General features: G+C 41.8%; 3 protein-coding genes across 3 annotated transcripts; all 3 read left to right on the top strand.

Moving 5' to 3' along the window:
• Positions 1–41,773: 41,773 nt before the first annotated feature.
• Positions 41,774–42,493, top strand: LOC117360359 (olfactory receptor 6N2-like). Its single transcript, XM_033944058.1, has one exon. The coding sequence runs from the start codon at positions 41,774–41,776 to the stop codon at positions 42,491–42,493; it is 720 nt and encodes a 239-aa protein (XP_033799949.1).
• Positions 42,494–58,701: 16,208 nt separating this feature from the next.
• On the top strand, positions 58,702–59,703 carry LOC117360358 (olfactory receptor 1019-like). The gene has a single exon (XM_033944057.1). The coding sequence runs from the start codon at positions 58,702–58,704 to the stop codon at positions 59,701–59,703; it is 1,002 nt and encodes a 333-aa protein (XP_033799948.1).
• A 4,632-nt stretch (positions 59,704–64,335) lies between these two features.
• Positions 64,336–129,520, top strand: LOC117360357 (olfactory receptor 1009-like). The gene is made up of 4 exons (XM_033944056.1): positions 64,336–64,437; positions 66,105–66,243; positions 70,930–71,076; positions 128,532–129,520. Exons 1-4 carry the CDS (start codon positions 64,336–64,338, stop codon positions 129,518–129,520), a joined length of 1,377 nt encoding a protein of 458 aa, XP_033799947.1.
• Positions 129,521–144,179: the final 14,659 nt, after the last annotated feature.

Below are 144,179 nucleotides of genomic sequence, written 5' to 3'. Positions count from 1 at the left end.
ATGGTCATGGTTAAAGTATAATGTTATGAGTGCAACTAAGCTGCTGATTTGTAGGGTAGTATGGTATGTAAAACAGGGTGCAGAAGACATAATGCCATTTTGCAAAACACTGAAGTAATGTCTGCATAACAAACCCAATATAGTAATATAAGTGGAGGAAGTTAGAGACAGGAAACTAGAGCTGCATTAGGCCAAGATCCTTCTTTGCTGCCCTGAAGAATTCTGGATGTGTTTACAAGTTCTGTGTGTACAGCCTAGGAAATTTACCATCTCTGGATGTCCGTTGCCATGTGGATGTAGAGGAGAGCTAGTTTCTCATCATGGTTGTGAACTGTGCTTTATGCTCTTATCATCTTTGGCCCGTCTTGCTGTCTACCAAGGACCTTGCACAAGAATATTATTCATTATTGCATTGCATGAAAAAAACCCTGCTGGTCTAAGTCTGATTGGTCCTCTAGGGCAGGGATGCTCAAGTCCGGTCCTCGAGATCTACTGGAAGGCCAGGTTTTCTGGATATCCATAATGAATATGCATGAGAGAGATTTGCCTGCACCGCCTTTCTTGATATGCAAATCTCTCTCATGCATGTTCATTGTGGATATTGTAGCGGAGCCGGTACCTGTGGCTTCACGCCAGCCCGGCCACGCTCACATATGCGCTGCTCCGACGTACCTCCCTAGCCGGAGGGAGGTCCTGCTGGATAATATGCACGGTCTTGTTAGCAAATCAAAAAGACAAAAAACAGTCACTTCCTTAATCCATAAATTTCCCCTTTATTAGGTGGTATGATTAAGGTGCATTCTCCAATAGAGTGACACACTCACAGTCTTATAACACGATCCTTTATATCAGAAAACTCAGGCTAGGGTGGCCCAAAACAAAAGAGGCCAACCTAGAACTTTAGTCAGGTAAGTAATCACAAAAATAAATCTTCAATCAAAAGAAAAACATTCACCAGTTCTCTTTAGTGGCACACGAAGTCCATAAGCACAGTGTTGCTCAAAAGAACCAATGCACAAGCCTAAACTTGTTCTGGCTTGTTTCCCAGCCAGCTCAACAGGAGCTGCTGGGGGAGGGGAAGGAAGTCAGCGAATCCACTAATTAAATAATCTGATATTCAGACTTGCCACTAATGGCCCCACTAACCCAACCTGATGTACAGTGGATTCTCCCCTTCTGCCTTCCCTCAAGACTTTCACCATCTGACAGCCCCAGCCAGCTTAACTATAGCTGACACCATTACACTAGCAAATAAAGAAAAAGGAAAAACGTTTTTTTTTTTTCTTCCTGCTTCTCCCAAGCAGGACAGGTACAGCCAGCACAAGTCCTTCAAAGGCATCAAACACCCTTTTCCCACACAGTGCAAACCCAACCCCAGGAGGTTCATAAACTTTACAACTCCCAGTCCTGCCACTTAGCTGATTTCCATCTGCACATCTTCAGGCAGACTGAAAGTTTCTCCAAACTCCATAGCCTCCTCACTGGGTAGCTGGTTGGCCAAAGGGTCTGTGTCAGGCTCCTGCATTTCCCAGTCCTGAGACTCTGGAACACCTTCAACAGGAGAGACCCTTTCCAGGGCTGGCCCTGGATAGACTGCCCTCCTCCTTTTCAGAGCAGTCTCTAAAGTACACAGGGGAATCTGACCTGCCCTTGGAGGGGGTGGAGCTTTCTGCCGATTTCCCCTAGCTGGCTTTGGGAGCCTAATCATTCCCTTCAGCTGGGAGAAGCCAGGGGGAGGAAGATCTCTCTGGGGCTGTTGTAAGCTGTTCTCAACCTCCTCCTCTCCTCCCTGGAGATCAGCCCCGACTGAATTAAAGGGCAAGCTAGGTTTTTCCTTAGGCTTGGTCACAATCCTATCCCCATGGTTGGCCCTCTGAATCCCTGGGCCAGGTTTAATTAGCTCCTGCCCTGGTGCAAGATGCACTTTAGGGATAGGATTGTGACAATATCCAGAAAACTTGGCCTGCCAGTAGATCTCGAGGACCGAACTTGGGCAGCCCTGCTCTAGGGTCACCTGGCACACCCTAAGAATCTGTATGCTATCCTGAGTTACAGCAGAACAGAGTAGATAAAAGCACCCTGTGTAAGAGTGTAGCATAAGAACTTCCTCCCCTGTTATGGCCTTTGAATTACTAACCTTTTTTTATTGCCTTTTATACTTGACTGCATCTCTTTGATTAAAAAAAAAAAAAAAACTGCTTGAATTTGAGAACTGTAACAGGGCGTTGTGTGGTCACCATTTATTCTGTAAAGGGCTACTTGCAGCTGGCCTTTCACCCTGGGGCAGAAAGACTTTTGGTTTCAGCTTCTGCATATAGTAAGTGAGTTGTTTATACTAGAGTTATTAGATGTCTGGGAAAACCCAGACATGTCCTCTTTTTAGAGGACTGTCTGGGTGCCCAGGGGGATTTCCAAAACCTAGCAGTTCATCTGGGTTTTGGAAGGTCCTGAGCATGGGGCTGCATCTGGAGGGCCTCCGAGCATGCGTGATGTGATGTGATGTGATGTCATCATGTCACATCTGTGCATTCTTGGAGGCCCTCCAGACACAACCCTGAGCTTGGGGAAGAAGAGTTGAAGTTCATATGGGGGTGGGGTGAGGTGAGGATGGGGGAGAATAGGGTGAGGTTGGGGGTAGAATGGGGCAGGACTGGAGGTGGAATGTGGCGGGGCCACATGTTTTCTGTGTCTGCCACTAAAATCTTGGGTATAATGGATAACAAACTGACTTACCGGTTCATAGACAAAGCGCGTGATGACAAAGGCGCGCCGACAACCCAGTGCAGACAACTGAGCGCAAGGTGGAAGCGCGCCGAAGAAAAACAGTATTTTAAGGGGCTCCGACGGGGGATGTTGGTGGGGAACCCCCTCACTTTACTTAATAGAGATCACGCCGGCGTTGTAGGGGGTTTGGGGGGTTGTAACCCCCCTCATTTACTGGAAACTTAACTTTTTCCCTCTTTTTTAGGGAAAAAGTGATGTTTTCAGTATAATGTGGGGGGTTACAACCCCCCAAACCCCCCACAACGCCGGCGCGATCTCTTTTAAGTAAAGTGGGGGGGGTTCCCCCCACACCCCCCGTCGGAGCCCTTTAAAATACTGTTTTTCTTCGGCGCGCTTCTGCCTTGCAATCAGTTGTCTGTGCTGGGTTGTCGGTGCGCCTTTGTCGTCGTGCACTTTTGACCTGTCACTGACTTACCGCCCACAAATCTGCGCTGTAGTAAAGAATTGCTTCATTAGACTAAGGATGATTCGGTCTTATGCGAACATTCTGGACCCTCAATCTCTCAACATTCTAATACATTCTCTTATCATATCTAAGCTCGATTACTGTAATGCACTGTATAAGGGTATCGGTCAAAAAGATAACCATTGCCTAGAATTGATACAAAATACTGCCATAAAAATTATCACAAACAGGAAAAATTTGACCATGTCACTCCCCTATTAAAAAATGCTCACTGGTTACCAATTCCACACCGTATCTAATATAATAAAACGCTAGGCCGCGCATGCGCAGTCCCATAGCGTACGTCCGTTTTCCGTGAGATGTACAGCATCTCAGATAGGAGTGCAGCATGCGCCCGAAACACTCTCTCTCCTCCCCCGAGACGGATGTCGGACACGGCGGCTGTCGACCCGTGCTGTTTTTTGATCTGCCCTGCTCCTTGCCTGAAGTCCTCTCTCCTCCCCCGAGGCTGATGTTGGACGCGGCGGCTGTCTCCCCCGAGGCGGATGATCTTATGGGAATCAATGTTCTTCGCTCTGCCCTGCTCCTTGCCTTACTATATTTTTAAGTTGAAAGACGAGGCAGCGGCTCCTCTCAGGATCCCCACCTGCGTCGGAAGTCCAATGCAGTCGGGGATCTTGAGAGGAGCCGCCGCCGCCGCCGCCGTGTCTTTCAACTTAAAAATATACTAAGGCAAGGAGCAGGGCAGAACGATCTTCAAAATGGCGGCAACTCGATCTCCGTTCCACCGGGGGGGGGGTCTGGGAGTAGAGGGATCGTGGCCACTCAGCGCCCCCACCGAGGAGCCCAGCAACTTTCCGCTGTCATTTGCCGCCCCCCTCTTCCCTTACCGCGGGCCCGATTGCCGATTTAAGCAGCGTGTCCAGCAGTCTTCACACGCTGCTTCGTGCCTTTCTACTGCCCTGATTTGCTCCGGACGTGCCAGAGTAAATCAAGCCAGTAGAAGGACCCGAAGCAGCGTGTGAAGACTGCAGCACACGCTGCTTGAATCGCCATGTGTAGTCGGGCCCGCGGGAAGGGAAGGGGGCGGCGGCAAAGGACTCGGACCCGCGTTTGTAGTCGCGACTGTGGGAAGGGAAAGAGGGTAGAGGAAACGCTAATGCAGACACAAGGAACTGGTGTGGGGGGAGGGAAATGGAATGGGGAGGGAATGCAGCTTTGCACAGACAGACAGACAGAGGGAGGAAGGGAGACAGAAAGACAAGAAGAAAGACACAGGGGCAGGTGCACAGGGAAATGGTGTGGGGGGAGGGAATGCTGCTTTGGACAGACAGACAGAGGGAGGAAGGGACACAGAAAGACAAGAAGAAAGACACAGGGGCAGGTGCACAGGGAACTGGTGTGGGGGGAGGGAAATGGAAGGGGGAGGGAATGCAGCTTTGCACAGACAGACAGAGAGAGGAAGGGAGACAGAAAGACAAGAAGAAAGACACAGGGGCAGGTGCACAGGGAAATGTGTGGGGGGAGGGAATGCTGCTTTGGACAGACAGACAGACAGAGGGAGGAAGGGACACAGAAAGACAAGAAGAAAGACACAGGAGCAGGTGCAGGACAGCGGGTGTCACGTCAGGGGGGATGCCGCAGAGGGAACTTTTCCAATGGGTGCAACTGGGCGGCTGTCGGGAGCCTCTGATCAGGGGCAGAGCAAGGTAAGTGTATCATAGGGATAAGAAGGAGAAGGGGGGAGAAAAAGGAAGGGATGCCTACTGCTGGACAGGGGGAGAAGGAAAGAAGTGATGATGGACAGGGGGAGAGAAGAAAAAGGAACAGAGGCCTAATGTTGTACAGGGGGAGAAGGAAGGTGCTGCTGGACAGGGGGGAGGTAAAACAAAGGGAGAAGGGCTGCTGCTGCATAAGGAGACCTGTGAAGGGATGGTGGTGGACACAGGGGAGGTAAAAGGAAGGGAGAATGGACAGGGGGAGCAGGCAAGGGGTGGTGATGGACAGCCAAGGAAAAAGAAAGACAGAAAGAAAGAAAGCAGCTAAGGAGAGAGAGAGAAATAAAGAGAGACACACACACATATATTCTAGCACCCGTTAATGTAACGGGCTATAAGACTAGTCATATATAAAAGATATCCTCTCTTTCAAGTCTCAAATCACTAAAGAACCGGCCTTTACCAACAAACTTCTTATTCCACATGAACCTACAAGAGTCCTCAGATCCTCCTCTCAGCATCTTCTTCATATACCATCCCTGAAAATCATTAGCACGCGTCGAACCACCTCATTTGCAACTACAGCCCCAACGATATGGAATTCTTTACCACTTTATATCAGGGTGGAAAAAAATTTAGACAAATTTAAAGGAAATCTAAAGTGTTACCTCTTTCAAGATGCATGACTGTTAAACAGACTTGGATATAGCCAGAGTGGTTCAATAATCCTATTGTGGTTAACTTTTATGTATTCTTTACTTTTAATTTTGTAGTTCTCCCAACTTTCCTATTGTTTTACGTTAGTCAAGTATTATTTAGTGGGCATTTATTTGTTTATTGTCTCCCCCAATTCTTTTTTATTGTATTTTGTTTTGAATTGGTTTTTTTTTTTTTAATTACTCTCCACTGTATGACTTGTGCTTATCTGTTGTAAACCGCCTAGAACCATTTTTTGGTTAGGCGGTATATAAAAATAAAATAATTATTATTTATTATTAAAACGCTTAGAAGTCTTGATTTACGTTTTATCAAAATTTTAATAAATTTGAAAAACTATTCTTGGAATAACAGTTGAAATTCAAGAAAAACAGAGTGAATGCATTATGAGATCAGCACATTGCCACTAATTGGCTTTTCTGGGTGGGTTGTCTCTTTGTGGAGAGTAGAGGGTTGCTCTGAGGGGTGGAGGAATCATTTCATGTGGGTAATGTTCCAGAAATTCAGAAGTGGGTGGTCCATCTAGTCTACACTTAGCCCCTGAGCACTGATCCGCCCATTTCATAAGAACATAAGAATAGCCTTACTGGGTTAGACCAATGGTCCATCTAGTCTGTAGGGGTGTTTCCTTATTGGCACCTGAAGGTTAGGCCTCTCTGACATCATCAAGCCTGAACCATTGTCTGCAAGAAATCTTTCCAGCATGAACTTTGCAAGAAGAGAGAAAGAAGAATACATCTTTGCTGTTTCAACCTGATGCATTCTGGGTATGTATCAGAATGGTATTCTAGTCAAGGACATTCATCTATGTCTTCATAATTAGACTGTGTGATTCTTGTGTGAGGTATACTCCTATCCTGTTCTTATCTGTCTAACGGCACCTGTGTCTCCCAGCCTGTATGAGACCTTACACAGAAAGGCTATTCATCTAAGTTCTGTTTCTGGATTGGTCCGATGAAGTCATCTGACGAGGTCCAAGTGAAAAGTTGTTAATTATAATTAGTCTGTGTCGGGATGCGAGGAAGCTCACATCTTACCACAGGTGTCCTGCACGCATCGCTTTCTTAATAATTAGACCTGGACAGTTACCTCGTGTGACTCTCTGCCTGAGAGAGAGTGAATCGGACCTTAAACAGCTCTGAATTCCATCACTTCAAGGAAACTTGGCTGCCAATAAATTATAGCTGTACCAGTGGCTGACGAACACTCGTTCCTGTAACCACAGGATTTTCTACGTCTACTAAGCTAAAAAGAAACGATTTCCATTTCACCTAAGTTTCGGCGGAGGCCTTACTGAATGGTGAGAATAAGGAATTTATTATCTTATCAGCTGGGGTTAGATAAGTGCATCCGATTGTGATATAGGATAAGGTTTGTAAAGCATTTGTAAAGGTTTGTAATCATTTGCTGCTAATCAGGGATTATTATTATTATAAGGAATTGTTTAGTGTGTGTAAGAATTAGTTTACTTAGTTATCTAACAAGTGTATTGTGATAATTATGTACTGAGTTTCATTTATGTAATCAGATATTTTGTGAACAATATTTAGATATTGCAGCTGGCTTGTGAATTATATTTTTCTATTTTCATAATAAAAGTATTTCTAATTAGTCTGGATCTTGTGTCGTGTAAATAGGCAAGAAAGCTGAACCTGGCAGAGTTTATGGTTTTCCCTAGACAAAACTAACAGACACGTAACTTGTTTATGTAACTGATTAGTGTACCATAAATCATGCTACAAGTCTCAACTTCATCGTGGCCAATCCAAATCACAAGTACCTGGCAAAATCCCTAATAGTGGCAACATTCCATGCTACCAATCCAGGGCTCAACAGCAGACTATGGTCAATGCTCATGGGGAGGAAAATAATATAGCTTTCAAGTACTGTTCCCTCTAAGCTGCATTTTTCCCCCCAATTCTTTATTGATTTTCAATTCAAGTACAAAGTGCAATAAATTTTACATACAATTAATATCATGAACAGCACTACATTCAATTAAAGAATAATACAAAATTTATTTTCCCTCCCTCCCACCCACCCTACCTGGATGTGTGTGCAAATCAAATAGGAAATAAAGGCATTATACAACTAATCAGAATTAACAAAATTCATTAATGGACCTTTTAAGAGGGCACATAGCCATCCTCGCCTACCACATAGCCAATTCACTGAGACCTGTTCCATTTGCCATTGATGCTGCTTTCTCAATCCAAAAGCAGTAGCAGCAAGAAAGCAAAACATAAACTTCTACCCTCACACATTAATTCTTGTTCCAGGGCAGAGCTGGTAGCCACAGGAATCTACTCTGCAGCCCCGCAATGTTTGTATTTTGTTTTGTCACTGCTGCTGTTGGTTTGGGGAAGCAGCAGCAGCAGCAGCAGCAGCAGTGGGGGTGTTGAAGAAGGAGGCAATACTAGATGGAAATGGGGAGGAGATAGAGAACAGATGCTGGAAGAAAGTGGGGAGCAGAGAGAGGCATATGCTATATGCAAGTGGGGAGGAGGGAAAGGAGGGGAATATGCTAGATCGAAGTGAGGAGGAGAGAAGAGTCAAATGCTGGATGGAAGTGGGAAGGAGAGGGAGAACAAATGCTGGAAGAAATAGAGAGGAAAGAGGAGTTAAATGCTAGATATGGAAATGGGGAGGATAGCAGGGTACAAGCTGAATGGAAGTGAGGAGTTGTAGTCACACCTCTCCTCAAAAAACCCTCACTAGACCCAACATCTTCCTCCAACGATTGCTCCATCTCCCTCCTCCCCTTCTTATCCAAGTTACTTGAAGTGCTGTTCACCACCGCTGCCTGGACTTCCTATTATCTCAAGCTATTCTTGACCCACTTCAGGCTTGTGCCCACTGCATTCCATGGAAAGCACCCTTGCTAACGTTTCTTAACAGCCTGTTCCTGGCCAGATCCAAAGGCCTCTACTCTATCCTCATCCTTCTCGACCTATCTGCTGCTTTCAACACAGTTGACCACCACCTATTCCTTGATATGCTGTCCTTCCTGGTATTCCAGGGTTCTGTTCTCTCCTGGTTCTCTTCTTATCTCTTTCATCACACTTATTGTATGCAATGGAGGATGTTTCTAAACTGCTATTCCACTGTCAATTGGTATACCTCAAGCCTCTGTGTTGGGACCTATCCTTTTTTCCATTTATACCCACTCCCTCGGTGCACTGATCTCCTCCCATGGTTTTCAGTATCACCAATATGCTGATGACTCTCAGATCTATCTCTTCACACCAAAATATCTCTACAGGAATCCAGGCTGTGGAAGGCAAAGGACCCTCCTGAGATTGGCAGGAGGGATGTCCTCTCCCTCCTGCCTGAATGAACTCCCCCTCAGACACCCTCCTAACTGGCAGGAGGGATGCATATTCTCACCTGTTGGCTGGGTCCTCCACCCCTGCCAACCCCCCAACCCCTGTACGATACAAGAAAAGCCAGATGGAGGGATGCCTATTCCCTCCAGTTAGTGGACCCACCTCTTCAAAATGGCATATTTCCCTTCCCATTGCATCTTGGGATGCACTGGGGAGGGGCCTAAGGCTCTCATTGGTCCATGCACCTAAGGCCTCTACCATAGTAGGAGGCCTTAGGTGTCTGGGCCAATCAGGGTCTTAGGTCCCTTCCTTATGCATCCTGGGCCAGATAGGTCCCAATGTGTTATTCTGTAAATAAGAACATAAGAATTGCTGCTGCTGGGTCAGATCAATGGTCCATTGTGCCCAGCAGTCCACTCCTGTGGCGGCTCTTAGGTCAAAGACCAGTGCCCTAATGGAGTCTAGTCTTACCTACATACGTTCTGGTTCAGCAGGAACTTCTCTAATTTTGTCTTGAATCCCTGGAGGATGTTTTCCCCTATAACAGCCTCTGGAAGAGCGTTCCAGATTTTTACCACTCTGGGTGAAGAAGAATTTCCTTACGTTTGTACGGAATCTATCCTCTTTTATCTTTAGAGAGTGCCCTCTCGTTCCCTCTACCTTGGAGAGAGTGAACAACCTGTCTTTATCTACTAAGTTTATTCCCTTCATTATCTTGAATGTTTCGATCATGTCCCCTTTCAGTCACCTCTTTTCAAGGCAGAAGAGGCCCAGTTTCTCTAATCTCTCACTGTATGGCAACTCTTCCAGCCCTTTAACCATTTTAGTCGCTCTTCTCTGGAGCCGTTCGAGTAGTACTATGTCCTTCTTCATGTAGGGCGACCAGTGCTGGATGCAGTATTCCAGGTGGGGGCATACCATGGCCCGGTACAGCGTCATGATAACCTTCTCCGATCTGTTTGTGATCCCCCTTCTTAATCATTCCTAGCATTCTGTTAACCCTTCTCATCGCTGCCATGCATTGCGCGGACGGCTTCATTGATTCCCAAGTCTCTTTCCTGGGGGGGGGGTCTCTCCAAGTACTTCACCAGACATCCTGTATTCGTGTATAAGATTTTTGTTACCGACATGTATCACTTTACACTTATCCACGTTAAACCTCATTTGCCATGTCCAGCCCATTTCTCGAGCATGTTTATGCTACTTTGCAGGTCTTTACAATCCTTCTGTGTCTTCACTATTCTGAATAACTTTGTATCGTCTGCAAATTTAATCACCTCGCTCATTGTACCAATTTCCAAGTCATTTATAAATATGTTGAAGAGCACGGGTCCTTCCACCGAACCCTGCAGCACTCTACTCATGACGTTTTCCAGTCTGAGTATTGTCCATTTACCCCCACTCTCTGTTTCCTATCCGCCAACCAGTTTTTAATCCATGTATTTCACCCTCGATTTCATGGATCATAATTTTTTTGAAGTAGTCATTCATGTGGGACCTTGTCGAACACCTTCTGAAAATCCAGATATACAATGTCGACCGGGTCACCCTTGTCTATCTGCCTGTTTATTCCCTCGAAGAAGTACAGTAAGTTCGTCAAACAAGATCTTCCTTTGATGAAGCTGTGCTGGCTGGTGCTCATCAGATTGCGTCTGTCAAGGTGATCAATGGTGCGGTCCTTTATCAGCGCCTCTACCATCTTTCCTGGTACCTAGGTCAGACTCACTGGTCTGTAGTTTCCCGGATCTCCCCTCAAACCTTTCATGAAGATCGGCTTAACATTCACCACTTTCCAGTCTTCCGGAATCCTTCCTGATTTGAACGACATATTGGCTATTAGTTGGAGCAGTTCAGCTATAACCCCTTTCAGTTCCTTGATTACCTCAGATGGATGCTGTCTGGTCCCTGGGATTTGTCATTTTTAAGCCTATCAATCTACCTGCTTACCTCTTCTAGACCGACCGTCAACCCTGTCAGTTTCCTGTTTTCGATTCCTGCATGTATGTTGTATATATTCTCTTTGGTAAATAAAGACGCAAAAAATGTGTTCAGTTTGTCAGCGATGGCTTTGTTCTCCTTTAGTACTCCCTTTATTCCATGGTCGTCCAATGGCCCAACTGCTTCCTTCATGGGTCTTTTCCCCTTGATATATCGAAAGAATGGCTTGAAGTTTTTTGCCTCCTTGGCTATTTTTTCCTCGTAGTCTCTTTTGGCCTCTCTCACCACCTTATGGCATCTGCTTTGATATTGTTTGTGTTTTTTCCAGTTTTCATCCGTTTTTGACCTTTTCCATTTCTTAAACGAAGTCTTCTTGTCTCTGATTGCTTCTTTCACTGCTACAGTGAGCTACGCCAGTTCCTTGTTCTTTTTCCTCTTGGATCTTTTGTTGATACGTGGTATATATAGATTTTGCTCCTTGGTGACTGTGATCTTAAAAAGGGACCATGCTTGCTCTAGCGTTTTTACAGTGCTTATCCTCTTCTTAATCTTATTCCCCACCATGAGTCTCATCCCTTCGTAATTCCCTTTTCGGAAGTTCAGTGCCGTGGCCATCGTTCTGGATCGATGTTTTGCCCCTGTGCTCAGATTGCTGTGTCCAGGTTGAAGTGGATCCTATTGTGATCACTGTTTCCCGGCATCCCTTCTACTTCTACACCTTGCAAAGTGAATGTGCACATGGGCGGAGCCTGGGTGGTGCATACACTTATGTGTTTAACTTTTATAGTATACCATAATTTACACCTATATCACCCAAACTAGGCACATACATTTACTCCAGCTCTATGGCTTGCAATAATGCGCATACGTAAGCACATATGTGTGTATAAACTCAGTTATGCTAGCATTTTATACAGGAAAATTCAGGAACTCTTTGGACACCAATATATAGAATGACCCCCATTATGGCCTGAATGGACTAATCTCATTTACTGGCTCTGGCCTCAGTTTGTCTTAATCTTGTTGCTTAAGACAAGACAGAAAGCATCAATTAAAGATCCATGACTTCCATTAGTTTGCTGAAGATTTGTCCCCTCTACTTTCCTAGAATTATTATAATCCCCCCCCCCAAAAAAAAAAAAAGCAATGAGCTCTTTGAGCTCTGTCTGCTGCTGTTTTTCCCTCTGCTGCTCTGGCTTAACTTTGTAGAGACAATGGAACATGGGAATTGCAGAATTTAACTTTTTGAATTTACGCAGTGGATGAAACTCACTGTTCCATCATTATGATCACAATATATAAATACCAAATGCCCTTCAGATAATCAGAGGCATCACATATTAATACATTAAATATCTCTCTCTCAGAAGTATATCTTTGTGCATTCATAATGCAGCTTGAGGCATAAAACAAGTTTGATTATTAAAATCTACATTTCTGAAACTGCATACCTGAATCCTGGAAATTTAATACTTCAAGGGTTTTATCTTAGAGATCCCAGAAATCTGCCTGATCCAAGCCTGGTCTATCAAGAAGAGGAGATTCCTCACCAAATAATTAAGCAGAAAAAAAGTAAGTATAGGTTTCATTATCTATATTTTAAACATGAATTAATACAAAACAATATATAACTACAGAATAGTACAAACTAGTGTTTTGTGCTATTATATTAGCCAAAACCAGAGTCTTGGTACTCTGAAATGTAACCCATTCTGTCACTCTGCCATGATCCATTCCATCTCAAGCAAAAGGTGCATTTGGTAAAGACATTTATTTTATTGTAATACTATCCAAAACCTTGAAATATAAAGGTACAAATATAAAAAGCAATATTAATATACAGTACTGTATATTAATTGCCATTTTCACCAATAAAAGCATCACTGTTACTCTTTTTCTTTTTACCCCACTAACAAACTTAAACACACTGTGTAATTATATAATGTTAGAGGAATTATTTTGCAATGTACTCTGCTTCTCATAATAAAGATAAAGAAAAATGTTTTTGAAGTAGCTTTAGTAGAATTTATGAATATTTTGAATCTTTGTTTTTCATGGGTAGAAAAGGTAAGGAGAAATGAGATTAAAATCTTCCTGAACATAAGAATAGCCTTACTGGGTCAGACCAATGGTCCATCAAGTCCAGTAGCCTATTCTCATGGTGGCCAATCCAGGTCACTAGTACCTGGACAAAACCCAAGAAGTAGCAATATTCCATGCTACCGATACAGGGCAAGCAGTGGCTTCCCCCATGTCTTTCTCATTAACAGACTATGGACTTTTTCTCCAGGAACTTGTCCAAACCTTTCTTAAAACCAGCTATCTAATTTTACAATAAGTTAATGAAAGTTGTTATTTAGCTTTTCCTGACTGAGATGTACATTCTAATTTCCTCTAACATCCAGAGAGAAACAAATATTTGTCATATCATAAATAAATCCGAGGGCAATTTGAAATAGAATTATTTTAAATACACCAAAATATGCAAATTTTCAAATACAGATTGCCTCATGGGGAGGTCAAGAGCAATTAAGCTGGAAAATTTAAGGAAACTTTTGATCTGAATCTGCAGTATCTTGGCCAATAATCAGATGTACAGAAAAAGTTACGCTTTCCACCGGTGCATTTTGTTGGATACTCAGGGGATAATTCTATAATTTACCCCCCCCCCCTTTCCCTTTTACAAAGTCACGTTAGGCGTTTTTATCACCATCCACAGTGGTATTAGTTCCGAAGTTCATAGCAATTACCTTTAAAATCTTACTACTAACATTCAAAATAAAAAATTCACACACACCAGGATCTATTGACAGATTACTCATCCCCTACTGCTCTCCAAGAACACTTCGCTCCAGTAATCAATTTCTCTTGCACGTCCCCTAAGTAAGACATATATTTTTACGATACCACTAGGAAGCGGATATTTTCACACCCCACTTGATCTGAGGGAAGAGACTAATCTTGGAAAATTCAAAGGAAACATAAAAACTTTCCTATTTAAGGATGCATACAACCTATGACTTCCCCGCTTCTAATGATTCTCAAAAAGGAAGAGCATAACAATCCCTCCCTTTTATGTATTCTATTCTATTTACAATTGTAGTTCTACCCACTTTTCCACTCGTTCCAGTATGTCATGTCATGTCATATGTCTTTGTTTTTATCTCCTGAAATTCTCAACTGTTTATATTGTAACCTTGTACACCAGTTTAGACAGCTATTATAAGCAGTATATCACATTTTAATAAACTTGGAACTTGGTAATACCACCGCGGCCGGCAATCAAAAGGCCTAATGCGGCTTCGTAAAAGGGGTAGTTATTTAAGTACCACAAATCTATAAGAGCATCTGGATGCCAAGATTCCATTACAGAATGCAAGTGTGCCTCAGCATTGGTGCATCTTAAATTGTTTCCCACGTACTCACCTTTATATGACCCCCAGGGACCCCTGAAGAAGACTTTTTGTCAAAACGCGGACCATGCTGGGTCCTGTATCCCTAGCGGACTAGGTCCTTTAAGGCTCTTATGTGGATGATTTACTTTTATGTGGATGGAATTATTTTATGTGGATGATTCTAGTGTACCTTTGGAACTTTGATACTTTCAAATAAAGTCCATTTGGGAACATCGTCACTCCATAGAGTTTTTTTGGTTTTCTCTGGATTTGCATCTTAAATTAGACAGAACTCCTTATACCACATCGATGGCAAGTCAAAGTGCACTTGCAATATGCATAATTTACAATATTATATAAGTTGCATGTGTTAGTGCAGTAGTTCCTGAACCTGTCCTGGGGGACACCTGCATGCAATGGAGGCAGTGCATGCAAATCAAACTCATGGATATTCATTGTGGATATCCTGAAAATCTGACTGGTCTGAGTTTCTCCAGGATAGATTTGGGAACTACTGTGTTAGTGGAAGACAGGCACAGGGCTCTATCATGCACCACCCATATGTGCATCTCCCTTACACTTAAGCACTATCTGATCACACTTGTGCATGCCTTTATAGAATAAAAAAATAAATAGATACACCCAGCTTTCAAGTATGTTTCAATAATATTTCACTAAAAATTTCAAATTATAGGCGTGGAGGGGCATAATCGAAAGGGACGTCTAAGTCCATTTTCGTCTAAGTCGCAAGTCATCCAAAGTAAAAAAACAGCCTTGGACAAATTTTCGAAAAATACATCCAAAATCTTTTTTATTTTGAAAATTGTCTAACTATATGTCTTGCCGATCTGATTGTCCAAGTCACTAAATCGTCCATCTTTATATTACATTTTTGTCCAACTTTTTGTCCAAGTCAAAAATGCCTAGAACAAGCCCTGTTGGACGTGGGAGGGGTCTGCAAAGTGATGGACTGAACACCCAGACATGCCACCTAAATAGTGGGGTACCTTACAGGGCACTGCTGTGAACTTCACAAAAAGGGTGCCATGTCTTCTCCTCACTACAGCTCCCTTATAGGTCATGGTGAGCCCTCCAAACCACCTCCAGAATCCCCTAGACCCACTTATCTACCACTCCAATAGCCCTTATGTCTGCAGGAGCCACTTATATGCCAGTTAAAAATGAGTTTGGGGGTGTATAGGGGAGTGCACAAGTTTAAGTATCAATGAAGGGATTATAGGGGATTATGAGCATGGGTCCTCCTCTCTATAGGTCCCTAACTTCCCCCCAAGATGACTTAAGCCGCCTCTGTGCTGAACGACTAGGCTTTCCTATGCCAGGTAGCCAGGTGTTGATGGTCTGGAGGCTGAATTTTAAAGGTGTGATTAATATTTTTATGGTGGTGGGGTCGGTGATCTGGGGTAGTGTGTCGGGGTCTGTTTTATGTGTTTGCAGTGCATATCTGGTGACTTTAGGTAGGTTTTTGTGACTTAGACCATGTTTTATATCAGGGCTGCCCAAGTCCGGTCCTCGAGATCGACTAGCAGGACAGGTTTTCAGGATATCCACAATGAATATGAATGAGAGAGATTTGCCTGCACTGCCTTCTTGGTATGCAAATCTCTCTCATAGATGTTCATTGTGGATATCCAGAAAACCTGGCCTGCCAGTAGATCTTGAGGACCGGACTTGGGCAGCCCTGTTTTACATGGTCTAAGTCACAACGTCCAAGTTCCGTTGATCCTGGGCTGTATAACTTTCGATCATACATGCTGTACGACTAAGTCTAAGCTGGCCCACGTCCCGCCCAACTCCCGCTCTCAACGCTCCTCCTGAAACGCCCCATTTAGCTTTGATCATTCAGCAGCACTATGAAGGCCTAGGTCGTTTAGAAATACGTCCAAAACCCTTTTTTATTATTGGCACTTGGAGACGTATTTGGGAAATGTTCGTACATGTGCCGACTTAGGCCAGTTTTTGGATGTTTTTCTTTTTCGATTATGAGCCCATAACATATATAAAAATCAATATTGATCTCAATATTAAGCCGTATCAAAATTAAGCAGGACTAACAAAACATTTATATTATTGTTGTGGGAGAACCTCTGTAGTGGATTTGTAGAGAGAACTGCCATCTCTTCAATTCTCACCATTAATGTCATCATTGGTTTCCTCCTTTTCTTAAATAAATTATCTTCATTCCATTTCACCAATCATTATCATTATCTATTTGATCATTTCAATTGTACAACTAAACAAATTTTATGTGAAAAATCCACCTAACTTATTGTGTTCCCTTTTTACAAAGCCATGTTAGGCTTTTGTATTGTTGGCTGAGGCGGTATTAGCTCACTCACTCATAGAATTCCTATGAGCGTCGGGAGCTAATACTGCTGCAGCCAGTGATAAAAAAAGCCTAACACAGCTTCATAAAAGGGGGGAGAGGGGTATGAGATATCCAGACCCAATACCTTTATAGAATAGCAGTTAGGCCTTTTGCATGCATCATTGCCAAGTTATCAATCAACCAATATAACTCCAGTTACATTTGCTAGGTATAACTGCCACTGCAGTACTAAGTTAGCCTTTAATATTGTACCTAGGTTCCCTTTGTTTTTGTATCCCCACCTGTTCTGTTACCCTGCTCTTTAAAACTGTGTTTGTTCGACTGTTACCCGCCATGAACTTTCTGAGAAGGCGGGAAATAAATCGAAATAAATAAGTAGTACTCCATTTTGGCATGCAAGGGGCACAAAAATACAGGCACAAAGTTAGAGAACTGAACTTTCATTTGCTTCTTAAATTTTGTTGGAGATATTTGTAATTGGTATATTATCCTCCAGATTCTGTATATGGCACTTTGCGTTGTGTATGCAACTTAATTGATTAACGAGCCGATCAGTGCTAATAATTGATCACTAATAAGCAATCATCGTCACTAATTCGAATTTACATGCATCTTATAAGGCAGGGGTGCCCACACTTTTTTGGCTTGCAAGCTACTTTGAAAATGACCAAGTCAAAATGATCTACCAACAATAAAATTTAAAAAAACACAAAGCACACTATATGCAGAGAAAATGTTAATTATCATTTATATTAGGGATTTTTTTTCAAAGAGGTCAAGGCAAATGACTCTAAAATATGCAATGTCACCTCAGTAACAACTATACAAAAATAGATAAATATACTGCTCCCCTTTTACTTAGTAAATGCCACGATAGCGATTTTTAGAGCAGGGAGCTGCGCGGAATGGTCCGCGGTGCTTCTGATGCTCATAGGCTCCCTGCGCTAAAAAATGTTATTGCGGTTTAGTAAAAGGGGGCCATAGTGCAAAATATAGACAGCAGATATAAATTCTCAAAACGGACACATTTGAATCACTAAATTGACAATAAAATCATTTTTCCTACCTTTGTTGTCTGGTGATTTCATGAGTCTCTGATTGCACTTCCTTCTGACTGTGCATCCAATATTTCTTCCCTCCTTTCTGCCTCCTGCATGCTTCCTCTCCTCCAGACCTCATTCCATTCCCCAATCAACATATCTCTCTGTCTCTCCACCAGTCCAACTTTTTCTTCCTCTCTCCCAGCCTGCTCCCTGCCACCCAACACGCTCCATTCCCTCCCACAATTTTTTCTTCCTCTCTCCCTGCCCCCTTTCTTTCTTTCTTTCTGTCTTTCTTTCTCTCTTCCTGCCCCCTTTCTTTCTGTCTTTCTTTCTCCCTTACCCCCCAAGCTACCGCCGCTGATTTCTCCCTGCTTCTCTGATGGGAAAGCTTGTGGGCCCGGCGCTTGTGCAGTGGCTGCACGCGCCTGGCCTATTGCAGCATCGGCATTGAGGATGCAAGGAGAACGCAAAGGCAAAGTGAATCTATTGCGGAGCCCGGGATGGGCTCCGCAATCGACTCGCGTTGCCTTTGTGATCTACTAGTAGATAGCAATCTAACTTTTGGGCACCCCTATTGTAAGGCATATTCTGTAAAGAGGTACACATACATTCTAATGTGTGGAATGGAAAAGTTGGGTTTGGCCATGGAAGGGGCCTGGCTGTTCATCGGCATTCCAAAATTTATGCAACTGTTATAGAAGACATTCTATCTACGCCTAAATTAGGCATGGTGATTTATACCGTTGGTATAAATTGTTGCGCCTAAATTTAGTTGTGGGTCTCTGCGTTAAACGCTATTCTATAAACCCTTCTTAACTTTAGGTGCAGTTTATAGAATAGTGCTAAGCGGGATTTTATCTCTGCCGCCATATATAGAATTTCCCCCTAGCTGTACTCCTGATAACAAGCTGTAACTGGTTTGTACAAATGTATTTTTCCTTCTCATAGTGAGGATTCTTGTTCAGTGCTGTAAAGTATGAGTGCTTCTACAATAGTTTATTTATTTATTTATTCAGTTTTCTGTACCATTCTTCCCAGGTGAGCTCAGAATGGTTTACATGGATTTATTCAGGTAGTCAAATATTTTTCCTTGTCTGTCCTGGTGTGATCAGAATCTATCTAATGTACGTGGGACAATAAGCCACATTAGGCTTTCTTATTACCGGCCTCATCGGTATTAGCTCTGACGCTCATAAGAATTCTATGAGTGTCAGTGTTAATACTGCCACAGCTGGTGATAAAAAAGCCTAATGTGGCTTTGTAAAAGGAGCCCTAAGTGACTTGCCTAGAACTAGACCCATAAAGTGAGGCAAATGAATGGTAGGCCAAGATTTATAAGCATAACTTTTAAGCTTCTAAATAAAGATAAATTTTAAGCTAAAAACTTACTGGTTGATATTCAAAAAATCCCACATTAACTGCTTAATCTGGGTGGCTGGAGAAATGGTTAGCTATGCAGCTGAACTTACTACCACCTCAAGAGGAGATTACTGGTACTCCAGTAGCGCGACTCCTAGATAACACATTGGTGTTATAAAGTCTATCTGTATTAGTTGTCATAAAGAAATCATGGATGGATTTGACACTTCAGTTTTAAATTTCAATTTTTTAAATGCTTTGTTTCTTCTTATTCCAACAGCTGATCAAAATGGGAAAAATGAAAAAGGCAAATCACACTGAGGTGTCAGAATTCTACATTCTGGGCTTCTCTGACCTTCCTGAGATGCAGCTTCTTCTTTTTCTTGTGTTTTTGGTTATTTATTTGCTCTCTGTGGTGGGGAATTTTCTTATAATTTCTGCAATATGTATTGAACCTCGTTTGCATAACCCTATGTTCTTCTTCCTCATCAACTTGTCCTTCCTAGAAATCTGCTATGTGACTGTCACAGTGCCTAAACTATTAGCAATGCTCATAACACAGTATAAGAACATGGCTTTCATTCAGTGTATGGCCCAGATGTACCTGTTCCTGTCTTACACATCTGTAGAGTTCTACATTCTCACCACCATGGCCTATGATCGCTATGTTGCCATCTGCAGTCCTTTGCATTACACCACTATCATGAGTAGGAAAGCCTGCATAATTCTAGCTTGTGTTTCCTGGATGATTGGATTTCTATGTCCAGTTCCTCATGTTACTGTACTATCACAAGCATCTTTCTGTAGCTCCAATGAAATTAACCATTTTTTCTGTGACATGACAGCATTGATGACGCTGTCATGTTCAGGGACCTATGTCATTGAAACTATAAATTATATTGAATGTCCAGTTTTAGGTTTTACTCCTTTCATGTTAACAATCATATCATATGCATACATTATTTCTGCTGTCTTAAAAATTCGCTCTGCCAAGGGTAGAAGAAAGGCCTTCTCCACCTGCTCCTCCCACCTCACAGTTGTCATATTATTTTGTGGAACCACTATCGGTATGTATATGACACCTAAGTCTGCCCATTCCATGAACCTTAACAAACTGCTTTCTATGGTATATATAACTGGAATTCCACTGTTCAACCCCTTAATTTATAGTCTGAGAAACATGGAACTGAGAAGAACTATCTGGAAAGCAACAAAAAAAGTAGCAATCTATTTTGCTTCCAGGATTAGTAAAATGTCCACATCATTTGGTGGCAAAACTGGAAAACATGTATAGAATTCTTTGGGTAATCAGTTTATAGATTACATAGCAGGGCTTATTTTGGCTCTGTCATATGTACAATAGAACTATTTTCTATGGAATTTATTCTGCAAAATTGAAAGCTATACATACTGTAAATTCAGATCCAGGAGCATATTTGCATGGGATACACTACAAAATATGTCATCAGTTTTTCTGAATATATCTTTCCAGAAATAGGCTCAATTCATGTCAAAATTGTTGGACAATGGATGATGAATGTCTATGAAGAAAAAACAATTTTTTTTTTTTTGCGGGGGGGGAGGGGGGTGTTATTTACCACCTTTTTGAAGAAACTCATACAAGGCAGTTTACAGGAAGAGTAAGCCAGTGTGCAGCAGTGGTTATGAAAGCAAATAGAATGTTAGGAAATATTAGGGAAGGATTGGCCAACAAAGATGAGAATGTTATAATGTCTTTGTGTTGCTCCATGCTGTGACTGCACCTCGAATACTATGTGCAATTCTGGTCACCATATCTCAAGAAAGATATAGTGGATTTAGAAAAGGTATAGAGAAAGGTGATGAAAAGGACAAAAGGGATGGGATGATTTCCTTATGAGGAAAGACTAAAGTGGCTAGGGCTCTCCTGCTTAGAGAAGAGATGGCTCAGAGAGATATGATAGAGGTCTATAAAATACTGAGTATAGTGGAACAGGCAGATGTGAATTGCTTGTTTATTGTTTCTAAAAATACTAGGACTAGGGGGCATGCAATAAAGCTACTAAGTAGCAGACTTAAACTGGAGAAAATGTTTCTTCACTCAAGGGGTCCTTATACTAAGGCGCGCTAGCCATTTTAGAACGCGCTAACACATCCATTATAGTTTATGGACACATTAGCGTTCAGCGCACGCTAATATTTAGCATACGATAAAAAGGGTAGCACGCCTTATAAAAGCACCCCTCAATGTGTAATAAGACTCTGAAATTTGTCTTCAGAAAATATAGTGAAAGCAGTTAGCTTAGTAGGGTTTAAAAAAGTTTTGGATAATTTCTTAAAAGAAATGTCTATAAGCCATTATTAAGATAGACTTTGCAAAATCCACTACTTATTTCTAGGATAAGCAGCATAAAATTTGTTTTACCATTTTGGGATCTTGCCAAATACTTGTGACCTGGATTGGCCAGTGATGGAAACATGATACTGGGCTTGATGGAACTTTGGGCTGACCCAGTATGGCAGTTTTTTTGTTCTTAATCCAGATATAGGCAATAGACAATTAGAGCAAAAAAAGATATTAAAAAGAAAGCATTCGTTACAAATATACATGGGGGCCAATATTTGTAGTGATTTAAATGGTAGGAAACTCTCCTGCCCACTTAAAACACTTCCAGACTCCTAAGAGTGCTGCTGAATATCCCCTTAGACTGCCCAACTAAAAAAATTGGCAGGTCAAAGGCAGTGCTGGGGTGGCAGTGGGGAGGAGCCCCAGGTTAAGTGGGTGCTGGCATATTCAGTGCCAGCACCCGCATAGTTAAGAGGCCATATTTAGGACAGCTTTTGTGTGGGGTACTGGCACTTAATATCAGGTTGGCATTAACATTTTTTTTAATAAGAGTTTTTTTTACAGATTCTATTTAGAAGAGCTGTGCCAAGGGGCAGGATTGAGGGGGCTATGCTCCTGACCCCTATGACCCCTGTTAAATCACCAGGGAAAAAGGTTTGGCCCAGGAGGCCAACCTAGATAGTAGGGGTAGGGGTATTCAGGGATCTTTCATGGCCTAGGGGGAGGGCAAGGGGGTCATCTTTTGAGGTGTTTGTAGGATCAGGATGGGGGAGAGCAAAGGTCAGGAGCATTTTTTTAAAAAAAAAAATGTATTAAAAAAAAAAAATTACACAGCTGGCATGATATTCAGTTAGGGTCTCATAACTCTTTTGTGGTCCTGGCTGAATACACTATGGGGCTCGTAATCAAAACTTAAATATGTCTAAAAATCTGCCCAAGTCGGCAATTGGATAAACCTATTTTTTGGACGTATCCAGGGACTTTTTAGGCCTCTGAATGCTGCTGTGTGCCCAGAGCTGAAAGGGGCATATTTGGAGGAGTGGTTGGGGCAGGATTTGGGCCAACCTAGACTTAGTCATCCTCCAGGGATAATCGAATGTTTTACTAGACTTCCTGGACAGAACTTTTACATTGTGAATTTAGACAATGTAAAAACAGATATAAGTGCCCAAAAAGTATCCAAAGTGACCAGATAACCACTGCAGTGACAAAGTAAAGACCTCCACACACTCCCCCAGTGTTCACTGACCCTCCTCACACTCCCATAAAAAAGTACATACTTGGCTCTAGAATATCAGCACCTAGTACAGGAAAGCCTAGTAGAGCTGCATATAGGTCTCTTAAATAGCCTGAGGGTGGGCTAGTGAACCATAGAGTGGAGGATCTAGACCCATAAGCCACTCTAACTACTACATGTGGGTGGAACATGTGTGCCCCCCAAACCCTACTGCACTGTCATATAGGTGGCACCTGCAGCCAGAAGGGCTACTGGGGTTGTAGACAGGAGGGTTTAGTAGGTTTTGGGGGACTAATCATAACTTATAAAGGAGTTCTGGTGAGATGTTTATGTGGCACCCTTCTTGTAAAGTTCACAACAGTGCCTTGTAAGGTACGCCATTGCTCTGTAGCTATGTCTGGGTGTCCAGTCCATCATAATGCTGGCCTTTCCATTTCCAAAAGGTCTTGTTCTGGGCATTTGGGACTTGGACAAAATTTTGGTCGAGAATGTGGTATAAAGGTAGATGACCTGGTGGTCTGAACAAATAATAGCCTGAACATCCAGAAAGATGATTCTCAAGGAATATATATATTTTAGACATATTTTTCAAGAATGGACATTTTCCCTCTGCCGACTTGGATGTCTAATGCCATACATCCAAATCAGACTTAGGGCTCCTTTCACGAAGGTGCAGTAGCGGTTTAATACATGTAATATCACACGTTAAACCTCCGGATGCGCTAGCCACTACTGCCTCCTCTTGAGCAGGTGGTAGTTTTATGGCTAGCGCAGGGGTTAGCGTGTGATTAAAAGTCATGTGTGCTGAAGCCGCTAATGCGGCTTCATAAAAGGAACCCTTAGATGTATCTTTTAATTATGCCTTTCCAAGTAACATATTCTTGAGCAGTTAGTGTAATTTCCTAAAATGTCTAAAAAGTATAGAAAATGTCAATTATTTCCATAAAACTTTGCTCTTCTGATCAGGATAGTCAAATTTTGCAATTTATCTATTTTAAATGTTAAAACCCCAAATTTTCATCTTTTCATTCTTATAAAGTCACAAAAAGCAACATATGAATCACAGTTAACACATATTTATATTGAAGTTATACAAAGATGACCAGAGAAGATTTAGAAGTGAGTAGTTTTTCAAGATTTGTGATTATATTATAATAATAATAACTTTATTTCTTCTATACCACCATAATCTTAGGACTTCTAGGCGGTTCACAGTGAAGAGAGCTGGACAGTCAGCGAATTGCAGAATACAAATGGCGAGGATGATACAGTACAGTCAGTGAATTACAGATTACAATTAGTAAAATACAATACAGTTTGTATAGTACACGTATTTCTCAAGTTATCAGCATGGAGTTAATCGTTTAGAACTGGTAACTGATTAGGAGATAAATCTGTTGAATAGAGCTGTCTTAATTTCTTTCCGAAATGCGACGTAGGTCAGCCTAGCTCTGTTGATGTAGTTGCCTAGCCAGGTCTGCTGTTTGCTAGCTTGAGACTTCAAAGTTCTATCCATAAAGGACCTATATTTGCAATCAGTGATCCTTGGGTAGGCAAAAAGATTGGAGTTTCTGGTTGTCCTACTGGGAATGTGTAGCTCGAAATGTGGTAAAAGATAGGTAGGGGCCATTCCCCACACCAGTTTAAAGCATAGGCAAGAGAACTTGAACATTATTCGCACCTCCATTGGTAACCAGTGTAGCATTTTGTAGTAGGGGCTAACATGCTCGCTTTTCTTTAGTCCGAATATTAAACGGACGGTCGTGTTCTGCACTATTCTTAATTTTTTTACAGTTTTTTTAGGTAAACCCAATAAATGATGTTGCAGTAGTCCAATGTGGAAAGGACCGATGATTGAACCAGAAGTCTAAAAGATAGAGGGTCGAAATATTTAAAATTGATTGTCCACTGTTCGATTTCGGTCATGATATGGGTAATGTGTTCTAAAGTTTCGTTGGTCATGTTATTCAGCTGAATTAAAATAGAGATATCATCAGCATATATGTAGTATTTTAGGTTATATTTTTGTAATTGATGACCTAAAGATGAAATGTAGATATTAAATAAGGTGGAAGATAGTGGAGAGCCTTGGGGCAATGCCGAAGGACTTTTCCAAGAGCTGGAGTATTTCCCATCGCAGACTACTTGATATGATCTTTTGGTCAAAAAACCCTGAAACCAGTTCAAAACTCTTCCCGAGAGTCCCAATGCGTCCAAGCAAAGTAGCATTATTTCATGATCCACTAGGTCAAAAGCACTGCTGAAATCTAGTTGTAAGATCAGAGCACTAGTACCCAGTGGCGTACCTAGGGTATGTGGCACCTGGGGCCCATCATTTTTTGACACCCCCCCCATGTACAAAAATATTTTTTGTAATGACCATGAAACGGAATAAATGGTCAGAATAGAAACAGGCAGTGAAAATTTTCTTATATTCCAAACATAACATAACATAAATTATGTCTGAATTGTCATGACATCAGAAGTACATATGGAGTAGTTGCAGGTGATGCTTGGGACAGTTCTGATTGTGTTAGTTCGATTTTATGTGATTTTTGAATAGAAGGGTTTTTATTTCTTTTTGAAGGTTTTGCAGTATGTGGTCGATGTCAATTGGTTGTAGGGTTGGGGGTCGAGTGTTGCAGCTCGAATGGCTAGGAGGTTGTCGAACAGTTTTTTTCTTTTGACGTTTTTGGTTGGAGGGTGTGTGAATGGTGCGTGAGTTCTCCTATGTCTGTTAGAAGTGGATTGAATTATTTAGCTGAAGAAATTAGTTACCCCCTCATCCCACACACATTAATTCTCTTCCATTTTTGTTCCCATTATAAAAAACACTGATAAGTTCTCAGAAAAAAAATACATTAAAATAAGAAGTGAAAACAAAGGCCCCTACAGATGAGAACATAACATAAGAATAGCCTAACTGGGTCAGACCAATGGTCCATCATGCCCAGTAGCCCATTCTCATGGTAGCCAATCCAGGATACTAATACCTGGTCAAAACCCAAAGAGTAGCAACATTCCATGCTACCGATCCAGGGCAAGCAGACACTTCCCCCATGTCTTAATAACAGATTATGGACTTTTCCTCCAGGAAATTGTCCAAATCTTTCTTAAAACCAGCTACACTATCTGCTTTTACCATAACTTCTGGCCACTTCATTTTTAAGTTTAGATCTTTCCTTTCAAACAGAGACCTTGCTAGATGTCAAATACAGCACAAGGTAACTTCACATGGACTTAGCTGTGCAGGAAATGTGAATCTCCTCATACACCCACCATATAGTGCAAAAATGTGCAAAGGTCTGTTTTTTTCTTTCGATCACTACATAGCCTAATGCCACACAAGCAGCGCTGTTACAAACATATTCTGTAGGTCAATGCTAAGGATAACAAAGTTTCCTTCCTTGGACCAGAAGGAGATACTGATAAACCACTGGAAGAGATCCCAACACAACACCCAAAGACCCACTCAGTGTGTGAACCAATTGAGTGGAGTGGACTAACTGGGGGGTGGAAATGGGCCCGGAGTTTGCTCAGCAGAATTTCCCAGACCACCTCTTCCTCTCAACACATTGACACGCTGCCACCACCACCACTAGAAACACCTCACTGGGTAGGCCAGCTATGCTATAAACTTTATAAAACACATTATTATATTTTCTTATAAAGCACATATTTTAACTGAACTCTCTGACATCCTCAGCCTTTCCATTCACAAAAATAGAAGGAAGAAAAGTTCCCATTTCCTGCTGTTTCATGTCCCCGGCCTATACAATATTTTTTTTCTGCAGACCCTTCAAAAGTCTGACCAAATCCTCGTTTCACTTGCATTATAAAGTACTGAGGATGCCATCTCTCCCCAATCCCAGGTCCTAAAGTCTAAGACAGTAGCGCAAACTAATGCTGCCAGATTCAGGAAAAAAAATTTCGATTCGATTCAGCCTATTGAATTGGTTTTTCAATTCGATTTTCCTGCCCAGTTGGGTGATTTTTTTCAAAATTCCTGGTGGGTTTTATAGCTTTTTCACCCCCTTTGGCTTCTCCTAACCACACTGGCGCTGTGGTGTAAATAAAATAAAGAAACAAAAAGGACTTTTCCTCTCTCTGTTAAATCCTAGCTCACGTTTGCAGTCCAACACCAGCTCTGTCAGGATACACATTTCAAATCTGACATATTATAATCACAAAACAGAAAATAAAATTAATTTTTCTACCTTTTGTTGTCTGGTTATATTTCAAATCTTGTTGGTCCAAGGCTCTGGTTTTCTTCTGATAACTTGCTTGCCAGGGTCTCCTTCTTTCTTCTTTCTGCGTGCTAACCATCCATCTGCCAACTCTGTCCTCCCTTTCCATTTCCCTTCCCTCCCCAAGAAGTCTGGTATCTTTCCTTTTTTTCATCTCCCTCCACAGATCTACCTTTTCTTAACTATCCTTTCATCCGGCATCTCTCCCTCCTTCCCCACCACCCCAGAGTCCACCATCTCTCCCTTTCTTTTCCCAATTACCCTCCTATCCAGAATCTCTATCCCTCCTCCACACCATCCCTTGTGTCCAATTTCTCTCCCTTTCAGTTCCTTCCCTCCCTAAATCCCATGGTCCATCATTTCTCTCCCTCTCCTCTATTTTCAGACCCATTATTTCTTCATCCCCCCCCAAAGTTTGGCATATGCACGTCTCTTTGAACACCCCCTTCCCTCCGTGTACTTCTAAACCAGGGTCCCCCCCAAAGGCCTGTCCCCCCTTAAAGGTCTGCCTGTCCCCCCTTGAAGGCCTGCTCCCCCCTTGAAGGCCTGTCCCACCCCCTTGTAGGCCTGTCCCCCCTTGAAGGCCTGCCTGCCTGTCCCCCCCTTGAAGGCCTGTCCCACCCCCTTGTAGGCCTGTCTCCCCCTTGTAGGCCTGTCCCCCCTTGAAGGCCTGCCTGCCTTTCCCCCCTTGAAGGCCTGTCCCCCCCCTTGAAGGCCTGCACCCCCTTGAAGGTCTGCACCCCCCAAAGGCCTACACCCCCCCGAAGGCCTGCACCCCCCTGAAGGCCTGCCTGCCCCCCCTTGAAGGCCTGCACCCCTTGAAGATCTGCACCCCCCCGAAGGCCTGTCCCCCCCTTGAAGGCCTGCCTGCCTGCCTGTCACCCCCTCCCCCTTGAAAGCCTGCCTGCCTGCCCGCCCGCCCGCCCCACCCTGAAAGCCTGATGCCCCGCCCCACCCCGAGGGACCGCTCGCCCCCCTGGCCTCCCCGCACCACCTATGAAGCAGCCGCAGCAGGATCGCGACGTCAGCTATCCCTGCGCTGCTTAGGCGCTGCTTCCTGCACTGCGTTCCTGCCCCTCTTCTGACGTCAGAGGAGGGGTGGGACCGCGGCGCAGGAAGCAGCACCCAAGCAGCTCAGGGATAGCTGACCTTGCGATCCTGCTGCTTGCTGCTTCACAGGTGGTGCAGGAAGGTCAGTGGGGCGAGCGGTCCTTCGGGGGTGTGGGGGGACTGAACGGCAAGGTCGGGAGCACCCCTTCAGGGCTGGCACCCGGGGCGGACCGCCCCTCCCGCCCCCCCCTTGGTACGCCACTGCTAGTACCTTTGCTAAAGAGACCGTAAAGGTGATTGAGTATTGAAGCTAACACTGTCTCTGTGCTGTATCCTTTTCTGAATCCTGATAGGTGTTCACTGAGGATGTTGAATTTGTCTAGGTAATTCACTAGTTCCATATTGACCAGTCCTTCCAGTAGTTTTGTGAATAAGGGGATACTTGCTATGGGCCTGTAATTGGACTTCAGTGCGATAGAATTTTTCTGGTCTTTAGGGATGGGTGTGATCAGGATGTGTCCCATTTCCTCATGATATGTCCCTCTGATGAGAGTGGCTATTATCCAGTTAAATAAATCCCTTTTAAATTCAGGTACTGCCACTTTCATGATCTTAGATGGGCATTCATCTAACAAGCAGTTTGATTTGGTATATTTGTTAAACAAAGTGAGGAATTGATGCCAATTAGGGAGCTCAAAATGATCCCAGAGCATGTCCACTCTGGGCACCCTTTCATGAATCAGTCCCCAGATGTAGTCTTCCATCATGTTCTCATTATATTGTCCTTGGTAGCGGTGTTCAGTCCAATATATCCCGATGAAGTGCTCATCTTGCTCCTCTGAGTATGCTCCCATGCTCCTGATGAGCATCAAGGACATAGACTTTGAGAGACATCCTACAGTCTATTTTAATATAATTCTTCACATATTCTCAACCAACTCCACATAGTTTTCAATCTTGTGATAAAGCTGTTCTAAACCACTTTCTCCTTCCTAGTTAGCTCCTTGGGAAATTCCTTGCACTCTAGGATCTTTTTCCTTTCTCTGGAAAATATTTTGTTCTATGTTAATACCTTTCAAGTATTTGAACATCTGAATCCTATCTCCCCTGTCCCTCCTATCCTCTAGGGCAGGGGTAGGCAATTCTGGTCCTCGAGAGCTGGAGCCAGGTCAGGTTTTCAGGATCTCCACAATGAATATGTATGAGATGGATTTGCATGCACTGCCTCCTTGAGATGCAAATCTATCTCATGCATCTTTATTGTGGATATCTTGAGAACCTGACCTGGCTCTGGCTCTCAAGGACCAGAATTGCCTACCCCTGCTTTATGGCATACATATTCAGAACTTCCAGTCTTTCCTCATACATCTTTTGGTGCAAACTTCCTACCATTTTTGTCACCTTTCTCTGGACCACTTCAAGTCCTCCTATGTCATTTGCCAGATATGGTCTCCAATACTCTAAGTGGGGCCTCACCAATGACCTGTACAAGAGCATCAATACCTTCTTCTACTGGTTACACCTCTCTCTATACAGCCTAGCATCCTTCTGGCAACAGCCACCACCAGTCACACTTTTTCTTTGCCTTTAGATCTTCGGACACTATCACCCCATGGTCCCTCTCTCCATCCGTGCATATCAGCCTCTCACCTCCCAGCACATATGGTTCCTTTTGATTTCTAATCCTCAAATGCATTATTCTGCACTTCTTTGCATTGAGTTTTAGTTGCCAGATATTAGACCATTCCTCTAACTTTTGCAGATCCCTTTTCATGTTTCCACTCCCTCCTTAGTGTCTACTCTATTACAAATCTTAGCATCATCTGCAAAAAGGCAAACCTTTCCTTCTAACCCTTCAGCAATGTCGCTCACAAACATATTGATCAGGATCATCCCTAGCATAAATCCATCATACTTCAAGGTGCCTACTAAAGTCTTGATGTTGAGTGAGCCAGTGGAAGAGATGGGTACTTGTTCTCGTTATGGAGCAACAAAGCTTTGATGTTCCTAGATGAGCTGTCAATGAAGAGCTTCTGCTCTTTTGGGTTACAGACGTTTTCAATTGTCTTAAACAGACTGGTCATATTGTGGCTGAAGCATAGCCCATCTTTATGGGTGAAAGTGGAAAAAACTTGGTGACACTTCCTCTGATCAGTGACTTGCTCACTTTCATTCAACAAGTTCCACAGCTTGATCTTAGATGTTAAAAGCATGGTATTGGACTTGGTGAGATCATGATCTCTGATTAAGTTGTTGGGGACTTTTTTGGTTTGGATAGTATGGGTTTCTTTCATCAGCTGCACTATTGATATTGTAAACTGGATCTACAACATCTCTCTTACTCTCTAACTTGCTGCTCTCTTCTGAAGACCCCTGCTTTGTGTGGGGGAGTGGGTTTAGGGAGTTCACCAGGGCAATGGATGAAGGGAATGTCCAGATATGTAACTGCAGATGCATGCTTGCCAGTTTGATGTTTGGAAGGGTCCACCATGCAGAAGTAGCAGTTGCTTGAGTGGTCAGTGGGTTCCTGCCAAATTCTTGGGATAACAAACTTCATGGCTCTCTTTTACCCTCTGTACCATCCTGTAGAACAAAATAAAATTCTGGTCATGAAAACAATAAATTTATTTCACCTATGACTAATGTGTAAAAGACTCTTCTGACATATTTCATCTACTGTATGATATATTTCAAATAACATTGAAAATTTAAATATTTTTTTAAATTAAAAATTCTAAGAAATTTTATTGCAGAAAATTCTACCTTCCTAGTAAGAAACAAAATTGTCTTACCTTTCAGAGCTTTATTGGCAATGTTCACATGTGAAATGAGGAGCCCAAGGTTAATCTTGATCCTCAACAGGCATGCTGAAATATGCCTTGTAGCATCATACATCTTAGCAGATACTTCTAAGGAGTACTTTTTCCCTTTTGTCTTGAAATAGGAAAATGTATCTCCCGTATGTTTGCGACTTAGTAAAAGGCCCCTTAAGTTTACTCAGCTTGGAATCAATCTGGAATGTTCTGCAAAAAAGGTAAATTTAAAATTATCAATGTTCTGGTTATAAAAGCAAAGTTTAGGGGAATTATAGCCATTTTCTATACTTGTGTAGCATAAACAAGTAAGAAAGAACATTTATTACCCAAGAAGAATAAAAGTAAATATATTTTTGTTACATGGGCCCCCTTTTATCAAACTGCGTTAGGGTTTTTAAAATCACTGGTTACTGTGGTAAAAGCAGGCAAACTTGGGTCATCCCTCCCCTTTAGAATCACTGAGATCTGGAATAACTTTACCTCCCCGCTCCGAACCTCAAGCTCCCTCCAATTTTCCCCGTAAACACCTAAAAACCTGGCTATTCTCAAAACTGTAACTTTTCCCCCCTCTTAGGCCTCTCCCACCATCCCCACCCTTTTACACCTAACTCTTAAACTCTCCACTGGAGTTCTTCTCTCATCCTATTTCCTGTAAACCGTACCGAGCTCTGCATTTTGTGGAGATGGTGTGGTATATAAACCCAAGGTTTAGTTTAGTTTAGTTTAGTAAAAGCTCCAATGATCAAAGAATTCCTATGAGCGTCATAGCTTTTACCACAGTGGCCGATGATAAAAATACCCCCCTAATATAGCTTGATAAAAGAGGGCCATAGTGATATCAGTCTGGCCACAAAATCTGCTGCATGGAATTATGCCCTGATAGTCAGTGCTGGTGCCCGAACATGGCCTGGCAAATAATATCAGGGCATAATTTACTAGGCGACTGTCAGAGCTTAAAAGAGTGCTGACCACTGCCAGCTGTTTAAAGTATGACCTTTGAAAATACATTAGTCCAACCTTTGGCCCTCTTTTACAAAGTTGATTATCACGGTGGGCCACAGTAATCAAACCAATGCCAATAGGGATTCAATGGAAGTTGGAGCATTTGCTGTGCAGCAGCTGATACTTAATGTGACCATTAATTTTTTTCATCAAAATGGGACATCTATTAATTGTCAGTCCCGCCCCCAATCCCGCCCTAGCCCCACCCCACAATCTCGCTCCCAATTTCTTCCATTCATTTTTCATGTACACATAATATCTTATTAATTCATAATGGTAACCATAAAATTTTTAAAAACTACAAAGCACACTATACGCAGAGAAAATGTTAATTATCATTTATATTTGGGGGGTTTCAAAGATGTCAAGGCAGATGACTTTAAAATATGAAATGTCACCTCAGTAACTATAGAAAAATAGATAAATATAGTGCAAAATATAGACAGCAGATATAAATTCTCAAAACTGACACATTTTGATCACTAAATTGAAAATAAAATCATTTTTCCTACCTTTTCTGTCTGGTGATTTCATGAGCCTCTGGTTGTGTTTCCTTCTATCTGTGAATCCTTTCTTTCTTTCTGCACTCAGGCCCAACAATTGTCCCTTTTTATTCCCTCCCTCCTTCCTTCCTATATCCTTAGTGCCCCCAGTGCCTCCTTCCTATGTCCTTAGTGTCCCGTCCTATCTCTTTAGTGGCCTCAGTGCCTCCTTCCTATGTCCTTAGTGGCCTCAGTGCCTCCTTCCAATGTCTCCCTCACTGCCTTCTAGACTTTATCCCACTCCCACTCTCGAAGCCAGCCAGCCTGCCTACCTCCCTCCCATCCCCCTGTTCAGTAGAACCCTTGAGCAGCATCTTTCCATTTCTACCCCCCCATCCTCCCGTACAGTAGAACCTGGCATTTTTCTATCCCTCCAATCCCCCTGTGCAGTAGAACCCTTGAGCAGCATCTTTCCATCTCCCCCTGCCACTACCGCCGCCATGCAGCCGACCCCACTGACCCTCCCATCTGACCCCTCCTACCACGAGACGACCAACAAACTTCCCGGCTCCAGCAGTGTCGGCAGCTGCAGCACTCTAAACACGCTGCTTCACGGCTTTCTCCTGCCCGTGATTCCCTCTGCTGCATCTCTGATGATGTCATCAGGGAAGCAGCAGAGGAAATCAGGGTGGTAGAAGGCCGTGAAGCAGCATGTTTAGAGTGCTGCAGACGCTGCTGGAACCGGGAGGTTTGTGGTCGTCTTGCGGTGGGAGGGTTGGATGGGTGAGGGTCAACGGGGATTTGGGTGCGCCGGGGGTGTGTGCGACAATGACGAATACGACGCTGCTGCCTAAAGCACCACACCAGCAGGCCAAGGGAGGCTTTTTTTTTTTTTTTTGCGTGGCAGGGAGGGACAGGAAGCGATGCCTATCCCATTGTCCCTGTGCACAGCTTCGGGACGCTGTCCCTGAAAACAGGATATTTCGGCGTCCCAAAGCTGTGTGTGGGGACAACGGGACAGGGGATCTAAAAATAGGACGGACCCATTCAAAACGGGACGTATGGTCACCTTACTGATACTGTATCTACTTTCCTTTATAGAATATGCACCAGTCAGACCCTCTGTGGGCACCTGTATATAGATGCACAGTTATAGAATACTAGTCGTTAAGCCCGTTACATTAACGGGTGCTAGAATATATGTGTGTCTGTGTTTCTTTATCTCTCTCTCCTTGGCCGCTGTCTGTGTCCTTCTGTCTCCCCCTCCCCGAGCAAAGCTGTCTGCTTCCAGCACACCCCTCCCCCCAAAGCAGCCCCCTTTCCCTCTCCCTAACTGTCTCTCCATGGCCCTCTTCTGTCTTCCTCCCCAGAGCAAAGCTGTTTGCCCTAAGCACACCCCTCCCCCCAAAGCAGCCCCCATTCCCTCTCCCTCTGGCCCCCTGTATTGATTCCCCTGCTTACCCTTCCTGCATCCCGGCGTCTTCTGGCCTTCTCCAGGCCGCGATCATGGTGGCTGGCCCCAGCGAACCTCACAGGCCACTCCCCAACCCGGAAGCACGCTCCCTCCCGACGCGATCCCGTGCATCAGAGGGAACATGCCACCGAGGCCGGAAAGCGGCCCGCGAGGCCCGCTAAAGCCGGCCACGATCACAGGCTGCCCAAAAGAGAAGGATCAGTGGCAGCGGCAGCAGCAGCGTTGAGCGAGGGCATGAGGTGAGGTGCTTGCTTCCGGTTGGTGAGGAGCTTGCTTCGGATTGGTGAGTGAGGAGGGGAGTGGCCAGAGTGATCCCTGGCTGCGTTCTAAAATGGAACGCGGCCACGGATCAGAAAACAAGGCGCCAGGGATCACGATTTTTCAAGAGCGCATGCGCGCTCTAGAGTTTTATTATATAGGATATTTTATGATGATGCTTAATTTTGATCTAAGTCTTTCTAGTTTAATTATGCATGTATTGGTGTTATCCGCATAGATGTTTGATATTCGGCCTACAAATGTTTAAAATAAATAAATATATGGACTCAATGGGCTGGTCTTACCGACTTTTGCCCTAATTGCCTTAATATTGCTGCTTAATGCAAGAGAGAAAATTTAAAAGATCCCTAACTTCCTCTTAGTTTTCTGAAGTTTTTCCTCCCTTTGCTTCTCTGGTTTAATGATTATCAGGAAATGCTGAACCTTTCTTTGAGCTTTCTCTGCTGCAGTTTTCCCCTCTGCAGCTCTGGCTCAATCTTGTAGAGAAAATGAAACATGGGAATTGTGGAATTTAACTTTTTTTTTTTAACTGATGCAAGGGATGAGACTCCATGTCCTATCATTATTATGATCGCAACATATAAATACTGAATGCCCTGAAGATAAATCAGATGCCTTACATTTAATACAGAAAATATTTCCAAGAGAAATATAACTCTATGCACTCATAATGTAGCATGAAACATAGCATAAGTTTCTCACTGAGCAATGAGATGATGGAGCACACGTGATATATATTTTTTATTTTGCTTGATTATTAAATGTGTATATAGAAAAACAATAGTTTTCATGATTTTGTTTAGTTGCACATCTGACGCCTGGAAACAGTTTCTTGGAGGGTTTTATTTGAGAGATCCCAAAAATCTGCCTGATCTAAGCCTAGGCTACCAAGAAGAGGATAATCTTCACTAAACAATTAAGTAGAAAAAAAAGTAAGTATACCTCTCAATATCTATATTTTAATTACAAATTAATACAAAGTAATATATTTCCACAGAATGATGCAAACTAGTGCTCTATGCCATTGTATAAGCTAAAAATAGAGTCCTAGTACCCTGGAATCTGCTCTATCAATCTGTCATGATCCATTCCATCACAAGCAGAAGATGCATTTGGATTACACATTTATTTTAAGGTAATATTAACAATAATCTTGGAGTAGATTTAGTAGAATTTATGAAGATATTAAATATCCCGGAGTCTAAATTCTGAAATGCATGAATAGAGTGATGTTTTTGAATTTGACTGTATCTTTTCCTATTGAAACTATGGAGGTTTTTTTACTCTTTCTAAACTTATTACAGTATATATATTATAAACTACATGACATGCTCTGCATATAAGGTGGTATATTCAACCTTGAATAAATGATAAACGATGGGCAAAAAAAGTAAGGAAAATGACATTAATGACTTCCAGATTTTAGAAATATGAAAGATGTGTTTAGCTTTTCCTGACTGGGCACATAATCTAGTTTCCCGTAATATCTATACAAAAATAAACTTAGGGGACCTTTTATCAAGCCGCGCTAGCGGGGTTAGTGCGTCGGACATTTCATCACATGCTAATCCCTGCTGCCGGCTAAAAAACCAACACCTGCTCAATGCAGGCATTAGCGGCTAGCGCGGCAGGTGATTTAACGCGCGGTATTAAGGACCCCTTAAGGGCTGTTTGGAAAATAAATATTTTAAGAACACTAAAATATGCAAATTTCCAAATCTAGATGACCTCATGGATTAGGGACGATAAAAAATACTTTGTGCAATAAGTTTGCCAATAATCAGATGTTCAGAAAGAGTTACACTTTCCACTAGTGCAATATGAAATGTGCATTTTGGGCCCATTTTTACAAAGTCGCAGTAGAGATTCCCAAGCAGTAAATGTGGCGTAGTCCATTCAATTACTATGGGCTGCGTTGCATTTGCCACACCGATACTCACTACAATGGCTTTGTAAAAGGGGCCTTTGTTGGACATTCTGTTACTTCTTATATGACTTTGGACATGTATTTAATTTGATCATTATTTATACTTCTGATAATAATCTGTAACAGGTTCACACCAATATATTTTTCCTTCTTATGCTGAAGGTTGTTGTTTAGTGCTCTAAAGCAGTTGTTCCCAACCCTGTCATGGAGGACTACCAGGCCAGTCGGGTTTTTGGGATAGCCCTAATGATTATGCATGGGGCAGATTTGCATAAAATGGAGGTGAAAGACATGCAAATCTGCCCCATGCATATTCATTAGGGCTATCCCAAAAACCCGACTGGCCTGGTAGTTCTCCAGGAGAGGGTTGGGAACCACTGCTCTAAAGAATGAATGATTTTATAATAGTTTACGAGTGTCTATGAAATATTAGGGCTCTAAATTTAATCAGTGATTTGAATTAAAATGGAGAGAGCTAAATAATAATTTATTGATTTGACATATGCTAGAAAAACATGAGCACAAAGATAAACTGTGGTACAATGTATAACTCAGCAGTGGGTAGGAGACAAAGACTAGAAGATTTGAAGACGTATGGGGAAGTACATTTAAGAGACCAAGCATCCCAAGGAGATATGCTGGGTGCCTCTACCCTAGGCGCCACCACTCCCAGCTACCCCACTGCAAAGCACATCAAAAGAAGTTATTCAGAGGATGGGCAGACTAGATGGGCCATTTGGCCTTTATCTGCCATCACATTTCTATGTTTCTAAGGCAACAAAAATGTTATGAGGTTTATATCAAAGAGTGATGAAATTAAAAAAAAGTATGGCATAAAATACAGAGGATCCCCATTGTATATTGGAAGAGGATGGAATCAAAGCAAAACGTAAATGAACTTCACACTTCAAATAAGTTATAGGGACATGTAACTGGCACAGAATGGCATCCACAACCCTACACAAAAACAGAGTCCCTTTTATCAAGCTGTGGTAGAAAGCTTTACTGTGGGCCGGTGAGATCAATGCTCCAATGCTCATTCAATTTCTATGAGCATTGGAGCATTGACCTCACCAGCCCATGGTAAAACCCTTTACTGAAGCTTGATAAAGGGGGGGGGGGGGGAGAGGGGGACCTTAGAGCAGTGGTATAGTAAAAGGGAGTATAGGGGGGGATGGTTCACCCCAGGTGCCGTCTCTTGGTGAAGGCGCCAGTTCCCCTCCTCCTCTCTGTCCCTCGTTCCTTCCCACTCCTCCCCTCGTGAGCACACACCTTCATGTGCCCCCCCATACATCTATCTCTTTGTTGGTATGAACAGCAAGCCCAACCTGCTGCTTGTGCCAGTGTCGGCTCTCCCTCTGACATCACTTCCAGCCGACATTGATGTGGGCAGCAAGTTGGTGATGTTACTCACACTGGGGAAATTAAAAGAGGTACAGGGTAGGGAAAGGGTGCGGGCGTGTGGCAGGGGGGCGGAGTAGAGGTGCCACCACCCCAGGTGCCTCTCATCCTTTCTATGTAACTGCCATAGAGGGGCACAACCTGCATAATGCGGCATATATGAATCTAACCTTATTGGGCAAACTACCTTTATCTGCCAACATTTACTATATTAATATAGGGCTCATTTTCAAAAGAGAAAAATGTCCCAAAAATAGCATTTAGATGTTTTATTTGCTAAAATGTACAAACTGCCATTTTTGAAACACATTTTTTTAGACAGCTATCTATGTTGTTTGTCTGCAGTGCATCTAAATGTCAAGAAGACAAGTTAGAGTCATGTTTTGGTGGGATTAGCGTGGACTTATCATTTGGGCATTTTTCTGTAGTAATGAAACATTTCAGAAAAACATTTAGAGCAAAATTTGGATGTTTGAGGCTAGATCTGTTTCATTAATAAATAAGTGACAAAGTGGCCAGATTTTTCAGATGACCACTGGACACATGAAGGCATATAACCCTCCTTACTCTCTCAAGGTTCACTGACCCCCCCTCCAAAGATATGAATGAAACAGTACATATCAGCTTGTGACAGCTTCAGATGCTATGGCCAATCCTATTAGAGCCGCAAGTAGGTTTTTGGAGTAGCCTAGTGGTTGGTGCAGTGGATTGCAGAGAAGGGGACCCAGGCCCATATCCCACTCTAACTGGTAAACTTGTGGTGGAAAGTGTGAGCCCTTCAATACCCACCCAAAACCTACTGCACTGCCAGATATATGACACCTGAAAGGCATAAGGGCTATTGGGGCAGTATACAGTTGGGTACTGGAAGTTTTTGGTGAGTTTTGGTCATTTTCAAAACAGAAAGATAGATGTTTTCCTGTTTTGAAAATGGTCATGATCGCTACTGGGTTTTTTGAACATTTTTCACAAAACATCTAAACTCAGATTTAGAAGTAATATTCAAAATGCCCCATCCATAATATTTAGCAGTTCTACTTAAATGAATAGGACAGCTGACAATCAGGCGGGGATGGGTGGAACTGGACAGGCCTGGGGGTGGGTCTAAGGGTAACTCAAGGCAGCTGTGTCTTTGAGTACTGAGCTTTGCTGTAAATGACAGCAGAAAAAGGCCAATTATTCCTTCCAGCCTCCACATTTTTTCCAATTTGTCCTCCATTTGTTGAGGATATATTTATTTTTATTAGAATTTATTTACTGCATTTCTGAAGAAATTCACACAAGACAGTGTACAACAAGTATAACCTAGACATAAGCAATAACTAGTTCCAACAGTAACATATTCAAATAACAGTATACATTACAACATAGGATCCTATTTATGATGTCAGCATAATACACATTAAAACATCTTAATGGACAGCAAAGAAGCAGAGGTGTAACACAGAAACAGGTAAGGCAGAGTTAACAAGAGATTAAATAGATAGTAAAAATGACTAACAAAAATTGCATGAGGAATCAGAAATGATGCATGAAACTGAACCGACTCCAGAGAAAGTATGTACAGAAATTAGTTACTGCAAACTCTCGCAACAGCTTCGCAGTAATACACAAGTACTGCAAGCTGCTGTGAGAGGTCACAGCAACTATGTCCTTTTAGTGGCTGTAAGAGGCAGGAGTGAACTAAACATAGTAACATAGTAAAAGACGGCAGATAAAGACTTGAATGGTCCATGCAGTCTGCCCATTAGTTATGGTTAAGGGGCTGGAGGAATTGCCGTATATTGAAAGATTAGAGCAACTGGGCCTTTTCTCCCTCGAACAGAGGAGATTGAGAGGTGAAATGATCAAAACATTCAAGGTCCTGAAGGGAATATACTTAGTAGATAAGAACAGGTTGTTCATCCTCTCCAAGGTAGGGAGAATGAGAGGGCACTCTCTAAAATTGAAAGGGGATAGATTCTATACAAATGTAAGGAAGTTCTTCTTCATCCAGAGAGTGGTAGAAAACTGGAACGCTCTTCCGGAGTCTGTCATAGGGGAAAACACCCTCCGGGGATTCAAGACAAAGTTAGACAAGTTCCTGCTGAACCAGAACGTACTGAGGTATGGCTAGTCTCAGTTAGGGCGCTGGTCTTTGACCAGAGGGCCATCGTGTGAGTGGACTGCTGGGCAAGATGGACCACTGGTCTGACCCAGCAGCAGCAGTTCTTATTCTCATTAAAAATACATGATTAAATTAACTTGTCTCTTCTTTGATATTTCTGGACCATAGACTAAAGTCTACCTGATATTGTCCTAGGTTCCAAAAGCTGAAGTTGCCATCTAAGCTCACTTCAGCCTATCCAACCATCTACTGTAAAGTCTGGCCAATAACATCCTCATGTTCCAAGTTAGTGGAGTTCCATTGATGCCCTCCCCACCCCATCCTACACCGAATCACCATATATGGACACAAACCATACAAGTCTGTCCAATACCAGTCTTAGTTCTTTAATTTATACCATTTGTTTTCTAATTGGAGATCCTCTGTATTTATCCAACACTTTTTAAATTAAAGATCTTGTGTTTATCCTATGAGTTAGCCTTCACTTCTTCCACTATTGACCCCACCAGACCATCAGAGATATTAAGTAGGCCCAGGATGCCTAAAGAGACAATAGGTAGTGGGATTGGCGCTGGAGGGAAAGGGAAGAAAGGAGGGATTTCTGTTTTGGGAAACCAGGGAGATAAAAAAATTAAGTTATATAGGTTCCAGTTGATTTCAGCTGGGGCCCACATAACTATCTTATGCAGGACCGAGCTGAATATTGGCCAGGATTCATATAAGCTCTGACTATCAGGACTTTTTCAGTTAGCCCTGGATATTCAGGCCCTGATTCTGTATAGGACGCCCAGGAGAGGTGTCCTATACAGAATCGGTCCTACACTAAACCCCGATTCTGTAACCGGTGTCCATGGTACAGACGCCAGTTGGAGAATTGGGTTAAATTAGACGCGGCCGCTATACTTATGGCAGCAAGGGATCTCCTGCCGGAACCCCCCTTGAACCCCCCTCCCCCCCAAACTAGTAATCGCAGGCAGGAGTATGCCCAATCCTCCTGCCGGAAAGCCCGACGACCTCCCCCCAAAACTAACCTCCTTCCCCCAACTAACCTTTACATGTTGGTCGGCTGGACGGGTCTTGCTGCCGTCCAGCCGACGGGCCTGCCTCGTGGAAATGAGACGGGCCCGCCCCTTCCCAGCCCATCCCCGCTAAATCTAAGGCCTGATTGGCCCAGGCTCTAGAAGCCTGGACCAATCAGGCCTTAGGCATAGCGGGTCCACCCATCCCCACTAATCCTAAGGCCTGATTGGCCCAGGTGCCTAGCCTGGTGCCTAGCCTGGGCCAATCAGGTCTTAGGATTAGTGGGGATGGGCCGGGAAGGGGCGGGCCCGTCTCATTTCCACGAGGCGGGCCCCTCGGCTGGACGGCAGCAAGACCCGTCCAGCCGACCAACATGTAAAGGTTAGTTGGGGGAGGGAGGTTAGTTTGGGGGGGTTGTAGGGCTTTCCGGCAGGAGGATTGGGCATCCTCCTACCTGCGATTACCAGTTTGAGGGGGAGGGGGGTTCCGGCAGGAGGATTGGGCATCCTCCTGTCGGTGATGGGACAGGCGGCCGCGACTGCGGCCGCTATACTTATTGCAGCAGGGAGATCCCTTGCTGCCATAAGTATAGCGGCCGCGTCTACTTACAATGTAGTCCAGCATTTTGCTGGCCTACATTTTAAGCGTCTCTTCCTCTACTAGGGAGACGCGTAGGGCCGCCTAGGTTCGCCTAAGGCCCGCCTAAGGCCCTTAGGCGAGCTTAGGCGTCTTGCGGGTCTCCCTAGGCTCCCGGAGGCACCTTCAATATAGGCGGCCTGCCTGGGGAGTATTTTTTTTTAAAACGTGCATCCCAATTGGCTGATTAGACAGCTGTAGGACGCCTACAGCTGCCTATAATCGGGACGCACTTTGGAAAATCAGGGCCTCAGTGTTGGAGCCTGGACATAGTCTGGCACTGAGAGGGGCTAATCTAGACAGCAATGGTAAACATTTAAAAAATGCTGACCACTGTCAGCTGAATTTCAGGCAGTATCTATATTAGTGATCATAAAGAAATCATGGATGGTTTAAGATACTTTTGTTTTAATTTTTAATGTTTTGTTTTTTAGTATTCCAACAGCTGATCAAAATGGGAAAAATGAAAAAGGCAAATCACACTGAGGTGTCAGAATTCTACATTCTGGGCTTCTCTGATCTTCCTGAAATGCAGCTTCTTCTTTTTCTTGTGTTTTTGGTTATTTATTTGCTCTCTGTGGTGGGGAATTTTCTTATAATTTCTGCAATATGTATTGAACCTCGTTTGCATAACCCTATGTTCTTTTTCCTTATCAACTTATCCTTTTTAGAAGTATGTTATGTGACTATCACAGTGCCTAAACTATTAGCAATGCTCATAACACAATATAAGAACATGGCTTTCATGCAGTGTTTGGCCCAGATGTACCTGTTCCTGTCTTGCACATCTGTAGAGTTCTACATTCTCACCACCATGGCCTATGATCGCTATGTTGCCATCTGCAGTCCCTTGCACTATGCTATCATCATGAACAGAAAACTCTGCATAATTCTAGCCATTATTTCTTGGACAATTGGATTTCTATGCCCAGTTGCTCATGTTTCTTTTATGTCGCAAGCATCTTTCTGTAGCTCCAATGAAATTAACCACTTCTTCTGTGACATGACTGCACTGATGAGTCTGTCATGTTCAGGAAATTATGCCATTGAAATTGCAAATTTTATTGAAGGTCCAATTATGGCTTGCACCCCTTTCATTTTGACAATTACCTCTTATGTGTACATCATATCTGCAATCCTGAAAATCCGCTCTGCTAAGGGTAGAAGAAAGGCCTTCTCCACCTGCTCCTCCCATCTCACAGTTGTCATTTTATTTTGTGGAACCTCCATTGGTATGTACATGACACCCAAGTCTGCCCACTCCATGCATCTTAACAAACTGCTTTCTGTAGTATACATATCTGCAATTCCACTGCTCAATCCCTTAATTTATAGCCTGAGAAACAAAGAACTGAGAAGAACCATCTGGAAAGCAGCAAGAAAAGTAGCAATCTATTTTGCTTCCAGAGTTACTAAAATAATGTCCACACCATTTGATGGCAACAGAATTAGCTAGTTAGCAATCTGGTACACCGTCATGCAGAGGAACTAGATTCAATTCCTGAGTTAGGACTTCGGCTCTTTGGGTTGAATTGATTTGGGAAGGCTTAGAGGCAATGTTCACAACCTCCTTTTTCAGGAAGTGTGAGGGGGAAGAGGAGGAGGAGCTACAATCATAATAGTGAACCTCATAGCTGGATTAGGAATCATGACTGCAGGGTTCAGGGAGCTGTGGTACATGACCTCCCAACTGAGAACTCATCTCACTGCTTAGATTTACTAAAGATAGCGACTCAATTGCTGTTGACCAAACACATGGTGGAAAATATGTATAGAGTCCTTTGGGTAATCAGTTCATAGATTAAATAGCACGGCTTATTCTGGCTCTGTCATATATATGAGGGCAAATAAAAAATTAAAGGCAATTGTTAAATTGCACGATAACTGGAACAGCGCTAGTGAAAGGCAGCATATGTACATTGCCTGTTGAATAGTTTGTCAATGCTCAGTGCAGAACTTGGCCTTTAGTTGTGTGGCAGCCATGAGGTCAGAAACATGGACACTCCATTGCAAGATTGCACCATCGAAGAACAGTATGGACATAGCACCATGAATCAACGAAAGGTTATGAGTGGGTAAAAAAAAAGTTTAACGTGAGAAGAACAGGTGTAACTGATGAAAGTCGTTTGGTCGCCCATCAACATCAATGTGCACATTGACAGGGTGATGCCTTGATTAGAGAAGACTGACAGATAATGGTGTCTCAATTGGTTGCAAATTTGGCTATTAGCTATGGATCTGCATTTGCCATAATGCACGATGACTTGAGATACAGGAAGGTCTGCACACGATAGGTTCCCAAACAGCTTACTGATCTGCACAAGCAACAGTATGTGGAGGTTGCGACCCAGTTCCTGAGACAGTACGAAGAAGATCTGAGTATTCTGGACTGAATTGTCACTGGCAATGAGACATGGGTGCATCACTGTGACTCGGAGAGCAAACGACATAGCATGATGAAGAAAAGGAAGCGGTGCTCACCTGGCTTCGCAAGCAGCCCGAAATCTTCTTCTCTGCAGGAATGCAGAAGCTTGTACAACAAATGTGTCATCTTGCATGGGGACTATGTGGAAAAGCGATATGTTCAATTGCTCACAGTTACTTCTATTAAAGCCATTAAATTTATTTTGCTTTTACATTTTGGTTTACCCTCGTACAATAGTGCTATTTTCCATGGACCATTTTCTGGAAAATTCAGAAGTGTAAGTAAATTAATCCCCAGAAACAAATTTGCATATGTCTGAATATCTCTGAATATCTTTCTTGCAATATACCATAGGCCTAACTCATGCCAAATTTTTGAACTATGGATGGCATACAACTATGAAGATAAAACCACCCCTAATAATTTGTTTATTTTTCAATTTTAATTTGTTTACTGTCTTTTGATGAAATACAGCTAAGCTGCCATATATAAAGAATAAGCTGTACTTAGGAAGTAGAATATTATAGCAGCAAAGATAATGAAATAAGGCTATCCAGGCAGTCATATTTAAGGCAGTCATACTTAAGGCTCCTTTTACAAAGCTGTACTAGCGATTCACACATGCCAAATGCGATGAAGCCCACTCAGTTGCTATGGGCTTTATCACATTTGGTGCATGTGAATTGCTAGCAAAAGACAACAAGGGGAGAAAAAAAGCCTCAGAATCATGCAGCAGCGCAATGCAATCATTAAACAGCAAGCTGCCATATAATAATATCATAGGCATAAAAAAAAACTCCCACTTTGTAATATCAAAATTTAGTAATGAGAAACTTCCAATCAGATGCACACAAAAGGAGTCTTACCCCCTCTTTTACGAAACTGTGATAGCAGTTTCTAGCACAGAAAACCGCACGGAATGGCCCGTGCTGCTCCCGACGCTCTTTGGAACTCAATGTGCGTCGGGAGCAGCGCAGGCCATTCAGCACGGCTCCCCATGCTAGAAACTGCCATTGCAGTTTCGTAAAAGGAGGCCTGAGCTTTAATCCATCAGCATAATTCCAAATATGCGGGACTTCCCTCCACATGCTGCCTCCACTCCCGACAAGAGATTCCTTGTTTTGCCACAGAAAAGTGGTTGCATCAGGGGAGAAATGAATCCAAAAAACCACTTTCATGCACAAATCCACTCTATTATGGCAGTCAAGAACAATGGGTACACGAGGCTTCGCAGTTATAGCTCTTCTGAGTACCACATATCATTTCCGGCCCCGCAAATTTTCAAAACACCAATCAGGATCTTCAAAATTAAAAAAAACAAGATCATGAAAATAATTAAAAAAAAAAAATGCACACCATTCATGTCTTTGATTAAGCCCTTGCGGCCACACTGTATGTAATTTGAAGATCCATCATTGTTCAATTTGATGGAATCTTCTTTTTATATTGCCATGGTGCTGTGAAAAAGGCAAAGAATCTATGACTATGCACTTAAAATTCTGAAACGTGCTCTGCTTGAATAGAATGCTGACACAATGCATCAATCTTCCGCTTGTGATTAATATTATAACGATGTTCAAACAAATGAGTTTTTAAAGGGCGAGAAGTTTGCCCCACATAACACAAGCGGCAGAGACAGATCAAAATATAAATGACACCTGCAGACACACAGGATGTCAGTCTCTGCAATGGTACTTTTTGACGCCAAGGAACCAGTACTTCTGCTCCTTCCAGCATAGGCATAGTATATAGCAGGGATGTTAATATGAAGGATCACCTTTGCAACTCTGATGTCTGGACGAAGCCCTATGATGGTATATGAGGCCACTTTAAATGTGGAAGATGTGGGGTGTATGAGATTATGCTGGAAGGAGCAAAAGTGCTGGTTCCTTGGCATCAAAAAGTGGCATTGCAGAGACTGACATCCAGTAAAGAACTGCGCTGGATGTTTGAATTAAATAGTATGTTCCCGCAGGGGTTAAATGAAACCAGCAACTGGATGACATTAGCAGAGTAAGCTTCATGTCAAGACTTGTATTATGGAAGGAGTCCTCTGGGATTCTGATTGGCTAATGCAAAGGTCACAGGGGTTTTCTTCTTTAATGCTGTTCAGAACGCTGTGGCCATATTAACAGCCTCAGCGGCAGATTTAAAGGGCTAAGCAAGTATGCTTATAATTCTGTTAAGAATGTGATGTATAGTTTTTCATTTTTTGTTACTTAGTGGGTAATATCTATTCTAACCATAGTTGTTCATTGCAGCACTTATAGTAACCCCGACCCTGAAGAAAAATGAAACGCTTCGTAGGGGGCTGGTGCAGCAACTTTAAAAGCTAAGGGGCTCATAATCGAAACATAAATACATCTAATAACTGGCCTAAATCAACACTTGGACGATCAGTAAGACAAGTTGTCCAAGTGCTAATAATCAAACCGGGTTTTAGACGTATCTAAAAATGACTTAGGCCTTTTCAGTGCTGCTGTATGACCAGAGCTAAAAGGGCCATTTTATGAGAAGTGGTGGGGGCGGGACATGTGCTGATTTAAACTTAGTCGTATTGCAAGTATAACTGAAAATTTAACAAGGCTGCCTGGATGGAACTTGTACATTGTGACATATAAAACCAGGTCTAAGTGCTAAAAAGGTATCCAAAGTGATCAGATAAGCACTGCAGACACAAAGTACAGACCCCCACACACTGCCCCAGTGATCACTGCCCCCCCCACAACACCATAAAAATCAGAATAAAAACGTACATACCTGCCTCCAGAACATCAGCACCTGGCATAGCAAAGCCTAGTAGAACAGCATAGAGGTGGTTTAAGTAGTATAGGGGTGGGCTAGTGAACCATATAGAGGAGGACCCAGGCCCATAAGCCACTCTAACCACTGCATTTATGGTGGAACATGTGCACCCCTAAATCCCCCAAACCCTACTGTACTGCCATATAGGTGCCACCTGCCGCCGTGAGGACTATTGGGGTGGTAGACAGATAGATCTAGTAGGTTTTGGGGGGCTCACCATGACCTATAAGGGAGTTATGGTGAGATGTTTATATGGCATCCTTTTTGTGAAGTTCTCAGCTATGTACGTCAATGCCCACAGTTTGGGAAACAAAATCCTGGAATTAGAGATGGAAATGAGGAACGCCGACGTGGCGGCGATATCCGAGACCTGGCTCACGGACTCCCACGGCTGGGACATGGTCATACCGGGTTACAACTTGCTTTGCCATGACAGGGAGGGCAAAATGGGAGGAGGGGTAGCACTATATACCAAAGATGACATTAAAGTCACCAGAATCGCAGAGGTCAGGTACACAGGGGAATCCCTTTGGGTGAATTTGGCCAGGGGTATACAGTCCCCCAAGACAACTGGATGACCTAGATATGGAATTAATCGGAGATATAGAGAATATCACCTTGCGTGGGAACACAGTATTGTTAGGTGACTTCAATATGCCTGATGTGGACTGGACCACACTTTCCTCTGCGACCAGCAGCAGCAGGAGGCTATTAGACTCTATTCAGGGAGCAAGACTCAGGCAACTAGTATTGGAGCCAACAAGGGATCGGGCAATACTGGACCTGATGGAGAAAGTGTGACAGAGGTCTCGGTGGGCGACACGTTGGCCTCCAGTGACCACAACATGGTATGGTTCAATCTAAGGAAAGGTTTTGCCAATTCTAACACATTAACCAAGGTCCTCAGCTTCAAGGACACCAACTTCGAGGGCATGGGGGATTTCATCCATCAGGTGCTGCTAAACCAAGCAGAAACAGATAATGTAGAAGTAATGTGGTCAACTCTGAAAGCTACAAGAAGCAACCAACCGCTATATAAAATCGGTAAGTAAATGGCGAAGAAATAATAAGCCACAGTGGTTTTCTGCAGAGATCTCAGACCTCATAAAAGAAAAGAAAAGAGCATTCATCTCTTACAAACACTCAGGGAAGCAGGAATCTAGAGAAGACTATCTGACCAAGTCAAGAGCCGTCAAAACAGCGGTCAGAGAGGCCAAATTCCGAATGGAGGAGAATCTAGCGAAGAACATCAAGAAGGGTGATAAATCCTTCTTCAGATATATTAGCGACAGAAACAGAAACACAGGCAGGATAGTACGCCTTAGGAATCCAGACGGGAACTATGTAGAATTGGACTCCGAAAAAGCTAAACTTTTAAATGAATACTTCTGCACAGTCTTCACCCATGAGGCGCCGGGATCAGGCCTTCAGCTGCAGACAAGGGATAGCTCAGTGGACCCGTTTCGTAATTTTGAGTTTACGCCCAGCACTGTCCACTGTAAGCTGTCTAATCTCAAGGTTAACAAAGCAATGGGGCCAGACAACCTACACCCCTAGGTACTCAGGGAGCTTAGTGACGTCTTGGCGGAACCGCTATCCGCGCTCTTCAATCTCTCCCTTAGTACAGATAGAGTTCCGTTGGACTGGAAAACGGCTAACGTCATTCCACTCTACAAAAAAGGATGCAGGACGGAGGCTGCAAACTACAGACTGGTGAGTCTCACATCAAAAGTGAGCAAGCTAATGGAGACTCTAATCAAACGCCAATTGGATACGATCCTGAACGAGGAGAATCTACGAGATACCCATCAACACGGATTTACCAAGGGGAGGTCCTGCCAGTCCAACCTAATCACCTTCTTTGACTGGATGACGGGGAAGCTGGATGTTGGGGAGTCCCTGGACATCGTATACTTGGACTTCAGCAAAGCATTCAATAGTGTACCACACCGCAGGTTGTTGATCAAGATGAGCTCTATAGGATTGGGAGACACATTGACAGCATGGGTTGAGTACTGGCTTGGAAGTAGGCTTCAGAGGGTGGTGGTGAATGGCACCCCTTCCGAAACGACGGAAGTGATCAGTAGAGTGCCGCAGGGCTCGGTCTTGGGCCCGATCCTTTTCAACATCTTCATAAGGGACTTAGCTGAGGGGCTTCGAGGTAAAATAACGCTATTCGCCGATGACGCCAAACTATGTAATGTGGTAGGCAAGAACACAACAGACAAAAAAACAGTGCCTGTCGATAACTCAATGCCTGACAGTATGGTGCACAACCTACTCCTACTAGAGCGCTGGTCCAGGTCCTGGCAACTAAGTTTCAATACCGAAAAATGAAAAGTCATGCACCTTGGCAGCCAAAATCCATGCAAGACTTACAGCCTTAATGGTGATATCCTAGTGAGGACTGTGGCAGAACGTGACTTAGGGGTGATCATCAGTGAGGACATGAAGACTGCCAAGCAAGTGGAGAATGCTTCATCTAAGGCAAGACAAATCATAGGTTGTATACGTAGGAGTTTCATCAGCCGTAAGCCCAAAGTCATTATGCCTTTGTATAGATCCATGGTGAGACCCCATCTGGAAAACTGTGTACTATTCTGGAGGCCGCATTACCGCAAAGATGTGCTGAGACTTGAGTCGTGTTCTGCCACTTATTTCTGTCAAATGGAATGATCAGTAACACTCAAAAAAGCACACAGACAATATAAAGCATAAACAATAACACTTTATTATACATATATAAGAATTAAATACCTTCACCGTATCCCAGGCAAACACTCTCCCTTCACAATTGGAGAATCCTTGTGCAATTGATAGGTGAGTAGACACGGGAGACTGACCCTTTAGACATCTTTTAATTTTGTCCCTTGCGACGTCTTGGATTCTAAGGTTAGAGGCAAGTCCCGTCTTTTATATTGGGTGAAAAGCTGGGAAAACTGCTTGCCTCTTAGTAAGACAGCTGGTACTGGTCGTTTGTTATTTGTTTTGACAACTCCTAGGTCAAGGAGGTCAAGATAGCAGATACTTGTTTGGTTTCCCTGTCCTTTTGATGTTACCCAGGAGGTGTTTGCAGAGCCCGGGTTTCCCATCTGTCTTTACTGATGATCATCTGGTTTTACTGTCCTTTGAAGATCAAGGAGGTCAGGATGTCAGATAAGCAAGGAGGTGTTGCAGTTTGCTGTCTCTTTGATGCTATCCAGGCGACACGTAGGCAAAGGAAGCCAGGATGTATCCTTTTGGTGTTGTCAAGGTAACACTCAGGACAAGGAAGTCAGATAAGCAGACTTGAGGATACATGTCACGTATTATGCTGAGTTCATTTACCCCCTGGGTATATCAAGTCGGTTCAGCGAATGGCCACCCGGATGGTCTCGGGACTCAAGGATCTCCCGTATGAGGAACGGCTGAATAAATTGCAGCTGTACTCACTTGAGGAACGCAGAGAAAGGGGTGACATGATCGAGACGTTCAAATATCTCACGGGCCGTATTGAGGTGGAAGAGAATATCTTCTTTTTCAAGGGTCCCAAGGCAACAAGAGGGCATCTGTGGAAAATCAGGGGCAGGAAACTACACGGTGACACCAGGAAATACTTCTTCACCGAAAGGGTGGTTGATCACTGGAATAATCTTCCGCTACAGGTAATTGAGGCCAGCAGCGTGCCTGATTTTAAGACAAAATGGGATCATCAGTGGGATCTCTTCACAGGGAAAGGTAGGGGAGGGTTATTGTGGTGGGTAGACTTGATGGGCCGTGGGCCTTATCTGCCATCTGTTTCTATGTTTCTATGCCCTGTAAGGTGCCCCACTACTCTGTTGCCATGTCTAGATGTCCAGACCATTACTTTTATGGCCAATCCCACATCCAAAAGGTCCTTTTCTAGGCATTTTTGACTTGGACAAATTTTTGGACGAGAATGGGGTAAACACTTCTCCCTCAATATTCACGGGGGTTAGGGGCAGAGCCAGCCCGTGAATATTGAAAATTTGCTAATAACATTTGGGCCGGCTCTGACCCACCCCCTGGCATCCTGGACCTTACCTGGTGGAGTAGCGGGCTTTCAGGGCAGGGACAATCTTCCTACGCTCCTTCCCCGTGCAGATCACTCATACAAAATGGCTGCAGGGAGTTCCCATCGTAGACTTTAGATGAGAGGATTTGCACCACATTTCTATTGGTGCAAATGTCCTTGCCTAAAGTTATGAGGTGCAGATCTAAGTGTAAGCGCTATTCTATAAATGACGCCTAACTTTAGGCACTGTTTATAAAATAGCACTTCGGTGGGTTTTTCTGTCAGTTGTTTTAGGCACAATATCCAAAATGAACATTATTCAAAGGGTACAATGCTTACATGAAATACTAATCCATGAAAATTCCAATTATATAGTAAGTTAAATATTTCATACATGTCCAAAGATAAAAGACATCTTGATCTTTCAGCATATAGAGCCACCATAGATGCTTCATTAGTCCACAGGTATGCCCCATTAATCCTTCATTAGTCCATGGATATGCCCACAAATAGGCTGGCCTATTTCTGTACTGCCATAAAGGAAACCTTGATTTGATTTCTAAATCATGCTTCTGCTTTCTTGGGCTGATATCATTTATAGTCAAAGGGAATGGATCAGGCATCACCATTTTTACACGATAATGATAGCTAGGGGGTAATTTACGAAAGGTCATCTAAAGTTGGGGGCCAGGATGATGCATGCTATGTGCTAATTCCATAACAGCAATTGTACACGTTGTCATAGATTACTGAACAGCTTGCATCAATCACTGCTCACTGCATCTAAAAAGTATGCAAGGGGGGGATACTGGGAGTTTTCAGCTGGCAGGGCTTGGGGATCCCTGTCAGTCACAGCATAGATCTTCTGCAACTGGTTGGGCCTGATCCCTAAGTAAGTGGGCCTGAAACCTAGATGTCTTAGGAATTATGTGTAAATCCTGATGTCAGTTTATTGATGTTCATTCTCCTTCTGAAATGGGGAATACATATTTTTTTGGGTCCCTGCCCCCATGCCATTTTCATATTCTCCAGTTTTAGACAGTTTATGCATGTCTATAAGATGAATGCCACTTCTAAAATAAGCACCATAATCACTGAAAACCTGCAAGGTACATCAAAGATATCAAACACTAATAAATAAAACATTGCCAAGAGAAACATATTTCTATGTACTGCTAAAGCAGTCTGAGACACAAAATACAATTTTTTGCTGACCCTGCACCCAGCAATGATATATGGAATTACTAAATTAGTGTTTAAGCCCGTTACATTAACGGGTGCTAGAATATATGTCTGTCTGTCTTTCTTTCTGCCTCTCTCCCTGCCCCTGTCTCTTTCTTCCTTTCTTTATGTCTCTCTCCCTCCCGCTGTCTATCTTTCTTTCTTTCTTTCTATCTCTCTCTCTCTCCCTCCCGCTGTCTGTCTTTCTTTCTGTGTGACTCTCTCCCTGCCTGCTAGTCCTGTTAAAGTGAGGGCGGTAGGGGGGGAGTCGCCGTCTCCGTGTGTCCGTGCTTAAGGTGCCTCCGCATGCGCAGTAGAAGGAGCCAGCGTTGCCGAGGGAGGCTGATGGGGAAATTGCCGCTGGCTCCTTCTACTGCACATGCGGGGGCAAGGAACCATGAAGATTGAAGTGCATATGCGCGCTAAGGGTATTATTATAGTGGATACTGAATATGATGTATATTCTTTATTCCTCTTGATTTTTTGAATACACAAATATAAAACAGGAAACTTTAATGATTTTGTTTGTTTGGCACTTGAGAAGCCTGACAATTCTTTTGAGGTGTTATCTCAAAGGTCCCAGGAATCTGTATAAATACATCTGCCTGACCCAGATATTTGCTATCAAGAAGAAGAGGTTCTTTGCTATCAAATTAAGTAGGGAATGTGAGTATAACTTTCTGTATCTTTACTTTTAAATACAAATGCATAGCAAGCATCATACAGTTATAAACTGCATAAACTAGGCTCTATAGCTTTTATTAGCTGAATGTAGAGATCTGATATTCTGGAGTCTATTAACTATATTCTCACTCTGGAATGAGCCATTTCATCCCTTATAGAAATATGCAGCTTAAATATTTAAGACAATGCTATCAACATCATTGTAGTCAATACGTATACTGAAATCTTCTGCTCAGTATATGGTGGCAGCCGAAAAAAAAAGCAAGCAGAATTTTGGTAATTATTATGAAAGAAAATAGAGATTATCATAATGCCTCTATCAATTTCTTTAATTGGGTGACCAGAGGATTGGATCGAACATTGTGTCGCAAACCTCTTGAAGCCATGGCACACTAAACTCGGGGCTGCGGCTGAAGGGCCTCCGGACATGTGTGCACATCAATATGATGACATCACATACATGTGTGATGTTATCACGTCAATGTCCACACATGCATGGAGGCCCTGAGCTTGCTAACCCTAGGAAGAGAGTTGCGGAGAGGAGGAGAGGTTCCATTGCCGGCTGACTGCCTACAGGACATGCCTCTCCCCACGAAAGGCATGACTTGTAGGTAGTCATCTGGTTCCGGCGCCTTGCAGCAGACAGTTTGAGATACATTGGGATAGAAGGAGAGTGCTAGATGTGTATTTAGGGTTTGGGGTTTTTTTTTTTGTAAACCTTTATTAAATTTCCAAACTACCATGGTGCAAACAAACAATTTCAATATGCACAAGTTTACATGAAATGCACATTAAACTAATAGACATTAATGTACAACTATTTCCCCCCACGCCCCACCAAATAATCAGAAAAAGTACATTTAAAAAGTGTATTTAGCTTTTAGCAAAGCCTTAGACATTATTCCACACGGGGATCTAATAAATAAACTGAGTGCTGTCAAGATGGGCCCCAAGGTGACAGAACGGATCAGGAACTGGTTGAGTGGAAGGCGACAGAAGATAGTGGTCAATGGAGATCGCTCTGAGGAAAGGGATGTTACTAGTGGTGTGCCACAAGGTTCCATTCTTAGGCCTGTTCTTTTTAACATTTTTGTAAATGATATTGTCGAAGGGCTTTCTGAGAAGTTTTGCATTTTAGTGGATGATACCAAAATCTGCAATAGAGAAGACCCCTCTGATGGGGTTGATAACATGAGGAATGACCCAGCAAAGCTTGAGGAATGGTCTGAAATTTGACAACTAAGATTTAATGCTAAGAAATGCAAGGTCATGTATTTGGGCTGCAAAAGTTTAGGGGGGTGCAAAGTTTAGAGGGTTGCAAAAGTTTAAGGGGTGAAGAACTTTTGATAATGAGGGAGGAGCGGGATTTGAGTGTGATAGTATGTGATGACCTTAAGGTGGCCAAGCAGGTTAAATAGGCGATGGTGAAAGCTAGAAGGATGCTTGGGTGCACAGGGTGAGAAATGGCCAGTAGGAAAAAGGAGGTATTGATGCCCCTGTATAAGACTCTAGTGAGACTTCATTTAGAATTTTGTATCCATTTTTGGATACTGCCCCTTCAAAAATATATAAACAGGGTAGAGTCAGTCCAGAGGAAGGCTACTAAAATGGTGGTGGTCTTTATCATAAGGTATACAGGGACAGAATTTCTATGAGCGTCGGAGCATTTAGTGCACCGGGCCATGATAGAAACCTCTACAGTGGCTTAGTAAAAGAGGGCCTTAAAATCTCAATATGTATACTTTGGAGGAAAGGTGGGAGAGGGAAGATATGATAGAGATGTTTAAATACCTACGTGGCATAAATGTGCATGTGGTGAGTCTCTGAAAGGAAACTCTTGAATTAGGATAAAGGTGATAGATTCAGAAGTAACCTCAGAAAATAATTTTACACAGATAGGGTGGTAAATGCTTGTAATGGACTTCTGGTGGAGATGGTGGAGACAAAAAGTGTGTCTGAATTGAAGAAAGCATGGGAGAAGTACATTGGATGTCTAAGGGAGAGGTGCAAATAGTAGATAGCATGATTGGACAGATTAGATATGCCATGTGGTCTTTTCTGCCTTCATTTTTTTTTGTTTCTGTCTCTCCATAGTGTGACTACATCTTGACAATAATTCTGGTAATCATATCTCATATCTGATAAAGGGGATAGAATGAATCCCTTATGAGGAAAGGCTACAGGGGCTGGGGTTCTTCAGCTTGGAGATGAGATGATTGATGGAAGATATGATAGAGGTCTATAAAATATTGAGTGAAATGGAATAGGTAAAATTGTGTCAATGATTTACTTTTTCAAAAAGTACAAAGACAAGGTGACATGCCTTGAAGTTACATTTAAAACAAACAGGAGAAATTATTTTTTCACTCAGCGCATAGTTAACTTCTGGGACTCATTGCTAGATGATGTGTTTGATGTTATACTCTTTGTAAGATTCATCATATGTATGGTTTACTTTATTATAACCAATAAAAAGTATTGAACTAAAAAAAATGCAGTTGGCATATCTGGGTTTAAAAAGAGTTGAAGCTATCTTTAAAGTTCATGTTCCACTTATAAGCTTGTTTTGTAGTCTGTGGCCTTGCCTACTATTCTGAGTAAAGCTGAAGTTAAACTATTTAATGCACTAATGGGGTTAATGCTTCAGCAAATTTATGGCTGGCTGGAAGACTAGTTCTGATTTGTCTAAGTGTGCCTGGTGGAATGCAGTGGTTTGGTACTGAAATTTGAGGAGGTGGCTGCTTGCCAAATTTTTGAAGGGTTTGGGGTTTGTTGGATATTTATTATCGATCTGTTAAATAAAATTCCATGGAAACCTGGCTCTTTCTGGGGTATGGGTTTTTGTCTTGTTGAAAATTGTCAATAAGCATTTTGAACATAAAAGAAGATTTGGACAAATTCCTGGAGGAAAAGTCCATTAACTATTAATAAGAGAGATCTGGGGTAAACTACAGTTTATTCATGGGGGTGAGCAACCTAGAAACTGTCTACTTTTTTAGATTCTCCATAGTACTTGTGAACTGGATTGTCTGCTGCTGGAACTTATGTTCTCATGTTCTTGTCATTAGCCTTAAAGTACATTTGGAACATAATTTAGGAAGCTTTTGAATATGTCTTTATTGATAGAAAAGTTAAGAAGAAATTAAAGGGTTTTTCAAATATTATCTCCAGTGCTTGATACACTGCAAGGTGTTTATAAAGGTAATTATGCAGTAAACATTTAAATAAGAGGGGACAAAAGAGAGGGATGACATATTTCTCCAACCTTCTCCCTTTTAATGTTTATCTTTCTCTTATCTAGTGTAACAGTCCGTAAACTTGCCAGTTGTATTCCTTCTTTAAACATTTTTCAAAACATACTTATTGTTTAAACTATTTTTGCTACTTTGTTTTCTGGGTTTTTTTTCTGTTTGTTTTCATTTTTTTGTTTTTAATACAATATTAAATTATATATTGTTTTTACATATTGTAACTCGCTTATAAAAATTTTAATTAAGCGACTAATCAAATATGAATAAACTTGAAACTTGTCAAGGAGTAGAGGAAGCCAAGGACTCAATGAACAGATGAGTTTGATTGTAAACCATTAAGATGGACTTGGGAAAATCCACTGCTTATTTCTAGGATAAGAAGTATGTTTTACTCTTTTGGGATTTTGCCAGGTACTCGTGACCTGGATTGGCCACTGTTGGAAGCAGGATGGCAATGCTTATGTTCTTATAGATAGGAAGGCTCCATATGGAAGTGAGGGAGCAGAGAGTCTGAGAGGGTTGGATCATGATATCTGAAGAAATAGTTAAATGGAAGGCAGGGAGGGACAGAGGCATATGTGGGTCAGTAGTGGAGGAACATTTCTCTACATTGAAGCTATTCTGCCATTTTTTTTGCCCACTCACTCAGTTTGTTCAGATCTCTTGCCCTTTTATAGTCTAAGACAGTGTTTCTCAACTCAGTCCTGGAGTACCCTCTTGCCTGTCAGGTTTTCAGGATATCCACATTGAATTTGCATAAACTTGATTGCCTCCATTATATGCAAATTTCTTTCATGTATATTCGTTGTGGATATCTTGAAAACCTGACTGACATGGGGTACTCCAGGACTGAGTTGAGAAACACTGGTCTAAGGCAGTGGTTCCTAACCCTGTCCTGGAGGACCACCAGCCAGTCAGGTTTTCAGGACAGCCCTAATGAATATGCCTGGAGCAGATTTACATGCCTGTCTCCTCCTTTATATGCAAATCTCTATCATGCATATTCATTAGGGCTCATTTTAAAAAAAGATAGACATCTGAAAGATGGGCTAAACTGACACTTGGACGTCTTACTAGTCAAAACGTCCAAGTGCTAATTTTCAAAGCCGATTTTCTGGATGTCTTGCTAGGCTTCTTAGTCACTGTGCATTAAAAGTTTGAGGGGGCGTGTTGGAGGCGTGATATGGGCAGATTTAGCACTTGGATGTCTTGTGGTGATAAACATTTCCCATAATGTCCAGGATGGAACTTAGATATCTGAGACAAGACCTGTTTTAAAAGCATCTAAGTGCCAAAAAGGTACCCAAACTGACCAGATTACCACTGAAGGGATTAGGTAAAGACTCCACTCTACACGGCTCCCTTCCCACCCCACAAAGATCTGAATGAAACAGCACATACATGTCTCTATGACAGTTGCAGATATTATGGAAAATCCTAGTAGAGCAGCAAGCGGGTGTCTGGAGTTGCCTGGTAGGCTGTGTAGTGAACCATAGAGAGGGGGGATCCAAGCCCAAATCCCACCCCACTACATTTGAGGTGGAATGTGTGGGTCCACCAAAACTCACCCAAAACCTACTGTACTTCCATATAGGTGATATCTGCAGTCATAAGCATTACTGGGTGATAGACAGGTGGGTATAGTAGGTTTTTTGGGGGGAAAGGGGGGAGTTTTGAGAGCTCACCATACACTGGTGAAATAGGTACCTGCCACACTTTATGTGAAGTTCACAACAGTGCTCCCCAAGGTGTATCACTGCCCTGTTGGTCTGCCTGTGTGGACAGTGCATTAAGATGCTGGTCCTTTCCAAATGGGCATGATTTGGATGGGTTTTTTTCAAAAATGGACGAAAATGTTAGATGGCCTAGGGGCCAATATGCCCAAATATGTCATTTCTGAAAAATAAATTGGACATCTAGCGGTTTTGAAAATGGACGTTTCCCTGCCCTGACTTTCAGGATATCCACAATGAATATGCATGAGATAAATTTCCATACAATGAGGGTAGTGCATGGAAATCTTTCTTATGCATATTTATTGTGGCTATATTGCTGGTCAAAATTAGGCCTGCGATAGTCAGAATTTTTTCAAACACTGAGGCCCTGTTTCTGTAAAAAGTGCCTGCTGTTAGGCACCTAAATTGGTGCGCCTATCCAATCTAAGAGCCTATCTTAATTTTTTAATTGGCCCAATCAGCATTATTAATTGAACAGCACCATTTAAAAAAATGTAAATTTTTGGGTAGGCATCTACACCAAGGCACCTTCTGGCCTAATATGCTGGCACCTAAGTCTTTGATGCCTACAGACGCCTGACTTGAGTTTGATACCGCTAGGCACAATTCTATAAACAGCGCCTAACTTTGAATAACATGTGATAGGTGTCATTTTCCTAGGCACCTACCAATTTAGGTATAATTTATAGAATCAGACCTTGACTATCACCAGCTAAGATAGATATGGATATTAAATGTTAGGCCATTTCTGGAAACTACTACTGAATATCCAGGCCCAATCCACTGCTGCTGACCCCTGAAATCAGTGGCGAAGTAGGAAGGGGCGGGGGTCCGCCCCGGAAGTTGTCTTCCTAAAGGTGCAGCACCCCTACCTCCTCTCTGCCCCCTCCCCCCCCGCTCCTCTCCATGCCACCTCCTTCCCCTTTTTTACTTCCCTGGCACGAGGTTGCTGCCTGTGTCAGCATTGTCACTCTTTCTGATGCCACTTCAGGGACCCACCCTAGGAAGTGATGTCAGAGGGCAAGCTGACACCACCATGAGCATGCTGCTCATGCTGGAGAAATTAAAAAGGTACAGGGAAAGGGAAATGGGCACGCGTGTGGTGGGGGTGGGGCCACTGCCCTGGATTCCACTCACCCTTACTATATGCCACTGCTTGAAATTATGCAAGTCTTGGCCGATATTTGGATTAGTCTGAAATGTTAACTGCTTCGAACATACGTGATGTGTCATCATCTCTTTATGTCTTCTGTTGCAGCCGGTCACTTGATTCTTCTGTAGATCTTTCATCTTTATCAAAGCTTCTTGAGAGAAACTAAATTTAGTACAAATTAAAGCTGTAAGTTACTGCAAGAGCTCACAACAGTTAGTCATTTTGTACTAAGTTTTATCAGTTTATTTGACTTCAAATTGCATTGAATTTACAGAAAATAGTGCCCCTGAAATTTTAGTTCTTGGCCTCTTCTCTTCCCTTCCCTCAGTTTTAGATATCAAGACCAGCTTACCAGAATGAGAGAAAAGGAAAAGATGAATCACACCAAGGTGACAGAATTCATCATTCTGGGATTCTCTGAGCTTCCTGAAATTCAGCTCATCCTTTTTCTTGTCTTTTTAACTATTTATTTGCTGTCTGTGGTGGGGAACCTTCTTATTATGTCTGCAGTGTGTACGGAACCTCGCTTGCATAATCCAATGTTCTTCTTTCTTATCAACTTGTCCTTCCTTGAAATCTGTTATGTGAATGTCACGGTGCCTAAATTGTTAGCAATGCTCATAACACAGTATAAGATCATCTCTTTCACACAGTGCATGACTCAGCTCTATCTTTTCCTGTCCTGCACATCTACTGAGTTTTACCTTCTCACTGCTATGGCTTATGATCGCTATGTTGCCATTTGCAATCCCTTGCATTATACCATCATTATGAACAGGAAAGTCTGCACAGGTCTAATCATTGTTTCATGGATAATTGCTTTTCTAGATCCAGTTCCTCATGTTATTTTTGCATCACTATCATCTTTCTGTAGATCCAACAAAATTAACCATTTTTTCTGTGACATCACAGCATTGATGACCTTGTCATGTTCGGGGACCTCAGTCATTGAAACTATAAACTATATTGAATGTCCACTTTTAGTTTTTACCCCTTTCATATTAATAATTGTATCATATGTGTATATCATATCTGCCATCCTGAAAATTCGCTCTTCTGATGGTCGAAAAAAGGCCTTCTCCACTTGCTCCTCCCATCTCATAGTTGTCCTTTTGTTTTATGGAACTTCTATGGGTGTGTACACAAGACCCAAGTCTGCCTATTCCATGGACCTTAACAAACTGCTGACTATAGTGTATATAACTGCAATTCCACTGCTCAACCCATTGATTTACAGTCTAAGAAATAAGGAATTGAAAAGAACTTTATGGAAAGGAATTAGAAGAGTGGAGAACTATTTTGCCTCCAGAATTAATAAAATACTACACACAGCAGTTGGTGGCAACATCTCAGCAATGAGCAGACAATATGGATAGAAACATGTAGGAAATTAGGTCATGGATTAAAGCAATCATATGTTATCCAAAGAACAATAAGTAATAGCACCTGAGCTAGTATGTTAACCATTTAGTAGGAATAAGAGATTGAAAATCAGGGCTTGCTCTGGCTCTGTGATATGTTTGATAGAACTTTCCATTAGACAAGAAAACTTCAGGGTTAGACAACATAATCAATTGAAGAAATGTTTAAACCAAATATAACAATATAAAGAAAAAAAGATCAATTCAGAGTTAACACAGTCAAATCTGATCTGACATTTAAATTAATGGAGTTTTTTTAAATGACCCTTGGTGTCGTGAGCAATGAATTTAGGCTAGCACTTAAAAATTCTATGGCAACAGCTATCTGAAATCTTTTTTTCCTTCTTTGTTGGTTGAATTATTGTCAAAATGCTTATGAGTTTTGGTGATACCAATTTTTCTCCCCCTTTTCATTATATTGTTGTATTTGGTTTTAAAGTAGCTCTGAAAACTTATTTCCCCTTTTATAAAGCGTCTCCTAGGAGCGTTGAGATCATGCAGAGCAGTCAGTGGCCGGCGCTAAAAAACACTTTTATGGTTTTGTAAAAGAGGGGGTTAGTTTCTGTTGCATACAGAGTTGCATAGTTGGCTCAGATCTGGGTTTTCCAAGGAACACTAGCAGTGTCTTTTTACTCTTTGCTCTGTCATTTGATTATAAGTCCTAATCTTTTCCTCTTCATTATTTTAAATTATAAACTAGTTTGTTGTCCTTATTTAAGATTAAGAAGCATTTATTAAGGCTTTCAATAAAATAAAATAAAATTCACAAAATATTTTGCCAACTGAAATCTCCATTGGGTCAGTTCCGTTAGTCATTTGAAAGTCCAAACTCACTGAAATTTTGCATGATCTGAAATAAGTCTTGGAAAAGAGTAGGTGATGAAAAGTTTTCAGACCAGCGAAAAAGAGAATGACATGGATATGGTTCAATCAATGATCTGATTCAATGTCAAAACATAGAATTTAATTTCTGCGAATTGTCACTTAATAAAATAAGATATCACTCTTTTCAGCTACACTGGCAAAATAATGCTCAGAATTTGGGAAGTTGGTTGGTTGGGCTGCAAAATTTTCATCACCCCCCTCGTATGTTTGCATGTTCTTTATTAGGGTGGTAGGGACTTAAAAACAATTAAAAAAAAACCCTGCATTTTTGAATGAGACTTCAGGGGTAATGAAGTAAGGGTTCAAGCCCTTGCCACCGTATCTTAGAGTCTGGCTGAGAACACCTGAAGGAACTCAACAATTCTGCAGTGCTTTATGCTTTACAATACAGAGACAATTTTAAGACTTTTGTTGCAATTAAGAACATGTTCATGCAGATGGTAACCTGAAATTGGAAGAATTATGATCGTCTACATTTCCCTTTCTGGTGGGCAAATCTTTGCTTCAGCTATAAATATGAAACGATGAATGCTGATAGTTTGGGGCACGATAATGTATTTAAATTAGTTTGGGGCCCATTGACATCTTATATTACCTCACTATAGTACAGTGGTTCCCAAACCCTTTCCTGGAGGACTGCCAGACCAGTCGGGTTTTCAGAATAGCCCTAATGAATATGCATGAGAGAGATCTGCATATAATGGAGGTGCCAGGCATTCAAATCTGCTCCATGCATATTCATTAGGGCTATCCTGAAAACCCAACTGGCCTGGGGGTCCTCCAGGACAGGATTGGAAAACACTGCTATAGTAGGTCTTTGATTGTGAGTCAGTTTTTGTTTAATTTTGTACACATCCAGGGAAAGGTGGTGGTGGTGGTGGTGTGTGTGTGTGTGTGTGTGTGTGTGGGGGGGTTATTTCTGTCCTAATTTGATCTTTGAATATTTACACTTGGGGTGGGTGGGAAGATGGGAGGATATTATTAATTTGAATAGGTTATTGGGAAATCTATGCTTCTGTGTTTTACTGAATAAACATTGGAGAAAATGGTTGATTATGTATATTTGTAAGTTGAATGTGCTTTTATTGACTTATTGTATGTGATATATTTGTGCATTGCACTATTAAAGTTTGGAAAATCAATAAAGAACTTTAAAAAAAAAAAAGAACATGTTCAGACCTGCCTTTCTTAATAAGACCTGTGTCGATGTAATGTAAAGTAATCTTAGGCCAAAGTGATCTATCAAGACTAAGACAAACTCAGTGGAGTCCTGAGTTTTAAGAAATATACCTAGAATGACATCAAAAGATTGTGCAGGGCCAGAATTCTGAGAAATGTATCTTGAATGATATCAGACTTTCCTGTGGTTTCAATATCCAATTAGCTTCTGAATTGTCAGAATAACATATACCATTAAAAGAAAAGATGGACCTTACTTTCCTGCTCCTAACTTCTGTAGATTCATTAGGCTTTCATCTGATCTTCTGGCAACACAACGAGCACTTAAACCTTCCAGAGGAGAGCGGTGCCTTCAAGATGACTAACTCTGCATCTTCAGACATCCTCAAGTGACACTGGTAACTTGTGCAGGTTGTATGGTCAAACTGTCCTTGCTAAGAGGTCAAAGACTAAACAATAGCCTACAGGGTAGAGTGTGTGTTTGCATAGACTAATTTCTTTTCAATGAACCTTATTTCTCAACATTTCTACATATCAGTAGTATAATGGGTACACCTCATGTCAAAATGATTGACAGCTGTCAGAGATAAGGATCACTTCAGGGTTCACAATCAGCGTTCACTTCAGGGTTAAGCCCCACCTATACTATGCCCCGCCTGCCCATTGCCCTGCCCCACTCTCTGCCCATGCCATGCCCCTCCCATAGGAATGAATAGTGGTAGCCCTGCCCATGCCCGACCCCCACCCATGGCCCCATCCCTCATGCCTCGCCCCTCTCATAGGAATGAATGGTGGTAGCCCCACCCATGCCCCAGCCCTGCCCATGGCCCTGCCCCCTCATGTCCCACCCCGGAAATGCACTTTCTGATGACATCACCGGAAATGGGGGCATGTTTGACCCCGGAAATGCACTTTCTGATGACATCACTGGAAATGGGAGTGCCTGCCCCTACCGGAAGTGCACATTCCGATGACGTAGGCGGAAATAGGGTAAATGAAGCAATGGAAATGCGCTTTTCTGACCACATAGGCGGAAATAGGGGAAACAGACTTAGTCAAAACCCTCCCGGAAATGATGTGGCCAGAAAAAGAAGTGTCTTTATTTTAACAGTTTTTAGTTAAAAGACAGGGTTTAAGAGCTCATGGATAGAGCAGATCACAAAGCAAAAGACATTCACAAAATCTTTCCTGTTTTTAAAACAGACCAGGGGCAGAAGCAATTGAGAAAAGGTTGCATTTATTTATTTATTTTTTTCTTTTCTGGTTTTAACACACTTTCAGTAGGAATTCTGAGCTAATGGTTAATGGGCCAGCTCCCCTATTGTCATGGTAACAGCTGATAAGCCCCTTGCAGCCCCCCTCCCCTGATAAAGCCAAGGGGGAGAGGTGGAGGTGTGTTTAAACATGTCTGAACTTGTTCAGGCCCCCTACTGTTGTCTTAACAATCTGAACAAAAAAAACCAAAAACAGCTGTCACCTAACAGAGGGTCTGTTAAAAAGGTAGAGTTTTAAGACCTATTTTTTTTTTTTTTTTAAATTTAGAGCTATGAAAGAATCTTTATTGAAGCAAATTTATTATGATCCATATGCGGCAGGAAGCTATGGAGGCATTAACCCTCTACTTCAAGCGGCTAAAAAGAGCGATATTACAGTCCAGAGAAAAGATGTAGTGGATTGGGTCACCGGTCAAAACGCATACAATTTACACAGACCGGCTAGAATCCATTTTAAAAGAAATAAAACAATGGTGTCGGAAGTTGACAGACAGTGGCAAAGTGACTTAGTCGACATGTCAGCCTTTGCCCGTTATAACAACGGTTACAAATACATCTTAACGGTAATAGATATCCTGTCAAAATATGCATGGGTTGTGAGTTTAAAAACAAAAACCGGTCACAAAGTTACCAAAGCCTTTGAAACAATATTTAATTTAGGGCGTACACCTGAAAAACTTCAAACAGAATTTATAAAGAATTTATAAAGAATTTGTAAAGAATTTATAAATAAGTCTCTGAAGAATTTATTAAAACAGAAAGGTGTTAGCCATTTTGTGACCCATAATGATGTTAAAGCAGCTGTAGTGGAAAGATTTAACAGCTCAATGGTTCATCCTTCTTACGGCCCCCCTGATTAAGTCAAGGGGAGAGGGGGGGAGGTGTGTTTTAACCTGTCCCGGCCCCCCTGGTGTTGTCATAATGATGTATGTCTTAGATCTTTAACAGCTGTTAACATCAGAAATAAAAGTTATCACAGCTGTTAGCAACAGAAATAAAGGTTCTCAAGCCGTCAAACAAAATGACTGTCACGAAGGCTCATAGATTGAGTTACTTTCTTAAAGATCATGATGTAGAAAAAGAGGGTTACCCGAAGACAGAAAAACTGTATGAATCAGACAAAGAAAACATGGACCCCTTTAACACGCAGGTAACTGAAAAAAGGCCTACCAAGAGGTCTCATAACTTTCTTAAAGACTGTAATGCGGAGAAAGAGGGTTACTCACCGGCTGAAAAACCGATTGACGCGATGGCAGATACTGGGGAGCATACGCACGAATTAACAGATTCTGAAATACAAGAGTCTCCAGACGCTCAAAAGCTATATGATTCGGACACAGAAATTGAAGATGTAGGCTATGAACTACCAGAGGATAACACTTCAGATATTGAATTTTATGAAGCTGCCGCTGACGCCGAAGCAACAGACATGTTGGAAAAGCCAGGATCTTCCACGGTGAAGCTGAATGTGTTCGTGTTTTAAAAAGGGAAATTTATTTCTGTATGTTTTTTTTTATAGGGAAGTGGTGGATCTTCACGATCACAGAAACCTGTGGACAAGGTGTACATACCGATGATAAATCTATCATGTTTGTGTTTTTTCTGCTCGTTTCAAAGAGAACCAGCGGTGAATGAACGTAAACCTGAAGATTCTTGTGATTATGGTCTGTGGACCGGCATAGGCCTTTCCAAAACACCAACAGAACTTAAATCAGTTATAAAGGTAGCTGTATACTGCATTCTAAATAAATGTCTGCAAGGCGTGAAGGATGAAGATTATGGAGCCTGCTTAATACATGCTGGGGGGCAAAAACACCATGATTGCTTGATATGGGGACAAAAGGAAATATGGGAGAAACTCAGAAAAACTTGTGACATGCTGTGCTTAGGACGTGTGGTAAATGTAGTCACTTTTGTAGGCTATAAAATGAAAATACTGATGCTTTGTAATGAAAGCATTAATATAATCATTGATTTAATCAGAGATATTTAGACCTCTATAAACAGGCCACGACTACTCAATAGATTGGTTAATTTCATGAGAGATGGTGAATATGTAGAGATTGTAAATGATTTAATCCGTGACACCAATTATAAATCATTCTTCAAAAGAAATGCTTTTTAAAACATGTTTTTTTATTCTCGGGATTGTGGAAAATAGTGTGTAACAGCATGTTTGTTTGTATAAAAGTTTAAACATTTTATTGTTGTAAAATAAAGATTTTTTAAAAATTACAAAATGTGTGGTGTGTTTTAGAAATGGCTAGCCACATGTATTATCAGCCCAAACTAAAACAATAGAAGGTGTGACAGGTTATAAGGAACTAGGCTCTAGACACATAGGGGTCATTTTGATATCTAAAATGACTAACCAAGACAAACAAGCTCTAGCAGAGGTCTTAGACATACAATAAAGCCTTTGTGAATGGATAACCTCTATAGAGGGTTGTAAGTGTATAAAAATAAGCTGTGAGAAGACCAGCAAGCGTTCTGGTTTTTGTGGATGTTACACCGGACCCCGGATACATCAACCGCTAACATGGTGAGTAGAAAAGGGGCTTTTATTTTTGGTTTTAGGGATATCATTTTTTTATTTCTCTGAATCTATCATTGCATTTAAAAACAGGAACGGGGATCTGATGGTAGAAATAAACTATCTCTTACCAGAAAAAGACAACAGATATAAAACAGTAAGTGACAAATGTATTATCTGGCACATATGTTGGTTTTTAAAAACAGCATCTACAAAACATTCTTTTTTTAACGTTATGATTAGACCAAGAAACGGCTGGAGAGCCGACACCTTCTACATCGACAAGTTCTAACCAACAAACGGCTCCTTACTGGAAGCCAAAAGATAAACAAAATAGTAGGTATCCTGGTTTTATAAGGAGACTAGGGTTAAAAGAAAATGTCATTACTTTTATAATGGTTGATCAAGAAAATATTAGGCAGTCAGATTCTCAAGGGTGGGGAAAAAGTATTAACGGTTATGCTATGTTATAAATTGTAGATCAGGAAAATGTTAGAAAGTCGCAAGCAGATACCATGAACCTGACGGAAAAGTATAATAGGAAAAGATCGCATAGTGAAAACTTCTTAGAAGGAGAATCAGAGCCCAAAGGTGCTTACAGGAAACCAAAAGATAAACGAAATAGTAAGTATTCTGATTTTGTAAGGAGACTAGTGTAAAAGAAAATGTCATTACTTTTATAATGGTTGATGAAGAAAATGTTAAGCACAGACAGATCCTCAAAGGGGAAAAAGTATTAACGGTCATGCTGTGTTATAAATTGTAGATCAAGAAAATGTTAGAAAGTCACAAGCAGATACCGTGAAGCCGACAGAAAAGTCTAACAGCACAGAAGCACAGCCGGACAGCACAGAAGAAGGAGAATGTTATGAAGTTGATAATTATTCTGATAGCAGCAAAGTGTCAGAGGATGGTTCAAATAAGGGTGCATTAGATCCTTCTGAAGATTCAGAACCAATCAGCTATGTCCAGTTTGTGAAAAGATGGGATCGTAAACTGGACAAGTTTCATGGTGTACTTTATTTAGAAGAATTTCATTTCATTAATTTAGACAGGAAAACATCATTACGTGAGGCTCAAAATGCTATACGCCAAGGCATTCAACATATCCTGGACGATGTTAGCAACAGAGTATCGCCCGGTGACTACGTACAAGTGCATCTACATTAATCACTTTTTCACAACTCCTTTTTTTCTGGTAAATTAAATCCCGAATCGCTAGATGCTGATGATTTCTTAGACCAGGTTGCTAAACTCCTTCAAAGTCACAGAGAAATACAGGTCTGTGATTTATTCCGTGTTGTTGTACTTGTAATAAGAAACAAGGGTGGTGGGGGTCGTAGGGTGTTAAAATCTATACTGTTTAGCCAGATTTTGCAGAAAAAAAGGATGTATTTAATAGATTTGAATAACACAGGCAATAGCCTGTGTTTTGCCGGTAGCCTTACAGCACTTATGTCCCCCGTAAAACTCACAGATGCTGAACTGTTAATAGGTGCTGAAAAGCTACATAATGATTTGAGGTGGTCGGTACATAAAGAGTCATGCTAGATGATGTAGCAACCATAGAACAACATTTAAAGATAAATATAAGAGTTGTGTTTTATATAAACTCGTGGTGTTGCTTTAAAACATCAGATCAACCCGTTTATCCAAAAACGGCTTTCTTATTGCTACATGACGATCATTTCTACGGCATAACCGATGTCAAAAAATTCTACGGGGAGCGCAATTTCTGTACTTTTTGCCAGAAGCCCTATAGTCACGACCACTCCTGTACGTTATGGTGTCATCTTTGTTCGACACAGACGTGTTTGAACAAAGACGGTATACAGCAGAGGTGTCCTAATTGCAAGATGTGTTGTCGCTTTAAAGACTGTTTAGATAGACATATGCAGCTGGCGCAGAAAAAAGAAGTGGAGTGTTTATCTAAAACACTGTGTCTAAAATGTGAGTCCTATGTGAACGAAAAACATAAATGTAAGGGTAGCATGTGTAAGCTATGCCGTGAATCCTTAAGCGGTTTATGAATCCTTAAGCACTTATGCTTTATGACACCCATCGATAAACTCAAAACATCTGAAAAGTATATTATTTACGATTGCGAATGTATGCAGGAAACGGGCTGGCACATTCCTAATTACATATATGCCGAGGACTTGTGCGAAACAAGAAAATGGGAATTCAAGGGTCTTGAGTGTATTTTTGCCTTTATACAGATTTTATGTGACAAAAAATTTAAAGACTATACCTTCATAGCCCATAATGCCAAAGGCTATGACGGGTATTTTGTTCTTAGCCAACTGTTAAAGGAAAAGATGGATACAGATTTGTTGGTTCAAGGTGGTAAGCTTTTACAAATCACAGTAGAACCTTTAGCTATTCGTTTCATAGACTCTCTAAATTTCCTACCTATGAAACTTAGCAAACTTCCAAAGGCCTTAGGTTTTCCAGGCTGTAAGGGTTATTTCCCGCATTTTTTTTAATACTCAGGAAAATCAAAACTATGTGGGGCGTATGCCGGATATGGAGCATTATGGTGTGGGAAACATGATGCCTGAAGAAAAAGAGGAATTTTTAAAATGGTACAACCAGCACAAGATGTTTGATTTGCAAAAAGAGCTGGCTTATTACTGTCAACAGGATGTGGCTATTTTGCGACAGGCATGTGTTCTCTACAGAGCAGAAATCATGAAAATGACACAGAAAGATGTGGTTGTAGAACGTGAGGGTACTTCAGAAATTCTAATGAATTGTTTAGACCCTTTCCAATATATAACCCTAGCCTCTGTATGTATGGCCATGTTCAGATTTATGTTTTTAGAACCCAAGACCGTGGCGCTCATCCCCCCGGATAACTATCACAGACACAAAAAGAGATATTCATCCCCCTCTATTCAATGGTTGCTGTATCAAGAGGCTGCACAAAATATACAGATCATGCATGCTCTGAACGGGGGTGAAAGAAAGGTGGGGTCTTATTTTCTTGACGGTTACGCTGTCATTGATGGGGTAGAAACAGCTTTTGAATTTAATAGTTGCTTTTATCACGGCTGTCCGGTCTGTTATAATGATAAAAACCAGAATCCTGTAGCAGCCACGACCTAAGGCTTTCTTTATTACAAAAAGCAGTTAAAGACGGCCTACCTGGAAAGCCTGGGCTTCAAGGTCGTAAGTCTGTGGGAGCATGAGTGGAAGCAGATGGTCAAAGAAAATGATAGGGGCTGTGCAGACTTCATGGCTAGTGCTGCATTACCGCAACCCTTGGTCCCACGAGATGCCCTTTTTGGGGGTAGAACAAATGCTGTTTCTCTATACTACGAAACAAAACCTGGGGAAAAAATACACTACTATGATTTTACCAACCTATACCCTTTTGTCAATAAAACAAAGGAATATCCAACAGGCCATCATTTATGATAACTTTGGTCCACCCACAAATTACTTTGGTTTTATAAAAGCAAAAGTATATCCTCCAAGAAAGCTCTTTTTCCCGGTGTTACCCGTCAGGGTGGGCGGTAAGCTTATGTTTCCTTTATGCCGTACGTGTGCCGATGCACGGCAACAGGAAACGTGTGCCCGTACGGATGAGGAGAGAGCTTTTGTGGGGACTTGGTGCACGGTGGAGATGGATGTTGCCATTGCAAAAGGTTATGTGGTTGTTGAAATCTATGAAATCTGGCATTTCGAGCAAAAATCTGACAGTCTCTTTTCTGAATACATCAAAATACACCTCCGTCAAAAACAAGAGGCTTCTGACTACCCCCGGTGGTGCAATGATACAGAAAAACAAAACATGTACATCTCTGATTTCTATAAAAAAGAAGGTGTACTTTTGCGGGCAGACCATATTCAGTTAAACCCTGCTAAACGCCAAATAGCAAAACTTTTCTTAAATTCTCTGTGGGGAAAATTTGGTCAAAGGACAAACCTGCCTACCGTTAGCATTGTCAGAGAGCCCGATGATCTCTTTAAATATCTGTTTTCCCCTGAATTTGAGGTTTCATCGTGTGACTTTATCGATGATGAAACGGCCTGCGTGTCCTGGAAGCACTCAAAAGACCGGTAACACTAATGTTTTCATAGCCTGTTTTACAACAGCCTATGCGCGTTTAGAGTTGTATAAACTTCTAGACAGTCTACAAGAACGTTGTCTGTACCACGATACAGATTCTGTGATATTTGTGAGCTGCGAGGGTGACTGGAACTCCCCTCTGGGCGATTATTTAGGGGATCTCACCAGTGAGATATCTGCCGGTGAACATATAACTGAGTATGTATCAGCGGGTCCTAAAACATACAGTTACAAACTGACAAGTGGAAAGACCTGTATGAAAGTGAAAGGGATAACTTTAAATGTAGAAAACAGCCAGAAAATCAATTTTACTAGTTTAAAAGATCTAGTTTTTGATTACAAACCAGGTGCAGAGGGTTTACCCCAGAAAAAGATAGGGGGTGCAACAAATCGGTATTATAAGAAACAAAAAGAGGTGGGCTATAGAGACTGGTGTGATTAAAAAAACACAGCAAGTTGTGTATGACAAAAAAGTGAAGGAGGAGGATGGGTTCAGCACACTACCCTACGGATACTACAACGGTGGATGCCCGCTGGTCGCACCCTTTCTCTTGTATATTAGCAGGACTGTCCAATTCAGGCAAGAGCTTCTTTGTTAAATAACTGTTAGAACACGCTGGCCGTGTATTGTCTGTCATACCTGACAATATTGTTTGGTGTTATAGTTGTTGGCAACCTTTTTATAAAGAAATGTTAAATAAAATATCCTTTTATTACTTTTACGGACATTTTGCCTGATACTTATAACGATGACTGAATGTTTCCAACCCATAAAGTAAACTTGGTTATTATAGATGATCTAATGGATTCTGCCTATAAAAGCGGCGAAATAGAGAATGCCTTTACTAAGTACATACATCACAGAAACATGAGCATCATATATATAGTTCAGAATGTTTTCTGCCAGGGTAAAACAAGCCGGAATATAACTTTAAACACCAAATACATGGTTCTCTTTAAGAATCCTAGAGATAAGTTACGGATAGCCATTCTGGCTAGGCAGATGTACCCTGGAAAATCACAATTCCTTTTAGAGGCCTTTGAGGATGCCACCAGAAAGCCGTACGGCTATCTCTGTGTGGACTTAAATACCACAACGCCTGAGGCTTACAGATTGAGAACGGATATTTTCTCGCCAGACTGTACAACGGTATATTGTGTAAAACCATAATCAACCCATAAAAGGCTGTGAATACATAACCAGATCCCTTCATATATGCTGGGGCGTGTCTCAGGTAACATGTCTAGCCGTGTAAAGAGAAACCAGCCCCTTTTAAAACTTTTAGTCCAAGCCTCGCCACAGCACAGAAAAGCCATCCTGTATACAGCTTCTGATGATTTGGTGGCTGCTATAGCTGAAATTGCTCTCAACACTCTAAAAGGTAACATCCCGCTTTCACAAAACCAGATAAAGGTTTTAAAAGGGAAGTGTCGCGCTATAAAAAGACTGTGTGATAAAAGATTAACCCTTAAGAAAAAAAAGAAGCAGTTGGTGAAAAAATCGGGTGGATTTATAGGGCCCTTGTTAAGTTTTGCTATACCGTTGATAACGGGTTTTCTGACAAACCGCGGATGCATCACGCTGAAAAAATGTACCTGGTCCCTAGTCAACAACTCGAGCGCTTGAGAAATCCCATAGATCGGGAAGAAAATATTAGAACCTCAACCATACTTAGGTTAGACAAGGAAATGAAAAACATACTGCAGAGCCCTGGTATGCCTGACCATGAAAAAGTTAAACGTTACTCAGAAGTGTTACAACGTTATCTCGTGTTGAACAGACAAAGGGATATGGAAAAAGAAAAGCTAAATGTGTATCTACAGGTACCGGTTGATGCTTCAACAACCCCCGCTCCAGAAAATAGTATACCTCTCGACTCTGTGGTTCAAGAAGTGTTAAGTAGCATCAATACGCGCTATAGAAAAAATGCCGAAGTCATGCTTAACAAACTGTCAAAAAATAAAAGTGTTGCATCCTGGGAGGGAGATGGTACATTTGTATACCAAGGAAAACCTATCAATGGTTCTAACCTGCTCGACCTCGTTCGCAGTGTTACGCAGACCCATGCTCTTTCAGAGCAAAGAAGGCTCCTAGGCTGGGGGGAGTTCATGCAAACCTTAGCTGAATTAAATATGCCTTCCTCGGTTGTGGGTAACGCAGCCAACAGAGATGTACTGTTACGCCTCAAGGAGAACCCAGCTGTGAAGGTTCCTGAACTATATACAAAACCTGCCAAGACCAAAGAACTCCTTCCTCATAAAAGACGTAAATTATTACCCAGTTACCGGTGGCTGAGTGTATAAAAACATATCTTCAATAAAATAATGCTTTTTAAAAATGAAAATAAAAACTGCGGACATTTTGATTTTAAGGTTTACTTTTTTTTTTATTTAGAAACAGCATGACGTTCATGGTAGGAAACACAGCCCTGGGGTGTATGAAACGGGTTTTGAAAAGATCTACACAAGACTTGTTTTTTATTTTTTACAAATTTCAGTACCATTTCATCATTTTGCATTAAATCTTCAGAATACATTTCTAAAATATTTTCAAAAGGTTGCCCTTTACAGCGATGATGTAAAAAAACACACAGTGATAGCCACAGGCCTCAAACAGCGGGTGCTGTAACTGTCTGTTATGATATAATACAGCCTTACAGTGTTTATTGAAAAAGTTCATAATGCTCTTAGAAAAGAATAAACTATCCGGTGGTTGTCCATAAGAATCAAAAAATTCTCCTGTCCCGTCCCTGGTCACATAGAGGGCCAACCAGTGTTCACCTGGTAGGTTGTGTGGGTGTGTGTTCACGAAAATTCCCACAGGTTTCTTTGGTATTTCTAATCCTGTTAATCAGTCACTGGGCAGTACATCTAAAAAAGATTCTGCAACACAGGAGTCCTTTTTTAAAACACGGAAGATCTGTACGGTGTTCATGTTCAAGAATGGTCAAAAAGAACATTCCTTCTATGATTAACTTCTATCACGTTGTCGAAAACCCCATACACAATCTTGTTCACAGTGTGAGGTAAAGCTCTGGCAAAATGTATTTCAGCCCGCAGGTTACCGGTTTTGATCAGCGAGTAGTGGTCAGCGCACTCCTGGTCCGGTGATAGGTCAAAGGCTAGCAGCATATAACCTTTGTAAAACTCCTGACGATCAATTTGGAGGGCGTTGTCTTTCAGGTGTTTACCAGTCGCTTTAACCAGCTGCATATATTCTCTCACACTATTTATGCCTACCAAAAAAAAGTCTTCATAGACTCCAGCTTATCCAAAATACCGCAGCCAAGCTGATTGTTGTAAAACGCAAATTCGACCATGTTTCCCCACTACTTACCAATCTTCACTGGCTCCCAGTGCTTTCCAGAATTCATTTTAAATGCTCTTGTCTGGCTTTCAAGATCATTCACGGCATCCTTCCGCCCCTAATCCCACTATCTTTTAACGCCTCGAGGCCTGCTACCACCAGATTCGCCCACAAACATAAACTGTCCTTCCCTTCTCTACATGGTATTCTCCACGCAGGCAAACTTAGTAACATAGTAACATAGTAACATAGTAGATGACGGCAGATAAAGACCCGAATGGTCCATCCAGTCTGCCCAACCTGATTTAATTTAATTTTTTTTTATTTGATTTGATTTTTTTTTAATTTTTCTTCTTAGCTATTTCTGGGCAAGAATCCAAAGCTTTACCCGGTATTGTGCTTGGGTTCCAACTGCCAAAATCTCTGTTAAGACTTACTACAGCCCATCTACACCCTCCCAGCCATTGAAGCCCTCCCCTGCCCATCCTCCACCAAACGGCCATACACAGACACAGACCGTGCAAGTCTGTCCAGTAACTGGCCTAGTTCAATATTTAATATTATTTTCTGATTCTAAATCTTCTGTGTTCATCTCACGCTTCTTTGAACTCAGTCATAGTTTTACTCTCACCACCTCTCTCGGGAGCACATTCCAGGCATCCACTACCCTCTCCGTAAAGTAGAATTTCCTAACATTGCCCCTGAATCTACCACCCCTCAACCTCAAATTATGTCCTCATTTTCCTTTCTCTGGAAAAGATTTTGTTCTACGTTAATACCCTTCAAGTATTTGAACGTCTGAATCATATCTCCCCTGTCTCTCCTTTCCTCTAGGGTATACATATTCAGGGCTTCCAGTCTCTCCTCATACGTCTTCTGGCGCAAGCCTCCTATCATTTTCGTCGCCCTCCTCTGGACCGCCTCAAGTCTTCTTACGTCTTTCGCCAGATACGGTCTCCAAAACTGAACACAATACTCCAAGTGGGGCCTCACCAATTACCTGTACAGGGGCATCAACACCTTCTTCCTTCTACTGACTACGCCTCTCTTTATTCAGCCCAGCACCCTTCTGGCAGCAGCCACTGCCTTGTCACACTGTTTTTTCGCCTTTAGATCTTCGGACACTATCACCCAAGGTCCCTCTCTCCGTCCGTGCATATCAGCTTCTCTCCTCCCAGCATATACGGTTCCTTCCTATTATTAATCCCCAAATGCATTACTCTGCATTTCTTTGCATTGAATTTTAGTTGCCAGGCATTAGACCATTCCTCTAACTTTTGCAGATCCTTTTTCATATTTTCCACTCCCTCTTCAGTGTCTACTCTTTTACAAATCTTGGTATCATCTGCAAAAAGGCACACTTTTCCTTCTAACCCTTCAGCAATGTCACTCACATACATATTGAACAGGATTGGCCCCAGCACCGAACCCTGAGGGACTCCACTAGTCACCTTTCCTTCCTTCGAGCGACTTCCATTAACCACCACTCTCTGGCGTCTGTCCGACAGCCAGTTTCTGACCCAGTTCACCACTTTGGGTCCTAACTTCAGCCCATTCAAGTTTGTTCAACAGCCTCCTATGAGGAACTGTATCAAAGGCTTTGCTGAAATCCAAGTAAATTACATCTAGCATATGTCCTCGATCCAGCTCTCTGGTCACCCAATCAAAAAATTCAATCAGGTTCGTTTGGCACGATTTACCTTTTGTAAAGCCATGTTGCCTCGGATCCTGTAACCCGTTAGATTCAAGGAAGTACACTATCCTTTCTTTCAGCATCACTTCCATTATTTTTCCAACAACTGAAGTGAGGCCTGTAGTTTCCTGCTTCATCCCTGTGACCACTTTTATGAATAGGGACCACATCCGCTCTCCTCCAATCCCCAGGAATCACTCCCGTCTCCAGAGATTTGTTGAACAAGTCTTTAATAGGACTCGCCAGAACCTCTCTGAGCTCCCTTAGTATCCTGGGATGGATCCCATCTGGTCCCATCGCTTTGTCCACCTTCAGTTTTTCAAGTTGCTCATAAACACCCTCCTCCGTGAACGGCGCAGAATCTACTCCATTTTCTCGTGTAACTTTGCCAGACAATCTCGGTCCTTCTCCAGGATTTTCTTCTGTGAACACAGAACAGAAGTATTTGTTTAGCACATTTGCTTTCTCCTCATCACTCTCCACATATTTGTTCCCAGCATCTTTTAGCCTAGCAATTCCATTTTTTATCTTCCTCCTTTCACTAATATATCTGAAAAAAATTTTTATCTCCCTTTTTTACATTTTTAGCCATTTGTTCTTCCGCCTGTGCCTTCGCCAAACGTATCTCTCTCTTGGCTTCTTTCAGTTTCACCCTGTAGTCCTTTCTGCTCTCCTCTTCTTTGGTTTTTTTATATTTATTGAACGCCAACTCTTTCACCTTTATTTTCTCAGCCACTAGTTTGGAGAACCATATCGGCTTCCTTTTTCTCTTGTTTTTATTGATTTTCTTCACATAAAGGTCCGTAGCCATTTTTATCGCTCCTTTCAGCTTAGACCACTGTCTTTCCACTTCTCTTATGTCCTCCCATCCTAACAGCTCTTTCTTCAGGTACTTTCCCATTGCATTAAAGTCCGTACGTTTGAAATCTAGGACTTTAAGTATCGTGCGGCCGCTCTCCACTTTAGCCGTTATATCAAACCAAACCGTTTGATGATAGCTACTACCCAGGTGAGCACCCACTCGAACATTAGAGATACTCTCTCCATTTGTGAGGACCAGATCCAATATCGCTTTTTCCCTTGTGGGTTCCATCACCATTTGTCTGAGCAGAGCCTCTTGAAAGGCATCCACAATCTCCCTACTTCTTTCGGATTCCGCAGACGGAACATTCCAGTCCGCATCCGGCAGGTTGAAATCTCCCAACAGCAGAACCTCCTCTTTCCTTCCAAACTTTTGGATATCCACAATCAGATCCTTATCAATTTGCTGCAACTGAGTCGGAGGTCTGTAGACTACACCCACATAGATAGAAGTTCCATCTTCTCTTTTCAGAGCAATCCATATCGCTTCTTCCTCTCCCCAGGTCCCTTGCATTTCGGTCGCTTGGATATTGATCTTTAAATAGAGAGATACTCCTCCACCTTTATGACCATCTCTGTCCTTCCTAAAAAGATTATATCTCGGTATGTTTGCATCCCATCCATGTGATTCACTGAACCATGTCTCTGTGATAGCAACAATATCTAGATCTGCCTCTAATATCAGGGCTTGCAGATCATGAACTTTGTTGCTTAGACTGCGAGCATTTGTGGTCATCGCTTTCCAGCTATTTTTCAGCGATAATCTCCTTTTTCGTATGGATTTTTGTGTCGTTTCACTTTCCGTTGCAATACTAAGAAATGAGTTGCTGATACTGCTTATGTTGCAGCCTTTACTACTATCACATCTTTTCTTTTGCCAGGGGTGGTCTCTATAATTGTCCTTCGTACATACACCACCCCACCTTCTAGTTTAAATGCCTAGAAAAATATTGTCTAAATTTCTCTGCAAGGTTTCTTTTTCCTGCTGTAGTAATATGTAGCCCATCAGTGCAATATAGCTTCTTGTCCTTCCATGTATTTCCCCATCCTCCTATGTACCTGAAGCCTTCTTGATGACACCAGGCTCTGAGCCATCTATTAAAGTCCTCTGTGTTTTTCACTCTTTGCTCTCCCTTTCCATATGCAGGCAGTATTTCAGAAAAAGCTAAAGTCTTTACAAAAGGTTTCACGCCCTCACCAAACTCCCGAAAAGCTTTCTGTGCTGCAAGTGTGGAGTTGTTGGCCAGGTCATTTGTTCCCAGATGGATAACAACATCAGTGTTAAAATCCTTAGTTTCTTCCTTAATTATAGTTAGTATTTGCCTGGAACTCCTGGTAGCTGAGGATCCTGGAAGACATTTCACTATTTTGGTCTCCTCGCCCTGTGTTCCAAGGTTAATGCCTCTGATGATGGAATCCCCCAACAGTAATAGTTTTCTGTTTTTGGCTTTTTTATTTGTACTTAGGGTGCGCTTGTTCTCTTGAGTTACCTTCATTGGTTCCAGTCCCACCTCCCTTCTGTTTTCCTGAGTATCGCAGTGCACTAGTGGAGCGAAGGAATTCTGTAGAGGTAATATTAGTGAAGGTGGATGTTTCTGTGTTACATGTCGCAGTCTTCCTGAGCCTACTGTGACCCATTTATTCCTGGGCTGTTTTATTCTTTGAGGTAGAGGTGGTAAGTTGGTATGATTTTGTGGAGTGATGGAAGCTGCTTTAATTGTATTCAATTCCTGTTTAAGTTTGCAGAGCTCCTCCTTAATACTGGCAAGTTGAAGACAGATGGGGCAAGCCTTAAGCCTCCAAATAGTATGTCTTGGAATTAAAGCACCACAGTGATTGCATAGAATAAAGGTCATCTTGATTGGTTGTGAAGTGACTTGATTTGAGTAGTCCTGATTATATGGGTCTCTATATATGAATAGTGGTCCCTGGGGTGGTGGGACTATAAGTCTTACCCTTATTCCTATGAAGGGAAAGGGAAAGAGGAAATAAGATTTAACAGAGGAAAGAGAAGGGTTTATTTTTTTGTGTTTTTTTAATATTTTTTTAGTAAGAAACAGGGAGGAGAAGAGAAATTAAGCAGATATAATGCTGAAAACCAGTGAAAAGAGCAGAATATGAAATGCTGAGTAACTTAGCTTTTAGAAGTTCACAGGGCAGCCTCTCCAAAATCACAGGCCTCTGGAATGATCTCACTTTCCCGCTGCGGAACCTGGGCTCCCTCCAATTATTCCGCAAACAATTGAAAACCTGGCTCTTTTCTAACATATAATCACTTTTTCTATCATAAAACCATTTACTCTCCTGTTTATATTCCCTCTAGTCATATACTCTTGTAAATCTTTCTCCTCTCCTCTCCTCTTATATTTTTAAGCTTTGTAAACCGTGCCGAGCTCCACTTCCGTGGAGATGATGCGGTATATAAACTTAAGGCTTAGTTTAGTTTAGTTTAGTGAAAGCGTCGTTATCCACAAAGCCCAACACGATGAGCTTTGGTAACTGTCCCAAAAAGAGATTTTCCTAATTAGTCACACGGGCGCCGGCCGGTATGCTAAACACCTTCAACCCCACACGGTCTATCGCATACTTGGCGTTAGCTTTCAGTAGAGCTTCAGCATGTCCCAAGCGCACTCCAGGGGCCACTTTAACTCTCTTTACAAAGAGGGCAGCGTTTAGGATAAGGAGTTTATAATTTTGGTCAGTATCACCGCTCATTAAACAGAAAGAGTTTTTGTTACAAGACAGTTTTATTTTAAGATCTACGCCATTGATGAGTAGCTTTTCTTGAAAAAATAGATCGCTGTGTAAATGCCCCAACAGTTCCACCTTGTGGCTAGATGCTGTAAAGTGAGCCCTTTCGGTAAAACCCACATTACGTGCACCTATATCTCTAACGTCGTGATCCGCTGTATCCTTATAAAACAGGCCGCTTGTGAACTGTGATTTGAGGGCTCCTTCACTGTAATTGAGGATCAGCTCTATGAGGGCTCTGTAGGGGTAACAGTTATTACTCTGACTAATCAGCTGGTCTCCCAGGATAACATCCAATTGGCTAAAAATAGATTCAATCGGGTAGTTTACAAGGGCTACTTTGGCGGCTGCGTCAATGTCTGAACCGTCTTCTTTCACAATTTTACAGGTCAGATGCAGGAGAGTGTTGTTTAAATCAATGTAGTCTTCACCATGCCCCAAAGGTGCTGTTTCCGATAAAGCTGATAATGGTGGTATTTCCACATAGATGCTTTTTTTTGATACTGGTTTGGGTTGGGGATAGCTCAAACAGATCTAGTTCTGATTTAACACATTCTTCAGAGCCGTTGTGTACAAAAGCCATGGTTTTTTAGAATATATCACGCTTCGTAGAACGAGTCCTTCTCTTCTTGGATCCGCTGGATTGCTTCTGTGATTTGTTACCTTGGGGTTTCTTTCTTTTAAAATGTTTTGGAGGTCCTTGTAGAATCTCTTGAGGATGGGTCCTCTTTCTTTTAACAGTCCGTTTAACCACAGCCAGTCCCGACCCCTCCTGCTCTGCGGAATGGCTTATTTTATTTAGACCGGTTGTTGCGACATGGCCCATGACATCTTTAGCTATGTTTTTTGCGGCTCCTTTCACATGTGGTTTAATAATTTCAAAACCCCTTCTCAAAAGCGGTATTGCTTTTCTAAAGAGACTACGAAATACGCCACCTACACCGGCACCATACATGACAGGGGCCCCATGATATCCTGAAAGTCCATAACCGGCTTGTGCTGTGTAATAATTTTTGTATGCTTTGGGGTCTCCATAATCTTTAGACACCAACATTTTAAAATACAACAGTCTTCCTGGGTCGCAGGTGAAGCTTAAGGATCACCTTCCCGTAACGAAATGAGACGTTCCTGTTCTGATCCGTTTTTATTTCAAATGTGATGGTGTCGATGTGCTGCTTGTTCACAGGTACATAGTGCGGTTTATCGTATGTGAGGGTGATAAACTTATCCGCTGATCCTAGAACTGGAACACAGCGAAACAGTTGTACAAAATGATCACCTACTAACTAGTGCTCTACAATATCAGTGTACACGTAGAGGGTATTAAAGCCGGCCTCGATATTTGCTGGGAAATGAGAATGCCTTTTATTAACGTTAGCCTTTACCCCCAAAATGGTTGCCAAATCACCCCCTGCAGAAATAACAGACTTATCCTCTGATTTTACATGAATTCGTCGCGTATTGGGGTCATATATGATTCTCGGCGGTCTCTCAGACTCATAGACGCTTCTAATGTCGTGATTCATGGTTTCCAATAACCTCCCCATGGTCGCATAATATCCTCTCTGGATTGTAAATTGGTGTACATTTCCTTCTCCAGAGGTGACAACGTACTTTATGTCTTCCTTAATATTTTCCCAAGTATGTGGTATTGTATTTCCACCAGCCCCACTTCCCACGGCCCCTGTAAGTCCAAAGGCCTAGCTATTTGTATGGTAAAATTAGAGCTGGTATTATGGGGAAACATAGCTGCCGAAGCATTGCTAGGCAATGTTATATAAAAGCCACCGTCATTCTTTTTTTTTTTTTTCTCTGTGTTGCTTCAAAAGACAAAATCAGATGTCTTGAATCTCTGAGGCCTTCACCCAACTGTTAAATTTATCAGGCCACCCCTTCCATTTCACGAGACAAATTTTGTTCTTACCACCTCCTTTTACCTTTAGAACCTTTTCGATACGGTATATTCTGTCCTCTAGAGGCTTGACTTTTAGTAATTCTTCAGGATAAAAAGAACCTTGTATAGCTTCGCTATCGTAATCCTGTATCTTGTATATTGTTCTCTGACCCCTGTTTAAAACATCTTTTATTATAAATATCTCATACGTCCATGTCTGTTCGTAACCTTTCTCAAATTTTCCTTTATGTTTTGATAGCCTTACATGGTCTCCTTTCATTAAGAGGTCCTTGGTGGGATCGCGTTTGATGTTACTGCCGTAGACTGTTTTCCAAATCTGCAAAGAGTTTGAGGGTGTCACATCTACAGGCCTCGCCTGTATCGTTCTGTGAAAACTATAATTATAGCTGTGCACTATAGCCTGTAGGATGTCTTGATAATTAAAGGTATTATGGACTGTAAAATATCTCCATATTTTGGATTTTAAAGTCCTGTTAAATCTTTCCACTACAGCTGCTTTAACATCATTATGGGTCACAAAATGGCTAACACCTTTTTGTTTTAATAAATTCTTCAGAGACTTATTTAAAAATTCTTTACCCTTGTCTGTTTGAAGTTTTTCATGTGTACGCCCTAAATTAAATATTGTTTCAAAAGCTTTGGTAACTTCGTGACCGGTTTTTGTTTTTAAACTCACGACCCATGCATATTTTGACAGGATATCTATTACCGTTAAGATGTATTTGTAACCGTTGTTATAACGGGCAAAGGCTGACATGTTGACTAAGTCACTTTGCCACTGTCTGTCAACTTCCAACACTAAACTAAACTAAACTAAATCTTGGGTTTATATACCGCAACATCTCCACAGGTGGAGCTCGACACCATTGTTTTATTTCTTTTAAAATGGATTCTAGCCGGTCTGTGTAAATTGTATGCGTTTTGACCGGTGACCCAATCCACTACATTTTTTCTCCGGACTGTAATATCGCTCTTTTTAGCCGCTTGAAGTAGAGGGTTAATGCCTCCATAGCTTCCTGCCGCATATGGATCATAATAAATTTGCTTCAATAAAGATTCTTTCATAGCTCTAAATAAAAAAAAATAAAAAAATAGGTCTTAAAACTGCCTTTTTAACAGACCCTCTGTTAGGTGACAGCTGTTTTTGGGGTTTTTTTTCAGATTGTTAAGACAACAGTAGGGGGCCTGGACAAGTTCAGACATGTTTAAACACACTTTCACCTCTCCCCCTTGGCTTTATCAGGGGAGGGGGGGCTGCAAGGGGTTTATCAGCTGTTAACATGACAATAGGGGAGCTGGCCCATTAACCATTAGCTCAGAATTCCTACTGAAAGTGTGTTAAAACCAGAAAAGAATAAATAAATAAATAAATGCAAGCTTTTCTCAATTGTTTCTGCCCCTGGTCTGTTTTAAAAACAGGAAAGATTTTGTGAATGTCTTTTGCTTTGTGATCTGCTCTATCCATGAGCTCTTAAACCCTGTCTTTTAACTAAAAACTGTTAAAATAAAGACACTTCTTTTTCTGGCCACATCATTTCCGGGAGGGTTTTGACTAAGTCTGTTTCCCCTATTTCCGCCTACGTGGTCAGAAAAGCGCATTTCCGTTGCTTCATTTACCTTATTTCTGCCTACGTCATCGGAATGTGCACTTCCGGTAGGGGCAGGCACTCCCATTTCTGGTGATGTCATCAGAAAGCGTATTTCCGGGGTCAAACATGCCCCCATTTCCGGAGATGTCATCAGAAAGTGCATTTCTGGGGCGGGACATGAGGGGGCATGGCCATGGGTGGGGGGTGGGGCATGTGCGGGGATACCACCATTCATTCCTATGGGAGGGGCGGGGCATGAGGGATGGGGCCATGGGTGAGGGGGTGGAGCATGGGCGGGGCTACCAACATTCATTCCTATGGGAGAGGTGGGGCATGGGTGGAGAGTGGGGGCGGGGCAATGGGAAGGCGGGGGTGTGATGTGGGTGTGGCTTAACCCAGAAGTGAACACTGATTGGTCGATCATTTTGTCAATCATTTTGACTGTCAATCATTTTGACTGTCAATCATTTTGACATGAGGTGTATCCATTATACTACTCATATCATTATTTCATTCTTATAAAAGTAATTTGTTATTATTATAATCTTGTAAATAAACTCTTTGATTTTAATAGAACACATGTTTTTATGGTTCATCAGTGCATAGATAAAGGAATAAGAACTCAAAATTAGTTATAGGAAGTATGTTTTCACATAATGATAATTCCAGAGTGCTAACAAATATTCTCTGCATATATCTATCCAACACACCTAGTAAGATTGTATCACTCCTACAAGCCTGAATTTTTCCACCATTGAATGCAGTAGCTTTGCAAGATATGAATTTGCTATTAGACTATCAATGGCACAATCCATCAGTAGAATGAAATAACCCTCCTTGGCTATTGCTTAGGCAAATTCCTCAGTGAAGTTCTTTCTAGTCCATAGCTAGTATATAACTATTTGTTTCCTGCCCAAAAATTCTAAGGGCTCCTTTTACTAAGGTGTGCTAGCGTTTTTAGCGCACGCAGGATTTTAGTGCGCACTAAACCCGCTAGCTAACTAACGCCAGCTCAATGCCGGCATTAAGGTCTAGTGCGCACTGTTCCGCGTGTTAAGGCCCTAACGCATCTTTGTAAAAGGAGCCCTAAGTTTATCCATCTTATCTGCTGATGTGTAGTTTGAAAGAGAACTGCAATTTCATTTTTGTACATGCAGCTACTATGGGGCTCATTTTCAAAAGAAAAAAAACATCCACAAAATTGCATAAAGTGGCATTTGGACATTTTTCTTACTAAAATGTTCAAATCACTATTTTCAAAACTCGTATTTTAGATGGGGTTTTTTTTTTGTTCATCCCCTGTTTGTCTAAATTCCAAAGGGGCACGTTGAAGGCGTGTTTTGGGTGCACTTAGGGCATGGATATTTTGCAGGAATAAATGAACATTTAATAACATGTCAGGGCACCATTTAGATGTTTGGGAGCTAGACCTGTTTTAAAAATGAATAAGGAACAAAAAGGTGACCAAACTGATCAGATGACCACTGGAGGGATTAAGGCATAACCCGCTCCAGTGGTTACTGACCCACTTCTACCACCCAAATATGTATAAGAAACAGTACATTCCACTCTTTATAACAACTTCAGATGGCTACACAAACATTCTATGCAGAGCAGAGGGGCACTCTAGGGGGCACTGCAGTGAACATCACATGAAAAAAGTTTCACCATAACCTGCTTATATTGTATGGTGAGCACTCCAAAACCCACCCAAAACCTACTGTACCTACTCATAAAGATGATATCTGCAGGCATATGGGCAATTGTGGTGTACAGATGGATACAGTAAGTTTTGGGTGAGATTTGGAGAGCTTACCATGCAATATAAGCAGGTTATGATGAGATGTGTACCTGGGACTTTTTAATGTGACATTCACTGTAGTACTCCCTAGAATGCCCCTCTGCTCTGCTCAGATGTATGTGGAAAGTTTGTTAAGAATGCTGGCTGCTTGTACATCCCAATGGCTTGTTTGTATGTGTTTTTTGTCTGGACCTTTTTTTTTTAATATTCAAAAAAAATAGACACACTAAGGGTGAACACAACTAGAAATGGTCATTTTCAAAAAAATAAAAGATAGACATTTTGCTGTTTTGAAAATGGTCATTTTCTCTGCTGCATTTTTGGATGTCTCTCCCAAAATGTCCAAACTCAGACTTAGACGTTGTATAGAAAATGCCTCTCCATATACCATTTGCATTTACAGTTTAACTGTAATTCCTGTAGGATAATGATGTCTGACCTCTCCTTTTTCAGGTATAACAACATTTTCTCTCTGTTGATTGGATTGTTCAAACCTGTAAAATTTAGGGAGCAATTTTCTGTGGGTGCCTCTGTTTAGGTGCCCCGATGCCAGTCAGTGAGAGTTTATTCTATAACAGCCTCTGAGTTCCCAGATTCTGATAAGGAATATTAATATAGCCTGATAAGGAATACTAATATATACTTTACATTTACTCACCTGCAATTATACCAGCAAAAGTACTAGTTTAACTGTGGTTGAGTAAATGCAGCAGGAACATGCATAACTTATGGTATTGTGTAATTTATGGGCATAAGATGGAGACATGTCCATGTCTCAACCATGTTCCTCTCATGTCTATGCTCCCCTTGCATTTACACACTTACACCACTTATGCACACTGTTACACCTTAAGTGCCATGCTTATAATTACACACATACTAATAATCTTGTACTAAAACAAACAAACAAAACAATGATATTTGAAGTAGTCTGGAAATAAATATGGGGGTGTTTTAATACGTAGCTTTCCATCACCCTGTTGGTCATGTAAACAGTGATATTCAGCAGCACTAACACAATTTTTGAGGTTACTAGCAACCAAAAACTTAGCAGTGTTTTTGGTAGTTTGCCAAATGGCCACCAGGCTTCAGTTCTGCTACCCTTTAGTAAGGGGTTGAATTACCAAAGATTAGGTACAGCTAATATAGATGTTATGTGTTTTCTATATTAACTGTACCTAATAGAGCTGCAAGCTGAGAACTGGAGAGGTCACTGCTGCTCCTTGAAATCCTGGAGAAGTCACTTAACCATTCATTGAATCAGGTACAAAACTTAAATTGTAAGCCATCCAGGATGATGAAAATAGCAACTGTTCCTGAATGAAACTTACCTTAAGCTATTTCTGAGAATGGTGTGATCTAAATCCAAATCCAAAATCCAGTTAACAGGCATCCTGTGAAGTAATACTGAAGCAGAACACTACAAATATTACCCAGGAGCTAAAGTGCAATTCAATTCTATTATATCATAATAGCAGTAACATCCACAAATCATATAACAAGGACTTAAGAAAACACTAAACATTGCAATGGATACTAGAACATCAATAAACCTACTGGAAAACTAAAGAAGACAGATTAGTACAGATCCATCTTGCACAGTTAAAGCTAACAGCAAACCATGTCTCTTTCATATATGCAGAATAAAGACAGACTCTCACACAGCATAGAATAACTAACAACAAATTAAAAATAGAAATATGTAGATAAATATTAAACTGAAACCCCAAGAAGCCACAGTAAAATACCAGTAAAAGAGAAAAAGTAACACTTGCCCCCCTGTACTGTGCAAAATATAAAGCTAGCAGTTTCAAAATATAAAGCTAGCTAGTTTCAAAAACTGACATATTCCAATCACTACATTAAAGTTAACAAGTATAAATAAAACAAAAAATGGAAAATATGATGATATTTTATTGGACTAAATACATAATTCAATTAGCTTTCAGGGGGCAAAATCACCTTCCTCAGGTCAGGACTGTATACTACAGTTAGGGTATCTTAAGCACATAAGCACATAAGCATTGCCTCCGCTGGGTCAGACCAGAGGTCCATCATGCCCAGCTGTCCGCACATGCGGAGGCCCATCAGGTCCAGGACCTGTGTAGTAGTCATCTATCCGTACTCTTCCATCCCCTTTTCTTCAGAAAGTTGCCCAATCCCTTCTTGAACCCCAGTACTAACTAGAAACGCCTTCACCGGATCAGACTTTAGGTCCATCTATTTTGGCGACCCGCACTCTGACAGGAGGAAGGAGGGTTTGTTCTCCAGTAGTTAGTTCATTAAAAATATATCACCTAATTTAAATTTTCAATAGTTATAAATGTTAAATAACACAACTACCACACTAATTTATCCTATACTAAAAATAAAATCTATTGTTTTTACCTTTGTTGTCTGGCCATTTATTTATTCTAATTGTGTTGGTCCTAGTCTCTGGTTTCTGCTTTCCTCAGCTTCTACCTAACTCTATTTGTCCATTTGTCATTTTTCTCTCCTTTTCTTTTCAGTTTTTCCTCTATACAGTTTTCAATTTCCTCCTTTTTTTGTTGTGTCTACCTAAAGTGTGAAATCTCTTTCCCTCACTCTGGCTCTCCTATTTCACTTTCTCAATCCTCTTTTTCTCCCCCCATTAAATATTTGCCCCCCTCTCTCTCTCCTCTTTCCATTCAGCATCTACCCCTTTTCATTCTCTCTCCTCTCACTCCCTAATTCCATAAAATGTCTGCCTTTTCTCCCCCCCTTCTTTCCAGGGTCAGCCTGTCTATCCCCATGTCTCCATTTTATCTAGAGTCTGCCTCCTCTCCTCCATTCAATGTGTTTGTCCCCCGTCTTCTCCATCCAACGAGTCTGTCCCCCTTCCCTTTCATCCAATGTGTTTGCCCCCGTTTCCCTCATCTAATATATCTATCCCCCTTCCCTTCCATCCAAGATGTCTGTCCTCCATCTCCCCTTCCATTAAGCATGTCTGTCCCCTGTCTCCCTCATTCAATGAGTCTGTCACGCTAACACCTCCATAGAGCTCGCGTTAGTATTTTTCGTATAATGCAGGGTTAGCGCACGCTAAAAATGCTAGCGCACCTTAGTAAAAGGAGCCCTAGGTGCCCTATTATTTTCAAACAGGATCTGCTGACATAGAGCCTGTTCTAAAATACATGGAAAAATGGACATCTATGTGCTAGTTCCATGTGGAGTGAATATCCATTTTAGAAAAATAAATGTCTAAAATTTCACCGGGTAGAAAATGTCACCGGGCATAAACATTTAAGTACAGGCACATAAGCATTTACCGTATTTACAGCAGCCATTCAGGAAGCCACTCAGCGCCGAGCAGGAGTGCCAAAGCATGCTCCTGCTTGATGCCGCTCAGTGGCAAAAGAAACCCTATCTCGCAGCAGCCACCGACGGGTTAGCAGCGGGGCAGGAGTGCGGAAAGCTCACTCCTACTCACTGCACCTCTGGACCACCAGGGATTCCAGCGGCAGAAGAGGTAGGACGAACAGGGTGCAGAGCTCATAATTTAGATTATTGGCGTATAAGATGCACCCCTTATTTTAAGTTTATTTTGAGGGGGAAAAAGTACGTCCTATACGCCGGCAAATACAGTAAGTTGTAGAGCAGCCTGAACATAACATCTTAGTTATTTTAGGAACATAAACTCCCCCCAAACCCCCAGAAGCTGTAAGTGCTGAACGATAGAAGAAATAACTTTCAACTTATCTTCTGTTGATCGGTACACCAACGGTGGCCAGCATTTCACAAGTCTGCTGCCTCAGGGTGTAATGTATCCAATCAAACTTCAATCGGGACACCAAAACACATCTCCTGCGCATCCATGCCGGTGCTGGTGCCCAGGCCCAGATGACAGTAAGAAGCCGTGGGGGGAGGGGACAATCGGTTTCCGAGGTGCTGATTTTGCGAATGTTTTGCTCGTCTTGCAAAACACTCGCAAACCGGTGCACTTGTAAACCGAGGTACTACTGTGTGTTTTGAAATTTATATAAGAAGCAGGATTGAAATATTGCAGAGTAAAGACATATTGCAACATATTGAAAATGTTTTAAGATCAATAAAGAGGCTGACTACGGAAATCGCAAAATAAAAAAATTAATGTTTTGATTGTAGCCAGTGAGATCTTATAAAAATCTTAAGGTAAAGATTGGTGGTAAGCAAGTATATATTTTACTTTACCTTGCTCTTATAAGAAGTGCCGAATAGAAAAATGATCACTATACAAAATGTGACATATATTCTTTATTCCTCTTGATTTTTGCATGTGCAATTATGAAACTGACAAGTTTTATCATTTGGTTTATTTGGCACTTGAGAGGCCTGGTAATTCTTTTGGGGTCTTATCTCAAAGGTCCCAGGAATCTCTCTGTACATATATCTAACTGACTCAAGCCTTAAGAACATAAAATTTGCTGCTGCTGGGTCAGACCAGTGGTCCATCGTGCCCAGCAGTCTGCTCATGCGGCGGCCCTTAGGTCAAAGACCATTGTCCTATTTGAGTCTAGCCTTACTTGCGTATGTTCTGTTCCAGTAGGAACTTATCCAACCTTGTCTTGAATCCCTGAAGGGTGCTTTCCCCTATAACAACCTCCAGGAGAGCATTCCAGACCTCCACCACTCTCTGGGTGAAGAAGAACTTCCTTACGTTTGTATGGAATCTTTTCCCTTCTAACTTTAGCGAGTGCCCTCTCGTTCTCTTCACCTTGGAGAGGGTAAACAATCTCTCTGTCTCTACTGAGTCAATTCTCCTCAATATCTTGAATGATAGTAAGAAGAGGTTCTTTGCCATCAAATTAAGTAGTGAGTATAACTTTCTGTGCCTTTATCTTTAAGTGCAAATTTATAGCAAGCACCATATGGTTATGGAACTGCATGATCTATTTTCTGTTATTTTATTAGTTGAATATAGAGATCTGATATTCTGGAGTCTAATAACTGTATTCTCACTCTGACAAGAGCGATGTCATCCCACATAGAAATATCCAGATTAAATATATAAGATAATGCTAACGGCATCATTATAGTTAATATGTATGTTAAAATATTCTGCTCAGTATATAGTGGCAGCCAAAAAAAAAGCAAACAGAATGTTGGGAATTAATAGGAATGGAAATCAAAGAATATTATAATGCCTCTGTTATCTATCCATGGTATGGTGCACCTGAGTACTGTGAGCAATTCTGGTAACCATATCTCATATCTGATAGAGTAGATGGAATGAATCCCTTATGAGGAAAGGCTGAAGACGTGAGGGTTCTTCAGCCTGGAGAAAACATGGTTGAGGGGAGATACGATAAAATTCTATAAAATCCTGATTGGAGCAAAATGGAAAGGTGTGTCAATGGTTTGCTTTTTCAAAAAGTACAAAGACAAGGGGGACATGCCATGAAGCTGCTAAATAATACATTTAAAACAAATAGAAGAAAGTTTATTGTTCAATCTATGTACAGTAAGGTGTGTCAATTTTAGGGGTACATTACTTAAAGTGAGTCTTACCTACATCAAGCCATGGTGGTTCCAGAATGGCCATCACACACCCAGTCCACAGAAAGGTTTGTAAAAATAACAACTGAGGCTGCTGATCATGTGTACAATCAGGAGAGGAGGGAACATTTTATTAGGGGTCAGAAGGTCAGCAGGGAGCTCATGAGCTGAAACAGAATCAAAATATGACAACTTTGCTGGATTTTATTAACATTAAATTAACTGCATAAATGACATTTTAAAGACAATTATGTGACTTCAGATATAGTTCAGACTATTTAAGTATTTATTTGAATGTACAATTTCACCCATGATTTGATATAGATAAGATTCATGTTAATCAGTTTCTGAAGATAGTTTTAGATAAAGCATACATCTCTCCTGCCGATTTCAGCAGGACTTGTGTGTGGGGTCCCCTGCAGCAGTCGCTCAGCTGAGCGAGGCATGGAGATATCCTTGCCATGATCATCTGATGGCAAGGGATCCCTTAATTAGGCAGGCATGATTCTCTAACTGGTGCCTGTGACATGGGCGCTGGTTAGATAATCAGGGCGGTTAGGCGGGATTGTTCATCTGTCTGTTAGGGCAGATGTGATTTTGTATAGGATGTCGGTGTGCGAGTCTCAGCCGCTTCTTAGGTGGATGCTGAGACCAGCATCCTATGCAGAATCTGCTCATTGGTACATATATAGGACTCATTTCTATGTATTGTGCCTAAAAAATCGGCACTGATAATTGCTTATTAAAATGACAATTAACAGTACTAATTAGCTAATTATGCAATTAAATTGCACATGTACTTTGGGTATGCGACCAATATTACATGCAAAATTCTGAGCACTTTTTATGGAATTAGGAGGATAATTTTGTACATACACTACAGAATAAAGGGTGGAGGAAAGATATACCAAAGTGTACATATAGGTAATTCTATAACTAGGCGCCTGCCTTTACATGACCCTTGTGCATACTAGTATTAATGCGTTTAAGTGTACACTTGCCCCAAAAGTGCCAGCAGGGAGTCGCAGTGCTATTCTGTAAGGGCACATGGAAATGGCATGGCACACAAAGTTAGATACCGGGAAGATCCATGGTAAGTCAGTATTCTGCAAAGATTGATTTATTTATTGGGATTTATTAACCACTTTTATGAAGTGATTCAGCTAAGACAATACAGCAGGTATAGTTCAACATAAAACTTACAATTTTTTTAACAGTAGTAAAAAGACCAAATATAAAAATAAATACAAATGAATGAGGTAAAGTCAAAATCAGTAAATTGAAACTTATTAATAGGACTACCATGAAACAGTTCAAAAGTATACTTATTAATAGTACTGAAATTCAAATAAGAGAGATATAATACACACTAAAAGGGAGACACAATTCTTATGAAGCATCTAATAAGCACAAATCAGAACATTCAAATAACATAGATATGACACGAAGGCTTTTCCATAATACAACTTATCTTATGGCCGAGGGGGTCATATACAGATAGATGGGGGACAAGGTGGGTAGTACAGAGTGGTTTGGGATAAAAACAAGGGAGGCTAAATTCATGGTAAGTTGTTTATACAGTTAAACAAGATATAAGGAACTGATTTAGTTAGTATGTATGGAAAGTCCTGGTGCGGAATGAGTGTATAGGCTTCGGTGAAGAGCCAGGCTTTCACCAGCTTTCTGAAGTAGAGGTAGTTTGGAGTTAAACGTAGCCCCTATGGGAATAAATTCAAGCACGTGGAGCTACTCCTCAGAAGGCTCGCTGGTCAGTATGTCACAATCCTACTCCTGATGCTCTGACTGTACCGGGTTTGGCTCTCGCTAAAGCTAGCCCGACCATACAGAGGGCTAATCATGGGGATAGGGTTGTGACCAGGAGAAGGGAAATAGCTGCATTCCCCTTTAATCCTGAAAATGCTGATTGGCAGGGAGGAGAGGAAGGTGAGGAGAATAGCATTGAACAGCCTCACAGGGATCTCCCTCCCTCTACAAACTCCCAGCTGAAGGAGATAATCAGGAAGCCGAGGAAATCTAGGCAAACTTTGCAGGCAGCTCCTCTCCCTCAGAGAGCAGGGTGTGTTAGGCTGAATACTTTAGAGGCTGCTCTGAGGAGGAAAAGGTCAGTTCACTCTGGGCCAGCCCAGGAAGAGGTCTCTCTAGGCTGTTCTCCTGGGGCCCAGGACATTGAAATGCAGGAGACAGACACTGACCCTTTTGCCAGCCAGCCAGCACAGCCAGAACCGATGGACTATTTGGAAACTCCCAGTCTGCCTGAAGACATCCTGATGCAGGAAAGCTAAGTGGCAGGGCTGGTTAGTGTGGGGAGTTATGGTCTACTCTGCCTGATTGTCTGTTGCTAAAGCAAAGGTTCTTTAGGTTGGAAGTTTAATGTGACTTGTGCTGCCCTGCTTATGTAAAAGCAGGAAGAAGGAAAAAAAACCGTTTTTTTTTATTGTTTGAACTTCTAGGATCCAGCCTAGTTAAGCTGGCTTTGCTTTCTACTGTGCTAGTGTGAACCTGGGGGAGTAATTATTGGGGAGAATCCACTTACTATTCAGGTTGGGTTAGTGGGGCCATTAGTGGCATTCTGTGATTCAGAAAAGTAAATTGGTGGATTCGCTTACTCCCCTCCCCCCACCAACTCCATCTGAGCTGGTTGGGGCCAAGCCTTCATAACTTAAAGGCTTGTGCACAGAAGTATCTGAGGTGTTAACAGTAGCGTTGGTTGCTGGTCTGAATGTTAAGACAGCAACGCTTTTGTTTTATTTTACTTACCTGAACCGTCTGGATGTAGATGAGAGCGGAAACCTAGACCGGTTGGTCAGCTCTATATTTTTGTTTTGTATGAGTATTTTCGCTGCTTGGGAATTTGGACTGACTATAAGTTTACTCCCAGCAATATACCACAGAATAAAGTGGTCAGCGCATGAACAAGTAAATTGACTCGGTTTGTTTGCCTTTTTATTTTCATGCCCTTTGAGTGAATGTCATACAGCAGGACTTCCTTCCTTTAAGGGAAGCACGCCGGGGTAGCTCGAAGGTGAACGTGGACCGGCCCCGTTGAAGCACAGGTACCGGCCACGCCACAAGTAACACTTGCACTATTTCTTTTGATGAGGGTACAGATAGTGATTCTCCATGAGAGGACCTCAGAGGTCTCAAAAGTGTGTAAAACGTTAGCTTATTCTTTAAGTAATCTTGTTCATGTTTTTTGCTGAGGACCTTGAAAATCAGTCAGATTTAAATTTAGCCCTGTAAGGTACTGATAACCAGTGTAGTTTGTGCAGTGTAGTTTGTTGTATCCAGACCAAACATATATGTTAGATGTATACGAGTCATAGGTACCAATATTTTGTGCCTACAAAGTACATCTAAAGAAGGAGTTCTCAAGCCATTCCTTGAACACAGGAAACCTGTTAGGTTTTCAAGATAAGTACTACAACAAGTTGATAATTCAAAGTTTACCTTCTAGGAGGAAAAGATCTCAGATTTACCACATAGGGAACATATATGTTTTCTCCCTATAAATTTGTGGCATATGGTTTCTTTCATTGATCAAAAACCTCCTCTATTAAAGATTAATGTTATAAATTTTTGTTTCGTGAATTTTTTATATAATTTTTTGTCTTTTTATAATAGTGGAATGAAACTTATTAGTAACTATAATTTTTCTAAAAAACTTTATAAAGTGCAGGAAAAGTTACTTATCTGCCTCTTTGCATATGTAGAAGCATCTTGTGAAAGTGCTGAGTGCTTTTGATGAAAGTGCTTCAATTAAAGGTGCTTCAAAGTAAAGTGCTGAATGCCTGAATTGAAAAATATTGCACATTAGAAAAACACAAAGTGCAAATGCTTAAAGCTGCCACAGTATATCACATTGAACTGCCAAAAAACAACACTTATCTCAAGAAGCTAAAAAGCTGGTAAAGTGCAACGTGCTCTTGAAGTCACTCCAACTAACATAAAGCTGGAAACAGCACTCGTACAGCAACAATTCACTATCTATTCAATGGGCCCCGTTTCACCCTAAGGGGGCTTCATCAGGAAACACGCTAAAATATAAATATATTTAGAAAAAGTTAAGAGTCATTCTATATCACATAAATATCTCATATAGTCACACCAAACTTACTTTGTGCCTGCGGTAAATCAATTCAGTACACACTTGAAGATAAATAAAATGGCGCTTTTATCTAAAAGAACGCTTGCACATGCGCATTGCATCTCAAAAAGCATGACGTCATTTAAAGTGCTCTCGCGCAAATTATGATTCTTTAGAAATAATGACTAATTTGAGCAAAGAAAAGAAAAGAAAATGTTAATGTCAGACATTAAAGAAAACCATCCAAAATGGAATATTAAATGAAACTCAACCATTCTACTTTGGAATTTAAACCGTTTGGGTACACACTATTTAATCTAAATATCCATCTAGATTCACGTTGTTTCAGACGTCCTATACGGTCTCCACCCCTTGATGACTTAGGTTCTACATCGATTACAAGGCAACATAAATCATTAAAAGAGTGGCATTTTGATTGACAGTGCTCTACAATAACTTCAGAGCACCGACCCAATTTTAAATTTGATTTATGTTCACGTATGCGTGTTCTAAGATCGTGTGACATCATACCAACATAAAATTTGTCACACGGACAAATGATTAAGTAAATCACAAAATTAGTTTTACAGTTGGTAAAATGTCTTAAAGTGTATTTCTTCTGGTCTTGAGGATTGATTAATTCCTTACATTCTTTAGTGATCTTGCAAATACTACAACTACCGCACTTGTAATGTCCTAGAACAATGTCTTTAACTGAACGTTTGATTGGAGTAGAGGAAGGACTGAGAATTTCTTTTAAGTTCTGATTCCTGGAAAAAGCAATTCGCAACTTACTATTTTCAAAACAAGGATGTAAATTGATAATCTCCCAATTTCTTCTAATAATGTTGGCAGCTAACTTACTCCTAGAACAATATCTCATGATAAATGTTAGTTGGTCTTCATCTTGAGAGGGAATACCTGTAAGTTGATGTAACAAATGGTCCCGGTTTAAATACTAAGCACTTTTTCGAGCTTGAAGTAATGTTGTTTTAGGATAACCTCTCACTGCAAGTTTAGATGATAAATCTTTTGATTGTGCATTAAAATCTGTGAGAGATGAACAGTTCCTTCTAATCCTGACCATTTGTGAGAAGGGGAGACTTTCTTTTAATTTTCTTGAATGGCTGCTATCAAATTGCAAAAAAGTGTTGTGATCCGTTGGTTTAATGTATAGATGTATAGATCTTCAACCTCCAACAGTAGCGGATCTGATAATTTTTTACCCCAAAGAACCAATCGAGGAAGAAGGGGAAACGCAAGGGGGAAATGGTTCCAAAATGGACGGCCCTACACGAGGTCTCAACAACATCAACAACAACCAGTGGCGTACCTAGGGGGGGCGGGAGGGGGGGCGGGCCGCCCCGGGTGCCAGCTCATTAGGGGTGCTCGAGCCTTGGAGTCATGGCCCGGGAACTTCCCTGCTATGGCCCGACTCCAAGGCTTCCGCGAGTCCCCGAAGTGATCCTGCCTGAGCCCTCTCTCTTAACTTCCATTCCCCCACGGCCACACCCCCCGTCGCCGTCGGAGCTTGGTCAGCAACTTCCGGTTTCCGGCTGGGTGGAAGCAAGAAAGGGAGCCCGAGCCATGTGGGACACTGCAATTAAGGCAGGAACTGAGGTTGAGTATCGCTGGGCTGCTTGGCGGTTGTTTTATTGTTATTTTTTTTTCTGCCCGAATCAATTTTTTTAAAACCCCAAAATCGGCCTCCCGAATCATCAACTGACCCTCCCCCCCTAAAGCAGGATCAGCAACTTCCTCTTGCTAGCCGGCTCCTGCTTTAGAGGGCGAGGGGGGAGGGTCAGTTGGGAATTGCTGCAATGTCCTGCTTCCCCTCTGGCCTCCTGACCCGTATCTAATTGCATTAGACAGTACTAGATGGGGGGTATAGGCCTTAAGGGGTGGGGTGTAGGCCTTAAGAGGGAGGTGTAGGCCTTAAGGGGGGGGGACAGACCTTTGGGTGGGAGGTAAAGACCTTCGGGGGGGTGTAGGCTTTCAGGGGGGGACAGATCTTCGGGTGGGGGGGTGCAGGCCTTCAGGGGGGTGCAGGCCTTCAGGAGGTACAGACCTTTGGGGGGGTGCAGGCCTCCAGGGGGGTGCAGGCCTTCAGGGGGGTGCAGGCCTTCAGGAGGTACAGACCTTTGGGGGGGTGCAGGCCTCCAGGGGGGTGCAGACCTTCAAGGGGGTGCAGGCCTTCAGGGGGGGAGCAGGCCTTCAGGGGGGTGCAGGCCTTCAGGAGGTACAGACCTTCGGGGGGGGTGCAGGCCTTCAGGGGGGTGCAGGCCTTCAGGGGGGGTGCAGGCCTTCAGGAGGTACAGACCTTCGGGGGGGGTGCAGATCTCCAGGGGGGTGCAGGCCTTCAGGAGGTACAGACCTTCGGGGGGGTGCAGGCCTTCAGGGGGATGCAGGCCTTCAGGGGGGTGCAGGCCTTCGGGGGGGTGCAGGCCTTCAGGGGGGTGCAGGCCTTCGGGGTGGGTGCAGGCATTCGGGGTGGGTGCAGGCCTTCGGGATGGGTGCAGGCCTTCAGGGGGGACAGACCTTCGGGTGGAGGGTACAATCCTTCGGGGAGGGTGCAGGCCTTCAGGGGTGGGGTTTAGGCCTTCAGAGGGGAGCTTTCCGAAGTTTACCTAAAGGGGGTCCCCTCTGGTGTCATAAGGTGTGTCTCCTTGCTCGTAAATGTATCTTACAATCTTGGACTGTGTCCGAACCGCTGTCTTATGGGGATGGAGATCTCTGGTGCATAATTTGGCCTTGTGGAAGACCCACAAGGCGATGGGCCGCCCGCACAGATGTAGTAATTTTTTGATCGTTTGGGATACTTATTTAAATTCTTTATCCCCACGAGGGCACAGCCTCATTTTGAATACTATTTCTTAGGAAGTCTGTGGGATACTGAGCTCTAGCTCGGGACCAGATACTGCAATCACTTTTACTTTTCTCTTTAAGTTGTTTGTTTGTTTTTTAATTGAGACAAACCTTTTAGATGACCCAGGGGCCACAAGAGTCTGGGCCTCTGATGTGTCTGAGACCTTCTGGTCGCCTTCAGTATTGATCTCATGAGTATGTGTGTGTTTGTGTGGGGTGTGTGTGTTTTGATAGGGCGGGCTTGGGTGGGTACGGATGGGCGGCATTTTTCTTTGAACAGTTGTGACTTGACTACTCGTTTATTCTGCATTCTGTCTTTACTCACAATAAAAAGAGATTTGCCAGTGCAATGTGCAGCAGGGGCCAAGAAAGCAAATAGAATGTTTGAAGTAAGCAGGAAAAGAATGGAAAACAAAGACAGAAATATTACAATGCTCCTGTACCCCGCACCCCGAATACTATGTGCAATGCTAAACACCGCATCTCACAAAAGTAACAGAGAATGGCGACAAAGATAATAAAAGGGTATCAACCTATTGATTTAAGAGAAAAATAAATAAATAAATAAATAAATAAATAGATAAACAAAAGTAAAAGTAAAAATTACAACAATTTATGATGATGATGTACGGCTTGTCCATATCCTGTCTTGTTAACATTTGTATAATTTTGTACTTATTGATAAAATTAATAAAAATATTTGAACAAAAAAAAACAAAACAGATTTGAACATAAAATCATACTACTTTTCTTTAGCTTTCTGCTCCTAACCCTATTCCTGAGTCATAGCTGTAAATCATCTTTTTTCTCTCTATCCTCAAGATTTATCTTTATCTGTTTGGGCTGAAATTAATTATATTTGTTTCCTCTACCATATATTGGTTCATTCCGTTCCATTCCCAACCTTTTGTTATTATTATAACCTACCGAATCTTATTCTCCCCTCATGTATTCTATTTTGTCTTCTCAACTACTAGGGAAATAAATGCGAATATTCTGCAGTGTGTATATAATCACTGTCTGATATCACAGTTCTGAATAATTTAAATTCATCAATAAATAAACAAATAAAGAATTAATTTAATATGTAAAGTGCTCAGACCCTCCAACCAATTTTGTTCAGTGTTGTCACTCAACTATGGTTGACTCATAGCCGGACAGGTTTCCCTCCGGGTTTGTATTAGCCAAGAGAAGGGACTCCTGAAGAAGGACATGAAACTCGAGTTGAGGGGCTCGGTTTCTCAGCAAGGCACTTAGTTGTTTTTAACATGAGCACTTTCAGAGCACAAGCACTTTCATAGTTCCAGTCTACAGCTGCTGATTAAACCAACCAGGGGCCTCCCAACAACATTTACAGATAAGTTACCTATATATACCAAGTATTATATGTGTTATCAATGGTGACTCAGGGAGGCAGGGATTGTAAAGGCGATGATGATCCCACCGGCAACCATAGTTGAGTGACAACACTGAACAAAATTGATTGTAGGGTTTGAGCACTTTACACAATAAATAAATTATTTATTTGTTTATTTATTGATGAATTTAAATTATTCAGAACTGTGATATCAGATAGTGATTCTATTTTGTCTTGTCATTTGAATTTATGAGGTTTTTTTTGTTCCTTTCCCAGTGTTATATTTTAAATAACATTTTTATTGTACATCGCTTAGATTAACTTTGATTTTATTATATCACATAAATTGAAACTTGAAACCTATCTTTTGGAGGGGGAGGGGGGGAAATTATTGTATTCTGAATTGTTTGTGCATTTAAAGTGCGTTTTCTCTAGTGTTTATATTTAAATTATTTGTATTGCACTATTAACGTTTGAAAATCAATAAAGAATTATAAAAAAAAACCCAACAAAACCCTACCTTTTGTAGAATTGTGCCTAAGAAGATAGGTGCCTATCACCCAATTAATTTTTATTTTTTCAATTATGAGTTTGTTAAAGCTCATTATTGAAGCCAATTAACTAATTAATCTCCCCTCCCCCCTTTTACAAAAGCATAGAGCGGTTTTTAGTGCTGGCCGCAGCCGTAACAGCTCTGACGCTCATAGAATTCCTATGAGCATAGGAGCATTTACTGCCATAGCTGGTGCTAAAAAATCACACTATACTTTTGTAAAAGGGGGGGGGGGGGGTTAAGTTAGGCACCTTACTTTAGGTGCCATTTCTGCAGATGCCTCATAGAATTTTCCCCTCAATGTACATTAAAGATATCAAACATTAATAAATAAATCATTGCCAAGAGAAATATATCTTTATGCAGGGCCGCCATCAGAAATTTCTGGGCCCCTTACTGAGCAATCCTATTGGGCCCCCCACACACCCCTTCCCCCCCTGACCCCCCCTTCTTCCATGGGCTGAATACACACATACTTTTCTCTGTCGCCACACTCTTTGACCAAAAGATTTGTAAGCCTGCAACCATGTCAAGGTAGACTCTTTCAGCAGGGCCCTAACCTAACCTAAACTAAACTATACCTATCTATTCTAAACTAACATATGTCTAATACTGAACTAATAACAAACTAATAAACATCTGCATAATAAATAACTAATAAATAATAGTGCTAGTAGCTATAATTCACTTTTGAATGTAAAATCTCAGTTAAGGATTTCTTTTGACCTTTGTAGGCCAGAAGTAGATCACAATTGCACAATATTTTTTATAACAAGTATTAAATGTGTTTTTATAAATACTGTAAACTTAATAAATATATCAGAAAAAACTACACATCTGAGTGCATATCTAAACATACACATCTGAGCGCATATCTAAACATACACATCTGAGCGCATATCTGAACATACACATCTGTATGATCCCATCCTCCTCAGCTTGCCTATAGCTGCATCATGCATGTTAAAAATGTACGATATGTTGATATGTGCACCTTCTTTCCTTCCCATCCATCCTCCTCAGCCTGTCCTTACACATCCACAGCTGCATGTTAATGATGATGTATATGTTATGATGATAAATAAGTGCATATGAGCACATCATTAACATGCAGCTATGGATGAATATATAATGATGTTATGAGTGTGCACCTCTTCCTTCCCATCCTCCTCAGCATGTCACATACAGCATGTTACATTACACAGACTTTGTGTAATGTAACATGCTGTATGTGACATGCTAAGGAGGATGGGAAGGAAGAGGTGCACACTCATAACATCATTATATATTCATGAATCAATCTGATAATCATCACCACCAGGCTGTGTGTGTTATGGGATGGAGGAAGAAAGGTGCATGGGATGGAGGAAGAAAGGTGCATGTTTATATTGCGTGGGGACAGAAATCCCACCCGTCCCTGCCAAAGTCCCACCCGTCCCCACCCGTCCCCACCCGTCCCCACCCGTCCCCGTGAGGACTCCCCTCCATCCCCACCCGTCCCCGTGAGGAATCCCCTCCGTCCCTGCCCGTCCCTATAAACTACAGAAATAGTTATTTCATTTAATTATGCTACTGAATTAAAGGCTCTAGTAGAAACCCATTTAAAAATAAGCAAAAAGACTTTATTAATTTGGAAATATTAATTGGGAAGAATACATACTTTGTAAACGGGTTTCTACCAGAGCCTCTAATGTTTATTTTTTATCAACACAACTAATATACTACTTTATCTTGAAGCAAAAAAAAAAAAAAAAAATTTTTCCTACCTTTGTTGCCTGGTTTCTGCTTTCCTCATGTTCTCATTTAATTCCTTCCATCCACTGTCTCTCTTCTTTCTGCGTCTTCCATTTGCTCTGTTACTGTGCCTCTCCCTTTCTCCCCCCTCCCAAATTGGTCTGGCACCCATCTTCTTCCCTCCGCTCCCCCCATAGTCTGGCATCTCTGTCTTCTTCCCTGCCAGTGTCTTCTCCCCACTCTCTCTTCCCCATTTCCTTTCAGTGTCCTTCTCCCCCCCATCTTCTCCATGTCCTGTCAGCATCCTTCTCCCCCTCCATCTTCCACATTTACATTCAGTGTCCTTCTCCCCCCTGTCTTCCCCATGTCCTTTCAGCGTCCTTCTCCCCCTCTGTCTTCCCCATGTCCTTTCAGCGTCCTTCTCCCCCCTCTGTCTTCCCCATGTGCTTTCAGCGTCCTTCTCCATCCCTTTGTCTTCCCCATGTCCTTTCAGGATCCTTCTCCCCCTCTGTCTTCTGCATGTGCTTTCAGCGTCCTTCTCCACCCCTTTGTCTTCCCCAGTGCTTTCAGCGGCCTTCTCCCCCCTGTCTTCCCCATGCCCTTTCAGCGTCTTTCTCCCCCCATCTTCCCATGTCCTTTCAGGGTCCTTCTCCCCCCTCTGTCTTCCCCATGTGCTTTCAGGGTCCTTCTCCCCTCCTCCCGTCTTCCCCATGTCCTTTTAGCGTCCTTCTTCACCCCTTTGTCTTCCCCATGTTTTTTCAGCATCCTTCTCCACCCCTTTGTCTTCCCCAGTGCTTTCAGCGGCCTTCTCCCCCCTCAGTTTTACCCATTTTCCTTAAGCGTCTTTTCTTCTCCACTCCATCTTTCCTCCCTGCCCCTTACCTTTGTGGCGCTTCCCCACCCGACCGACAACAGAACAGGCCCGGTCGGACAAACCTCCCTGCCCTGTAGCCACAAATCTAAATTACCTTCTTACAGCAGCTGGAGTATTGAAGCTGCTGTAAGAAGGCAATTTAGATTCGCTGCTACAGGACAGGGAGGTTTGTCGGCCGGGCCTGTTGTCGGTCGGTCGGGGGAAGCGCCACAAGGCTAAGGGGACCTGACCGGCTGTGCACACTCCCCCCCCCATTGCTGCACCGGGGCGGATCGCCCCCCCCCTTCGGTACATGACTGCCTTTTCCCTACCTGCCCGCCGCAAGCAGCCGACTGGAAGTCTTCCCGATGTTAGCGCTGACGTCGGAGGAAGGGAGGGCTTTACTTAAGCCCTCCCTCCGACGTCAGTGCTGACATCGGGAAGACTTCCGTTCGGCTGTGTGCTGCAGCAGGGCAGGTAAGGAGAAGGAGAGGAGACTATGCTTGCGACCCTGGGGGAGCCCGGGCCCCCTGTCAGCTCCGGGCCCCTGAATGCAGGACTGGTAGTACTGCCCTGATGGCGGCCCTGTCTTTATGTACTGCTAAAGCTGCCTGACACAAAACAGTTTCTTGCTGACCTTGTCCTTAGCAGTGATATATAGTTCTGCACAGAATATTTTTGCAAAAAAACAAAAGAACAAGGATGCCAATATACACTCTTAGGGGGGTAAAAAAAAATCCAATAATATTCCTAGCACTTTAACAGAGTGACATCCAATCTATTCCAAAAAAACAGAGAAGAGACCTCAGTGTCTAATAGGTGTACAATCAAAATTCCACACCCACATAGACAATCCTGCTTCAATACAATTTTTGAAGCAAGGAGACACATCCTCGGTCTGAAAAACTCCATTAGATGATGAAAATATTCAAAGTGCAAAGTTCCAGTTGCATAAATATCAATACAAAAATGGTGTCACACATCTGAAAAAAGTTGTCTTCATAGTGCTGGACTGTTGAAGCAGGAAAAACCCGCAAAGTGGAGCATAAGCGGCTACACAATGACCACCACTTCGTCCTCTTCACACCAATTTCCTATGAAGCACTATGCACTATGAAGAGAACTTTTTTCAGATAAGTTGACATTGTTTTTGTATTGATATTTATGCAACTACAATTTCAATGCATGGGACTTTGCACTTTGAATACTTTCATTATCTAATGGAGTTTTTCATACCGAGGATGTGTCTCCCTGTTTCATAAATTGTGTATTGAAGCAGGATTGTCTATCTCAGTGGTCTCAAACTCGCGGCCCGGGGGCCACATGCGGCCCTCCAGGTACTATTTTGAAGCCCTTGGTATGTTTATCATAATCACAAAAGCAAAATAAAACAGTTTCTTGATCATATGTCTCTTTAGCTATAAATTACAATATTATTATTAAGACAGCCAAAAGGAAAGATTTATAAACTATAAAGAGTTTTACTTCATGCAAAATTGTCATTTCTCTAATAAGACAATAACTGCTTTTTTTCTGCGGCCCTCCAAGTACCTACAAATCCAAAATGTGGCCCTGCAAAGGGTTTGAGTTTGAGACCACTGGTCTATCTGGATGTGGAACTTTGATTGTACCCCTAATAGACACGGAGGTCTTTTCTCCATTTTTTGGAATAGATTGGATGTCACTCTGTTGAAGTTTACAGTGCTGGAAATATTATTGGATGCTTTTTTTTCCTAAGTCTGTATGGAATATGACATATACTTTTCATTCCTCTTGATTTTTGTATGCACAAATGCAAATCTGACAATTTTTATGATTTTGTTTATTTGGCACTTGAGAGGCTTGGTAATTCTTGTGAGGTGTTATCTCAAAGGTCCCAGGAATCTATGTAAATACAGCTGCCTGATCCAGGTCTATGCTATCAAGAAGAAGAGGTTCTTTGCCATCAGATTAAGTAGAAAAATGTGAGTATAAATTTCTGTGTCTTTACTTTTAAATGCAAGTTCATAGCATGCATCATATAGTTATAGAACTGCATGATCTATACTCTATGGTTTTTATTAGTTCTGATATTCTGGAATCTATTAACAGTATTCTCAATCTGGCAAGAGCCATTTCTTCCCACATTATTATAAATATTTTATCTGGATATTTCTATCAGCCTCACTGTAGTTAATATGTTGAAATAATGATAATATATTTTCTTATATACCGCCCCACCAGCAGTTCTGGGCGGTTCACAACAGTAAGACTGAACATTTCAGTTAGTAATACAATTCCAAAAAAACAACTATCACAACTACTACATCGTTACATACATAATCAGATAAAAATTCAGTTAAAATATAAAACATAATACAAAGTACATTTGAAATGCGTAATCTAAAAAGAACACACCTTAAAGTCTCAACAATCTTGTTTATCGAATAGATGTGTTTTCAATAATTTCCTCCTTTTACTAAGCCGCGTTAGGGCTTTTAACGCATGGAATTGCCACGTGCGCTAGACCTTAATGCCAGCATTGAGCTGGTGTTAGTTTTAGCCGTGTAGCGCGGGTTTAGCGCACGCTAAAATGCGTGCACTAAAAACACTAACGCTGCTTAGTAAAAGGAGCCCATAGGATAAGAATTGGCTTGAACAGTCAACGGAATCATCTGCCTAGTGTGTATTGGCAGTCAAAAAAGCAAACAAAAAGTTGGGAATTATTACGAAAGGACAATAGAAAATATCATAACGCTTCTGCATCTCTCCATCTTGATTACAGTATGCAATTCTAGTAACCTTATCTCATAACTGATAAAGGGGATGGAATGAATCCCTCATGAGGAAAGGTTGAAGAGGTGATACAGTAGAGGTCTATAAAATGGATGGAATGGATAAAAGTGTATTAATTGTCTACATTTTAAAAAGTACAAAAAGACAAGGGGACAGGCCATGAAGTTAATGAATAGTATATTTGAAACAAATAGGAGAAAGTATTTTTCTCTCACTGCACAATTTAGGTCTGAGACTCATTGCCAGACGATGTGTTAAAAACAGTTAGCCATTGAGCTGGGGTTAGTTTTTACGTGTAGCGCGGGGGTTAGCGTGTGCTAATTTGCGCTAAAAACGCTAGCACAGCTTAGTAAAAGGAGCCCTTAATGTATTTACTTTATAAAATATGCAGATGGATATATAACAGCCAATATTCGGTTGGGAACAGCCACTGACTGGTTAACTCGCATCTCAGTGGCTAACTGCACATTTAACCAGTTATTGCTACTGAAAATGCCAGGTTCATGACAAATAATAAACTGATGATTTGGGGGAATTCTGGGGGAGTTTGGGGGGCATGAATGTATAAGTCATGATATTTGGAACTCAAGCAGCCAGACTAGTGGCTGCCTTGGTAGTTCCTGTATTCAAAGTGACATCATTCAGGAAGTGACCATTAAGATCCGTTTTAGGAAAATGGCATTTAGTCAGTGGTGTCAAAGACGTGAATATGTCATGGTTAAAGGAGGACACTTTGAATACAAATTATGAATTAACTAAGACATCCTCCATCCCCCCTCCAAGGTTATACTAATGTATTTTCCAAGGTCATGCTAAATGTTTAAACAATTGCAAAGTATTTTGAACTATGTAAGGGGGTCCCATTTTTTCAAGACACCATGTACATAGGTAGAACATGGACTGGATTCTCACTTATATGTGCAACTTACAATATACTCTAATTTACACATATCCCTGCCACATTTACACAAACACAGTTTCACCAGATCTACAGTATGGCTGGTTAGCTCCGAATGCATAAATATTTATTTAAAAAAATTATATATTGGCTAAGCTCTACACGGTTTCCAATATCAAACATTCATAAAACAAAACCATAACAACATATAAACTCTGATAAACATTCTCTACCTAATCATACAGGACACACTGTCTAAATACAGCATATAATTTTTCTCTGCTGCCTTCTACATATAGGTATCAACAAACAGCTGGGTTTTTAATAGTTTATTAAAATTAGAGCAGTCAATACATAATCTTAAGTAGATCAAATGTCCTGGTCTCCCAGTCCAGTTTCCTTATAATCCAAGCAGGGTTGGAATTGTCCATATTAGGGTTCTAATGGGGATGGAGAAACCCTGCCTCCTCTACCCCTCATCATTGTAATATACCAGCCCAGGTCACAGAGGCCCTGGATCATTGTGCTTCACCTTGGCAGGGTTTGTTTGCATCTGCTGCTGCTGAACGAACTTCAGTATGTCCCGTTTCTCAATACGACGCAGCTGTTTCTTCTTGGCTCGCTTCAGCTTTAATGGCCAATGCCAGGTTATGCTAATACTCTTTAAAATAGGCTTTCATTGCATGCTATCAAAGAACCTAAATGGTGGCATCCACTTATAGAATTACTCCAGAGTTTAAATGTATAAATACCACTATCTGGCTTTATATATTTGGCCTGGATGTGCCAAACCACCTATAGAGAGGTGTTTTTGATAGGATATCTAAGTCCAACTTTGAATTTTTCCTGCAATATGTCCAAAAACCAGGGCAGAGAAATGTTCATTTCAAAACCGCTAGACGTCCACTTTTTTTTTTAAATTAGCTATTTGGATGCTTCTTACTTTTTTTGTTTAGCTATTTTTGAACACAAAAATGTTCAAGTTCAATATGTCCAAATCTAGACCATTTAGACATGGGAGGGGCCAACATTGTAATGGATTGGCCACACAGACATGCCAATGGAGCAGTAGGGCACCTTAGTGAACTTAGTAGAGCACTGCTGTGAACTTCATTTAAAGGATTCCAGATGTAAATCTCACCATAACCCCCTTATAAATTATGGTAAGCCCTCCAAAACGTCCCCCAAACCTACTGTAGCTACCTGTCTACTACTCCAATAGCTCTTATGGCTGTAGGTGGCACTTATATGACAGTATAGTAGGATTTTGGTGGGATTTGGCATCCTCAGAGTTTCCACCATAAATGTGGTGGTTAGCGTGGCTTATGAGACTAGATCCTCCTCTCTACAATTCACTAGCCCACCCACCAGGTTATTTAAGACACCTGGGTGCTGCTTTACTGTTTCATTCAGATCTTTGTGGGATGTGAAGGGATCAGTGACTACTGGGGGAGTGTGGGGGATCATTACTTAATCACTCCAGTAGTCATCTGTTCAGTTTGGGTACATGTTTGGCACTTAGATGCTTTTACAACAGGTCTAGCTCCGGACGTCTAAGTTCCTTCCTAGACATCTTGGGAAATGTTCAATTATCACTGCAAGACATCCAAGTACTAATCACAACCAAAGTCTGCCCATAACACACCTCCAACATGCCCCCTTGAACTTTGGATGCATAGCTGCTAAGAAGCCTAGAAAGACATCCAGAAAGTTGGCTTTGAAAATCGGCACTTGGACATTTTGGCAAGAAAAATGTCTGTGCCCATTCATGCTGTTTTTTGGACATCTTAGTGTTTTGAAAATGTCCCTAATAATCTTGTGGGTCCGGGCCAAATACATATGTTAGATGTATAAGGTCAAATATATATGTTAGATGTGTAAGGTCAATATTCTGTGCCTATATATCTAGACAAGAGGTTCTCAGCCCATTCTTTGGGAAACAGCAAACATGTTAGTTTCTCAGCATATTCACAATGAATATACATAAGATAGATTTCCATGGAAATCTATTTCGTGCATATTTGTTATGGATATATTGTGGTCAAAATTCAGTCAGCAGCGGTCAGAATGTTTTTCTAAATACCAACTGTCATGGTTGTGTTAGATCTGGATATTCGATGCTGGACTATGTATGGGAACTGGAACTGAATATTAAGGTCTGACCTAACTATGGCTGACCCCTGCAATTACACAGGCCCTGGCTAATATTCAAATTAGGTTGAAATGTTAACTGTACAGTGACTACACTAACCTGCTTCTTCTATTCATGATGTTTCATTGTTTGTTTCATGCCTTCTGTTGTAGCTGGCCGCTTCGCTCTTCTATACATCCCTCATTTTCATCAAAGCTTCGTGAGAGAAAACAAATTTAGTACTAGTTAGAGCTGCAAGTTAGTACAAGAGCTCAAAATAATTAGTTTGTACCACTAAATTTTATCAAATTATTTGACTTCAAATTGCATTGAGTTTGCATAAAATGTTTTTAGTTCTTGGCCTCTTTTCTCTCGACCTAACTCAGTATTACTTATCAAGACTTCATTTTTTATCCTACAGATGTGACTGGCATATATGTCTGTGGATCATCCAAACTGAAGCCCGATTACAACAGTGCTGTTTCATAGAAAAATATAACTAAGCCATCCTAGCAGCTAACCAGAATGGGAGAAGAGGAAAAGATGAATCATACCAGGGTGACAGAATTCATTATTCTGGGATTCTCTGAGCTTCCAGAGATGCAGCTCTTCCTTTTTCTAGTCTTTTTGACTATTTATTTGCTGTCTGTGGTGGGGAACCTTCTTATTATTTCTGCAGTGTGTACTGAACCTCGCTTGCATAGTCCCATGTTCTTCTTTCTTATCAACTTGTCCTTCCTTGAAATCTGTTATGTGAATGTCACGGTGCCTAAATTGTTAGTAATGCTCATAACACAGTATAAGATTATCTCTTTCACACAGTGCATGACTCAGCTCTATCTTTTCTTGTCCTGCACAGCTACTGAGTTTTACCTTCTCACTGCTATGGCCTATGATCGCTATGTTGCCATTTGCAATCCCTTGCACTACACATTTGTCATGAACAAGAAAGTCTGCATAATTCTAATCATTGTTTCATGGATAATTGCATTTCTAGATCCAGTTCCCCACTTTATCTTTCTCTCACTGTCATCTTTCTGTAGATCCAACAAAATTAAACATTTCTTCTGTGATCTCACGGCATTGATGACCTTGTCATGTTCAGGGACCTCTGTCCTTGAAACTATAAACTATATTGAATGCCCTCTTTTAGCTGTTACCCCTTTCATATTAACAATTGTATCATATGTGTCCATCATATCTGCCATCCTGAAAATTCGCTCTTCTGATGGTCGAAAAAAGGCTTTCTCTACTTGCTCCTCCCATCTTACAGTTGTTCTTTTGTTTTATGGCACGACGTTTGGTGTGTACGTAAAACCAAAGTCTGCTTACTCTATGGACCTTAACAAACTGCTCACTGTAGTGTATATAACTGCAATTCCACTGCTCAATCCTTTGATTTACAGTCTGAGAAATAAGGAATTGAAAAGAACTTTATGGAAAGGAACTAGAAGAGTGGAGAACTATTTTGCCTCCAGAATTAATAAAATACTGCACTCAGCAGCTGGTGGCAACATCTCAACAATAAGCAGACAGTATAGATAGAAACCTGTAGGAAATTAGGTCATTGATTAAAGCAATCATAGGTTATCCAAAGAAGAAATAGCACCTGAGCTAGTATGTTAACCATTTAGTAGGAACAAGAGGTTGAAAACCAGGGCTTGCTCTAATAGAACTTTCCATTAAACCATAAAACCTTCAAGATCAAACATCTTAGTGAACTGATGAAAAGTTTGAACCAAATACAACAATATAAAGAGAACAGAGAGAAGAACTTAGTATTCCCAAAATTCAATAATTCTTCCACAATAAGTTCCTTTTACTAAGGTGTGCTAAGGGATTTACTGCACGCTAAATGCTATGATGCCCATAGGCATAACATGAGCTTCTTAGCATTTATCATGAGCTAATCATTAGCAGATGCTAAATCCACTAGCACACCTTAGTAAAAGACACCTATTCTTCGTCTTTTCATTGATAGCCTAAGTTCAGTTCATAGCTCAGTATATCAGTGATCATAAAAAAACACCTTCTATTCATTTAAATGATCATCTGCTCAATTTTTTTAGAAAGTATTTCTTTAAACTTGAACTTTTTAAAATACCTATATTAAGTGACAACATAGTGCCATTTAAAAGTCAATCTAACACAACTAGAGTATTATTTCTAATTCTCACTCTATCTTCATTTTATTGTACAGTACATCTATGTTGATATGCAGCATTTGTACATTAACAATATGAGCTGTGTGACTTTTTGTAACATGCTGAATTTATTATAAAATATTTAAAGCAGAAACATCTTGATGATCTTGAAATGAACGTGAGTCAATTCAGAGTTAATTCATTCTCATCTGATCTGGACATCTAAATTAATGGAGGTTTCTTATGACCAGTGATGCAGTGAGCTGTGAACTGGAGAATGACATGGGGACAAATTTGTCCCCATCCCTCCAGTATCTATCTCCATTCCCGTTCTGTCTCTGCAAGTTTTGATCCTTTCCCTGTCCCATCCCTGCAAGCTTTGTCCTCATCTGCACAAGCCTTGAACACATGATTTTAAAGTGTTTGAGGCTTGTGCAGATGAGGACAGAGCTTGCAGGAATGGGGTAGAGCCAGAAACAGATCTCACAGGGACGAAACGGGGATGAGGACAAATCTGTCCCTGTGTCATTCTCTACAACTTAGGCTATCGATTACAAATCCTAATGAACAGCTGTCCTGAAGTCTTTCCCCTCAATTTATTGATATAATTAATGTGGAAATGCTGTTGAGTTTTGGTGATACCAATTCCTCACCCTTCTCATCATATTATTATATTTGGTTTCAGAGATGCATAGTTGGCTCAGGTCTGGGTTTTCCAAGGATCACTAACTCTTTACACTGCTCTTTGATTGTAATATAATCTTTTCCTCTTCCTTGTGTAGCTGTCTTTATTTAAGATTAAGAAATGTTCATTAAGGCTTTCAATAAACTAAACTAAATTAAATTCAACAAAATATTTTACCTGTATTAAGGGCTAGATTCACTAACCTGCCGATCGTGCCCGATCCACGGCCGATCCACGACAGGCCAACTAATCCACAACATCCCCCTTCAACCACACAGATCACTAGTGAGCGATCCTGAAACATGCACAGACCATCTTCGTTGCCTGTAGATGGTCTGTGCATACTTACAAAAGCAGCAATTTTTTTTTCCTTTTAACTTCACTTTCAAGCCCATGGTTTTAACCCAGCTTAAACCCACGGGCTAAAACCACGGGTTTGCACTGTGGGGAAGGGCAGGAGAGTCGGGGCAGAGAGCAGGAGATCGGGACAGAGAGCAGGGCGGCAGAAGGCAGGGCAGTCGGAAAGGACCTGAGCGATTGGTCCTCAGCAGTCGCTTATTTTTGATCGGTCATCCCAGTTGATGTCCCTCATTTTTTATAGTGAATTGCTGCCTGCCTACATTTGAATGCCATTCCCCCTCATTTGCATGTACGGATCAGAGGATGATCGGTACAGAGGTTAGTGAATCGGGTTGGAGGAAAATCGGGTCACAAAGGAGTCGCTAAGTGGTCGAGACTTGATCGTGGGCTTAGTGAATCTAGCCCTATATCTCCATTGGGTTAGCTTGGTTAGTTCTTTGAAAATCCAAACTCACTGACATCACTGCATTATCTGAAAAATATATTGGAACTATTTCCATCTTCCTTATTGGGGGTAGTAGGGAACAAGAAAAGCATCTATTCTACAATGAGACTTCTGTGGTAGTGATGTAGGTGTTCAAGCCCCTGCCACCATTTCTCAGAATTTGAATGAGTACACATGTGGTGAATACTCAAAATTCCTGCAGTGCCTTATGCATTCCAATACAGAGATAACTTTAAAACTTGTGTTGTAATTAAGGACAAGTGTAGGCATGCCTGTCCTAATGAGACCTATGTCCTGATATCAGCTAATGCAATGCAAAGTAATCATGGGTTGAAATGACCCCTCAAGACTAAGCCAGACTTATTGAAGCATTGAATTCTAAGAAATACACTTCAAGTGGCATCAAAAGACTATGTAGAGCCAGATTTCTGAGAAATGCATCTTAAATGATGTCAACGATATTCCTATAGTTTCAACAGTCATCAGAATAACAGTCATTACCGATACCAGAAATGGCATAAAAAAAACAGACATCTCTAGCCGGAGAGGTCGTTATCTTTCTTACTCCTAGCTTCTCTTGACTCATCAGACCTTCATCTGAAATTCTGGCAACATGCCAAATACCCAAACCTTCCAAAGGGGAACATTACCTTCAAGACAACTAAGTGGCACTGGTATTGCATGCAGGTTGTATGGTCAAATTTTGTTTGCTAAGGGTGACAGACTAGGCATTAAACACTAGGGTAGAGTGTGTGTTTGTATGAACTAATTTCTGATAAATGAGACCTTTCATTTCATTGAAACTTATTTCTCAACATTTCTATGTCATTATTTCATTCTTATAAGTAGTCATTTTTTGCTAGTATAATCTTGTAAATAAATTCTTTGCTTTTCATAGGTAAGTGTTTTTATGATAGGACAGAGTACATTAAGGAGATTCAGAGAGGGATTGGACAAGTTCCTGAAGGATACGGGGATTGAGGTATATAGATAGAGGTAGAGATAGGATCATGAAAGGGTATAGATTAGAAAAAAAAAGGGATTAAAGGGTTTTAGACAAAGGATCACTTACAGGTCATGGACCTGATGGACCACCGCGGGAGTGGACTGCTGGGCGTGATGGACCCCTGGTCTGATCCAGCAAAGGCAACTTCTTATGTTCTTATCAGTACATAGATAAAAAAGCGTGAGCTCAGAATTAGTTACAGGAGGTGTGTTTTCACATAATGATAATTCCAGAGTGCTAACAAATATTGTTTGCATGTCTCTATCCTAACACACCTAGTGGTAATTATACAAGTATATCTTCTAAAGTGAAAAAGGTAAAGTTTTTGGCAGGTACTGTAGACATCAATGCCCGGATTCTGTATAGGCACCCAGTCTCAGAAGCCAATGGGCATCCTATACAGAATCGCACCTAAGTCCACCTAAAATGAACCCGATTCTCTAACCGATGTCCATGTTACAGATGCCAGTTAGAGAATCGGGTTTCCGCTGAGTTTATTGCAGCAAGGGATCTCCCCATCCCCACCCCCCGCAAAGACTACCCGTCTTCACCCACCGCAAAGACTACCAAAGATCTATGGAAGGGGATGGGGGTGTTCCGGGCAGGAGTGATTGGGCATGCCTTCTGCTGAAGATCTACCGAGGGGGGTGGGAGTTCCAGGAGGAGGGATTGGGCATCCCTCCTGCAGGGTTCGTTAGGGACGGGGGTGCCGGGCACATTCATAACCTGGTTTCTTGCATTCTTTTCACAGTTAATGGCCTACCCACTCAAACATAATGATCTCTCCCCTTTTCAGTACACAGCATCAGTTCATCACAACTCACATTCTCCATGTCTAATATCATAAATAGAAATGAAACAGTTCATTTTTCTCTGCTTTTATTATGCATGATTTTAATTGTAATGCACGTGGAGGGCATAATAACAAAAAATGTCTAAGTCCCGTTTTGGCCTAAGCCCTAAATGCTGAAAGTAGAAGCAGGGAAAATGTCCATTCTCTGCATCTACTTTCAGCTATTTAAAAGCCCAGACCTCCACTATGTCTACACTAACAACATATAATCAACCAAAAAAAAGCCTAAGTCCCAAACGCCCAACACAAGAGCTTTTAGGCGAAGGAGGAGCCAGTCCTTCACCTAAAAGCTGTATTCTGTAACCGGTGTCTGTCAAAAAGAACACCGGTTACAGAATCCCCCCCATCAACGATCAAAGCAGGAGAGATAGCCAATCTCTCCTGCTGTGATTCACCCCCCCCCCCCACGATCGGGAAGGAGGGAGCCCAAACCCTTCTACCCTGGCGAGCCGCGACCCTCCCAACATGATCGGGACAGGAGGAGCACAGGGACTCCTGCCCTGGTGAAATCGTGACCCTCCCCTGCAACGATCAGGGCAGGAGGGAGCCCAAGCCCTCCTGCCCTGGCGACCCCTTATCCCTCACCCCCACTAAAATACGGGCAGGAGGGAACCCAGGCACTCCTAACCCGACGCAGCCCCCCCACATTCTGCCCTCCACACTCCCGATCAGCCCCCTGAACACCCTCCCACCCGCCGACCCCGTAACCCCATCCCAACCCCCCACACCCTCCCCCATACCTGAAGAACGTAGACTGGACGGACGGGTCCCAAGCCCGCCCATCTGGCAGGCCCGCCATCCTCAGAATGGTGGGCCTTAGGGCCTGATTGGCCCAGGAACTTCAAGCCCTGCCCACAGGTGAGGCCTGAGGTGCCTGGGCCAACCGGAATAGGCCCAGTTGCCTTAGGCCCCTCCTGTGAGGGGGAGACCTTAGGAACATGGAGGGGTGGATTATGGCAGGAGAGATGGCTCATCTCTCCTGCCACGATTGCGATCACCCACCTCCCTGAACCGCTGCACTTCGGGGTGAGGATCGCGGCCGGGGAGATGCCCTGCCGCAATCCTCACCATGAAGTATCGCGGTTAGGGGAGGTGGGCGATCGCAATCATGGTAGGAGAGATGAGCCATCTCTCCTGCTGCAATCGTTGTGGTAGGAGATAGGCAGGTTGCTGGGGCCACTGAGCCATCTCAGCGGCCCCTTTTTCGGCACTTATACCTGTTTTGACTTGGTCTAAGTCAAAATGTATAAGTGCTGACTAGGCAACGTGCCTAAACCTTTGGTTATACCTGCTGAACGGCTATGTCTAGGTCGGCCCCTCTCCCGCCCTTTCCCTGCCTCTAAAAACTCCTAAGCTGGTTTTAGATACGTCTAAAACCAACTTTGGTTATGTGTACTTGGATGATCAGGCTTTTTGATCATCCAAGTCCATTTATGCCACTTTTTAGATGTTTTTTTTTTTTTATTATGAGCCCCATAGGGTATTGTATAGTGTAGAATATAAATAAATAAATATAGTAAAACCTTGGATTGCAAGTAACTCGGTATGCAAGTGTTTTGCAAGGCAAGCAAAACATTTTATTAAATTTAACTTGATATACAAAGCAAGGTCTTGCAATACAGTACATACAGTATACACACTTCACATCATCACAACTGAGCTGTTGGTTTTTCTCTCTCTCTTTGTCTCTGACACTGCAGGAGTGTAGTGACTGTTCTAAATAAGCAAGGTCTTTTAATATGAGTACATATTTTCTATTAAAATTTTTGGGTAGTAGAGTTTCCATTATTTCTTATGGGGAAATTCGCTTTGATACACGAGTGTTTTGGATTACAAGCATGTTTTCTGAACAAATTATGCTTGCAAATGAAGGTTTTACTGTACCTATCTTCACCAATCTAAGCAGCCTTTTTAGGGTGGGCAATTTGAAAATGCATTCATGGTCAGCAGTAGGTTAATTTCATGACTAGATCAAGTATTCGAACAACAGAAAATAAGGCACAGATCATGCGGGTCTGCCCACTTCCTTAAGGCTCCAATTTGAAAGGTCAGAACTAATAAGTGAATATTGATCCAAATATTAGCTACATAACTTATTGTTAGGGTTCACATTAGGGGGTCACCATTCAGGAAAAAGATCCAGGTGTCAATGTGGATAACACATTTACGTCTTCTACTCAGTGGCAAAAAAGTAATTAATGATTGTTTTGTAATGTGTTTATATATATAGTTTGTAATTTTTTTAATTTTATTATGCATGAAAAGTTGTATTTTGCTTTGTGTAAAGGCAGAATATAAATAATAAACTATAAACACAATATCTAAATGCCTCTTTATAGCTCTATGGCAGTGTCCTGCAAACTTTTCGACGTAGCGGTACACTATACCCGGTGCACTGGCCAGAAGGCACCTGGAAGTATATGGATGTCAAAGTGATGACATCACGCACATGTGCAGAGGCTCTCCAGCCGTGACTCTGAATCTGTGACTGGAAACAACAGAGCACAGATGTAAATGACAAAGTCCACAACTCATATTCTCTTATGAGACCAAAAAGAAGCTGTTATGGTATGGGGTGGTGGGATTTGAACCCATGATCTGTGGAAGATGTGCCTTTAATCACCAAGCCACAGGAGCTTCCATTTAGGTAGGGGTTCATATTTTTTTATTGACAATTTGCCATCTAGGTGCATAATGATGATGCCACAATGATGTCAAGATTATACATCAGACATGTCAACTTGCTCTGAACCACAGTTATTGTGAGTAGGGTTTCTCTTCTTATTTTCTTAAACTTTGTGAATGAGGTTTAGTATGCAATACATTTGTTTATGTGCTTTGTTTGAGTAATGCATTATTATATATCTTTTATATATTATATATTATATATATTATATTATATTATATATATTATATTATATAATGCATTATTATATATCTTTTAACCTTAATATCAAACCCATGGAGGGGCATAATTTAAAAAAAAAATGTCTAAGTCCCCTTTTGGCCTACGGCCTTAAACGTTGAAAATAGAAGCAGGGAAAATGTCCATAATAAAAAGAAACTTCCAAAAGGAGAATTTTTTTGATAATGGCCTGCCTCTAAGGTCAGCTGTTTAAACGCTCACACCACTACGTCTAAACTTATACCCTATAATCAACCTAAAAAAAGCCTAAGCCCCAAACGTCCAAAACAAGAGCTTTTAGGCAAAGGAGGAGCCAGTTCTTTGCCTAAAAGCTGGATTCTGTAACCGGTGTCTGTCAAAAACAATACCGGTTACAGAATCCAACCCCCCCCCCCCCCACACACACACACAACGATCGCAGCAGCCACGATCAGCTCAGCGGTCCCTTTTCGGCACATATACCTGTTTTGACTTGGTCTAAGTCAAAATGTATAAGTGCCGACTAGGCAACCTGCCTCAAGTTTTGGTTATATCTGTTGCACGCCTAGGTCTAGGTCGGCCCACCTCCCGCCACCGCCTGCCCTTTCCCCTCCTCTAAAAACGCCTCTTTTCTCTATGTGCGTTTAGAGGCAGGGGAAAGGCCTAAGCTGGTTTTAGATACGTCTAAAACCAGCTTTGATTATGGGTACTTGGACGATCAGGCTTTTTGATCGTCCAAGTAGCCATTTAGGACACTTTTTAGACGATTTTTTCTTTTGATTATGAGCTCCATACTATATCTGGATGCCTCCAGCATGTCTAACTCATGCCTAACTTGCGCCCATCTAGCACCCAATTCATGCCCAAAAGTAGACCTGGTTTTGCAACATCTACATTTTAGGTGATATTGTAGACGCGTTAGGACGCTGAGTGGCATGAATTTTGTAAATGGATATCCATGTTAAAACCACTCCCACACCTATCACATTAGGCGCAGCTATTTCAGATAGGTGTCTATGAAATTCTGGACACCTATTTTGTGAATCGCGCACAGCCTTAGGACGTCTAACTTTCAATTATTGCTTGTTAAAGTCGTTAATTGGGCTTATTATTCAATTTATTTAGATGCCTAAGTAGTTTCCCTAAGTGTCTCAGGCAAGACCATCTGGAAGTGTGGTCTTACCGTGACATCCCTATCCCGTTGTCTTGGGATAGAATTTTCAAAAATATGGAACTGTCTGTGCTCAGCTGTCTGGCCCCAAAAGAAGGAGGCGGAGTCTTTTCCTTAGATCTTCCTTTTGGAAAATCTTGATCTCAATATAGAGGACCCAAAGGTGCCTAAACCTCGCCGATAATGACAATTTGAAGAATTGCACTGCAAACTGATCTTAGGGGCTGTCAGGGGAGTAGGTACAGGATACCCAAGACTCTTTAGATAGCATCTCTGAGTGGAGTACAGGTGGGTCCCCAGGGAATTCTAAAAGGGCAAAGATAGAGGATGAGTCCTTCAAAGCAGCATGAGCTCAAGTTGTGACTGTAGATGGGAATTGCATTGGAAATAAGGTTGCAACCCTGTACTTCTTCATAATGACGTATAGAGAGTCCAAGGGCAAAAAGGAGGGCAAAAAGGTGGCATAATTCTGGTCCTTATCCCCTTCTAAGACATATTATGCAATTAGTTCATAGTCACTTCTTATGAGCTCACTTGGGGGCATTTAAAACATGGGAAAGGAGAGAGGCAGGTCACTGTTGGAATACCTATGCATGAGTGTGAATGGGCACCTATGCACACAGGAGTCGTTTGTGTTCAAAATCATTTTGAAGGCAGCTGTACCTTCTAGCTATGCCTCTGGTCTCATTCATTGGAAACTCTGTAAATATTATAACACTACTATAACAGAAAAAACATTGGCATCATGACCCTAGGGGGTTATGCTCACTTTGGCAACTCCCTCCCAACAGATAAAATGCTGGATGGAAAAAAAAAACCCCACCCCAGACTTAGTGGTAAAAGAGAAAAACACCAGAATGGCATTAATTATAAAGGTGTCAGTCCCAAGTGATTATTCTGTGAATCATGTTGAGAGAAGATCCTCAAGTACCAAAAAATGCAGTCCGAGACAAAGACAATGTAGCAGAAAGATACAGAAATATATCCCATTGTTTTGGGTGTCACAGCTAGATAAAAAAGAATTTCCAAACACAGCTGGATATTTTGCTTCTAAATGTTATATTATAGCTTATGAACTCGAAAATAAAAATCTTTCTGGCACAATGCAAGTTTTATGGTGAGCATTAGCAGCAAATTTGAGACTATGATCATATTCCACGTGCCCTGGCTTAGGGGTGAAGTTCATTCCTGTCACAGTATGCACAAAACTAACCCATTTGGGAAAATTGCCCCAAGAGTAACCATGAACTTTGCCAACAACATGCATCTTTGAACAATGATGACATAATGCACTTTTCAGCCTGTTTTCCCATTTTTCATTTTGTAGTCTGGAAAAGTCATTTGGGATTTTATCTCGTTGGTCCCAGAAATCTGTTAAATACCTCTGCCTTATCCAAGTCTTTGCTATCAAGAAGATTCCTTGTCACAATGTTAAGAAGAATAAGTAAGTACCGGTATATTTTTCTATGTTCATATTTTGATTAGAAATTCATATAAACATTCAGCTATAGAACTGTATAACCTAAAGCTCTATGCTAAAAGTGATGTTTTTCAACTATTTCATTGTTCTTCTATGATCCATCTCATCTCAAAGAACAGATGTAGAGAGATGAATAATCCAGCAGTCTTAAAGAGGGTAATTTTTATAATATATTTTCCATATACATATTATGTTTTCCATATTTGTGCAAGAGCATTTCAGGAGTATTTCAAGAAGTCTTATTGTACCTTTATGAAGTAGCAAGACAAAAAATTGACCCTGGTTGTTCCACAAATAAAAATCCAGCAGAAAGAAAAGACTCTGTGGAGAGTTGATGTTCAAGATGTAGGCTTTATTTAAAAGTATACTTGGTAATTCAAGAGTTCCCATGCATCTGGTCCTTGATATTTTTATGTGGATTACCAAGTATACTTTTAAATAAAACCTACATCTTGAACATCAACTCTCCACAGAGTCTTTTCATTCTGCTGGGTTTTTATAAAATAGGCATGAAATATAAAAATATTTTGTCATTTTAAAAGATGTCCTATTATTAATTAGTCCTAATGTGAATTTAGAGCTGAATTTATGAAGTAGTGTTCTTATGGGCAGAAAAATAGAAGAAATTAGATCAATATCTTCCTGAAGGTGAATTACATTTTGGAAATGAACTGTGATGCACATTTCAAGTTTTACCAACTGTGATGCACATTTCCAGTGTGATAATGTCCATGTATTTGATGTGTTCTATGATCCCTTTTTTTTTTTTAAGTTCAGAAATGTTTTATTAAAATTTTTTTCAAAACCGCAAACAAAACAGCACATTATGATCCTGATAAAATGGGTTCCTGACTATACCATCATTAAACATCTTGAATAATCTGATGTAGACACAAGACCACATTCAATTGGAAGAGGGTCTTTATGGTCGTTATGAATAAAGTAGGCATATATTTTCTCTGAAAATTGCCCAGGAAAAAGTACCTGCAGATCTTTGTACCTGCTTTTGTGTGAGTACATTTTCCACAAAAAAATCCCCAAAACAAAATAAAAAATAAATACAAAATCTTATGGCTCCTTTTGCAAAGTTGCAGGAACAAGCGCACCCATTTTTCTAAGACTGAATTTCCATTTTCCAGCAATGCCAGTGCACTGATTGTGTTCTCTGGTAAGCCCTTTGAAGCTGCAGTAAGCACACGTTAGTGCCTACCACAGCTTAGTAAAAGGAGCCATTAAGTTTCCAAATGCTGAATTCATCTATTTTGTCCTCAAACTATCCCACCCATATGTAAAACTACAAATGATGCAGAGCAGCGTGTGTGTTTTTTATCTGAATGCTGGGAGGACAACTTTAAAGTTGGTGGTAGGGATAAAAGCCATGTTGGAATTCAAAAGATATGGGATAGACACAGAGGATAAATGCCCAAACACAAATAATGGAAACCTGTGAAAAATTACTTCATCTTACATGAAATATTCCACTTGAAAAAAAGAGCATAGTATTATAAGCAACTCATGCATGTAACTGCTCATAGTATAACAGTCTATTTAATGCTCTACATGTGGTAAAAAATTTAAAACAATTGTGAGAAAATGAGGAAAAGCCTCAGAGCACAGCCTAGAACACCCATTCTCACAGGCCAACTAGTGCTACCTCATAGGCATAAAAACCTTGCAGACACTGAAAAATATACATTTTCTATTGAACTTTGAAAGAGTCTACCATCAGCAATGCTCTCATTGGTACAATGACATTTCTGTTGAAGCAGTCATTAAAACACCATTTTGAAACAATTTAAGATAAGTTTTTATTGCATTACTTTAAGCTCTGTTTGAACAATTTTTTAAATAATTTTGATTACAGTATATGGATTTTTTTTTGCCTGTGAGGTAGCATTAGTTGTTCCAGAATGTGCTCTGATGCTTTCCCTCCTTTTCTCACAATTGTTTTATTATTTTACTACAGCTCTTTTTCTTAAATAGACACAAAGGATCCCTATATAGCAAGAGGAAAAAATAAACCTTAAATGATTTTCACATTTCAAGATAGGCATAGAGGGAGTAGCATAGAGGCACAGAGGGGCTGATTCTGTATAGGATGCCAGTCTCAGCAGCCGCCTAAGAAGCGGCTGAGAATCACACACTGGCATCCTATATAGAATTGTGTCTGTCATAAAGAACAGATGCCTTACCCCCCCGATTCTGTAACCAGTGCTGGTTACAGAATCATGCCTGCCTGATCACAAAAATAGGTGGCTCGGCCATTTATCTTTGCCATTGGCTGATCATGGCAAGGGAATACCTATTCAGCTGAGCTGGCAGGACTTCCCAAAGCCGCAGCTTAGGGGAGTCCTGTCCTGCTTTCCTGCAGTGAGTGAGCTGGCTATGGCAGAGAACCACCCCCCGATATCCACATCCACATGGTAGGAGGGATGCCCACTTCCTTATGTCTGACAACCCCCAATATGGATACCCCCTGACATTGGCAGGAGGGATGTCCATTTCCTGCTGCTGGCCCCCATGAACCCCTGACATCCCACCCTGAACACCCAAACATCCCCTCACAAAACCCCAACACTCATAACAACCTGCCTGGATACCCCCAACAACCCCTACCTCCCGTATCTTTAGAAGTAAGACTGGCTGGAAGGATGCCTACTCACGCTCACTGGCAGGCCCACCTCTTCAAAATGGTGGGCTTCCCGTTCCCGGTGCATTCTGGGATGCACCAGGGAGAGGCCTAATGCCCTGATTGGCCAAGATCCCTAAGGCCTCTCCCAGGGCATCCTAGGATGCCTAAGGCCCCAGGGAAAGAGGCTTAAGGCCCTGATTGGCCCAGATGCCTATGGGAGGGGCCTTAGGGATCTGGGCCAATCAAGGCATTAGGCCCCTCCCTGGTACATCCCAGGATGTACAGGGAAGGCCCATCATTTTAAACAAGTGAGCCTGTCGGCTGGAAGGAGTAGACATCTCTCTGGAAGCTATGCTTCTAAAGGTATGGGGGTGTGAGGGGTGCTGGGGTGAGGTGTTGGGGTTTTGGGAGGGTGTCAGGATGGGGTGTTTGGGGTTTCAGCGGGTGTCAGGGTTTTGGGAGTAAGGGGGGCAAGCAGCAGGAGGGAGTGGGCATTCCTCCTGTTGATCTTATGGGGAGTCCGTGTTGGGGGTATCAGACAGGAGGGAGAAGGCATCCCTTGTACCACTTCCTACAATTAGAATGCCCATTTGCAGAATCAGGCCCAGACCATCAGGTACAGCCCTAAACAAAGATACAGAGGGGGCAAGCCTATAAATGGGTGCCTCGATTTAGGAACCCTGATGCCATAGGCTGATAATTTATTCTATAATTGCATCTTGGTACCTACATTCCATTATAGAATCCAGTACAAGGGGCTGCTGTAAAGTTCTAATCTAATCCTTAGGTTTGTATACCGCATCATCTCCACGTTCGTAGAGGTTGACGCGGTTTACAGTAGGAGAAATAGGAAGGAACTACAACAGAGAGTTAGAGGTAGAAGTGTGAAGAAAATTTAGAGGACTTGGGATGCCCTCAGCCCAACCAAAAAAGCTGGGACAGTCTCCATCAAGGGCTATACACTTAGAGCTCCTTTTACTAAGCTGCGGTAGAGTTTTTGTGCGTGCTGCAGATTAGCTCATGCTAACCCCCATGCTACGCAGAAAAACTAACGCCAGCTCAATGGAGGCATTAGCGTCTAGCACGCGCTAAAACCACTAGTGCAGCTTAGTAAAAGGAGCCCTTAATCCAGCAATTTTCTACTTTTTTCAGTCTGCATTTTTCTGATGGAACAAAAAAGCAGACTATGTCTATAGCCCTCCATGGAGACTGCCCCAGCTTTGTTGGTTGGGCTGAGAACTTTTCAGCAACCCCAGATTCCATTATTGAATATTCCATTATAGAACCCTGTATTGATGTCCTTAACTATACATCTAATGCAACTGTGTGCACCCAAATGTAGCAAATGTATGTGTAACAATGTATTCTGTAAGTTGTATGTTTAAAAGGCAGCTCTGCTCATGCTCTTCTCATGTATCACCCATGTAAATACTGACATTTACATGACATGACATTTACATGACATTTACAAATCATGCCACTTACCCATGCCCTTACGGAATAGCGCTTAGGTGTTTTGCTGTTATGCATGGGTGAATTCGTCTATCGGGCACTATAAGACCAAGTTGAGACCGACAATGTGGAAACTATGTGGTCAACCCTGAAATCTACCTTGCACGAAGCGACAAACTGCTATATAAAAACAGTAAGCAAACGACGGAGAAACAATAGACCTCAGTGGTTCACTGCGGAGATCTCGGACCTCATTAAGAAAAAGAAAAAGGCATTTATTTCCTACAAACAATCAGGAAATGGGGAGGCTAGAAAAGACTATCTGGCCAGGTCCAAGGCTGTCAAAACGGCAGTCAGAGTGGCCAAGCTTCGAATAGAAGAGAACCTAGCAAAGAACATTAAGAAGGGGGATAAATCCTTTTTCAGATATATTAGTGACAGAAGAAGAAACACGGATGGAATAGTACGCCTCAGGACACCAGAAGGGAATTATGTAGAATCGGATTCCGACAAAGCCGAACTGCTAAATGAATACTTCTGCTCGGTCTTTACCTGCGAGGCACCAGGGTCCGGTCCGCAGTTGTAAGCAAGGCAATGCACGGAAGACCCGTTTTGAAACTTCATATTTACACCCAGCAGCGTCTACTGCAAACTATCAAGACTCAAAGTGAACAAAGCCATGGGACCGGACAATCTACACCCCAGGGTGCTTAGAGAGTTATGTGATGTCATGGCAGAGCCGTTATCCATCCTCTTCAATCTTTCCCTGAGTACGGGAAGAGTCCCCTTGGATTAGAAAACAGCTAACGTCATCCCATTTCACAAAAAGGGCTGCAGGGCGGAGGCTGCTAATTACAGACCGGAGAGTCTCACATCCGTAGTGAATAAACTCATGGAAACATTAATTAAACGTAAATTAGATACAGTCCTGGATGAGGAGAATCTAGGGGATCCCCACCAATATGGATTCACTAAGAGTAGGTCCTGCCAATCTAATCTAATTAGCTTCTTTGACTGAGTAACAAGGAAGCTGGATGCCGGGGAGTCCCTAGACGTCGTGTACTTGGACTTCAGTAAAGCTTTTGATAGCGTCCCACACCGCAGGTTACTGAGCAAGATGAAATCAATGGGACTGGAAGAAACTCTAACTGCATGGGTCAACGATTAGCTAAGTGGTAGACTTCAGAGGATAATAGTAAACGGTACCCTCTCCAAAACTTCGGTGGTGACCAGTGGAGTGCCGCAGGGCTTGGTATTAGGTCCGATCCTATTCAACATATTTGTAAGTGATCTGACTCAGGGGCTTAAAGGTAGAATAACATTGTTCGCCGATGACACCAAATCTGCAACATAGTAGGTAAAAGCACTTTGCCCAACAGTATGATGCAAGACATACTTCTACTGGAACATGGTCCTCGACTTGGCAGCTTGGCTTCAATGCAAAAAAATGTAAGGTCAGGCAGCAGAAATCTGTGCAGAACTAAATGGCGAGACCTTAACCAAGACTGTAGCGGAACGGGATTTAGGAGTGATAATCAGTGAAGACATGAAAATTGCCAATCAGGTAGAGAAGGCTTCATCCAAGGCTAGACAAATGATGGGTTGCATCTGCAGAAGCTTTGTTATCCGGAAGCCCGAAGTCATCATGCCGTTGTACAGATCCATGGTGAGACCTCACCTGGAATATTGTGTTCAATTCTGGAGGCCACATTACCAAAAAGATGTGCTGAGAGTTGAGTCGGTTCAAAGAATGGCCACCAGGATGGTCTCGGGGCTTAGGGATCTCCCATATGAGGAAAGGGTGAATAAATTGCAGCTGTACTTGCTCGAGGAACATAGAGAGAGAGGAGACATGATTGAGACGTTTAAATATATCACAGGCCGTTTCGAGGTGGAAGATGATATCTTCTTTCTTAAAGAACCATCGGCCACAAGAGGGCATCCGCTGAAAATCAGAGGAGGGAAATTTCATGGCGACACCAGGAAGTATTACTTCACCGAAAGGGTGGTTGATCATTGGAACGAACTTCCACTGCAGGTGATTCAGGCAACCAGCGTGCCAGATTTTAAAAGTAAATGGGATACACATGTGGGATCTCTAGAGGGGTAAAGTCGAGGGGGGGTGGGTGATTAGAGTGGGCAGACTTGATGGGCTATGGCCCTTTTCTGCCATAATTTTTCTATGTTTCTATGTTTCTTCTATGTTTCTATTCATATAAGTGTACACTTGTTTCAAATTTGACATTATTCTGAACACTAGCGCAGAGAAACAACTGCGGCTGGAAGGAGGAGAGAGATGGCCAGAAGGCAAACAACTTCTGGAGGGAGGCACATACTTGAGGCACAGAATGGAGAGAGGGAGGGAGAAAGAGGGGTGCATTGGAACTCGAGAGGGAGCACAAACTTCATATGAAGGATGGAAGGAAGGAGGGAGCATGAACTTGGGACACAGAATGGAGGGAGGGAGGGGAGCATGGGCCAGAAGATGAAAGAATGGAGGGAGTGAGAGAAAGAGATGCTGAAGTGGGGGAGATAATAGAAAGGGAGAATTGAGTGTCAGGGTGAGAAGGAAAGAGAGATGGTGTACATTGGAAGATGAAGAAAGAAGAGAGTTGTTGGGCATAGGGAGGGAGAGAGAATTATTGGACTTGGTGGTGGAAGAGGAGTGAGGTAGAGATACATAGGGAAAAGAGAGATGAGAGAGAGTAATGTTAGATGTGGTGGAAGAGAGGGAACAGTGGGATGGATGAAAAGGGATGCAAGAGGGGCCTCAAGGAGGTGGAGAAGGTTGGAAAAATACTAGGATCTGAATTACATACAAATTCAATTTAAGAACGGTTAAAAAAGAGAACCTGTTCTTAACCCAGGGACTGCCTGTATATGAATATTGGAGTAGATTTCTGTAGTTGAAATACTAAGCTATTATTGTATTTTAATATTTTTTTATAAACTGTTTAAATATATCGTGTTAAGCAGTATATAAAATAATCAAATCCAATTTTAAAAAGCCATAAAGTGGCAGAAAGACGTCTCAAAAAAATATCTAAGTTGCAATTTTTGTAATTTGGATTTGAGACTTTTTTCCCACAGTTTGTCCACATTTCAAAGGGGTGTATTTTGGGAGTGTTTTGAGCAGAACTTGGGTATTTAGAAAGCAAGACACTTTTCAGCCATAATGAACAAAACCCAAATATTCTGTTTCGATAATGATTGAGTTACAAAACAGTGCCTTAAGTGCCAAAAAGATGCCCAGATGATTATTTGAGGGATTAAGGCATGACCCTCTTTCATTCCCCCAGTGGTCACTGACCCCTTCCCACCTCCCTAAGATATGAAAGTGACAGTAAAAATACCCAGCTCTATGACAGCTTCAGATATGATGGTCATTCTTTTTCTCACAGCAAGCAGGTACCAGGAATAGGCTAGTAGTCCGTGCAGTGGACTGTAGAGAGGGGGCCCAGGGCCATATCCTGTTCTTACTAGTAAACTTCTGGTAAAAAGTGTGATCTCTCCACAAGCCATTAGATACCTGCAGTACATATAGGTGATACCTGCAGGCTTGAGGGCTATTGTGGTGATGCACAGTGAGATACATTTGGCCTTTTATGCTCCTGTAGTGCCTAGGCTACCCTACTTCTCTACTGGGATGTCTATGTGGTCATCCCAGCAGAGAGGTATACTAAGAATACTGGTCCTTAGACATCCCAATGGGTTGTTTGTGTGTTTTTCCCTAGGACATTTTTATTTCGAAAATGGTACTTAATGAAAGACACACTGAACATAAACATGTCTAGAATGTAAAGTGCTGCGTACGCCTTTCGGCGCTATAGAAATAATAAAAAGTAGTAGTAGTAGTAGTAGTAGAGAAACGTGATTTTCCTAACAAAAAGACAGATGTTTTCTGGTTCAAAAATCACCATGTTTGCCACTATTTTTGGATATTTTTCACAAAGCATCCCAAATTGGACTTAGACATCATATCAAAATTGCCCCTGAAATTTTTTTTAATATTGGCAACAATCTGACATGAACTGAAAGATTGACAATGATAACCTTTTTTATTGAATATTGTGTTATGCCTATTAAATCTTATATTGTTTACAAAATTATTTCTTTCATGTATGTTTTATATTTGTGATACTAATGAATTTTTTTAATATTGCTTTTTAATTAATTATCCCCCCTTTTACAAAGCCATTTGGCAAAAGTCCCAAAGCCCAGATAGCACACCAGCAGCCGCTAGCATGGATTTGTAAAAGGGGGTATATTTATCTTGCTCTATATCACCTTGAGTGAATTCCTTCACAAAGATTGCAAGTAAATTCTAATAAATAAATGTATGTTGTTGCCCACCAGGCCTCTAGTCAGGACAGCAGCTGGTGGGGACTAGATTCAGATCCCTGGCGTGTTCCCCTGGAACTAGGGTAACCCTTTGGAGTAAACACCGGCCTGGGAGCTTGCCCAGGTCCAACCGATATGCTGGCTGTAGTAGCCAAACACACCACCATACAGAACAAGTAGTGAAAAGAAAAAAGTAGTCTTTATTTAGCCCTTTCACTGGGCTTAAAGCAAAATAGTCAGGCTGGCAATTGTAAATCACAAAGGCAATCCACACCACAGTTTTCATGAAACTCAAAAAAGAAAACTTTACAGAGAAACATGCAATGCCAAACAGAAAGAAGATACACCATAAACTGTACCACTGAATGTAGCTGTTTGCAATGGCTTGTGCTGCAGGTGGTCTCACAGGTTTAATCAGGTCCTGTAATGGCTTTATGCTGGTAAGTACTTCAAAGAAAGGAAGGTTGGTTGAAGTGGTAAGTGAGGTCTGGCTTGAACAAAGGAGAAGAAATTCACAAATTAGCATTTATAAAAAAAAAAACCAACTCATAATAAATGCCAATCCTCTTGGTCTGACTTCCAGGGCTCTTGAGCCTTCTCCCCTTCTCCCCATTCCCAATAGACCACACCTGGCTGCAATTACTGCCAAATTGGGCAGTAGGAAAAAACAAACTTCACAGCCAAAAAGATATGCAGTAAAAGAAAAAAAACTCCAAAACACTGATAGGGGTAAAAGAGACACAACTCCCCCCAAGTCAGCTTCCTGCTTTTTCCTATAGAAGTTTCGGCTTCCCAGCCCCCATTTACACCAAACAGGCAAAGCAGAAAAAACAATTCAAAAACAGTTCATAGGTTTAACCTTTCAGGGACCCACCTCCATAACTTCAGGAAGGTAACTGACCTCCTCTGGCCCACAGGTGGTATCCATAGCTTCCCAATCTGGTGGTTCCCTGGAGGTTTGGGGTGATGCCAGTCCCTCCTCAAGCATGTCCACCTCTTGGCCCAACCATGGCTCAGCAAGGCACTGCTTTGCTCCCTTGGTCCTTTCCACCAGCTCCTCCAGCACTGCTCCTGAGGCTGTTTCACCTGCTTCTCTTGCTCCTCCTCCGGCTCTCTCTCTAGCTGTTCTAAGCCCTGCATTTTATGCTTGGAAGAACCACGCCCGCTGCACCTGGAGCAGAGGAGGGGAACTGATTGTCTAAGCTTTGGAGCCTGGCTTCCTCCATACTGCTTTTTAAGGGACTGTCTAAAAATAACAGGCTTCTCTTTAAAGTCAGTAAACCTTCTTGGCTCAGAAATACACTTCCCCCTCCCCATTAGTGGTTTCCGTACTCACGGTTTCACATAATCGCGATTTTTTTTGGGGGAGGAAGAGAGAACCCCCCCCATATTTTCGCCTTCCCCCTAGCATCCCGGCCTTACCTGGTGGTCTAGCAGGCTTTCGGGGCAGAAGCGATCTTCCTACACTCCTGCCCCGTGTAGATCGCCAATAGGAAATGGCTGTGGAGAGTTCCTGTTGTAGTCTCGAGAGACTACGGGAACTCACAGCAGCCATTTCCTAATGGTGATCTGCATGGGACAGGAGCGTAGGAAGATCGCTCCTGCCCCGAAATCCCGCTAGACCACCAGGTAAGGCCGGAAAGGCGGGAGGGAGGCGGGGGTGGGTCAGAGACGGATATTCATGGTTTTTCACCATTCGCGGTCCGGCTCTGCCCCTATCCCCCGCAAATAAAGAGGGAGATGTGTAAACCTTTCCTGAGGTCTCCTTTGTGTGCGGCTAGGTAACCAGTCCCTAACTTGCTCAGCTTTACTGCCTGGGGAGTAGTCAGCTAACTCCTGACTATGGATACTGACTTGGTCTGCTCTTTTGGTAAGGGACCGTAAGTTCCTAATGCTGCCTTTTCTTGGGAGTAAGCCAGCACCAGTGCTGGGTTGGTCACAATGTATGTATGTGTTCTTCTTGCTTTACATTTTACTTCTTAAAGGGGCCCTTTTTCTATATCACATTAAGTGCTAAGTGTACTTTACATGAGAAAAATGGCTAATGCAGGATGCATTAAGCATTGTGCATTTGTATTGGCAAAAGCCTGGGGTAATTGGGTGCTATTTATTTTGCGGGGATGTAAGTATGTCATGGGCAGAGAATTTGCATGGAAGCGTAAACTAATTAGCTTGCAGATATTACTGCATGCTAACTGGTTTATGTGGGCTTAATTACTACCTCCAAAATAGGCTCCTGTATTATTTTCAGTTGCTATGTGCTGTCAACATTAGATCAAGGCCTGAAAAAAAAAATTAAAGTTGGAATAGACATGGCTTTAGCATGTGGAAATGTCCCATAATACAGTGTGCTAAGACCATTTTCTACCACAGCTTAATAAAAGAGCCCCAAAGACTTTTGTGAAAAATGGCCATGTTGGTTTTACATTGTTCTATAAAGACTTTTTCATATTTACTTCATTCTAGTGGATTCTTTGGTGTGGAGGGGCAAAACACTAGCTGCCTTTCATAAAACATGACCACTTTTATTTAAATACTCTTCTACAGAACTATGAGTTGTAGATTATGATCGTATTACTTAATTTAAGGAAATAATATGCAGATTAGATGACATTGTTATAATTACCATTTTCTTTTACCTCTTCTCATTTCAATAGCTAATCAGAATTTAAAAAATGGAAAAGAAAAATCATTCTGAAGTGACAGAATTCATCATTCTGGGGTTCTTTGAGTTTCCTGAGATGCAGTTCCTCCTTTTCCTTGTGTTTTTGATTATTTATTTGATGTCTTTGACAGGGAACCTTCTCATTATAATCACTGTTTGCTCCAATTCCTATCTGCACAGTCCTATGTTCTTCTTCCTCATCAACTTGTCCTTCCTCGAAATCTGTTATGTGACTGTCACGGTACCTAAATTGTTAGCAGTGCTCATAGCAGAGAATAAGACCATCTCTTTTGCACAGTGTATGATACAGATGTATCTGTTCCTGGTCTGTACAGATGTTGAGATCAATCTGCTTACCTCAATGGCCTATGATCGCTATGTTGCGATTTGCGATCCCTTGCATTATACCATCATCATGAACAGGAAAGTCTGCATAGGTTTAATCATTGTTTCATGGACAATTGCATTTCTAGATCCAGTTCCCCACATTACTTTTGCTTCACAATCATCTTTCTGTACGTCCAACAAAATTAACCATTTCTTTTGTGACTTGACAGCATTGATGACTCTGTCATGTTCAGGGACTTCTGTCATTGAAATTATTAATTATATTGAAGGTCCAGTTTTAGGTTTTACCCCTTTCATATTAACAATCATATCATATGTGTACATTATTTCTGCTATCCTAAAAATCCAGTCTGCTAAGGGGAGACAAAAGGCCTTTTCTACCTGTTCCTCTCACCTTATAGCTGTTCTGTTATTTTATGGGACCTCTTTTGGTGTGTATCTGAGACCCAAGTCTGCTTACTCCATGGATCTTAACAAACTGTTTACTGTAGTGTATATTACTGTAATTCCACTGCTGAACCCCTTGATTTATAGTCTCAGAAATAAGGAGCTGAAAGGAGCTTTATGGAAAGCAACCAGAAAAACCAAAAGCTATCTTTCATTCAGAATTAATAAAATGCTGCACACTGTATTTGATGATAATATCTCAACAATAAGTAAAATGTACAGGAGATAATTTTATTATATGGTGCCTGTAAAAGATGTCAGATAACTATATATAATGTGCCTATTTTACAAAGGCAACATAGGTGCCTATATGTCTTTTAAAAACAGGCTCCTACAATGACCTCTGATTCTACACAAATTTTCTTGCACACATTTACACCAAAAATGTGTACACATGCGCATAGCTCTATGTAAGTATATGTATATTTTAAAAATCATGGCATAATACTCAGCTAATCGAATCGAATCTAATATAAGTGTGTCGTGCAAACCTAAACAGGCTCAAGGTGACTTGCAGTAGGAAAAGGGTATCTTGGGGCATAGAGGGGAGGGAAGTAGGAAGGAAGAGAAAAGGAGAAGAAGAACCTTATCATACTAAGCAAAAATGAACAGGTACATGTGGCGATCATGTGAAAATTAATTGTCAAAGAGTACAGTTTTCAGTTTCTTCTGGAATAGGGCATGGTTGGGTTCTGTTCTAATTGTTTCTGCTAGGCCATTCCAAATTTTGATTCCTAGGAAGTTGAGCATGGATTGGAATGTTCTTCTATTCTCAAGGTTTTTTTGTCGAGGGGAGGTTCAATTGAATCCTGTTAAGAATTCTGCAAGAGGTGGACCATGCATCAGAGAAGAGCTTGATAAGGGGGGGGGGGGGGGCGGCTGAGTAACCTTATATTATGTGATGTATGATACGGGATGTTTTGAATTTTATTCAGGATGAGATGGGTAGCCACTGAAGTTGCTTAAGGTAGGCTGAGATAGAGTCATATTTTTCAGGCCAAAAATGAATCTTATTACAGTGTTTTGCATATGCTGCATTTTGTGGATTAGGATGGTATTGATTCATATGTAGGCAGAATTACAGTAATCCAGTTGGGGCAATATCATCATCTGGAGTCCAGAATGCAGCCTAGGATTTTGGAGTGAGGGTGCTGCCAGATTGGAGAGTGATGCTTGATGGTGCTGTGGAACTAAAGAACTTTGGTTTTGGAGGTGTTTAGCTTCTGTTTTTGGGTTGTTGGCCAGGTTTGGATTTTTTCTGTTGTCTAAGATTTTCTTAGTAGTGTCAGCTTGGTTTTCTGCCGCCGGTATGAGGAGTAGGATGTCATCTGCGTATGACATTATGCTCTCATCTTCAAATTGGATGTCCCCAAGTGAGCTCATGAACAGGTTCAATAGAATGGGAGAGAGCTGGAGCCCTATGGAACTCCATAGAAGGCCTTCCAGCTGTTGGAGTAGACCCCATATTTTTTGACGGTGTATTCTCTCTTTATGAGGAAGTCAGTGAACCAGTTTAGAGCAGTATCTATTTCCCCTATCTCTGAAAGTTTTGTTAGGAGAAGGTGGTGTTCAATGTAGTCAAAGGCTGCGGATATGTCAAATTAGAGAAGTATGGACTGCTGTTTAATTTTGGTTAACAATGTTAAGACGAATTGGGTCTGATGGAGGCAAGAATGTTGTTCTATGTACGCTGCTAGCTGCTTGCTTATGTGGGTTTCAAGAAACTTGGTAAGAATGGGGATGCCAGCAATGGGCCTGTAGTTTGAGGGAGTGGAGAGATCTGTATTTGATGATTTAGGTATCGGGTGAGTGCTATTTTTCCCTTTTCTTCCAGTAGGTGGCCTTGGTTTAGAGATTTGTTTAGGAGGGTGGTAATCCAGATGATGATTTCCTCGGTGCTGATGTGAAGAGGTGGGCGAGGGGGGCAATTGTATGTGGGGCTGCACTGGGTAGATAGCTTGGATATTAGTTTTTTGTGTTAGAGATAGAAATGGTGGAGGAGGACCAAGTTAGATCTGCCTTATTGGGTTTTGAGAGTTGTTTGGATATAGCTGTGGGAGGTGTTTGAGTGGGAGGTTTATTAGCTACTTCAGATTGAACTGTTTTGATCTTATTCAGAAATAAATCTGCTAGTTCTTGGGCTGTAGGTTAGTTGAGATGTCCTGCAGTATCTTGTTTTGGGGGAGTTGTTAGCTGTCATACCAGGAGAAATAATTTTGTTGTTGTTAATGGTTTCAGTTCCTATTTTGTTGGCGTACCATTTCTTGGCTTCAGATATGTTGAGTTTATATTTGTTAATTGCTGCTCTCCATAGCGTTCTGTGGTTTGGTGCTTTGCTCTTTTACCATCTCCTTTCTAGTCATCTGCACAGTTGTTTTTCAGTTCTTAGAGACTCTGTATACCATGGAGAGGTCCGACTTTGTTTTACTTGGCGAGGATGGAAGGGGGTGAGGGCATCTAGTGAATCGATTATAGATTTGTTCCAGTTTGCTAGCATTGCTGTTGTGCTGTTTGATGGTGAGATCAGTGATTTTGTTATTTTGCTCCAGAAGAGGTTTGGGTTAGTTTTTCTTCATAGTAGTTTTACTTCTGTGTTAGCTTTGTTGTTTTAGTTTTCTGTTGAGAGGTTCAAGCTGAAGATGAGAAGGTAATGGTCAGACCAGGGGACAGGGGACCATTTTATGTTAGTAGTAATATTGGTGGGGATGGATGCAAGTATGTCTAGATTGTATCCTTTTTTGTGTGTTGGGCCTGAGGGCATGATCGTGATTTGACAGTCTTCAAGCAGGGTTTTGAGTTTAGAGACATCGTTGATGGTGGTAAGTTGACATCCCCAATGATGAGCAGGTTGGTGTGTTAGCATTCTAGGTTTGTTATTATTTCTAGCAGTATGGTGATAGTGTTTGAATGAGAGTTAGGGGGCCTATAAATCAAAAGGATTCCTATGTTATTTAAAGTAGAGTTGGGCTCGCCCTCTAGTTTACATGCTATGTATTCCAGTTCTGGAAGGGTGGCCAAGTCAGTCTCTGAAATGGTATGCGAGTCTCTGTAGATTATTGCTAGTCCTCCTCCTCACTTGTGTTTCCTAGGGATCTGGAGTATGTTTTATCCCTGCGGGCACATGTGTGGAAGCTCTGGGCAATTTAGTTCTTTTAGTCACATTTCTGTGATGAATGATAGAGCTATGCTGTTAGTTGTGATTAGCTCATTTAAAAGGAATAGTTTGTTTACTACTGATCTTGCATTAACTTACATACATGGGACTGGGGTAACGATTTTGCCATTATTTGGTTTTATATGTTGTTGTTTTGTGGGCTTTGGACTGAAGTTTGTATTGAAGGGAAGTTTTTTCCTTTTATCTGCTGTTGGTATTGTGTTTGTACCAATGTATGGGTATGATGTTTTTGGTGGTATCCATAGCGGTTACTATGCTTGGTTTATAGGTTTAGTTCTTTGGTTGCGTGGGGTGCCATGAGGTGTTGGTGCTGTAGGTAGGAAATGTGTTATGAATTACTGTTATTCTGATAATGTACAGCGCCGGTAGGGCTAGAGCAAGTAGGGGTTTCATCCTGTGATCTGTGTAGAAGTTGGCTCCTGCCATCTGAATTGTTTGGATACCCGGCTGGTGGTATGGGAATTCCGTGTTTAGATGGTCTGTTGGTTGCTTGGGGGTCTGTTGGTTTGGTGCTCTCGATGTACAGCCATTTGGAAGCCACTAACTGCTTTAGGCTAAATTAACCCAAGATATTCATTGCTGGGAAATGTCCAGACTCTGATATTGAATATCCAGGTTAATACGATAACTCAGAAGTTAACCAGGCAGCCTTTTTGCTGTCCTAACTTTACCTGCTTAATTAGGGGCTCTTTAAATAAAATGCATTAGAATCCTGGCTTTATGTATTTTAATGTGGGAATTTCCTGAGCACTAAGCCTAGATTAAATACAGCATAATTTAAGGCTTTTAAAAATATAATCTGGCTGATGTTCAGGCAGCATCCGTCAACCTTTTTATTTAAAGGCTGACTGATGCTGGCTATTTTAGCCCTGGATATTTAGTGCCAGGCCATGTGAGGGCACTGACACTGAATATTGGGGGCTAATTTGTCCAATGCTAGCTGCTGGGGCTTATGTGGGTCCTGGCTGATATTTAATCCGATGCCCGTGGGGTATTATGGTGTTCAAGAGTGCCCACAGATGTTTCTGTAAGAATAGGGCAAAAGAAAAATAAGACCGTGTAATGGAATACTTGTTAGCACTCTGGATTATTATAGTATATTTATTTATGCTCTCCTATAGTTGGATCCTAGTCCTTATCTCCTGAATAAAACTGACAAGCAATGAAATATGACAAATATGAAAAATAAATGCAATTTATTTTAATGCACGTGGTCATAACAGTATAGTGAGGATGCGAGACTTATGCACTGAACAAACTAGGATGCTCAGGAAAAATGCAATAAACCATTTTGCACCATGCATATATACTTCACTTCAGAATAAACATAAGGCTACCCTACAGGCCATAAATCATGCCTCCTAGATTCTTCACTAGAATAACAGAGCTGAGCTTTATACAATCTTTTAATGAAGAGAAATCTTTCAGAGGAGTCAGGCTTCAAATGAACTCTGAAAATGCCACAGTGCAGAGTATAGTCAGATTGAGGGAACCAGGCAGTGGGGTACAAGTTTTAGGGGTAGACACTGGAACTCTTTGCAGCTTGGATTGGTCCACAGAGTCAGACATCTAGGGATCAGACAGAAACTGACCCCTGTGCTCTCTGGAGATACTTCCTCTATATCACTTGGCAGAGGGCTTACCTCTAAAGATAAGATTTTCTTTCTACCTGTTGTCCTTGGTCACTCCAAGAATATCCATATTACATCACCCCAGGTTGCAGTCCCATGACTCTTTGCTCTTTTCCCTAGAAATTGAAGGTTGTTTGGTTCGTTAGTGGCTGGAGGAATTTGAAGGTCATGTGGCTTGTTGGTGGCTAGAGTATCTTGCCTACATTACATTCTGATTCAAGTCATTCATGATGCAATACCAGTGAGGAGTTGCATCACTTAGGTTGGTCATAAGCAGCTCTTGCTAAGGCAGACAAATGTTTATTTTGTTTTAAGGCACAATGCAGGAGGCTGTTAAGCTCTGTACTGAAGCTATATATTGTACAGGTGCTAGCTGAATATTGGCCAGCACCCGAATATCTTTTTGCCCCTTTAAAAACCCCTGATCCCCTTCCCAGCTCCCTGACAAAGCTCGCTCCTTCCCTCTCCATTTCCCCAGCCAGTTGCCATGAAGAAATACCCTTACCCTCAAAACATACTGTACCTACAACCCCTTTGCCATCTATGTAGACCCCCCTCAGATCTACCTGATATAGCTGGTGGTATTCATAAATGATCTAGAAACAGGGACGAAGTGTAAGACAATAAAATTTGCGGACAACACCAAACGATTTAGTGGAGCTCAGACTAAAGAGGACTGCGAAGAATTGCAAAGGGACTTGAACAAACTAGGGGAATGGGCGACGACATGGCAGATGAAGTTCAACGTTGAGAAATGTAAAGTATTGCATCTAGGAAGCAGAAACCCGAGGTACAACTATACAATGGGAGGGATGTTAGTGAATGAGAGTACCCAAGAAAGGGACTTGGGGGTAATGGTGGACATGACAATGAAGCTGACGGCACAGTGCGCAGCGGCCGCTAAGAGAGTGAATAGAATGCTAGGTATAATCAAGAAGGGTATTACAACCAGGATGAAAGAAGTCATCCTGCCGTTGTATCGGGTGATGGTGTGCCCACATCTGGAATACTGAGTCCAATATTGGTCACTGTACCTTAAGAAGGATATGGCGTTACTCGAGAGGGTTCAGAGGAGAGCGACACGTCTGATAAAAGAGATGGAAAACCTTTCATATGCTGAGAGATTGGAGAAACTGGATCTCTTTTCCCTGGAGAAGAGGAGACTTAGAGGGGATATGATAGAGACTTATAAGATCATGAGGGGCATAGAGAGAGTAGAGAGGGACAGATTCTTCAAACTTTCAAAAAATAAAAGAACAAGAGGGCATTCGGAAAAGCTGAAAGGGGACAGATTCAAAACAAATGATAAGAAGTTCTTCTTTACCCAGCGTGTGGTGGACACCTGAATGCGCTTCCAGAGGACGTAATAGGGCAGAGGACGGTATTGGGGTTTAAGAAAGGATTGGACAAGTTCCTGCTGGAAAAGGGGATAGAAGGGTATAAATAGAGGATCACTACATAGGTCCTGGACCTGTTGGGCCGCCGCATGAGCGGGCTGCTGGGCACGATGGACCTCAGGTCTGACCCAGCAGATGCATTGCATATGTTCTTATGTCCATGGAGGTTGTTGACGGCAGGAATGAAGGCCACTTACTCCTGCCTCTTGTGGCTTCCCTGAGAAAATGGTAGCCATCAGGACTGAGATGCACATGGAAATTTAATGAGAGCTACTTAACATCAATAACTGATTGTTCTCAGTAATTATCCATGGATATATTTGTTGCAGAAGAGACTGAATTTATCAAAATGATTCAATCTCTGAAAGAAAATAAAAGAAAGTCAAGAAAAAATAGATGCAGTCATAATATAAACAGGTACTCATGTTATTCTGTAGCATAAATATTTATGGCATGGCAAATTACATTTGGATCTTCTAGAATGTTGAACCACCGCTGATGCTTGATTAATGCCCTCACGGAGGAAGTAATATAAAGGCTTGTAGGGTCATGAAATGGTTAACGGTTGTTTAAAATATTGCTCTGGCCTACATAGCTGAAAACAGTATACAATCTACTGACCTCATCTGCCTAAAATGTATGTCCCTACCTTACCACATTGTAAGCTACGCAGATGACATAACCATTATCCTCCCCTTTGACATCCAAGAACCCATCTCTAATGGACGCCTGAAAACAACACTGGAAACTGTAGAAGAATGGATGATGAACCATAAGCTGAACCTGAATGTGGAGAAAACCAAATTCCTACTACTAGAGAAGGAACAAAAACCATCACTAACAGAACTGGAAGTAAACGCAATCAAATATCCTATACAAAGCACTCTCAAAATTCTGGGAATACAATTAGACAGACGCTGCACAATGCAGACACAAATACACAAAATCATACAAAAAGCATTCTTCACCATGCGAAACCTAAGAAAAATAAGAAAATTCTTTATCAAAGAACACTACAAGATCATTGTACAATCCCTCACACTTAGTACCTTAGATTACTGCAACAGCCTCTACCTACCATGCCCAAACAACATGATAAAACAACTACAGACCGTTCAGAACACAGCCATCAGACTCATCTACTGTCTCAGCAAATTTGACCACATCACCCCCGCCTATGTAGACTCTCACTGGCTTCCGATAAAAGCAAGAACTCAATTCAAGTTCTATTGTCTACTATTTAAAGTAACCCATGGTACTGCCCCCTGTTACCTAAACAACCGCCTATACCGCTACCACTCATCCAGATCAAGGAGAACTCAAAACCTATTCACCTCCCCCCTCATAATGGTATCCGACGTAAGAAACTATAAGACAGCCTTCTAGCGACACAGGCAGCAAAAATTGACCCCACCATCACTAAACTAATGATCAAAACAACAGACATCAAAGTGTTTCGAAAAGAAATCAAAATATTTCTATTCAAAAAACACGTCCCTACTAACTAATCTCCTCCCCTTTCGCACAAGCTCTCCCTCTCGTGAATAACACATTAGTCAACTCCTAGAACCTTACCTTCCAAAAATATTATGATTCCTAAATAAGCATCTACCTCACTATCCAACAAACTTCTTACGTCATTGTTAGGTAATTTCCCTTCTGTAACCCATATATACTGATATTCCCCACTGTATCCTGTTATGACTTGATTCTCTGCTATGTAATTCTTTTGGAAAAATCCAGATATCTTATAATTGAATCCTCTACCACACCATGTAAAGTACATGAATCACTGTTAAGTAATTCTCTAGGTAATCATTGTTACATAATTCTCTCGGTAATGTCCAGATCTCTTCTAATTTGTAATCCGCCTAGAACCGCAAGGCACAGGCGGAATAGAAATCACTAATGTAATGTAATGTAATGTAATAAGAGTTTGAGCCATGATGTACCCTGCCCTTCTGTACATGTAACATTTAGAACTGAAAGATTTAGATAAGTAGAGAAATGAGCTAGTTTCCTATAGGACTATAAGTTGTTGCCCTGAACCTATCATAAGTGCTGGCTTAGGACCAATAATAATTGTAGAAAAGTTATAGAAGTAACAAATGAAAATTGTAGTTTTTGCATATATTAGTTTGCATATGTTTAGTGAAAAGGGCATAAAAGACCGTGCATTTCCTGATTATAACACTCTAGTAGGCAGGGTGTTAACTGCACTAGAGTCCAGCATACTGTAATAAACCTCTTGTACTTTCTTCACGCCACTGACTTTGTGTGTCCAAGTGACCTTTCATTTGGCTTCCGAACAGGGACTTGAAGGTCTCTTGACCACTGGTTACTCGATTGGTCATTTGTTTCTGGTCCTACGGCTGATGTGTCTGCTTAGCCGGCTGCCTTCATTTTGGGGTGTTGGCAGACCTCAGGACGTCTGACCACTTCAACTGACTTATCTAGTCTCAGTTTAAAGTACAAGAATCTGTATCAGTTTAATTCTGTCCTGGAGTGGCCACCATCCATTAAGTGGAAATTGATCATCCCTATCCTGTCTCTTGTCTCCTGCCTGGTAAGCCACTTGATCCGTTGCTGAAGTCATGGGGAGGGATTCTAGGAACTGTTATTTTCTGATTGAATAACTAAACTGAAGTCTGTTGTGTTTTGTGTGTTTGAGAGTGTCTGAGACGTCCTTGAGGACGAAGTGAGTGCGGACCTGTTAGTACTGCATTTCCCTAGTCCGGAGACGGGCAGGGCCAGGAATACAGGGAAGTGTTTTTGTCCTCCATTGCACAATGGGGGGGATATCAGTCTACCTATGGGGACCCCTTGATACAATGTTAGCTCATTTTAAAAAATGAGCTAACTTAACAAATCAACCCTTATTCGTCTGTGCCAGTTAGAATGGCCGACGTTTGGTGTGGGCTGGCCCCCTCTGGCTCCCTGGAAGAGGACATAACCTGTCAGGTTTTTATGCATTCTTTTCCTGTCGGTTTCTCTTCCAGTCAGCCCATTTTGCATTCCAATGGGAAAACCCTTCCACTGGACAAACCTCCCAAGTAACCTTGACCCGTCTACCCCAGGGCTTTAAAAAATAGCCCCACTCTATTCAGCACCGCCCTTGCTTCAGACCTTGCCAATTTCTTCCCTTCATCTGATTCCCAAGTCTTGCAGTATTCCGGGTTCTTTATGAGTTTTGTGCTAATAAGGGCCATGAAGTGTTTAGCACTTCAAATGCAGTTTCTCCTGAAATAGATAAGTAGTTTTATATTTAAAATTTTTGGCTATGTTATAAAATGTTTATGTATATTCAGAAATGAATGTAAACAAAAAATATGATTTCTGGTACTTATATTCCATGCTAAAAAGTTAAACATAAGGAAATAATTCTGAAAAGACTACATCTGTAATTTGATCTCTTTGATCTTTAAGCAACTCTCTCTCCTCTGTGAAATTCTGTAGTGAGGGGGAGTAAGTCTCTACTGAGACCCATGTTGATTGTAAAAAAAAAAAAAGAAAAAAGAAAAATGTTTAAACTTGTGAGTACAGTAAAACCTTGGTTTGGGAGCATAATTTGTTCCAGAAGCATGCTTGTAGTCCAGGGCACTCGTGTACAAAAATATGCATACTTGTATTGCAAGCCCTTGCTCATTTGGAACAGTCACTGTACTTCTGCAGCGTCATATAGAGAGGAACCATTGGCTCAGTTGTGATAATGTGATGCTTGTATACTGTATTGGAAGACGTTGCTGGTATAGCAAGTTAAAATTTAATCATTGTTTGTCTTATAGAACACTTGCAAACCAAATTATTTGCAATCCATAGTTTTACTATATATTTCAATCTTTGTTTTGTATTTCTGTTTATAAATCATGTAAGTTTAGGTATAAGAATGTAATTTTTAGGAATGCTTTTGTATGGAAGTAAATATTTTTGCCAGTCAGATGATAGTGAAGGGACTGCTGCTTTAGAGATCGCTTGTGTCAGACTACCCTGCTTAGTGGGTGGATCCAGAGCTGAATTTTAGCTTAATTTTACAAGTCAGCTCTTTGGGGTAGGAACCTGATACAGATAGTGGGTCTGCCTTTTAAATTTTCCTGTGGCCATATTTCCACTGATTCCAAGTATGCCTTCCTCGTGTCACCTACCTTGGCTTTTCAAATCTCCCAGGGTACAAGTTCCCTTCCTACATCCGTGTCCAGGCTGTCTGTAGTCTCCCTGTTTCTGACAATCGCAAGGCTCTGCACCTTCCTTGGTATTGTCGGATACTGTCATATCTGGTTCCCTGATTTCTCTACTATTGCCCATCCTCTGTATGATGCCTCCAAAACTTCTGACTCAGGCCCCTGCCCTCTGGCACTTCCGCCCAAGAAGCTGAGCTGTATGCCCTCACTTCTGCCCTGCGATATTCTGCTTCTTTAGTCTTGCAACATCTACACTGACTCCAAATATGCTTTCCTTACCTTGCATGCCCATGGGACCATCTGGAAATATCGAGGTTTCATTACAGCCTCCGGCCGCCTGATCCATCATGCTCCCCTCATTCTTGACCTCCTCGAGGCCGTTAAATCGCCCTCCCGTGTCGCGGTTATGCACTGTCGAGCCCACCGTCGTGTCACTGATCTCGTCTCACGTGGCAATGCCCTTGCTGACCACACAGCCTGAGCTGCTAGCCTCTGCCCCCCTCCTTCGGCTCCTCTGTACACCATCATTCCTTTTCTGAACACCCTTATACCCCAGTACACTTCTCAGGAACAGACTTGGGCATGCTCTATTTTGGGCCAGTTTGTCCTGAAAGGGGGGTGGATACACTGATACTTCAAACGCAAGCACAGCGGGTACCCTCATAGTCATTCCTCAACACCTGGTCCTCACAATTGTCAAAAGATTATGGTCCGACAGTGTGTTGTCAGTTCTAAAATAAAATCCCCAATCAGATGACTGCCACCTCTTGGACACCAACCCATTGGAACATATCCGATGCAGGTTCTGTCTGTAGACTTCAGCCACATGCCCATTTCCCATTCCTTCATTCACCTCCTAGTCTTCACAGACACCCTGACTAGATGGGATAAAGCCTTCCCTACTTGCACTGAACACGCCAGAGAAGTAACCCAACACTTCCTAAACGACATAATTTCGCGCTTTGGTCTCCCTGTTTCTATAGGCAGTGACAATGGCCCTGCTTTCATTACCGATGTTGTCCAACAAACTGCTCAGGCTCTCCAAATTGAATGGAAATTACATGCTGCTTACCATCATGAGAGCTCTGGTCAGGTCGAAAGAATGAACAGAACTCTTAAGACCCTTCTCATGAAACGAATTGAAGAAACCAATCTGTCCTGGCCTGTCCTGCTGCCCTCTGTCCTATTTCAGATTAGATGCACCTCCTCTAAACCCACTAAATTGTCCCCATTTGAGCTCATGTTCGGCTGGCCATCACCCATTGTGAACCCAGATCCTGGTTCCTTTGCTATTCTGGGATCAGATATCCTCCAGAGTCAGGTCCAATCCTTTGCTAAAGCCCTTCAAGAGCTCCACAAATGGGTCCTGGAAAGGGCCCCACTATCAATAGCTACACAAGTCCATGGATACATCCCTGGAAATACAGTATGGCTAAAACTTTCAAGTCAGACCCCCTGAAACCTAGGTGGATAGGTCCTTTTACAGTCCTAATTTCTTCTCTTACAGTTGTCAAGGTGTCCGGACATGAAACTTGGTTCCACTACAACACGGATTTTCAGCTGAAGCTTTCTAAGACCTCAAAAAGTTCTGAATATTTACCATTGTACTTAGCAGGTGTTCTGAATATAATTCTTTACAAGTGTTTGAGTTTAATTGACTGCCTGTGGTTCACCACTGCCTTTAACAAGTGTCTTGAGTATAACTGTTTGAAGTTTTCTAAGTTGTGCCTGAAGGAAAAATGAGCTTCCTATGTTAGTATATATATATATATATATATATATATATATATATATATATATATATATATATATATGATATTTGTGTTGCCCTCACTGCCTTATGTTTCTTCTTCTGTATTTCTGTCCTATTGTACTTAATAAGTGCCTCTAGTCCTTTGCCTGATGTTTGTTTGCATGAAGGAGTTAAGTACAGAAAGTGTCAAACATCTGAGGGTATTTTCTGTTTCCAACCTACTGGTGATGAAGTTTAAAAGTGGGCGGAAATCTGCATTGATAATGTTGAGGGTCCACTTATCAACTAGACTCTTATTGTAGACCCCACTCACCCGGTGTCTTTGTATTGTGATACATGTGTGCTATTTGATGTTGCCCAGGGTCATGGTTTTGCCCCTAATACAGTTTTGTGTGGCTCCCTAGATTGACAGCATTATTATACCAAAAGTGCTAAGTATACATGTCTGTATAACCTGATGCCTTTAAGAACTGCCCCTATGAGGAAACCTTCACTAATGGTGGAGTCTGTCCTTTATGAGAAAGTGTCTCGTGGGCCACCTACAAGAACCCTCATAAATACCCAGCCAATACCCCGTCTGCCTCTCTTACTATAGGTCCTAGCTCCGGCACCTTGTGTACTACAGGCTACTGTAATCCCATGGTTTTCACTATCACTGACCCATATAACTCGAATGCCAATGTCCAAGTCCAGAAGGCCAGAGACCGCATGGCATTGTATATTGATGATAAAAGGTGAGACCCAGGTACTGTTGTATATGTCCGTATTGAATCCCGCTCATGTGCTCCTGTCCATCACTCTGTGGTGTTTCCCCAGTTTTATGAAATTATGAAAGTAGATACTGATATCCTGTAATCACTAGAAATCTGTTTATACAGTTTGCTGAAACTATAGGTCAGACTCTTAATGTTAGCAATTGTTTTGTATGAGGAGGGACTGGTATGGGAGAACAGTGGCTATGGGAAGCAAAGCAGCTGGACATGTTAAACCTGACTTCACAGACCATCACTTTTACGTCAGGTCCATGACCTTCACGATGGACCTTGTGAACCTCCATTGTTGCTTCCCACTGTCTTCAGCGCCCTTCAGACACTGCTCAATGAAACTTCCTGTGAATCATGGTCAGCTCCTGATAGTTGATATTGGCTCTGTGATCTGTTTGCCTACTCTTGGTTGTCTGCTAACTGGACTGGTACATGTGTACTTGGCATGATCCGCCCCAGTTTCTTCCTGTTACCCCTGGCCGAAGGTGAACACCTGGGAGCCCCTGTATTCAACACCAGGGGTCGCCAAAAGCGGTCTACTTCCACCAATTCCCTTAAAATAGGTGAATGGGGTGATGACTGTCCTGCAGAATGGATCATTGCTGTTTACGGACCTGCCACATGGACCGAGGATGACACCTGGGGCTATCAGACCCCAATCTATATGCCGAACTGCATTATTCGTCTACAAGCTGTACTCGAACTGATAACTAATGAGACCACCCGAGCTTTGAGAACCATTGCCAGAGCGAATGCTAAAATGCACACTGCTATCTATCAGAACTGCCTAGCTCTAGACAGAAGGTGGTGTCTGTGGTAAATTCAACCTCTCCAACTGCTGCCTTGAACTTGAGTAAAGTGATTGAGGACGTTGTGGATCATATCACCAAACTGGCTCATGTTCCTGTCCAGACCTGGCGTGACCTTACTGCAGACTGGATCTCTGGTACCTTCGGCTCCTGGTTGCCCTCTGGTTCAGCCCTCTGGTTGCCGCCCTGTCTTCTCTGCTCCTTTGCTGCCTGCCCTGTGTGGTCCCCATAGCCATAAAGCTGCTTCACTGAACTATGGATTCTGCTGTCAACCATTCCACTGTTGCATTGGCCCTTGCCCTCTCCCAGTATTGTCCCTTACCCACTGGGGACCCCGACTTTCTTGACCCCTAACTTTATTTTGTCAGGCTTGGCTCCTTAGGTACGCCAGCCTGAAAGGGGGGAATGTAGGGTCATGAAATGATTAACTGTTGTTTAAAATATTGCTCTGGCCTACATAGCTGTAAACAGTGTACAATCTACTGACCTCATCTGCCTAAAATGTATGTCCCTACCTTACCACATTGTAAGCTAAATAGATAAGAGTTTGAGCCATGATGTACCCTGCCCTTCTGTACATGTAACATTTAGAACTGAAAGATTTAGATAAGCAGAGAAATGAGCTAGTTTCCTATAGGACTATAAGTTGTTGCCCTGAACCTATCATAAGTGCTGGCTTAGGACCAATAATAATTGTAGAAAAGTTATAGAAGTAACAAATGAAAATTGTAGTGTTTGCATATATTAGTTTGCATATGTTTAGTGAAAAGGGCATAAAAGACCGTGCATTTCCTGATTCTAACACTCTAGTAGGCACGCTGTTAACTGCACTAGAGTTTAGCATGCTGTAATAAACCTCTTGTACTTTCTTCATGCCTCTGATTTTGTGTGTCCAAGTGACCTTTCAGGCTCTTTTTTTTTTTTTAACACAAATTAAATGAATTGCAACACAGCTACTTACTGATTTCGTTGATTTACATTAGCTCTGCTTGGCTCTCTGTGTTAGGGCAAGCTTCCTCGATTTCCATTTTCATAGAATCCTCTGCAGCATGGAAGTTGGAAGTAGGGAAACTTTCCTCTACTTCTTGCATGGGCCAATGTGAGTCCTCAGAGTCTGCCTGCTCTTTCCAAGGCTCCTGCCTTGCTTCATGCTGCTGGAGTGTTTCTGCCATGTCACTCTC

This window comes from Geotrypetes seraphini, chromosome 5 (genome assembly GCF_902459505.1).
Source record: "Geotrypetes seraphini chromosome 5, aGeoSer1.1, whole genome shotgun sequence".
Lineage (NCBI taxonomy): Eukaryota > Metazoa > Chordata > Amphibia > Gymnophiona > Dermophiidae > Geotrypetes > Geotrypetes seraphini.
Note: the sequence above shows the minus strand (reverse complement) of the source record. Positions and strands in the feature narration are given on the sequence as shown.

Bases quoted from the DNA above. Each gene is read 5' to 3' on its own strand.
- LOC117360359 (XM_033944058.1), top strand. From the start codon at position 41,774: ATGGCTTTCATGCAGTGTTTGGCCCAGATGTACCTGTTCCTGTCTTGC.
- LOC117360358 (XM_033944057.1), top strand. From the start codon at position 58,702: ATGAATCACACCAAGGTGACAGAATTCATCATTCTGGGATTCTCTGAG.
- LOC117360357 (XM_033944056.1), top strand. From the start codon at position 64,336: ATGGCAGATACTGGGGAGCATACGCACGAATTAACAGATTCTGAAATA. The intron at 64,438-66,104 runs GTAGGCTATGAA...ATTGTAGATCAG, and splicing joins CGGACACAGAAATTGAAGAT to GAAAATGTTAGAAAGTCGCA. The intron at 66,244-70,929 runs GTAAGTATTCTG...GGCGTGTCTCAG, and splicing joins ACCAAAAGATAAACGAAATA to GTAACATGTCTAGCCGTGTA.